At 44.1% G+C, this 144179-nt stretch overlaps 1 protein-coding gene across 1 annotated transcript; it reads left to right on the top strand.

Moving 5' to 3' along the window:
- The first annotated feature begins 93040 nt into the window (after positions 1-93040).
- LOC144501911 (protein ABHD15-like) lies at positions 93041-142194 on the top strand. Its single transcript, XM_078225946.1, has 3 exons — positions 93041-93715; positions 131340-131692; positions 140575-142194. The coding sequence occupies exons 1-3, from the start codon at positions 93152-93154 to the stop codon at positions 141107-141109; spliced, it is 1452 nt and encodes a 483-aa protein (XP_078082072.1). The 5' UTR covers positions 93041-93151; the 3' UTR covers positions 141110-142194.
- The last annotated feature ends 1985 nt before the right edge of the window (positions 142195-144179 follow it).

Here is a 144179-nt window from a genome sequence, read left to right as displayed (position 1 = left end):
TAAGAAGTCTCACAACACCAGGTTAAAGTCCAACAGGTTTATTTGGTAGAAAAAGCCACTAGCTTTCGGAGCGCTGCCCCTTCTAGTAGCAAAAAGCTAGTGGCTTTTGCTACCAAATAAACCTGTTGGACTTTAACCTGGTGTTGTGAGACTTCTTACTGTGTTTACCCCAGTCCAACGCCGGCATCTCCACATCTTGGAAAACTTTTGACAGATAAGTTCAAAATGTATCGACAACTTCACATCACTTCCAATCCAAACTTCCACCTGTTTCCCTAGCCAGTAATTCTTGTAATGTGTCACTAGTCTGTCACCAGAGACTTATAGCTTGAGGGGGCACCACTCCGCATTAAGAATGGCTGACTAGGAGTCTCTCCTGCTTTTACCGCCAGCCATTGGTGTGTTGGATTGATTTATAAGTTTGACACTCAACCTGTTCAGCTGCATTATGAACACACCTTCCTTGGCCATCAAGTCCTGGGGTGGGACTCAAAGTAAGAAGTCTCACAACACCAGGTTAAAGTCCAACAGGTTTATTTGGTAGCAAATACCATCAGTGGGACTCAAACCCAGAGCTTCTGGCTCAGAGTCAGGGATGCTCCCCATTGAACCACAAGGCGTCCTTTTACTTCGCATCATAATGATAAGTTATACGTGTATTTTGTTGAGTGATTAATGACGGGGCTTTGTTCTTAAAAAGGTAAGTGACCATTTAATTGACCAGCATTGTGAAAATGGAAAAAGTGTTGATTTGCATGAGAGTATATTATCTAATATATAAAATGTTCTTCTACATTGATCAATATTGATATTCAGATTTGACTGTGTAATTTGAGATTTAATCATTGTATTGAATGACAGATCAGCCATCTGTTCCCCTGCTTTTGAACTCCAATAGTTGGTTGACCTCTTTGATTAATAGCTTAGATAGATAAACCCCTGCTTTTACGTTTAAACAGATGGCTGAAGTCTTGCACTGACTTTAAAGATTTTAATGTATTCAGCTCAGAAGGCTTTGTTTATGCAGCTATGCAATTAAATCCTACTATAAATACTTGGCTGAGCTCCAACCCCATTAATGGATTCAATTTAGCAGGGGTTGTTGACACAGTTGTCAAGGGGCCTGAGTTTATTTACCTTGACAGTTTTATGACCATTTAAGAGGATGCTTTTTATGAAGTAGTTTTTGAATAAGTGTATAAAAGCAAATTACTATGGATGCTGGGATCTGAAACCAAAATGGAAAATGCTGGAAAATCTCAGCAGATCTGGCAGCATCTGTAAGGAGAGAAAAGAGCTGATGTTACGAGTCCAGACGACCCTTTGTCGGGCCATCTGGACTCAAACTGTCAGCTCTTTTCTCTCCTTACAGATGCTGCCAGACCTGCTGAGATTTTGCAGCATTTTCCCTTTTGCTTTTTGAATAAGAGCATGTTCACCTTGACAGTTTTAGTGTCAATTAAGAGGATTATGGCTTTCCAAAGTTGTTCTTGAATTAGTTTTTGTTTATCTTGACAGCCTCATGAGCTTCTCAATACCTCCCAATGTTATTACAGAGCTAAAGAATTGTGCACATAGTTGATAACTGGATCAGTGATACTGGGGGTGTGTAAATGAATCTGGGAGGTGGGCGAGTAGGCATGGGACAAAGAGACATGTGGGGGCATGAAGGTGTGTAGAGGGGGAATGGAGGGAATAGGGAGGGGTTCATTGGGGGCATAGGGGTGGGTTATAGAGGTGCATTGGGAGTGAGGGGTGGGTGAGGGGAAAGGCAACTGAGAGTTAGGAGGCCTCACAATCATGACAATCACAGAACTGGACCAATGTTCCAGTGATTGGAGGTAGCCTTTCTAACCTGGTCACATCAGTATCCACCCTCCTCATCTGTTCTTGTCTCCACCCTGCATCAGTGCAATGGCTGTGATGGGTGGGCATGACCACTTAGGGAAGAAATACCTGACTCTCGATTCCCACCTCTAAGTTAGTGAATCTGGCCCAAAGTGTTTGCAAAGGGATATTTATTAGGTTAAGTGAGTTGGCAAAAAATTGGCAGATATAGTATAATGTGGGAAAATGTGAGGTTGTCCACTTTGGCAGGAGGAATAGGAAAGCAAAATGTTATTTGAATGGAGAATGTGTATAGAATACTGTGCCACTGAGGGATCTGGTGTCACCCTGCTCCCTCTGTACCACACAGAAAGCTCAAGATTGAATGTAAACGGTAACGCACTTCAAACTATGGTCTCCTTTGTTCCACTGCCAGAGCATACTGGTGCATGAATTCCATTATAAATAAATTGATATACCTGGCTTTCAAAAATAATGGGGTAACAGGTGACATACACCTCAAGGCTCATATCTCAAACACCATTGTCAGGATAAAAGACAACACAACAAAATCAGGATCATAATCAGAAAATTCGTAGTTCAGGATTAATGATAATTGCAGGATAACATAGCCATCCATGGAGCTTGAAAAGGCCAGAACCTTGACAGGATTGTCAAACAACATTAAGGATCCATTCATAGTTTCACCAAGGTCTCTACACTTCCGATATGTCGTTGCTCAGATGCCCCGGCAGAGAGAGATCTAGGCCCCAGCAGGTGACAAAGTCCCAGTGTGTCCTGCCGCCTCCAGCCCTTCTTGACGAAAATTGAGGTCAAGACAATGTAAGGCCAGCAAGTGGGGTATATAACCGACTCCAGATCTCAAAGACTGGATACAGCATGCCTCTTCAAATTGAAAAACCCAGCCTTCAAACTGAGATTACGAAAACATGACAGCTAGTTCTCATATTTGGCCCAGAAATAATCCCTAGCTCCCCTTGGGAGATCGGGCGCATGGACATTCCTTCTCCAGTTCCATCTCCCTAAAATAGCCAGGAGGTCCAACATACCATGCAGCTGGATTTCCAAGGACTGAAAGTGAGCCTCCACTGACGAAACCACCCTCTCAACTGACAGGATTCTTTCCTCTGCTTCATCCATTTTCTTTTGAATATCTTGCGTTCATCAATGTGAGCGTCAACAATTTGTGCCAGGGAGCTGAGACTGTCATCCACAACTTTACTCACAATGGCAGCTCATCATCTCAATGTCTATAACACCACCAGAGCATGAGTCCACTCACCAGCTAAACCGCCACTGTGAACAAGGCTGCACCCTGGCTGACTCTGACTGTCTTGATCAAACAAGGATTTCCTTGACTTTGTTCACCCAAATTTAACCAGAATCTTCCAGAAACATAGCACAGAGTATACAATCCAGGATTAGATAATTATGCGTTGTGCGTCAGGATAAATAAAAGGATTAAAGATGAGTAGTGCCAGAGCTCGCGTAAATGCAACTATTCCCATGGTTACATCATATGACCCCTCCCCCCCAAAAAGAATATTACCATTCTTGCTGGCTATGCCTGTGCCCCACCTTTCAAATTTGACAGTTTGTCAAATATTCTTACAATTTAAACTACAAATAAGATTGCAAGTGAATGGGCTGGAGTTTATGTTCCTGCTCTCTGCGATGAATTTACATATAATATAAAATGGTGTCATCTGGCATGATACTGTTGTTGTCCAAGGATGTACATTTTACTATTGCAAGCCTCTCGGGAGAATCGGCTGCCAACTGTGGAGTTGGAACATTTTTTCAGGACCTCTGATTTTAACATTTCTTTTGTATATGAAGTGTTTCCAACTCCTTCACTGCTACAGTGGAAATGCAACACATTTATTGTGTACTGGCTGAATTCCCCATGGCATCATCTCTTCTCCACTGTATCTTTTTCAATCTCTCTATCTGATTATCATATTTGTTCCTTTCCTTATGCACTCAATTCTGCATCTTACCCTTATCCAGAATATAAATCAAAATAATAGTGAATATTAATTGTTGGGAGTGGGTACCAGCACTGGATGGGGATAGGATGTCAAATAGGTGACTTAAAGCACACAGCTATGATTCTGTTGAAGCTGAGACTGAGTGAGAGGTCTGGGATTACAGTGTGAGGTGGAACATGTTGAAGGTAGTTGGGACAGAATGGACAATCCTGGGTTAGCCTTTTAGTAGCAGTTGACAGTTCATGTAACCTGGCAATAGTTAGGGGCTGGAATGCTAGAGTCTAGAGTCAGCACTAATTGAAGGGAAAGAGGAAGAGTGGTGCAGGAGGGGAGGGGGGGAGCTGTGTTTTGTCAGATGGAGTGGAAATGTGCTCTCAAACAGTGCCACTGTTTTAAGGTGCTTTTAAGCCAATCATGCCCGAGGGAATACTTTACACCGTGTGGATGTTTCCTGAGCTGGACTGAAATTTTGTCCTACGAGCGCCACATGCTGAATTTTCAATTTTACAGATAGTCGCAAGGAAAAGCAACCAAGGAAATCTTGTTCATTCATCACACTGGAGCACATTTACAATGGCTTGGTTAGCTCAGACTACCATAGTTACTGAAATGCAACCATTTCAGTTAATTTCCAGACATGAATGCAATCATGTAAACAGTGAAGCAGATTTTCTCTGATACAGTATTGAAATGTAAATCTCTACATAATAAAATTATACTAAAATATCCAGCATTTAATAAACGTCTTGCAAACTTAAAAAGAGGAACTCCAAGTGAAGAGCTGAGCAAATTGATTTGCAATTTTATGACTGAGTTCCAAAACAGTTAATGAGCAGGCAGTCCAGTACAATGTCAAAAAATCGAATTTTTGCACCTGTTCGAAGTGAAATTATTGCTACTCTGTGATATTGGAATACCTGTTTGTTTGATTGGTATCCCTGCCACTGGACTCAGTATAAACCCCTCTCATCATTGGTGCACTGTGCTTGCAGTTTGTATTACTTAAAGGATGCACTGTGGCAATTCACTAAGGTTACTCTGAGAGCACCTCCCTCTGCTTTGATCCCCACCATTGAGAAAGATAAGCTCATTGATGTTATTGCAACATCATCACATCTAAATTTCTCTCAGGTCACACACGATCTTGACTTTGATGTAAAGCGTTCTTCCTTCATTGTTGCTAGGTCATAACCTTTGGATACTCTATCTAACTTCATCGTGGAAGAATCATCACCATAAAACAGCAACAGTTTTGGGAGAACACCTACCATCATCTTTTCAAGGTAACTAGAAATTTACTGTAAGCATGGACATGCCAGTATCACTCACAACACAAAATCAAATGCAAATATAATGACATTTTTGTTCTTGCCTCCAAATGAGAAGGTTGCTCTATTATAGCCTTTCAGCGTATAATTTCAGTGCACTTCAAATAACTCACTGAGGGATTGCTGCAGTGGTGGAAATGTCATCTTTTAGATGATACATTAAGCTCTTATTAGCCCTGCCTGCTCGATCAGATGGGTGCAAAAGATTCCATGGTGCTACTGAAAGAGCAAGGAATACTCTTGGTTCTGGTCAATGCTCAGCTTTCAAACAACACCCATCAAGATCTTGTCAATCATACATTTATTCTTAGTAGGCAAACTGCCTGATATTTTTGTCTATATGGTAACGCCAACAGTTCAAAACCAATCCAATGGTTACGAAGAACTTTGGGCCATCCCCTCCCCAGTCACACTGCTAGCCAATCGATTTACTGGCGTCCGATTGGCCAACAACTCTTGATGGCTGAGACTTTTTCCTGACTCCTTGATCCTGGGGGTGGCTTGTCAAGAGCTTGAGTGAAACAAGATGTGGTGGGCCTTTCCTGAAAGAGGCGATGTGGGGCTCTCGCCAGCTCTCCAGCCGGTGATCGCAACCCCTGTTGCCTCTACCAGGTTCTGACTCTTGTTTTCATTTGGAAATTAAGTCATAGATATAATAAATAACATAGATCCTACCTTTAATTCATACAGAACTAAACCTTGAGAAATTCCTTCGACAAATGAAAGGAAGGGTCGACAGCCACACATGTTCTGCCAAATAGAAAGCAAATGTGTCTGCAGAGAATTAAAGACCTTTCATTTGGTTGCCGTGACGTATGTAAATTCTACGGACTCACTTATATTAAACAGAAGGCAGATTAAAAAGTGGAATCTTTGTTAAAAGCACAATAGCTAAATAAAAGGACAGGCTCCAGTTACCAATTGCTTCAATGGAAAATAGAACAGTTTTTTCATCGGCAAAACCAATTCTGTAAGATTTTGGGGCAAAGACCTTTTAAAAGAGAAATTATATATTGAAAGTTCCAGCAATTTCATCTTTGGTGCATTTATCAAAAAATTTACTTGTGATAGTCTTTGAATAAAGACATGAAGCAAATGCAGTTTAAGGCTTTAGTTGTATAATTCCTACATTAATCAAACATAAGGTGAAAATTGCATTTTTTTAATAAAACTACTTGTGTTTTCAGCAGTCTTTCAGGAGTGTGGTGTGTCTACAGAATGGAAAATTAGAAATCTTTCTGCCCCTCAGTTTCAAAAAGAACGATATGTACAGAATTCCCACAGGAAAAATATCTTTGGATCCAAAAATCAAATGGCTCAGTCTTTCAAATCCTGGATAACACATTACCGCTTCCATTTTGCCTTCTCCTTCAAATAGCTCAAGCATAGAGGATTGATTTAAAATAATGGAATCATAATTGCTGCCTTGAAAATAGGTATTTACCATTGAGCACATGGACAAGATAGTTCATGAATGGATCCATACTGTGGGAGCTTACACGGTCACAAGGATGCTTGTGATGAGGAAAAATTGATCTGCCCTCTTATTCTTTCCACAGGAAAAGTGATGAAGGTCTTTCCATGCACCATTGACCTGCTTAACGTATCTGTGTGTTGGCTGATGTAGCAGATGTCCTCTGAAGTAACTTGAAATGAGGCAGAGGTTTTAGAAGTTCAATGCAGTGACCTTTATGACTAGAGGCAGGGGTATGGCTCGGCTACCACATTTCAAAGTGACAGTTCTTTAAGGCAGAATTTGGGAACAATGGTGCAAGAACATTGGCAATGTTCATTCGCAGACTGACAATTTTGTCGGTGGAAATTTTGATGGTAGTTTTTCTGGGTGGGGTCATTATGGTAAGTCATGCTTCACTTTAGTTTATATTTTGATGCTGCTGTAAAACAGTCTTTATTTAATACATAAATTCAGGCACCCCTGTCAAAGCTCACTCATGAACTATAGCTACCTGGGTGAGATGGGCCTTAACCTCCTTGGAGTGGTAATCAGCAACAGATTGCCACTCTGTGCCCACTTATCTACATGGATTTTATTCTGTGCCTGTCTCACCCCTCTGACCCTGGCCATTCTGAGAGTGGGGTCACAGAATGGCCATTCGTCAAGCAACCTGACGATGGAACAGCTCTCCAAAAGCTAATGGCTTTTGCTACCAAATAAACCTGTTGGACTTTAACCTGGTGTTGTGAGACTTTTTACTGTGTTTACCCCAGTCCAACGCTGGCATCTCCACATCACTCTGCCTGAGAGCAGTGGAGGGGAAGTATGGTCTGCTGCTACTCTGCCTGAGATCAGTGGAGGGGAAGGGGGGTCCGCTGCTACTCTGCCTGAGATCAGTGGAGGGGAAGGGGGGTCTGCTGCCACTGTGCCTTAGATCAGTGGGGGGGGAAGAGGGGTTTGTTGCCACTCTGCCTGAGATCGGTGGGGGGGGGGGGGGGGGGAGGGGGGTCCGCGATCGGTCTGGGTGGCGGTGGTGGGGGGATAAGGGGGTCAGTAATTTTGGGGAGGGTGAAGCAATGTCTGTGGGGGCCAGGTGGGGGCATTATTCAGCCCAGGTGTGATGTGGCAGGGGAGCAGAATTCTATATTTTTTTTCTGCGCATGTGCAGTTGGAGGCGCCAATCAGAGCTGCAGGGTTTCGTTAAGCCTCGCCCACAGGCTTGTGCAGCCCGATTCGGACTCGCTGATATTTTTGCAGGCAGAGTGCGTATGGGGGAACCTGAGAACAGGTCTAAAAGTCGGATCTGAAACACTCTCAGTTTCAAGTCCACCCAGCACTTAGAATCAAAATAGGGCCCATAGGGTGAGATTTTCCAGCTGCGCTTGCCTCAAGACTGGAAAATCCCACCTGAGTTCAACGGACCATTGCACAGTCCGTGTCCTGCCGGCTACGATTTCTGTGGGAATATTCTGCCCGCAGTCTTTTTGCAGTGAATTGGGTCCAAAGCAGACATTGTACCACAAGCAGTTAGTTGCCACTCAGTTATTGATTAAAATGAAGTGAAGTAGTTGGCAGGTATTTACCCGAGGTTTTTCTCCATTGACTCCCATAACCTTGGTGGAAGATTGTCAGGTTCCTCCAATTTTTTGCTGAGATATGAGCAGCCAACTGGGAGAACTCTCATGGAAAATCCCAGCAGGAGCTTTGAAAAGTTTCTGTTGTCTGTTACAGTGATTAACATCACCATTATGCCAACAGTTCAAATCAATATTCTAACAATTACTCTCTTACCAAACAGTTAATGATTAATGAAGAACTAGAATTGGACAAGCTCCTCGCTGATATTGGGGTATTTTGTTAACAATTTGTCATATGCCATGAATGAAGTATGATTATGATGCAATCATTAATCTCAGCAGTTAATATCCTAAAACATGAAGCACATAAATAGCACATATAATTGATGTACATCATGAACTGAATCTTTATATCAGATTATGATATTTAGGTTTCTACGGTAATATGAACTGATCAAACCAGATTGCATTTTAACTACAACTAGTAAGAGAGGGAGATTTTCATGTGTCGGACTCAATTGGACAGGTGACATTTGGGGCAAGATCACTGCCTGTTGAAAAGAATCAAAGGATTGACCAATTATTATTTTCACTCATTCTGTGAGCTGCCCTATATTGTGAGCATCTCGGCAATTGGAAAGATCTGAAAATCTAAGGGCTTCATCATGAACCCCACCGGTGCAAGAATACTGAAAGAGGGGGGAAATGTTTCCAGTGGAGGGCTGCTTAGCACCAGACATGTCAGGGGTCAGGTTTTGTGTAGTTAGGGGGTGCACTGAGATTCCTCCAAGTCTAACAAAAACATTTAAAACATTTGAACTATCTACGCTTCAGCAGACAACAGAGATCTCTTTAAGGTCCTCTGGTTGGATTTTCCAGGGAGCACTTGGGATTCCAGCTGAAGAAAGGGAAGTAAAGCATTAGGGAGAAGCTAAGTGCTTTTACAGCATTGCTTGTGGGCCACAGGGAAAAGGACAGTTTATTTCCCACCCCAACCTCCCTTCTGTCAGATCACTCCCATACAAAGACCCTAGGGATCAGAGATTGGACCACAACCCAAGATTGGAAATCTTCTCCTTATCCTTGCCCGCCACCCCACCCCACCCCAGATCAGACTCCCTTGGATTATAGGCTCAAATTCCTTCCCCCCACTCCCAGTCAGTGTGAAGATTCAGACTCCCCCGCACCCTCCCTGAGGTAATCAAGCCTACTTCAAGTCGGAGAACCAGTCAAGGTCAACCCCACTTCCAGGTTACATATAAACTTTGTCCCCCACTCTCTGCCTAAGTAACCCATGATGTGGAGATGCCGGTGTTGGACTAGGGTAAGCACAGTGGAGAGGATCTCCAAGAAGATTGCGCATATCGACACAGACATCAAGTTTCTACACGCATTGTCTGTACCTGTAAAGACTTGATTACCTGTAAAGACTCGCATTCTAACCATTATCTTGTAAATTGAATCTGTGTCTGTATGCACCCGGTTTGTGAACACAACTCTTCACTCCCCTGAAGAAGAAGCAATGCTCCGAAAGCTTGTGCTACAAAATAAACCTGTTGGACTGTAAGTAACCCATGCCAGTAAATAAACAGGCCTAAAACTCAGCAGCTGCTGTGCTATTACAGTTTTATGCCTGTCCACAGGTTCAACTCCTTACGTTGGTTGCCATTAAGGGTGTGTGATGTTCAGATCAGAAGGTTAGATAGTTCATGACTGGACTGCAAAATGGCAGACCTCATCAAAGGTTTATGAAAATGTACATTCATTGTAGAATGGCATTGCCAACAGCTATGGAAAAGTCAGAACCTCTTCTACGCTGCACCCAACTGAAAGAGAAGAATATATTTTTGAGAAGGAAGCAGATGAATATGATAAGAAACAAAACAACCAGCATCCTGGTGAGGGCTCTCTCCGAAAAGCGAGGTGCAGACTTTTTGGTTGCCATCGCCTGCAGTTGCTCTGCCATTTCTGGTTGAAGGGTTTATTTCTTAGCATACTTGTACACCGCACCTCTTTTGTATTCATACGCTACACATTGTCACACCTGGCGTGCACTTATTGAAATGAAGCACACTGAAGCAAAAAAAGATAATCCAATGGAAAATTGACCAGTTATTTCGATGTGATAGTTCTGGATGATGGTAGGTATCTCTGGCCATTGTCAGTAGTTGATATTGTTGTTTGTCATAAACAGAAACATGTTAATCAGGTTATCCTAAGGAGGTTAACCCAACATTCAAATTCCTCCTGTAGGAAAATAAATACTTAGCTTGTAGTTCTGCTTATTCTCATCATGTTTACCATTACAAATGAGATGAGCATTCAGTAATGTTGGACAGGACTTTGTGCCAAGCAATTTTGGTTTGAAATTAATCATGTTGGTGTAAATAAAGATAAAACACCTGATCCAGTCCACAAAATCTTACCATAAATGGCAGTGTTGGTTCCGGGACGAAAAATGGAATGATTCCCACCGATGGTGTTGGCAAGATTTCAGATTTAATCCCATGCCTTATTAGTGAAATCCTTTATGCCCACAAGAATCATGCCGCATATGCAGTGTATTCCTTCTGATTCTCCCACCCTGCAACAACTTGATCTCTGCAATCACTGGGAAGCTCCATATAAACGGCTCCCCAGCATTCCCCACCACCTTGTTCCAGAACAAATGCAGGGGATGGCAGCCGAGAAGTCTGTGCTTCACTTTTAGGATGGAGCCCTCACCAGGATGCTGGATGGATTGGAGCAGGGGTGGGACACACTCTACCTCCATTCTTGGAGACGGCCTTCCAGCAGGGTCACCACCCTGGCCTAGAATGCAGTGGCAGACCTGGCGAGTGTAAGCACACTCCAGAAGAGGGCAGAAAGCAGTGTTGGAAGAAGATGAATTCTATTCTTCACTCAGACAGGGTAAGTGAAGCACCCCATCTCCCTTTGCACCCTTTTGCACACCCCTTGTACCTCTAGCTCCATCTTTCACACAGCAGACTCAGGGGTTACCAACACTGGGCATGAGACCCTCCTCACCTCCCCCCCCCCACCCCACAATCAAAATGTTTCCCCCAATAGCTGCTATGCTTCTCAAACTGCAGCTTCCACTCAAGCTATGCCTGCCATAGCTCATCACAAGCTTCAGTCTCACAACTCTAGCCTTTACTCTCCTTATCTGTGTTTTTGCAGGACAAACTCAACTACAACAAGTGTGAGTGGATGCAGCCATCTGGAGTCATGCCTGAGCTCAGAACCCTCACGTGTTTCAAGGAGCAAGCTGCATGAGGGGAGACACAGTCCATTCCTGAATCCCCCACTCTGTCCTGACAGTCCGGCCTCTCATGGAACCCCACTCAGATAACTCACAGTTACCCCAGTGCTGAGCCTCTTGTTTTCAAGCCCTCCCGCCTTGTGGCCAACCCCCACCAAGGAAGAGCACTTCCCCAACTGCACTGTGGACAGGAACCCAGGAAGAAGAACATGGGAAGTGCTGCCTGCACACCAGCCTTCACACCCCTTTAAAAGTAAGGAGTGCCTTGAAATGAAGGGAAGGTAAAGCCTGCATAACCCCTCCTGACCCGTCCGAAATGGCCATTCTGCGACCCCACTCTCGGCCCTGAGCTGAACTTAAATGTATCCCCCACGTCCTCTCCAGTGCCCCTTGAGCGGTGAACACCTTGGAGGGTGCTGGCTGCCTGAGCACTCACTTCCGAAATCCCCCTCAGAGGTGAAGGTTCACGTTTAAGTTTTAAACAACATCGTTCTCTCCCGGACAGAGTGCTCACTAATGATTTGCTAATGTATTAAAATTAGCTTCCTGGAATCGCTTGGCATGTTTCACACTTCTCCCCAGTGAGGGGGATGGAAGATAGGAACTTGGAAACTCACAAGCACAAATCGCGTTTTCCGAGTCTCGATGGATTTTGAGCATGTGCTCCGATTCTCATGGACGGAGAGTGCGGGCTCAAAATCGTCCCCAGTGCGTTTGAACTCCCTAAATTATGATAATATGTGGTCTCTTGTCTGTATATGTATGGATCTAGTACTGAGAACCAAGGATTGTCTATTTTGTGTTTCTTGCTCATCATTCTGCCATGTAAGAAACTTGTCCAGGGGTTGAATGCCAGAGAGTTTAGCTAATGCATTCACATTGCTGACTTGTCCGGAATGAACTAAAGGGAAAGAAGAGAAGGAAATATACCCTGCAGCTTTTCTCCAACTAACGAATGCCTCCTTATAGCTGGTAACAGAATGGAATGAAAATAGTAGTTTTGTGGTGTGAAACCTGCAATCTTAATATGCAAACACTTAACAGGCTGATGTAAATTTTGCCATCCACAATTTAAACAAAATTAAAATACAATGAAAAAACAAAACAAAGAAGCCTGAAATAAACTAATTGGTGCCTCTGGTAAAATGGCAAAGGAATTTTAAATAAATTAAGCTTTAGTACTGTACACATAACATGGCACTCAACACAGATGGATGGGCATTCTGTATTCTGCACATTAATTTTTAACGCACTGACATTGCACAGCAAAAATTCTGCTTCAATAAAGAAGCATAACTTGAAGCATCCTGCATCATGACAAGCTGTTCAGAAATGCCTGATCTCTTTCTGATTAAGTACAACTAAAAAGAAAAATTGTACAGAAAGCTAGTGAAGAGCTGGAAGGTAACCAGATATTTTGGTGCAAATCAAACTCGTTTTAGCAAAAGAACAAAGTTACAAAGATAAAAGCAAATGGTCTATCAAGAGATGAAACTAGTAAAACCTGAGATTGAGAGGGGAATCGAACCAAAAGATGGCAGAGTGTGGTTTCCAGTGGGAAAACTGGCGTGTTTCTCTCGAGGGAAATATGCTGGTTTTCTCTCTCGATCTTATGGAACTCTGCCTAAAAAATTCAATGCACGGGTTTGCATCAGCAAAACAGAGCTGCACTGAGATCTTTAAAGGGTGTCTCAATAGGTAGGTCTCTACATGGTAGGCTGTGAGGGAGGTTTATTCCTGTTATGATTGAGACACCCCACCCCCAATCGGAGTTGGCACTTCTCTGCCACCCCCATCTTCCCCACCTCTTGATCATTAGCCCCTTCCCCCCTTTCCCTTGATCACCAGCCCCTTCCCCCGTTTCCCCTCGATCACTGGCCCCTTCCCCCGATCATCAGCCCCTTCTCCCCATTGTTCTGCCTCACTGTTGGAGCTGGCAGTGGCAACCTGTGCCAAGTGGCAGTACCGGTTCATTGCCAGGCCACGGCCTGGCCATGTCCCTCTCCCCCGTGGGCTGTACTCACATTTATGCACCCGGGGAGACCGCTACAATAGGTTAGGTTGTCGTGCTTTACTTATCATTTAAATGAGGGCCTAAATATTTTAGATATATTTTGATTCTTGGGATTTGATTTCTGGGTCTTGACTCCGCACTGGTTGTCAGGGCACCTGCCTGGGAGATCGTCCATGAGGAGGTCAATTATAAGACAGTCTCCGGGGCTGCCAGCAGTGAGTGGGTCCCTGAGGTAACAGTTCGAATCAGAGGGCTTGCAGCCTTCAAATGACCAGCAGAGGTGGGCATGGTTCCTGGAGATTGGGAGCACCAGGGTGCCTCCATCTTTAGGCACCCTTGAAAAGGTTAGATATTTATAAAGAAACTCTGGTCACAACTGCCAGGCCACCTCTGTGGAAAGGAAATCCACATGGACCTGCAGATCAATGCTGCTTTGGTGGAGGAGGGGTTGGAAGAAGAAACCTTGAGGGCCCCCCTCCAGGTATTTGCCAGTATTGGCTCTCAGTAGTGGGAGGAGTGGTGGTGGCATCTTCTGCCAGGAAGATCTTGGCAGCATTCCCAATCAGTCCACAAATAGATGGTTAATTGTTAAACCTGCGGTTGTCTGCTGATCAACCATTAATATATTTCACTTTCCCCCAGACCCGCCTTCAAGTCCACCACTGTGGGACTGGGAAGATTCCATCAGAATTTCCGCCAACATGTTCAACCACAAGACTAAAGAACACCGAGGAGATGCAGGCATGTGTGAAAAACAAAGCTGCCATAAATACTGCAAAATTAAGGAAGTCAGAAGACAGCTACTTCAGTTTTAATTCTATTTGTGCTGAAAGTGGAGAATATGTCAATCACAATGTGGAATTAGTGTACCAATATTGTCCAATCCATCTTTGAACTCCTCCAAATTACCAAACACGATTTATATAACAAGCAAGGTTCATTTTTTTGTAATTCTGTCACTAATTTTTATATGGAAAAAATCTACTTGTATTACAAGGGGGGGGGGGGGTGCTGTAGGATTTTTAAAACACCGGAAAGATGCCCCAGTAACAAAAACAGCACCTTTGAGTTAATTGATGACATTCAATGCTGTAGCGTCAATAAATTGCTGATAACAATGATATCCTAAAGGTATAAAGCTACATTTTATTAGACTTATATCCAAATTAAAGATTTTGTCAACAAGCAGCTAAACTTACTTCAATCAAACAGAAAGTGAGCACACTGGTTGCCTTATACCAGAAATAGCTAAAAAATGGATGATAGCCACAAAAGCTCTAGAACATCAAATCTACTCACACAAAAACAAGTCAGAAACCATAAACCATTGTATGATTGTAAAGCACTTTGAGAAGTCTGGTGGTCATGAAAAGCACTATATATATATGCTTTCTTTCAAATTAAGCTTGGGTCAAGTGCCAAGATATAGCTAGCTACTTTAAAATCCTTATATTATGACTGATTTAAAGGAACAGTCACCATACCACAATTCAACAAACAGGAAAACATATCAGAATTTCCTCACAGGTTCCCTAGAACAAGTACAAAAACTTTAGCAGAAGATTGGCAAAACCCCTTGGCTTACATGTGTAAAAATTGCCATTCACATTAGTTCTCCAGGTTTTCCATTAAAATTATATCCCTACCTGTTGTTCACAGAAAAAGTCCACTACAACCTTGGACCAGCTGTAGTGCTGTTCTGGTTGAGGTCACATTACAGACTGTGAATCATCGTCTCTGATGGATGTAGGGCTTAGCTACTCACCGAGATAGACATGAGTTGGATCATACGATGGGGCAAGACATATCTGGAGAAATGGTGCATGGAATTTTGATGAACTGATTGAGAGAATTGAAAGGAAAGTACACTAATGATAGCTGTGAATTGAAGTTGGCAACTAAAGTCATTTTAAGCAAAAATGCAACTCAGTCAGCAGAAGGATTGCACAAACGCAACACTATTTAGATTAAAAGGAAATAGAAAAATACTTTTTGCACCTCATCCCCAGTTTCCATTGTCTGATATATTCACAACATGTTGTCATCATATTGATCACGTTGATCATGTCATCATGTTGATGACAACATATTGTCATCATTGTCTTTGGATGATATGTAAAAATGCGAAAATTATACGAAGGAGCAACATTATGATTTTTCTTTTGATCTGCTAGGTGGACAGTATGAGTGCAGCCAGAGACTGCGGCATCAGGCTTCAGGAATCACATGCAATCATTCACAGAACTTATGGAAGCTATGAAATTGTTGACTTTGAAGAAAATTTGTTCAGCTTTCTTTGTTTTCTCATCTATATGCAGGGGACTCATGATTGACTTTTGACAAATAGGAAGTAGATAGTTCACAACTACGTTATGCAAAATTTCACAATGATTCACATTATCTGACTTTGCCCTCAATGTTATTCAATAGATTCACTTTGGTTCTGACAAGATTTTAACCAAGTAAGACAAAAGCAGAATCCTGGATAGTAAATTTTAAAATAAGTTTATTTTTTAGAAGGAATACACGGGTGAATCTTCCTCAGATTCCTGAACCAATTATGATTTTGTAAAATCCTGCCCCATGGTGCACTTAGTACCTCCATAACTATAGTCCAACTTGCAAGCACCAAGATGGTTCTCAAAACCCACTTTTAACCATTGAGTTAGCATTACCTCATCTCGAATTAGGCCTGTTGTAATCATCCAATTGGTCATTTGTTGTTACTAGGTTAAGTTTATTGGATTTAACCGTTTACACACAATGCTCCATAGAGTGGAACAATGAGACAGTTCATGATCTTTCTCTTATCTGAATTTGTACAAGTTTTCATTCATTATTCTGCACCTACCCCAGAAGGCCAATAATGAAAGAGCCCTGTGTTTTATTTGATAACTAACTGCTCCCTTCTATCCACAGACAAAGCTTACAGTAGCAAATGAATAACTTAACCCGCCTTAACAACTACTTGATTCATTACTTATTCTTCAATTATACATTGAGGCTCACTACTTATTTAATCATCTGTTTCTGGCTGGTTACTAATGATACAGTAATTCTTGATTAATACGTGTGAGTGATTATGAAGTACAGAATACAAAATGGCTCCTTTAGTCCAAATGGTGTCTTGACCATGTTAGATTACTACAATGAATATGATATGAAAACTCCCTAAAAATAGTCAAGTTAAATAAAAATCTACTGTCCAGATCTACTTTCATAAGATTTCACTATACATGAGGATGCTGTAACATTGATCAAGTCATAGCTTCCCTCATAGTCCATATCCTGAACATATTTAAAAAGGAGTTCGTTAGGGAGTAGTCAGTTTTCTAGAATTTGATCTCTGGAAGAAATACATTCTCATCTATTTTTCACATTTGATGACTTTTTGGAAAACGGATTTTCTGATAGTTTAAAGAGCTCAAACAAGTGGGTCTGAATTTTGAAAGTCAGAGAACTATAAATTTCAGGATATTCCAAACATTCTTTCAGATGTTTAATACATCAGCTGGACAAGGTCATGGGGGAACATATCTGAATGCAATGTCTTGGTTATGAATTGTCCCCACTCAATTTTCTAGCTGCTGAGCTTCTCATACATTCAATTCACTTCATGATATTAATGTTAGATTTACTGCAAATTCAAAATAGGAAGGACATCATCAAAGCAGGAAGGTTGGCTAAGGCTACTGGGGAGACTTTAAACTAGAAAGGTTGGGGGGAGGGAATTGTGATGAGGTGACTGAGAGCGAGGAGGTTAGCCCACAAATAGAGAAGGATTGTACACAGTGTAACAGGGAGAATAGACGGGTGATGGAGAAGAGGAGAGCTCAGACCAAAGGTTTGAAATGTGTCTATTTTAACACCAGGAGTGTAGTGAATAAAGTGAATGAGCTTAGAGTGTGGATCGATGCTTGGAAGTGTGATGTGGTGGCCATTACGGAGACTTGGGGACAGGGACAGGACTGGATACTTCAGGTGCCGGGTTTCAGATGTTTCAGAAAGGACAGAGAGCGAGGCAAAAGAGGGGGGGGGGGGGGGGGAGTGGCACTGCTGATCAGGGATAGTGTCACAGCTGTAGAGAGGGTGGAAGCCGTGGAGGGACTGTCTACGGAGTCTCTGTGGGTGGAAGTTCGGAGCGGGAAGGGGTCGATAACTTTGCTGGGTGTTTTCTACAGGCCGCCCAATAGTAACAGGGATGTTGAGGAGCAGATAGGGAAACAGATCCTGGAGAGATGTAGTAATAACAGGGTTGTCGTGATGGGAGACTTTAATTTCCCAAACATCGATTGGAATATCCCTAGGGTAAGGGGTTTGGATGGGGAGGAGTTTGTTATGTGTGTTCAGGAGGGTTTCCTGACACAGCATGTGGATAAGCCAACAAGAGGAGAGGCTGTACTCGATTTGGTACTGGCTAATGAGCCTGGACAGGTGTCGGATCTCTCAGTGGGGGAGCATCTTGGGGATAGTGATCATAACTCAATCTCCTTTACGGTAGCATTGGAAAGAGATAGAATCAGGCAAGCTAGGAAAGTGTTTATCTGGAGTAAGGGGAAATATGAAACCATCAGGCAGGAGATTAGAGGCGTAAATTGGAAGGAGGTATTCTCGAGGAAAAGTACCGAAGTAAGGTGGCAGATTTTCAAGGAACGTTTGTCTGGAGTTCTGCATGACAACGTTCCGATGAGACAGGGAGATTTTGGTAGGTTACGGGAACCGTGGTGCACGAAAGCTGCGCTGAACCTAGTGAGAAAGAAAAGGAAAGCGTACAAAAGGTTCAGAGAGCTAGGCGATGATAGGGATCTAGATGAGTATACGGCTTGTAGGAAGGGACTTAAGAAAGAAATTAGGAGAGCCAGAAGGGGTCACAAGAAGGCCTTGGCAGGTAAGATTAAGGAGAACCCTAAGGCATTCTATAAATATGTGAAGAGTAAAAGGATGAGATGTGAAGGAATAGGACCTATAAAAGGTGAAGGCGAGAAAGTCTGTACAGAACCGGAAGAAATAGCAGAGGTGCTTAATGAATATTTTACCTCAGTATTCACGATGGAAAAAGACCTGGGTGGTTGTACTACAAGATTGAGATGGACTGAAAAGATTGAGTATGTGGACATTAAGAAAGAGGATGTGTTGGAAATTTTGAATAGCATTAAGATAGGTAAGTCGCCGGGACCGGATGGGATGTACCCCAGGTTACTGTGGGAGGTGAGGGAAGAGATTGCAGAGCCTCTGGTGATGATCTTTGCGTCGTTGATGGAGACGGGAGAGGTTCCGGAGGATTTGAGGATTGCGGATGTGGTTCCTACATTCAAGAAAGGGAATAGGGATAGCCCAGGAAATTACCGACCGGTGAGTCTTACCTCAGTGGTTGGTAAGTTGATGGAGAAGATCCTGAGGGACAGGATTTTATGAACATCTAGAGAAGTTTAGTATGGTCAAAAGTAGTCAGCACGGCTTTGTCAAAGGCAAATCGTGCCTTACGAGCCTGGTGGAGTTCTTTGAAAATGTGACTAAACACATTGACGAAGGAAAAGCGGTAGATATGGTTTACATGGACTTCAGCAAGGCGTTCGATAAGGTCCCCCATGCAAGACTTCTCGAGAAAGTGAGAAGGCATGGGATCCAAGGGGCTGTTGCCTTGTGGATCCAGAACTGGCTTGCCTGCAGAAGGCAGAGAATGGTTGTGGATGGGTCTTTTTCTGAATGGAGGTCAGTCACCAGTGGAGTGCCCCAGGGATCTGTTCTGAGACCCTTGCTGTTTGTCATTTTCATAAATGACCTGGATGAGGAAGTGGAGGGATGGGTTGGTAAGTTTGTCGATGACACGAAGGTTGGTGGTGTTGTGGATAGGTTGGAAGGATGTCAGAAGCTGCAGCATGACATAGATAGGATGCAAGACTGGGTGGAGAAGTGGCAGATGGACTTTAACCCGGATAAATGTGTAGTGGTCCATTTTGGCAGGTCAAATGGGATGAAGGAGTATAATATTAAGGGTAAGACTCTTAGCAGTGTAGAGGATCAGAAGGACCTTGGGGTCCGGGTCCATAGGACTCTTAAATCGGCCTCGCAGATAGAGGAGGTGGTTAACAAGGCGTATGGTGTGCTGGCCTTCATCAATCGAGGGATTGATTTTAGGAGTCAGGAGATAATGATGCAGCTTTATAAGACCCTCGTCAGACCCCACTTGGAGCACTGTGCTCAGTTCTGGTCGCCTCATTACAGGAGGGATGTGGAAATGATTGAATGGGTGCAGAGAAGATTTACAAGGATGTTGCCTGGATTGGTTGGCATGCCTTATGAGGATAGGTTGAGGGAGCTCGGTCTTTTCTCCTTGGAGAGACGAAGGATGAGAGGTGACCTGATAGAGGTGTACAAGATGTTGAGAGGTATAGATCGGGTGGATTCTTGGAGGCTTTTTCCCAGGGCTGAAATGGCTGCTACGAGAGGACACAGGTTTAAGGTGCTGGTGAGTAGGTACAGAGGAGATGTCAGGGGTAAGTTTTTCACTCAGAGGATGGTGGGTGAGTGGAATCGGCTGCCGTCAGTGGTGGTGGAGGTAAACTCGATAGGGTCTTTTAAGAGACTTCTGGATGAGTACATGGAACTTAATAGGATTGAGGGTTATAGGTAAGCCTATATATATATAAGCCTAGGTAGGTAGGGACATGACCGGCGCAACCTGTGGGCCGAAGGGCCTGTTTGTGCTGTATTTTTTCTATGTTCTATGTTCTAAAGCGGTAACCTATGTACCAAAGTAAAACATGTATCAATTATGTCAGAGGATTGAAAGCAAGAATAAATTACAAGGAAGGTGGCATCTTCCTCAAACCTTCCAATTAAAAACATATTCTGGGTGTGAATGCAAAGCCATAACTAGCAGATCTGTAGTTTCATTGCAGAAATTAATCTGAACACTTCAAATATTAAAATGAGAGGGGAGGCCAGAACCCAAATGTTTGAGTAATGGGATTCTCAGTTACTTTTTAACAGAAATACAGCATTAGAAATAGCATCCCACATCCAGGCCTGCATTATAATGGGCGGTGGTGGAAGTTGGGGGTTTGAGGGTGGATGTACCATAGAACCATAGAAGGCCTACAGTGCAGAACGAAGTCATTCAGCCCATCGAGTCTGCACTGACTCTCCGAAAGAGTGTCTTACCCAGTCCCCACCCGCCTGCCCTATCTGTTTAACCCTGCACATTTACCATGGCTAATCCACCTAACCTACACATCTTTGGACACTAAGGGGCAATTTAGAATGGCCCATCCACTTACCCTAAACATATTTGGACTGCGGTAGGAAACCAGAGCACCCAGAGGTAACCCTGCAGACATGGGGAGGATGTGCAAACTCCGCACAGTCACCCAAAGCTGGAATTGAACCCAGGTCCCTGTGAGGTAGCAGTGCTACCACTGTGCTACCATGCTGTCAGCTGAAGGGGGCAGACGAATCAGCTGCTGGCCCACCAGGAGATCCAGAGGAGAATTCGTTTGTGCATAATTACTGGATTGGCTGTTCTAAATTGCCACTTAGTGTCCAAAGATGTGTAGGTTACGTGGATTAGCTATGGTAAATGCACGGGGTTACGGGGAAAGGGAATGGGCCTGGGTAAGATGCTATTTCGGAGAGTCAGTGCAGATTCACTGGGCTGATTGGCCTCCTTCTGCTCTGTAAGGATTCCATAATTCATTCCCTTTCTTGACCCTCTGCCTGCCATCATGAGTGCTCAGCCCCCAGATCCCCCCCAAACTGTACAACCCTTCTTCCACATTGCTCCGCCTTGGCTTTGTTAGGCCATCATCCCTCCACCATGGTCTCCCCTTGCACTCCACCCCCAAGTCAAACTTCAGACCTCTGTTACAGTGGCTGCATGAGTCCCGCAGTACAGTACTGTCTACATAGACACTGGTGTGTGATTCCAGGGGGAAAAAGACCACTGAACTCCCCAATCCCAAACATTGTATGGATCCAAGTTGGTGTCAATGAAATGTACAGCGGAGACCAGCTTGGCTTGGAGATGGAGAACAGGAACTGGTCAGTCTCCACAAAATGATGTACAGCATATCAGAAGCAGTGTAGTACTATGGTAGAAAGGCTTTGTTGCACTCACCTCAAAGTCTCTTGTCAACTGAGGCCCACCTTGTGCAAGCCACTCTTTAGCAATCAGGTTTCAGACTGATGTAATTTTACGCTGGTGTGATACACCGTTGGAAGGCCTGATGAGATGACAGCAGGTAGCTGTTTTAATGCATTCATGAGATGCAAATGAATACAAATGGGATTCATGCTATCAGCCAGCAGGAAGATGGGCCCACCATTAACCTGCCATTGGGAGAATTGCAGCATGATTCTATGCCCCCGGGTTTCTGACTTTATGGCTCCCACTAGATTCCCCACTCCTTTCCGCTACCAAATGTCCTGTGGGTGGGATGGTAGAATTTCACCCAGCATGTGTGACTGGAAATGGCTGAGGAGCTGAGCAGCAGCAGTGTGCTGCCTCATTCCTGGATAGTCTTGTCAATGTTTCAATGACCTTATCAGGGCAGGAAAGGTGAGTGACATGTCACACTAAAGTGCAAACTCTGATATGCTGACTTCCCAACCTTGCCTGCCTGACATTCCTCGAAACAAAGTGGCTTATGGCTCCACCCATCCTCTCTTCAAGGCACTACTTCGCATCCCTATGTGACCAACCATCACTGACACTCACCTTCATCTCATTGACATATCACATCCATCCTTCTCAGGCAGGTGTCAGCAACGACACCCATCCATCCTGGCAGTTCAAAATTTCTTACTTTGTGTGTCATATTTACCATGTATTAGTGTTTGTTTATGTAGTAATTGGAACGATGGATGGTCACCAGTTAGTATATAATGAACTATTTACAAGCAGATGAATATATATGGCAGAATTTTATGAGAATGATTCTAAATGTCCAGCTCGCATGAAAAATGGGAGAGTTGCAGATTAGTTTGTTGGGCGAGTTTTTACATCCAATTTAGTGCACATAATGCATGAAAAAAATGGCTAGACAGTTTCTCACTGTTGCAGGCAGGGGGAAGGGCTTAATTCACTGGATAGCCTTCAGAGGGAGCTATTTCACATGCGCAGACCTCAATGTCTGCACATATGCAATAGCAACACCAGAGGGAGATATTGCGCATATGCAGTCCTCTGATGCTGCACATATGCAATAGCAACAGCAGAGGTCCGACAGAGCAAAAGAGAACTATCAGGCCTCTGTTGTTGCAGCCAACTTAAACACAGCACCCCCCCCGTGGAATGCCATCCTTCACTGGCAGATGTATAGAATATAAAAGTAAGGATTTAAATGTTGAAATTGTATAAAACACCGGTGAGGTCACAACTGGAGTATTGTGTGCAGTTTTGGTCACTATATTACAGGAAGGATGTAATTGCTCTGGAGAGAGAGTGCAGAGGAGACTGACAAGAATGTTGTCAGGGCTAGAAAAGTGTTGCTGTGAGGAGAAATTGGATAGGTTGGGGTTAGTTTCCTTGGAACATAGAAGACCAAGAGGTGACTTGATAGAGGTGCACAAAATTATGAGGGGAAGAGATAGAGTGGATAGGATAAAATTGTTTCCCTTGGTGGATTCAAGATAAGTGGCAGCAGGTGTAGAGGGGACATGAGAAAGAATATTTTTTACAGAGGATGGTGCATGTCTGGAATTCGCTGCCCGAGTTGGTGTTCAAGGCAGAGATCCTAAACTATTTTAAAAAGTACCTGGATCTGCTAAAGGGCTATGGGCCAGGTGTAGAAATGTGGGATTAGAAAGGGCATCTGGTATACTCGGGCTGGCATGGATAAGATGGGCTGAATAGTCTCCTTCTGTGCTGTAACTTTTCTATGGTTCTATGGAAAGCATACTCTATAATTTCAAGAAGCAAGTTTTGTTAAAGGACACAGCATAACACAGCCCACACAAAAACGGAAAATTCATTCATATTCATACTGTCTTGAGCACAGTGACTATTCCTCTATATCATTACAATAGAAAAGCTAAATATGCACGTTGATAAGTACCTGATATTGAAGAGCATTTGTGCTGATGATGAAATAACCAAAGTAATTTTCTTGATATTTAGTTATATTCCAACAGAAGCAGGTTTCGTATTAGACTGATGCAGGTATATATATTTCAGTGGTTATAGAGTGTGCATTACAGGCACAAAATCATTAGTTTTATTGTTCCTTGACAGAATGCAGCTAAACATTTATTAAAATTGAAAGTTTATTGCTGGCAGACAGATTGCTTGTGGACCACAAACATTATTCAGATTTGAATGGAATAATTAATTTTTTTTTTTTGCTTTGCAGGCACTTGCAAAAGATGCACCCTTTAAAGGAATCCATAGATCCTCTTGGGAGTCTAATCTTATGTCTAAATGTATTAATAAAGTGCAGAATTTTATGACTACAGCTGGCCAGAATTCAAATTTAAAAAAATGTTTCATTCATTTATTGGATGTGAGCCATGTTGGCGAGGCCAGCATTTATTGCCCATTCCTAATTGCTCTTGAGAAATCTACTGTGCCATTATAGTTTGATTGTAATAGCCATGATTAATGTGGTTGAAATGACTATGAAAAAATGCAGAGATTCGCTTATACTTCTTTCAATTTTGTCCATTGCTCACAACAGGGTCTCCTCTACATTTGGGAGCTCAAACACAGACTAGGTGACCACTTTGTGGGACACCTCTGTTCATCAGTCCGCAAGCATGACTCTGACCTCTCAGTTGCTTACCATTTCAATTCACCGCCTTGCTCTCATGCTCACATTTCTGTCCTTAGCTTGCTGCAATATTAGTGAAGCCAAATTCAAGATTGAGGGACAGCACCTCGTCTTCTGATTAGGCATTGAGTTCAAAAACTTCAGACTGTGAACTCTGTCTTCCATTTTGTATTTTTCCCTAGTGCCAGTCTCTATCTTGCTGTCATGTTTTGCTTTCAGGCAGCATTGACCTTTGTCCTGCTATTTGTTTTCAGACAGCCCAGCTGTTATGTTATGTCTTCTACAGCATAGACCAAAAGAATAGGTAGCCAAACTGTGGATTACTTAACCAACAAGTCAGAGTTTATTGAGGTAAGTGTTGCTTCATCACAGTCGAAGATGGGGGAAAACAGAACCCCATAAATGCCTCTGGTAACATCGCAACATGCCATGTGTCTAATCACACCAAGATGCATTGCTTTATAATACATAACATCACCCACGCCCCACCTCCCCTCCCCCAAACTTCAATAGTAACTTTAAACATGAATGACTACCCACTATGAGCATCAATTGCATTACCAAGTATTACTACCTACATATGTACAATTAATATGAGAGTCTTCTTGGTGGACGTCGATTTCATTTTGGTAAGATACAACATTCCAGAGTCTGATCTTTGACACGCTCTATAGCCTGTTTCTGACAAACATCAGCTTCTTCATCTTGTGAATTTGTTAGCACAGTGGGCGAGGAGAATCCCATGATGGCCTATTCATGAGGTTTGCTTGAGCATTCACGCCCCGCTTGCATCTCCCAGCATTGGATTTCCAGTGGCATTTGCTCCACGTCCAAAATCGGTGTGGAGACGCGGAAATTTCCCTACAATTTAAATGAGATTAGTGGGCCGAGGACTGAAATCTCCGGGTCTGCTAGCCTCTCCCACCCTGCCAGAGTGTTTCACTCCAGTGGGTATTACACTAGCTCCTCATTTTCGGGGAACTAGTGGAGTGAAGGGGAAGGCAATCAGGGCCCCCCCAAAGGGTTGGGCTGTTGAGGAGTATTTCCCCCTGGGCACTGGCATGTGGGCAGTGCCAGCCTGTGCCTCCATCAGGCTTGGGGCAGTGCCAAAGGGGCACTATTGGGGGGGTTAAGTGGGGGTGTGTGGTCCCACTGCCACTCTGTCAAGGGTTTGGTTGGGGAAGGAGGGAAACCAGCGGTCGGGGTGAGCTGGGTGGGGGGGGCGGGATCAGCTGGGTGAGGGATCAGCCTGCTGATGGATCGGAACTGCTGGGAGGGGGGATGCTGGGTCCGGGAAAGGTCAGGGAGCCAGCGATTAAGCTGGCTAGCAAAGAGGGAGGTTGTCAGTGCGGAGCCACTGTGCGTGTGCCGATCTCGGCACTGACAGGTTGGTACATGCGCAGTGGCCCGCTCAGCGTGTTGATTTCAGCCTCTCCAGCAGGAATAGGCCCCGCCCCCTGAAATTTAATGATATTCATGCTGGTGGCCTCTGCAGTGCACAGAGTGTGGGAGATTCTTCTCTGAACACCCACTGAAAAAAACAGCGTGAATTACTCCAGTTTTCACACAAATTCAACACTTAGAAATGTTTGGGAGAATTCTGCCCGTAGACTTCAATGGATGTCGCAAAGTTGATGTGTAGTCTCTGCCAAGGTTGTTTTGGCCAATCCGACAGGTGAAGTGGTGTAGAATTTGAGTATTTCACATTCTAAAACATGACAGGCATTGCCCCACTTTCACCTCTTTGTGAATCAAGCCCTGGCCACCAAAAATAGCTTCGTGCAGGTTCTTTCATTCGCACTACCCCTGAATAACCTTCATGCAGTTGATACAGGATTCAGCTTCATAAGAATGGAGGGATGATCACCCTGATCCCCCGTAGCAATACTCAATTTTGGACAGTTAATTCAAGTTCCTTCATTATACAAAGTCTGAATTCAGGATTCTTCTTTTGTTTATCCAGTGATATTCCTCTTAAAACCATGTCCATAATCCTACACATTGCTGGGTCATTCTTCGTGTGCCTTTGCACCTGAGACAATGTTATTGGGACATTCTCTAGCTGGGAGAAGTATAATATTGATGTAGCTGTCTTGTGATTCAGTTTTTATCCTGAAATGGCAATCTCAATAAGGCACTGAGATGCCTTAATAAAGTATTGACATGTAATTCTGATCTCCGATACTTGATTTCATAATTATGCAAGAATAATACCAACGCCCATCTTTGTAAACAGTTAATGATGGAATTCCCTGGTATGGTTGTCAATGGCCTGTGGTCGGTCAACAAAGTAAAGCTTCTGCCATACAGGTACTGATGAAATTGTTTAATGCGCTAAAAAAATTATGCTGCACATTTCTTTCTCAAGCTGTGCATAATTTTGTTCTGCACTTGATAACATTCGTGATGCGAACGCAATTGGATACTCTTCCCCAGTTGAGATACAGCAGCACTTACCTGTAGGACAGTGCAGCACATATTAGTTGAATTCTCAACTCTGGGTTAAAGTGGACCAATACCTTGGATTTTTTGAACATACCTTTAACTCCTTTGTAAGCACTTTCACACTTTTTTGTCCAATTCAATTGTTGGTTACCACACAACAAGGTATGAAGTGGCTGTATTGTTGCAAGGTTTGGGATGAACTTCCTGGAATAATTGATTAGTCCAAAAAACTATTGCAACTGTGACACATTCTGCAGTCTTGGCTGTCATTTTTTTGGTTCTTTGTGGAGGCTATGCTTGTTTATTATGTGACCTAGATAACAGATGGATGATTTGAAAAATTCATGCTTTTCTTTCTTCATGCGGAGGTTGTACTTTTCTAAATGCTTCAGTGTTTCCTCTATGTTTTGTAAATGCTCTTGTTCCATTCTGCCTGTGATTAGAATGTTGTCCAAATAACACTAGACACTGTTGAGGCTATTTAAGATTTGGTCCATTGATTTCTGGAATATGGCCGATGTTATTCTGACCAGTAGGTGCTAATATCAGAACAATCCCTTGTGGATAACAATCTTTAGCAGTGGTTGTGACTCAGTTGCCACCCTCATCTGGAGGTATGCTTGGGAAAAGTCTATCTTACTGACCTGCTGTCCACCAGGTAATCCAGCGAGTAAGTCTTTTATTAATGGTAAGGGATACTGGTCATCACACAGTATTGGATTTATCGTCATCTTAAAGTCCCTGCAGATACGCATGGAACCATCAGATTTAATAACTGGGTTCCCCAATCACACATCGTCATATGTTTACTCACTCCATTCTTGACTTTTTTTTGGTTTAATTGTATAAGGCACACTTCTTGCCGTGAAATATCTAAGGTTGGTATTGGGGTTTGATCTTGTGCTTTGCCTCCACTCCAGTCATGTATCCTACCTTCTTGATTACCTTCCTATACTTCTCCAGAAGTTTTGGTAGTATGTTCCTGCTGTCAACCAATTGGTTAACTGCTCCCTGGTTAAAATTGATTTTGTGTAACCATGCTCTTCCAAAGAGCGCAGGAACATTTCCCTTTACTATATGCAGAGGTAATTCTGCTGATTGACCATTAGCTCCTACTTGAACCATCAGTGGGACTACGTCCTTGATAAAAATTTGCAGGATTACATCTGAAGGTTTTAGTGGTAAGTGTTTAAGCTTCTGATTGTATATGCTTTCTGGGAGAAATAATATAGCATCTCCCATATCTACTTCCATCTTTACTTCATTTCCATCTAACTTTGGATAAACACAGAAGCTTTGTGTATCCCCTTTTGCGGGTAGGACACTCAGTTTCAGTTCTTGGATTTTTTCCAGTCTGGTATCATCGTGGAAATTGTTGTCCTCTTCAGATATTTTGTGGATCCTTTTTGTAGATCTTGACATTTTCTTGAGTTTGCGCACCTTTAGGTTTCCATAGTCTGTTGTGTCCAACACACATTCATTATGTGGCCCTTCTTGCCACAGCTTTTACAGTTATTTTCTCTGTTCCAACATTCATGTGCGAGTGCCTCACCTGGGCACACCTATGGCATGCTTGCATTTTAAGAGGTTTCTTTCTGTCAGTTCCTATCTTATTTGGCTTCAGCTCCGATTTGAGAAGCTTCTTTCATGGTCAATTCCATGGACACTGCAAACCGAGGTGAGAAAGAACTGTTTCTCGCAGAGGATGGTGAATTTGTGGAACTCGCTGCCCCATAGCATGGTGGAGTCTGAATTGTTGAATGGTTTAAAGAAGGAGACAGATACATTTCTAATAAAAAAGGGAAAAGGGGATCAGATGGGGAGGTGGATTTGAGATCAAGGTGAGATCAGCCATGACCTGATTGAATGGCGGAGCAGGCTCAAAGGGCTGAATTTGCCTACTTCTGCTCCTAATGCCTACGCTCTTATGTTTGCTAACAGCAAATTTTATTGTTAAAGTGCTTTCAGCGAGCAATTGTCTTTAAATTGCTTCATTTCAAAGTCCACAAACAAGCCTGTCTCACAGAGTCTTCTAGGTTGATAAAAAAGTATTACTTACCAGCCACTTATTTTAAATATTCTTTGTTCAAGAAAAGGGCAGGGTGCAGGAGAAAGATTAAAATAAGCTAGATATATGGATCAGTTCCATGGAAAGTATGGGTGGAATCGTACCAAAAAATGGCAAAGGGCATAATCTTACGATAGAAATTCTAAAGTGCCAAAGAACAAGAAAACAAGAGAGTTTCAGACCTGTTTTTTGGGCTTTTGAAATGCAATCTTATGACACTTGTTTGGACAGAAGTGAGATTCGCTCCAGTAAGGGGTTGGGGAGGTGGGGCAGGGTGGGGGGTGGGGGGTGGGGGGGGGGGGTGGGGGGAGGTGCCTAAGCTCATCAGTGCATCTGGCTGAAGACTGCTCAGGGTGCCATTGCCAATGAACTGGGAGACATGCTTTAAGCCACCTTCACCCATGGTCATCGCTCCCATCCCCTGAATCATTGGCAGTGTAACCCCCCCACCCCATCATGGCAAGGTAGGTTGCTGGCATTGGGTCATCAGGACCTCCTGATGAGCTCCCCCGTCACGACACCTTTTAAGGCCCACCCTGCAGAGGCCCACATTGTGACCCCCCCATTTGTCAGTGTCTCCCTGCCAATCACACCTCTTTGCATACCCCCTGCCCTGCCAATCTCCCCCCTTATGTTATCCCATCAATCACACCCCCCATTTACAGAGCTCTCTCTTGCAACATTCCCCTTTGCCTCCCCCGCCTGCCGTGCTCCCTCCATCCACAGAGCTCATGGCCTGTCATATCTCCACCCCCACTCAGGCTCCAACTCCACTCAGGCCCCACCACCTTGGCACTGCCCCTGGCACAGATATGGTGCTTGGTGGGCAGTGCCAGGGTGTCCAGTGGGCAGTGCCAGGTTGGCACTTCCCTATGAGCACTTCCTGGCCACGCCCCTGACTTCCTAGGGGCTTCAATGCCCTCTAATCTCCCATTTGAGGCCATCACGTCTCCTCTCCACTGATGTAGACCAGCTGTGATTCTTGCCAGCATGAGGACCACCCAGCAAAGAGGTAAGTGCATGTGAGCCCAAACCATATCATCAGGAACTTGTTAATGACATGAAAATTATGTCATTAATATTCAAATTGGCTTCATACCCTTTCTGGGCAATAAAGATTGCATATGGCAAAAAACTGGTTTGCACACATCGCGAACTGGATTTTTGGCTTACACACAATCTTACTGGCTTGCCACGTTGATTGCGCAGTGAGCCGGTATGATCGCACCCGGTGGACTGGGGGGAGGGGGGGGCGATCTTACCGTTGCACCCTGCCGATTAAAATTTATTTAAATGAATGTAAGTCAGGTTCAATTATGGCCGTGAACCTGATTACATTGCTGGCAAAGTGAGATTCATGATCTCTGGATTTTGCCAGATTTTGATCTCCTGCCACCGATTTTGTGGACGGAGAGTGCGGGCTTAAGGTCACCCCCTATCTCTCCTATCACTAACTACAGACAGAGACAAATGACACTTGTGGAAGAAAAGTGTTGGAAAGAAAGCAGAGAGAAAACTTGTCTTTAACTTTCAAAAAGACTACTTGTGCAGGCTGTATAATATGGGGCAATTTTTGTTTGCTCTAAAAGCTCAGGCATCACAAAAAATGCATTCATGAAAGGATTTTAACTTATCTTTCAAGTTCAAATTGTTTACTGTTGTGTTTTCCTTTGTTGACTGAGACTCTTGTTAAAATAGCAAGCAAGATGAGTTCCCATTTTGGATCAAAGAGGAAGCTTTTTTAAAGGACACAATATAATTTGTTTGATTTGATTTATTATTGTCACATGTAGTAACATACAGTGAAAATATTGTTTCTCGCGCACTGTACAGGCAAAACATACTGTTCATAGAGAAGGAAATGAGAGAGTGCAGAATGTAGTGTTACAGTCACAGCTAGGGTGCAGAGAACGATCAACTTAATGCAAGGTAAGTCCATTCAAAAGTCTGACAGCAGCAGGGAAGAAACTGTTCTTGAATCAGTTGGGAAGTGACCTCAGACTCTTGTATCTTTTTCCCAAAGGAAGGTGGAAGAGAGACTGTTCGGGGTGCGTGGGGTCCTTAATTATGCTGGCTGCTTAGCCGAGGAAGTGGGAAGTGTAGACAGAGTCAATGGATGGGAGGCTAGTTAGAAGAATGAGAGGGGATCTCATAGAAACATACAAAATCCTGATGGGTCTGGACAGGCTCGATGCGGGGAGTATGTCCCTGATGTTGGGGAAGTGCAGAACTAGGGGGTCACAATCTAAGAGTAAGGGGTAAGCCATTGAGAACTGAGATGAAGAAGAACCTCTTCACTCAGAGAGTTGTGAACCAATGGAATTCCGTACCACAGAAAGCTTTGGGGCCAGTTTGTTAGATATGTTCAAGAGGGAGCTGGACGTCCTTGTGGCTAAAGGGATCAAGGGGTATGGAGAGAAAGTGGGAGTGGAATACTGAAAGTGCATGATCAGCTATGACCATATTGAATGGTTGTGCAGGCCCAAAGGGCCGAATGGCCTACTCCTGCACCTATGTTTCTATGTTTCTAATATAAACCAAATAAAGATAGACAATTCATTAATATCTATGTTATAGTTAGCAGAATGTCAATTCCTCTATATTACCAAAATGCAATAAATCTAAATATTGATACTGATAATTCATAAAGTATGTCACATATCCACAATGGGTGAAATTTTCCATTATTTGCAGAGTGCTGACTGAGATGAGAAAACCACATTCACTACATTTTGCAACATTATGTGCAGAAGAAATCTTCAGCATTGCCCATGCTATTACACTGGTGAAGTGGAGATTAATTGCTGGCTCCACAGAGATCAGAAGGGAGCCCTAATCTGTGATGAAAAAAATACAACCCCCTGACATGGGAAGCGGGAATCCCCCCCCACCCCCCACCAACATGCAACACGTACAAGGGCAACCCTGCCACTCACAAACCGCCTCCCCCGTCCACGGGCACAAGGGCAAATTGCCCTCACCCCTCCTACATGTACAAGGGCAAAATGCCCTCCCACACGCACAAGGGCAAACTGGTCCCTCACACGCACCAGGGCTAAATGCCCCCCCCGCCACGTGCACAAGGGCAAAACGCCCCCCCCACACGCAGAAGGACAAACAGCTCCCCCAACGCGCACATGGGAAAGCCACTCCCCCCTCCTCCACACATACAAGGGCAACACCCCCACTACACAAACACAGGCAACACCCACCCCCCATGGCAATTCCCAGAGCAGCCCCCTGATAAAGAGCAGTGCTAGGGGCAGTTCCAGGTACCGGGGCAGTGCCAGGGTACTGCCGCCCATCTCCCTCTCCCCTCAGGGGCTATACTTACCGGTACACCCCGTATCATCTGGTTCCCATTTTTGAAGAGCAGTTGTAAATCTTGTCAATCTGACGTCACATTGGCAAAGGGTGAATTCCAAATATGGAGGGAGGATATGGCAGGGAAGCTCACTAATTCAATTAAAAATTATTAAAATGATGGGGCTGATTCACCAGGTCCACTAGCCCGAGCCAGGATTCCTGATGGCTCATTGAATTGGTGTGAAGACCAAATTGGGATTCTTGCTGGCATCCCCAAACCCGGGGCGAGTGTCCCAACATGCTGTGCTTGGTCAGATCAGGTTCTCATCTAGACTGGGCGAGAACCTGATCAGAATCATAGAATCCTACAGTGCAGAAGGAGGCCATTCGGCCCATCGAGTTTGCACCGACAACAATCCCACCCAGACCCTATCTCCACAACCCCTTACATTTACCCTAGCTGATCCCCCTGACACTAAGGGGCAATTTAACATGGCCAATCCACCTAATCCACACAGCTTTGGACTGTGGGAGGAAACCGGAGCAACCGGAGGAAAGCCACACAGACAGGGGGGGGATGTGCAAGCTCCCCACAGACAGTCACCGAAGCCAGGAATCTAACCCAGGTCCCTGGCACTGTGAGGCAGCAGTGCTAACCACTGTGCCACCATACCGTTCCAAAATGCCACTTTTTGCTAAGGCCTTGCTGAGATTCAAACTCAGGGTCTCCTGTTTACTAGACAGGCGCTTTAAACCATGACGCCAACTAATTTAAATACATCTGAATACACTTAGGATGGAAGCCTGATTCAATGACCTCCTGGGATACTTCTGCACCCCAGTGGGAAGTCCTGTGGGCACCAATTGGTCTTGACAATTGGGGACCAGGCGCCAGGAACTCAAGGGGGGGAGCAAGGATGTAAGCACTGCCCCAACTATGCCTATGGGCTCCTCTGCCATGGCCAGGCTGCAGAGGGGAGGTCCCTCAAGGGTCATGGGGATTGACCACAGGACTCTCACTCTTGGGATGGCCTCTTGTGGCTGAACTTCTTGTTGCGCTGGAAAAAATGAAAATTACTCTTAGGATGGTGATTTCAGGTACATTTCTAGTAAAAATCTTTATTATTGTCTGTGTTCTGTAAAACCTTTGAAGTGGCTGGGGTTTTTATCTTTGAGATAGAGGAAGCTGAGGGTAGATTTAATTGAAGTACTTAAAATAATGAGGGGGCCTTGACATAGTAGAAATGAAAGGACCTATTTCTAAAAGCAGAGGAGTCACCATGGGCTTTGATTAAAAATGAAAGGCTGAAGGATTAAAAGGGAGTTGAGGGGAAATTATTTTAATCAGAGAGTGGGGGTGGGGAAGCACAGTAGAGGCAGAAAGCTTCAAAAACATGCAGGGGACGATTCTCCCCAAAAAATTCTAAGTGTCGAATTCACATGAAAACTGGGGTAAATCACGCTGGCTTTTCCAATGGAAGTTTAGAGAAGAATCTCCCACATTCTGTGTTCTGCTGAGTGTGCTAGCATGAATCATGTAAAAAAATCAGTAGGTGTGGCCTATTCCCGCCAGAAAGGCCAGCAACATAGCGGTGAGTGGCCCACTGTGCTAAGATTAGCACATGCACAGTGGCCCCTGTCTGCCAACCTCCTGACTGTTGGGCAGATCTATCGCTGGCCAGCCCTGTGACCCCTGCATCTCCAGCCCTTCACCTCCCCCCCTGATTGCTGGCCTGATTGCTGGCCCTCCAAACATGCCTGGGCCCAACCTTGAACAACATCTCTCCCACTCCCGCACCGCCAACACCAGCCAGCAAACACCTGATGGGCTGAATAGCCACCTCCATTGTTATTATGTTTTTATAAATCTACAGCCAATCTCCTTACTTCATCCAATGTCCTTAGAAGGACCATTCATAATAGTTAAATAAGACATTCAATAAATTCTGCGATTAACATATGAAATGAGGATGCAGAATCTTGTTCACTTGAACATTGGCTCAAAGAAGTTTTGCAAGTCTGACCTTTGTTGTGACTCCCTTGGATCTGAAATTGACCTTAGAGCTATAACAATACTACACTTAACGAACATGTCAGATCCTACCAGTGAAGACTGTTAATTAAAGCACCAGATTCTTTCAACATGATTTTGCTTTCTCCTCATCAATATTCACCTTCTTAAGAACTGTTCATAATATTTCAATGTACTTCATTGGCACTCTGGGACATTCTCAGGACATGATAAGATGCTATGCCTTTTAATGAAGGCTTTCTTCTCATTTTCTGCATCCATAGTGAGATGGGCAACTGGTCACTAAGATGAATGCAAGGACTGGTATTAGGCTAACTCTCCCTCCCTGTGGGGAGTGTTTACCTTCCAATAATTAGATAAGATTGGGAACTTGTGAGGTTTTATATATGCCAAACTATATTTCTCCACTTTATTGTACGCAAGCTCAAAACCCCAGTGTACTGTGCCACCCTGATGCTCCTGCACTAGATACAATTTCAGAACTCATTCTATTATCATGGATATGTGCGAAAGATAGAATCATTGAGATGCAGTTGTCACAGGGAAAACTACAGGTTTGAATCAGTTCTATCACATATTTAAAATATACGTTGCGTGAAACATCTAATTAGTTTTATGAACAAATTTTTGAGGAACAGTTCAATTACAGGCTTCAATGATTTCTTCTCAGTTCTGGTTACAGTAGAAATTGTCAGAGGTAAATCCACAGTTATAACACAAAAGGATTGGTCTCATAAAAGACCGTATATGTGTGATTATGGGTTATTCTTCCTTCAATTATTCTGCGAGAAGGAGAAGCAGGAAGTGTTCTTAAATGTCAGCTGAACAGTTGATCGCCAATTTGGGAGCCTCATTCACCTGGTGTGATTCATGTGTGGACATTTTATTCAGTTTCAAAGTCGTCGACTCCTACCTCTGTAGTGCTGCCAGTCTCAATGAAATGCACTGATATCTTGCTGGCAGCAGCGCTTAGATTTCATTCAGGAGAATCGCAGCCGAGGCTTCTGACCTTCCTGGGCAAGAACTTCATTGTGCGACCGGCGAGGGGAGGGGAGAATCAGAAAATGAGATCCTGTCGGTGAGATTCTTGTTTTCTGAGTCCTACGAGATTTTGCACCCATTTCGCCAGTTGCACTCATGGCAAACAGGTGTAAGATCACAACAAATGTTTTATTCCATTGCTGTGGTGCAGCTGGCTTAGCTACACCTACTTGTTTATGGCTACAGAAATACTTACATTAAAAATGGTGATCCTGAAGTCAATTGTTGACAAGGGGAGTTGTAGATTGGCAGATGCTGATTAATTATTATCCCTAGGTTAGCAAAACCAACATGAAATGACTGTGCTTCTTTCTCTTTTAATATTGTAATTAATTCCAATTGGAATTTATATTTTTCACATTTTAAAATGTGATGGGGCCTAAACCATACGAGAGAGAGGTAGAGAGACAGGCAAGGATATCTTATTCAATTATTCTCACCTACTTTGGTTTATATGGTTTATGTGGCTTTTTCCTGCTTTGATAGATTAAAATATAGTCACAGATAAAAATCACAAAATAAAATCACCCTGGCTAATTGGCACAGACTGCTTAAAAATTGTTACACTTTTATTTCAATTTTTATCTCAAGGCTTTACCAGCAAAAACTATAAAACACAAAAAGCTTGTGCATGAATTGACACTTGCACAATAACACAAGTTGAAAGCTGTGGTACCAGGAGGCATGAGTGGCATTAATGCCATTTAACGTCAAATCATTTCAAATCAATCCTCATAACAGTCAAAGCTTTACTTTAACAATTGTTATAAAAAAAATAAGAGACTGGTTGGCAGTTTGATTTATCTATTTAGCTCAGAAATTTTATTCCTTATGATGATTGTTAAAAGTTCTTAAATGCAAATAATTCTTTCTTGCTTTGTAAAATGAATTTGATTACTACACCAGTTCTTGGAAGATATGATTCACTGATCTTAATATACAAGTTCTCTATGAAATCACTAATATGGCTAATAGGTGAGATCATAGAAACCCTGCAGTGCAGAAGGAGGCCATTCAGCCCATCGAGTCTGCACCAATTCTCCAACAGAGAATCACACCCAGACCCTACTCCCGTAACCCCATGTATTTACCCTGTTGATCCCCCAAACCTACACATCTCGGGACACTAGGAGGCAATTTAGCATGGCCAATCCACCTAACCTGCACATCTTTGGACTGTGGGAGCACCCGGAGGAAACCCACGCATATAGGGGGAGAACGTGCAAACTCCACACAGACAGTCATCCGAGGCTGAGATCGAACCCAGATCCCTGGCGCTTTGAGGCAGCAGTGCTAAACACTATGCTGAGATTGTGGTGTAGTGATAATATCACTGGACGAGTAATCTGGAGGTCCAGTCAAATGCTCTGGGGAGATGGGTTCAAATCCCACCATGGCAGCTGGTGGAATTTAAATCGAGGTGACCATGAATATCATCGATTGCTGTAAAAATCCATCATTAATGCCTTGAAGGAAGGAAACTGTTGTTCTTACCTGGTCTGGCCTACATGTGGCTCCAGCTCCACAGCAATGTGGTTGACTCTGAACTGCCCTCTGAAATGGCTGAGCAAGCCACTCAGTTCAAGGGCAATTAAGGAATGGACATCAAATGTTGTCTTTGCTGGCATCGTCCTCATTCTATGGCAAATTAAAAATAAAAGATATTGAATCATGTACAGGATCAAGCTCCCATTGGATGCATTCCTTACAATTCTAAATACACAAATCATTTGCTAATGAGGAAAGGTTCCCCAGCAATGATACTATCAGTAATCAAACATGATCAATTGATTAAAATGGCCTGTGGAGACAAAGGCATGGGTTCAATATGTTGCTGCTTTAATATGGACACATTCCCCATGGCCTGTCCCAATTGTCCCTCATCCCCTCCCCACTGGTCCCAATGCAGAGTGACAGCGGGTCTGCCCCACCACCATCACCACCGATCGTACCCCTGTAAGCCCCACCACCCTCTAGCCCTGCCGCCTTGGCACTGCCCAGTTCCAAGGTGCCAGGCTGGCACTGCCCAAGGGGCACCCTCCCTGCCCCTGACTTCCTGGTGGGGCCTCAATGACCTCTGTTCCCACTAGCAGGACGAGCATGCCTGTTCCCTGTTAGTGGGGAGCAATTATAGATGCCATTGCTGGGAACCTCTCCTGGCAGGGAGGGGGTGGGGGTGGGGGGTGGAGAGAGAGAGAGAGAGACACTAGCGGGCCCAAAGACTACCAGAGAAAAAACTCGGAAGAAAAAGTTACAGGATTGACTTTCTTTTTCCATCAATTTGCTGGAGCGAAAAGTGAAACACCTTTCTTGCCTCAACATGTATGAATGCATTCTGCAGCCAATGATTTACTTTTTCTGACGTTCAGTCACTGATGTAAAGTTGAAAATACAATAGTTAATTTACACACCAACACCAACTTAATAATCACCTGATTTTAGGTGATGTTTAAAGGGTGTATATTGATCAGGAAGGACATGAGGGAGGACTTCCCTTTTTTAAAAAATAATTTCATGTTCAAGTCCCTGGAAGAGGATTTGAAACTACAACCTTCTGATGTTAGAGGTGAGAAAGCTACAAATGAGCCTTCTACCAACTCTCTGGATCTTTCTTGCCAAAGAAAATCAGACAGAGTCATGAATGAGCAATTGTTTATTAGTCTTAGAACAGAACTTACTGGTATTTACATTTACATATTGGGTATGACAAAATTAATATATTGGATTAGCTGATAAAATAAATAACATACAAATTATTCATGTCAGAGCAATTCAGCATTAACTGCGGGATGATTACAAATTTATGGTTGAGATCAATATCTGAGATTGCTCTAAATTGGGGAGATTATTTAGTATTGGATCTCTCAGGAAAATGATAAATCAATAATATGGTGAGCCAATTTATTAAAGTCTATGGGCAGATTTATTCAACCGTTCACGCAGTGGGATCTTCCAGTCCCACCCACGGCACACAGGCCCGTTGGGTTTCATGGCAGCCTGGGATGCATTCAACAGGAAACTCCATTGACAATGGTGGGACCAGAAGATCCCGCTGCTGTGAAGCACGCGGCAAATTGGTCGAGATTTTCCGCGCAATGTGTTTATGGTTAGCCATGTTTCTAGAACTTAAGCAGTCACAGCAAAAGAAATAAAAACAGAAGATGCAGTAGGTCTGGCAACATCTGTGGAATGCAAAAAATGAGTTCATGTTTTATGTTGATGATTTTTGTCAAAAGTTTATGGACAACGTAATGAAGGGAAGGACTATTGGCAAATAGGGAATTGGGACTGAGGTTACAGGGTATCACACTTGAATGACTTTGTCACATACAGCCCAGCAAAAAGGGTCTGTATAGGCTGCAGCCTCCCTTCCTCCACCAAATGCTCCTACTCCTCAACATTTGACATGATAGGTGGAAGGGACAGACATTCACAGTAGCAAGGTTGTGTAGCATGCAACATACAAGTAGGAATCTTGAGATCCACTCAGCCGAATATTTTAGGGCTCCTCCAGGGTGGGAATGGCAACGGAATCATTAGTTAGGCATGCCAATGGTCTGCTCTATCATGTTTCATGTGGCACCATAATTTACATTGTATGCGTGCTATGCACATGTGCCATGTTGTCCAGTGACCACCCTTTAATTTGCATGATGATTAAAATCCAGCTGGCACGGAGGAGTGCCACAGAATGAAGATATCATGACTGCAGCCAGGATAATAGGCACTGATCTTCATGATGCACTGTCATCACACACCAGCTGGATGTTGGAGTGGAATTCTTTTCAGTTCCAGTACATGCTAGAATTGACGTGAGATGCATACAAAACAATGTATGCAACAACACCCAGCAACATGGGGAAGTCTGCAAACCTTACAAACCCACATCCGCCTGCTTGTCTCTGACAAGAGGAAATGAAATGACATTAGCTCTCCTTGAATCAAGAGCCTCAGTGATGTACATAAGGCAACAGTGGATGACAAACTTTGAGATGGTGCTAATATCTCCAGCACTAGAGGGATGGTGAGTGGTCACACATACAAGTTGACAGCCACAGTCACCTTCACAGCCACTGGCAATGCCATCCATGCCTTGCTATGAGATTTGACTTGTGGCTGCAGCAGGTGGTCAAAATTAGGGAGGACACCATTAGTAAAACACAAACCTCCCACACTATTGTTCCTAGCTCAGGTTCAGCAACGAAACTATTTTATATATGATTAATTATCTAACACAAAACAGAATGTAGCCATAAATAGGTATTTTCAGGTTGGCAGGATGTGATGAGTGGTGTGCCACAGGGACCAGTGGTGGGGCCTCAACTTTTTAAAATTTACATCAATTATTTGGATGAAGGGACAGAGGTATGGTTGCTAAATTTACTGAAGATTCAAGGATAAATAGGAAAGGAAGTTAGGAAAAGGAAATGAGACAAAAACAGATAGATTAAACAAGTGGGCAAAGATCTGGCAAATGGAATATAATGTGGGCACATGTAAAGTTGGCCATTTTACCAGAAAGAATAGAAAATATGCATTTTATCTAAATGGTAAGAGATTGCAGAGCTAATTTTCAGAGGGATCTGGGTATGTTTGTGCATGAATCACAAAAGGCTAATATACAGTAATTAGGTAAGCTAATAGAATGTTTTCATTTATTGCAAGGGGAATAGAATATAAATGGCAGGTTATACTTCAGGTTTTCAGGGCATTAGCAAGACCAAATCTGGAGTATTGTGAACAGTATTACTCTCCTTATTTTAAGAAGGATGGAAATGCACTAGAAGCAGTTTGAAGAAGGTTAACTAAACTAATACCTGAATTGGGCAGGTTGTCTTATAAGGAGAGGTTGGGCAGGCTAGGCCTGTATCTGCTGGAGCTTAGAGTAAGAGGCAACTTGATTGAAACATACAAGATCCTGAGGGGCCTTGACAGGTTATATGTGGAGAGGATGTTTCCTCTTGTGGGAGAATCTAGAGCTAGGGGTCACTATTTGAAAATAAGAGGATGTCCATTTAAGATAGAAATGAGATGAAAATTTTCTCTCAGAGGGTAGTGAGTCTTTGGAACTTCCTTCCTCAAAAGACAATGGCAGCAGAGTCTTTGAACATTTTCAAGGCTGAAGTAGATAGATTTTTAATAAGGGGGTAAAAGGTTATCAGGAGTAGGCAGGAGAATACAGTCAAAACTGTCATGATCTTAATGAATGGTGGAGCAGGTTCAAAGGGCCAAGCAGCCTACTCCTGTTCATGACAAAACTTCCTCACTTTTATTGATGAATCTAATTGATATGTGTTAGAAGAATTCAGCTCTTCCTAGTGTCAATCACCTCAGACACATGTTAATATTTGTAACTTCCAAATTAATAACGTACTGATACTTAGACCTACCAGTTTTTTAACTGTTCCATAACTTCTAGGATCTTTGCAAACATAAGCTTTCACACAGGTCCCGAAAAGCCAGGATATCCATGCCCACATTAATGAGTCATCTCTGTGATCCTAATACTTATCTTCTATCCAAAATTCTGGTTATTTTGTTTTCATAAGCTTTCACAGCTTATCAGTGTTTTGCCCCCTCGCCACTCTTAGTGTAACTACTAAATTAATTCTGAAGCATACTAGCAGCAATTCATAGGATATTTTTCCTATATCATTGCAGGTTAAGGAGGTCAGAAACCAGAGAGCAGCTTAAAACTGGAGATGAGAAATGGGAGATAAGCCTGACTCTACAGGTGAAAAGCATTCTTCTATTGTAGCTTTCAAAATATGCATTTTGCCAGTTGTTAGCTTATTCAACACCACAACCTCTTTTGATATAGCTGAAAATGTATTGCAAAGAATCTGTTGCCTATTCCAATAGAACCTTTTCTCACTGTCCCCACAGGACTATCTGAGGCAGGAGTTAACTGTCTCTGCGCCTAAACACCATTGCTCCATGCCAAGTTAAATAGGAGTAAACATGAACTTCTGAAGGCTTGATTTTCTTCCCCCACCCAACTGTCAACATCAGCTTGGTGGAAACATTGCAGGCATGGTATTTAGATGGCCACTTTCCTGATGCAATCTCAACTTGCCCACCTCAACTTCTCTTAAAATCAGGCCTGTGAACACCCAGAGGAGTTGAACCACATTTAATGGAAAGGTTAGCACGTCCTAATGATATAATCGAGATGCATACAGCATTTTAACCATGGGCATGATTACGGTCTGTTAGGCCTCAAACCTAATAGCAGATAATAACTACAGCACAACTATCTTAGGATCAGAATTATCTTGTTGTTGCAAGGCAGGCCAAGTTAAAAGTGGCCCTTTTAAGACCATTCTAATTGAGTTATCCTCGTAAAAAATGAAGAAGTCTTGAATTTATAAAGCATTTTTCATGACCATTAGATAACTCAAAGCACCTTACAGCCAACAAAATATTTTTGAAATGTAATCACAGTGTAGGAAAAGTTGTGAACCGCAAACTGCCACAAACAGCAATGTAATAATGAGTGGATCATCTATTTTTTAGCTGTAATTTAGGGATAAATATTGGCCAGGATACCTCCCTCACTCTTCTTTGAAATAGCACCATGGGATCTTTTACATCATCCAAGCAGGCAGGTAGGACCTCAGCATTGCATCCAAAGACAGCACCTCCTTAAGTGCAGTCTCAGTACTGCACAGTAGTATCAGCCTCGACATTTGGGCTCAAATCCTGGAGAAGAATTTGAACCCAGAGCCTTGTGACTCAGAGGCAAGAGTGCTACCAACTGAGCCACAGTGACGCAAGGAAAGTTATTAAGAAGTGTCCATTTAACAAAGCAGATATATATTATTACATCCATTGTTTCCCACTCTTGAGCGAATATAAATAGATTATAAAATAATCTCTGCATGCCCATTTAAATAAGTGAAGAAGAAAACATCTAATTAAGGGCTTTTAACCAGGGAATGTATTAATTACAAAGCAGATTTTAGCTCGTCAGCGCTCCCATTGTATGCTATTGCTAAATTAATTTTCATTCCAGTTGCATTCCAAGCCATTAACTCCATGTGATTGATCCCTTTTTAAAATCTCATACAAAACATTATCAAATGCCTTCTGTCAGTCATATGCCTCCTCAAAGAAATTCAGTAGATTCATGAGGCAAAACAATGCTGTGTTCTGATAAGCTGCTTTAAAGCATTTTTACATTACAGCAGTGCAACACACAGTAAACATGTTTATAACCTACAGTAAATATGTTTCCTTCTTCTGTACTGTCTATTATGAAGGTCTTGCTTTTTAAGGAACTGATGGAACTATAGACTCATGGAAAATTGTGTTCTATGAATCTGCTTTATGCTTAAAATCCTCTATGCCTACAAGTAAATGCACGGAGCCAGCTCTCTGTATTTACACTCAGAGTGAGAACATTTATAACAGCAAGGTTTGCAAGACCACACAATGAAATGGTTAAAAGAGGGTGAGAGCCATTCAGAGATCATTTTCCTGAGACAGAGCCAATTTAAATATTTAGTGTAATAGCACTTTAATTGTACATGAGAACCTTGTAAAAATGCTCTTGAGCAAGTTATACCAACATGGTCCTTAATCTTACTTGACTCACTCATTATTAATGACTTTTTGAGTAGTGCAAATACACATGCCACTCTGGTATAATACTTATAAATTTAGTTTTTGGACTTCATATTGTCTGGCCGAGGGTCCCTGTGGACATTCAGTACCTTCACTTTCTTCACAACATATTTCCAGTCAGCTTGACTAAATCTGGACTTTGCCCAGTTTCCAATTATGAAGACTGATGTGTAAAGTTAATGCAAAACATCTGCTATTTCATAACATCCCATAATACTCCTAATAACCTATTCCTATGTGTTCCATAAATTCTGGCAGAATTCCAGAATTGTGGCAGAGGGATGGAATTTTGAGCTGAACTGAGATCTACCACGTTCTATTCAATGCGTTAAAAAAAGAGAATTCTGACTAGGGTTGAGGTGACTCTGGGTTAGCAGGTGGTCAGTTCTATAGGTATATTTGGGTCCATAGGAGCAAGCATAGGCCATTCAGTCCATCGAGCGTTATCCATCATTCAATACCATCCACTTCAATGCTTTTTTCTCCACAATATGTGCAATTCCCTTTATGTCATTGGTATTTAGGAATCAATCTCTTCTTTAACCAGACTCATTGATTGAACTTCCACAGCCCTCTTGGGTGAACCATTCCAAAGATCCACACCCTCTGAGTAAAGTAATTCCCCTCTTCTTGGTCCTAAGTGGCTTGCTTGCCCCTTATTTTGAAATTGTGTCTCCCGGTTCTAGACTCCCCAACTAGGAGAAACTATCTTATCTGCATCTACCCTGTCTATCGCTTTAAATATTTTGTAGGTTTCAATGAGATCACCTCAGTCTTCACAACATTAGAGAATACAGGCCCAGTTGCCCCAATTTCATCATAAGACAGCCCTGCCATCAAGGGAACAAGTCTGGTAAACCTTCATTACACTCGGTCTATGGTGAACTACAATATTGCAGGTGCAGTCTCATCAATGTTTTATATAATTGAAGCAAGACTTTACTATTCTTGTACTCAAATCTTCCTAATTGCTTGCTGCACCTGCATGTTAGCTTTCAGTGACTGATTGATGAGGACACCCATGTCCCTTTGTACATCTATGTTTTCTAATCTCTTACCATTTAAGAAATAAGGATGTGATAAATGGATGGCAAGGTGGCACAGTGGTTAGCACTGCTGCCTCACAGCGCACAGGGACCCTGGTTCGATTCCCAATTTGGGTCACTGTCTGTGTGGAGTCTGCACGTTCTCCCCGTGTCTGTGCGGTTTTCCTCTGGGTGCTCCAGTTTCCTCCCACAGTCTGAAAGATGTGCTGGTTAGGTGCATTGGCCATAGTAAATTCTCCCTCAGTGTAGCCGAACAGGTGCCAGAGTGTGGCGACTAGGGGATTTTCACAGTAACTTCATTTCAGTGTTAAAGAAAGCCTACTTGTGACACGAAAAATAAACTTTAAATACTCTACACATCTGTTCCTCCTACCAAAGTGTATAACCTCACATTTTTCCACCTTACATTCCACCTGCTGTGTTTTTACCCTTCATCAAATCTGTCCAAATCCTCTTGAAGCCACTTTGCATTTTCCTCAACATGCATTCCCACCTAGCTTTGTGTCATCTGTGAGATTGGAAATATTACATTTAGTCCCCACATCCAAATTATTGATATGTATTGTGAACAGCTGGGGCCCGAAGTACTGATTTTTGTGGTACCCCACAAGTCACAACACAAAAAAGAATAGTTTATTCCTACTCTGGTATCTGCCTGTTAACCAATCCTTAATCCTTGCCAACATATTACCTCCTATCCCATGTGCTTTAATTTTGCTAACCTCCTGTGTGGGACTTTATCAAAAGCCTTCTGAAATTCCAAGTGTACTACATCCACCAACTCTCCTTTGTCAATTATAACAGTAGTATCTTCAGCCAATCCTTAACCCTTGCCAGCACATTACCTCCTATTCCTCGATATAATTTTGCTAGCCTACCTCCGGTATGGGACTGTATCAAAAGCCTTCTGTAATTTCAAATACACTACATCCATCAACTCCCCTTTATCAAATGTGTTAATAACACCCCCAAAAAACTCCAACATGTTTGTCAAACATGATTTTCCATTCATAGATTCATTTTGACTGTTCCCAATTAGATCATTATCATCCAAATGTCCATTTATCACATACTTTAGAGGAGATTCCCTACTACAGATGTAAGACTAACAGGTCTGTGGTACCCTAATTTCTTCTTAAATAGTAGGGTGACATTTGTTGCCTTCCAATCTGCAGAAACCTTTCCAGAATCTATAGAATTATAGAAGATCCATCCATGATGTCCATGGCTACTTTTTTCAACACTGATGTAGGATATCAGGTCCTGGAGGCTTACCAACCTCCTGTCCTATCAATTTCTCCAAAACAACCTTCTCATTAGTACTAATTTCTCCCTAGTCCCTTGGGTCTCAAGTTCTGGGAGATTTTTTGTATCTTCCTCAGTGAAGCCAGACAAAGTGATCATTTAGCTGTTCTACCATTTATCTATTTCCCATTATAAATTCTCCTGACTCTGACTGTAGTGGACCCGCCTTTCCCTGAGCCAAAAGTTTCCTTTTCAAATACCAATAGAAGCTTTTACTGTATGTTTTTATTGCTCGTTCACATTCATATTCTATTCTCCCTTTCAGTTTCTTGGTCCTCATTTGCTGTATTCTAAAAATCCTTCCAATTGTCAGGTTTACTATTATTTCTGGCAACTTCATAAGCCTTTTCTTTTAATTTTATAAAATCATCAATGTCAGCCACATGTGGCTTACCTTTCTTTTGGAGTCCCTGCCTTGAGGGAATGTATAGTTGCTGCAAACTAAATAAACTATGTACTAACTCATTAAAGGGAATTCTGACTGGGGTTGGGTGATTCTGGGTTAGTGGCAGTTATTTCACTTTTACCAACAACAGCAGATTGGGGTGCATCTGGGTCCATAGGAGCAAGAATAGGCCATTCAGCTCATGAAGCCTTTCCACCATTCAATAATATAATGGCTGATCATCCACTTCAATGCTTTTTTTTGCCCACAGCATCCTCATAGACTGGAACAAGTTACTTGTGGGGAAATCTGCGGAAGAGCAGTGGGGGATGTTCAAAGATGAAATGGGGAGGGTACAGGCCCAACATGTTTCCTCGAGGATAATAGGAAGGTGTAACAAACTCAGAGAACCATGGATGACCAGAGACATTCAAGATACAATGAGAAGGAAAAGAGAGGCTTTTAACTAGTATAAGGGAAGTAAGTCTGTAGAGGCATTAGTGGAGTACAGAAAGTGCAGGATGGAGCTGAAAAAATCAATTAGGAGAGCAAAGAGGAGGATATGAGAAAGTGCTGGCTGGTAAAAGTAGGGAAAATCCTAAGATATTCTGTAAGTATATCAATAGGAAGAGGATAACCAGGGAAAGAGTAGAGCCCATTAAAGACCAAGGGGGAAATCTGTGGGTGGAGGCAGAGGACATTGGTAGGGTGTTAAATAAATATTTCACATCCATCTTCACGCATGAGAATGAGGAGGTAGTTATGGAACTTGGGAGGAAGACTGTGAGACTCTAGAGAAAATTATCATAAGGAGTGACAAGGTATTGGAGGTATTTGCGGGCTTAAAAGTGGACAAATCTCCAAGTCCAGATGAATTGTGTCCGAGGCTGTTGTGGGAGACAGGGGAGGAAATTGCAGGGGCTCTGACCCAAATTTTTATTCCTCCCTGGCCACTGGGGATGTGCCAGAGAACTGGAGAACAGCTAATGTGGTCCCATTATTTAAGAAAGGTTGTACAGACAAACCAGGGAACTACAGACCAGTGAGTCTCACGCCTGTGATTGGGAAACTACTGGAGAAGATTCTGAAGGAGAAAATCTATCTCCATTTGGAGAGGCAAGGTTTGATCAGGGATAGTCAGCATGGTTTTGTCAGAGGGAGGTCATGTCTAACAAATTTGATTGAATTTTTTAAGCATGTAACTAAGTGTGTGGATGAGGGTAGTGCGGTTGATGTAATTTATATGGATTTCAGCAAAGCCTTTGACAAAGTCCCACATGGGAGACTTATTAAGAAGGCTAATGGACACGGGGTGCAGGGTGATCTGACAAGGTGGATTCATAGTTGGCTTAGCGGTAGGAGATAGAGAGTGGTGACAGATGGTTGCTTTGGTGACTGGAGGCCAGTGAACAGTGGCGTACCACAGGGATCTGTGCTGGGCCCCTTATTGTTCGTCATTTATATAAATGACATAGATGACTATGTGGAGGGTAGGATCATTAAGTTTGCCGATGACACAAAGATTGGCCGGGTGGTTAACAGTAAGGTTGAGCGTCTTGGGTTACAAGAAGATATAGACGAGATGGTCAAATAAGTGGCAGATGGAATTTAACCCTGAAAAGTGCGAGGTGATGCACTTTGGAAGGAGTAAGAACATAAGAACATAAGAAATAGGAGCAGGAGTAGGCCATCTAGCCCCTCGAGCCTGCCCCGCCATTCAATAAGATCATGGCTGATCTGAAGTGGATCAGTTCCACTTACCCACCTGATCCCCATAACCCCTAATTTCCTTACCGATCAGGAATCCATCTATCCGTGATTTAAACATATTCAACGAGGTAGCCTCCACCACTTCAGTGGGCAGAGAATTCCAGAGATTCACCACCCTCTGAGAGAAGAAGTTCCTCCTCAACTCTGTCCTAAACTGACCCCCCCCCCTTTATTTTGAGGCTGTGCCCTCTAGTTCTAACTTCCTTTCTAAGTGGAAAGAATCTCTCCACCTCTACCCTATCCAGTCCCTTCATTATCTTATAGGTCTCTATAAGATCCCCCCTCAGCCTTCTAAATTCCAACGAGTACAAACAAAGAACAAAGAACAGTACAGCACAGGAAACAGGCCCTTCGGCCCTCCAAGCCTGTGCCGCTCCTTGGTCCAACTAGACCAATCGTTTGTATCCCTCCATTCCCAGGCTGCTCATGTGACTATCCAGGTAAGTCTTAAACGATGTCAGCGTGCCTGCCTCCACCACCCTACTTGACAGCGCATTCCAGGCCCCCACCACCCTCTGTGTAAAAAACGTCCCTCTGATGTCTGAGTTAAACTTCGCCCCTCTCAGCTTGAGCCCGTGACCCCTCGTGATCGTCACCTCCGACCTGGGAAAAAGCTTCCCACTGTTCACCCTATCTATACCCTTCATAATCTTGTATACCTCTATTAGATCTCCCCTCATTCTCCGTCTTTCCAAGGAGAACAACCCCAGTCTACCCAATCTCTCCTCATAGCTAAGACCCTCCATACCAGGCAACATCCTGGTAAACCTTCTCTGCACTCTCTCCAATGCCTCCACGTCCTTCTGGTAGTGCAGCGACCAGAACTGGACGCAGTACTCCAAATGTGGCCTAACCAGCGTTCTATACAGCTGCATCATCAGACTCCAGCTTTTATATTCTATACCCCGTCCTATAAAGGCAAGCATACCATATGCCTTCTTCACCACCTTCTCCACCTGTGTTGCCACCTTCAAGGATTTGTGGACTTGCACACCTAAGTCCCTCTATGTTTCTATACTCCTGATGACTCTCCCATTTATTGTATAACTCCTCCCTACATTATTTCTTCCAAAATGCATCACTTCGCATTTATCCGGATTAAATTCCATCTGCCACCTCTCCGCCCAATTTTCCAGCCTATCTATATCCTGCTGTATTGCCCGACAATGCTCTTCGCTATCCGCAATTCCAGCCATCTTCGTGTCATCCGCAAACTTGCTGATTACACCAGTTACACCTTCTTCCAAATCATTTATATATATCACAAATAGCAGAGGTCCCAGTACAGAGCCCTGCGGAACACCACTGGTCACAGACCTCCAGCCGGGAAAAGACCCTTCGACCACTACCCTCTGTCTCCTATGGCCAAGCCAGTTCTCCACCCATCTAGCCACTTCTCCTTGTATCCCATGAGCCTTAACCTTCTTAACCAACCTGCCATGTGGGACTTTGTCAAATGCCTACTGAAATCCATATAGACGACATCCACGGCCCTTCCTTCATCAACCGTTTTTGTCACTTCCTCAAAAAACTCCACCAAATTTGTAAGGCACGACCACCCTCTTACAAAACGTCCTATTGGGTGGCACAGTGGTTAGCACTGCTGCCTCACAGCGCCAGGGTTCCGGGTTCGATTCCCGGTTTGGGTCACTGTGCGGAATCTGCACGTTCTCCCCGTATCTACGTGGGTTTCCTCCAGGTGCTCTGGTTTCCTCCCATGGTCTGAAAGACATGCTGTTTAAGGGGAGGTGATGGCCTAGTGGTATTATCGCTAGACTATTAACCCAGAAACTCACCTGATCTCACTGTTCAAATCCCACCACGGCAGATAATTCTTTTGGGCGGCACGGTAGCACAGTGGTTAGCACTGCTGCTTCACAGCTCCAGGGACCTGGGTTCGATTCCTGGCTTGGGTCACTGTCTGTGTGGAGTTTGCACATTCTCCTCGTGTCTGCGTGGGTTTCCTCCGGGTGCTCCGGTTTCCTCCCACAGTCCAAAGATGTGCGGCTTAGGTTGATTGGCCGTGCTAAAATTGCCCCTTAGTGTCCTGGGATGCGTAGATTAGAGGGATTAGTGGGTAAAATATGTAGGGATATGAGGGTAGGGCCTGGGTGGGATTGTGGTCGGTGCAGACTCGATGGGCCGAATGGCCTCTTTCTGTACTGTAGGGTTTCTATGATTTCTTCTATGAAACCCAATCTGCTCAGTCTCTCCTCATAATCAACACCCCTCATCTCTGGTATCAACCTGGTGAACCTTCTCTGCACTCCCTCCAAGGCCAATATATCCTTCCGCAAATAAGGGGACCAATACTGCACACAGTATTCCAGCTGCGGCCTCACCAATGCCCTGTACAGATGCAGCAAGACATCTCTGCTTTTATATTCTATCCCCCTTGCGATATAGGCCAACATCCCATTTGCCTTCTTGATCACCTGTTGCAGACTGGGTTTTTGCGTCTCATGTACAAGGACCCCCAGGTCCCTTTGCACAGTAGCATGTTGTAATTTTTTTCCATTTAGTTAATAATCCAATTTGCTATTATTTCCTCCAAAGTGAATAACCTTGCATTTGTCAACGTTATACTCTATCTGCCAGATCCTCACCCACTCACTCAGCCTGTCCAAATCTCTCTGCAGACCTTCTACGCCCTCCACACGATTCACTTTTCCACTTATCTTTGTGTCGTCTGCAAACTTTGTTACCCTACACTCAGTCCCCTCCTCCAGATCGTCTATATAAATGGTAAATAGTTGTGGCCCCAGTACCGATCCCTGCGGCACGCCACTAGTTACCATCCGCCAACCAGAATAGCACCCATTTATTCCAACTCTCTGCTTCCTGTCGGATAGCCAATCCCCAATCCACGCTAACACCCTACCCCCAACTCCGTGTGACCCAATCTTCTTCAGCAACCTTTTGTGAGGCACCTTATTTTACAAGAAAGTATACTATGAAAGGTCTGACACTGGGAAGTTCCGAAGAACTTCTATGTTTGTCCATAGATCTCTGAAGGCAGAAAGGTAGTTAAATAGAGTGGTGAAAATGGCATATGGCACACTTGATTTTATCAATTGGGGTATAGATTACAAAAGCAGAGAGGTCATGATGGAGTTGTATAGAACTTTGGTGAGGCCACAGCTGGAGTACTGTGTGCAGTTCTGGTCACCACATTATAGGAAGGACGAAGGATGCAGAGGAAATTTACCAGGATGCTGCCTGGATGGAATATTTAAGTTATGAAGAGAGGTTGCATAGGCTTGGGTTGTTTTCATTGGAGCAGAGAAGACTGAGGGGCGACCTGATTGAGGTGTTCAAGATTATGAGGGGCATGGACAGGGTGGATAGGGAGCAGCTGTTCGCCTTAGTTACGTGAGGGATACACGTTAAAAGTGAGGAGTGGGAGGTTTAGGGGGAATTTGAGGAAAAACGTTTTTACTCAGGAGGTGGTGACGGTCTGGACTGCACTGCCTGGGAGGGTGGTGGAGGCGGGATGCCTCACATCCTTTAAAGAGTATCTGGATGAGTACTTGGCACGTCATACATTCAAGGCTATGGGCCAAGGGCTGGCAAGTGGGATTAGGTGAGCAGATCAGGGCATTTCATGCACAGTGCAGACTCGATGGGCCGAAGAGCCCCTTCTGCACTGTGGTATTCTGAGATTCTGTGATTCATATCCTTTTATGTCATTGATATTTAGAAGTCTGCTTTAAATAATGTAATGACTGAGCTGTCACAGCCCTCAGGGACAGAATTCTAAAGACACATAATCCTCCAAGCTAGAGAAAATCTCATCTCAGTCCCAAGTGGCTTGTCCCTTATTGTGAAATTGTGCTCCCTGGCTCTAACCGGGGAAACATTTACTTACATCTGTCCCTTTTATCGATTTAAGTATTTTGGGTGGGATTCTCACAAAAAAATTCTAAGTGTCAAATTTGTGTAAGTCCCGCTGTTTTTTTCAGTGGAACTTTCAAAATGAATCTCCCACATTCTGAGCATTACAGAGTGCACTAGCGAGACTCACAATAAAAATCAGGGGCCAGGACCTATTCCTGCTGGAGAGGCCAGTAGCATAGTGCTGAGCAAACCACTGCGCACGTGCCAATCCGTCAGCACTGAGATCAGTGCATGCGCAATGGCCCGCACTGCTGGGCTCCCGGTCGCTGGCCAGCCTTGCAACCCCACATTTCTGCCCCTCTGATCCCTTCACCCCTTGATCACTGGCCCCTGGACGTGTCTGGGCCAGCCTCGCACTCCCACAACCCCCGGCCCGCTTTCCCCCCACTCCTGGCAGTCCCAAACTCCCAACGCCCCCCCCCCCCCCCCCCAGCCCTGATCTCCCCGGCAGGCCACCCCCCACACCTCCCCCCCCACCCCCGCTGCCTCCCTCCTTCTGTCCCTGCAAAGTGCAACACCCCCACCGATCTCCCCCACTCAGAGGCCCTGCCCCTCATTAGGCCCTACTGCACTTTGGCCCCACCCCCTTGGCACTGCAAATATTGTGTTTTTGGGTGTTTTGGGGAGAGATATGAGTTTGGTGAGAATCATCAAGTGAACGCTCAAGAATTTATCAAAAGAAAACCATTTGCAAGTGCGCCAATCCCAAGCAAGGAGTCTTTGTGTCAAGCTAATGGTAACTCTTCATTGGTTTACGTGACTTTAAAGGTATTGCTGGATTATTAGGAACATTAGGAAATTGTACTGTCTTCTTGTGTTTGTATTGCAATCTTTCCAACCTTTTTGTCTGATGTACTATTGTTCATTTTTTTTGTTTGAATAAATATTCTATTCTTTGTGTTAAAAGTTCATAGGCAGAGTCCTGTGAATTTGTTCTGTAACTTTGTCAGGTGGTTTCTAAAAGATAGGTTAGAATCGACCAAATTTGGTTTCACTCTGGTAACTGACTTGCCCAGTATTATCAGCTGGGATTATAACATCACATACCTCACCACAGTCCCCAGTATTAATGGTTTAACTTAACTATATTCTCTCCTTCCAGTATTTCAACTAATTCACTCCCACAAAGCTGATCTTTATTTGCATTACTTACTTTCACCTTTTTTGCTTTGAGTGTCACGGTCTTCAGTATCATCATCAGCCTCTTCATGTACCAGATCCAGTACCACAAAGCAGTTAATGATTTCCACTGCAGATTTTCAAGAGATTACCTCAATCTCATCACTGCTTGGCTGTTCATCAATGTATCTTCCAATTTGTTTAGCTGTGTGCTCCCTTTAAAGTTTGCATATATGGTAACTTAAAGGGACTGATATGTCACAGATTGTTGTGTGGCTAAACAGCTTTGGGGGAAACACTCATATTCATCTATTGCTTTATTACTTCATGCTTCACTTCTCACTTTAACATTCACTTTATCAGCCTCCCAAGCTACACTCTAAACACATTCCAACTTGTCGCAAAACTACCGCTAAGTCTCATTCAGTCTTCACTGAAATACATTGACCTCCAATCTTTGCCGTCATTTGCAAATCCCTCCTTATTTTTATGATTTGCTCCAGCTGTAAATGCCAATATGCCCTCCCTCTCTTGTCTACAGCTTTCTGTCAAAAACCATTCCTTTCACCTCATGTTTGGTGGCTGTGTCTTCAGGCATTTAAGTTCTACATTCTGGAACTCTTTCCCTAAGCATCTCCACATTTTTACTTCTGTCCGCTCCTTCAAAGTGTCCTCAAAAAAATCTTTTAGACAGTGCCTTGGATCAGCTCCCTCAACTCCAGTATTAGTATAAAATGTATGTTCTCTTTTTCATTGGTTAAACATCTTGGAACATTTAAGTTAATGGTACAAATTGTTGTTGTTAGTATATTTAATGACCTTGAAATTAATTGAGTGGTGAAGCAGGGGTTCTCTCAGTGTCCTGCCAGTGGGCCAGGAAAACTGTAAAAGCAGTCAAAAATGCTGGGAAGTAACAAAGGCATAGATGAGAATTCCAGCAATTGAGGTAGCAAGAGTTGAAGGAATATCACTGGAACCTTTAGGATACAGCAGAAGATCAGGGTAACCCCCATGGAATTTCAGGATTAATATGCAAACGCACCTAGTATCTAATAAAAATCAACCATTAAGGAATGATAGCTAAAGCTCAGATTTAAACTCAGGTTTTTTTGATAGGTTAATTGGTGGAGCTATTGGAGTAAATTCAATTAGGAGCTTCAGATTGGATAATACTGTTCATCTGACACAGTGCTTACTATCACTGTAAATGTTTTGTTGTTTCTGACCCGAGTTAGAAGTAGGCTGTCCTCAAGTACAATGTTTAGCTGTATTGTTTGTCAATCCTGTACTAATAACTGAGGAATTAGTGTTTGTGTGATGTACAAGAGCCAAGTTAATCAGCAAAAGAAAGGTCAAATGTGTTGAGCTGAACTCCAGTTTTCTCAGTGGAGCAAATGGTCAATTGCACTCACTGTATCAGAAGGTTGATTCAGGGGAGCCAATGGCAGCACTCTCCATTGCTCCTGAGACATTAAGATGGATTCCACAGGAATTGTTTTATTCCTTGCATCCATTTGGGCTTTTGGGAATTAATTTCGTACAAATGATTAAACATTTGGAGAATGGCACCTCAATCATTCTCAAATGTAGGTTATAGCAAAAAATGACCATTCTTATTTTACCAAAACTTTAATAAACCAAAACAAATGCAGAAAGAGACAGTGGATCAGGTTGCTGGAAGGGCATTGCCAACCTGAGAAAGATCATTTCAACTTCATAAGGAAAGCCAAATGTGTAAAAACAAAATCTGACTTCCAATGTTAACTAACTTACCTCAGATGTGTTGCTGATATTGTTCTGGCTATAATGTACTGCTCAGTTTCCCTGGTCCTAGTCAGAACTAAACCATCAAAGTAATGTTTTTATCCTTAAATAACCATGGTGCATTTTCAACTTTGCTACATTAGAGGTTAAAAGCAGACCTATTGAGATGAGAAATTCCTCTCCATCCCTAAATATATAAACCCCCAAATTATTAGTAATGCCAATCTGTCCTCCCACAGCACTGCCTTACAAAACTTTTCAAGATGAGCATTCTGGCCATGGATCCCCCTTCCACCTTCCTTCACTCTTTTTTTCTAAATTCCCTCTTCTTTGACCCCTTACCTCCCTTCCTCTTTCTTGCTTTCCTTCTCCTCTCTCTAATATTTCTTCTTTCTATTCTCATTCCGCCCCACCTTTCTGTAGTCCATTTCCCTTATTCCCCTCCTTTTTCCAATCATAGGAACAGGAGTAGGCCATTTAGCCCATTAAGCCTACTTCACCACTCAATTAGATCATGGCTGATCGGTATCTCATCTCAACCTTTACCAGCATTTGATCTATATCCCTTCATACTCTTACTTCATAAAAAATTGTTGCTCTAAGCTCTGATCATTTCAATGGACTCAACATCCACTGCATTTTCAGGATGAATATTTCCCGATTTCACTGCTATATTTGCCCGATTTCATTCCTGAATGGCCAAGCTATTATTCCAAGACTATAGCCTCCTTGTTTTGGATTCCCTCACTAGAGGAAATATCTCCTCCATCTATTCTACTGAGACACTTTTTATCATTTTAAATGCTTTAATTATATCACTCCTCAGCCTTCTAAACTTAAAGAAATACAATTTAATCATACCTGTCCTCATAATTTAACCATTTCACTCCTTGCACTCACTCTCCCTTCATCCTCCTCCACCCTTTATTCTTTCCCCACTCATCTCACCTCATTCTCAGTTTTCCCATTCTCATTTGTCACTTCTCTTCTTGACTCACTATCCCCAACCCTGCAACCTCACTGTCTTCTCTTCCCCCAACCAATATGGGTCAGTTTGCAATGAATGACCAACTTTGTGTAACTCTGGGAGATAATGCATTAATAGCTAACCTGGGAGAGTTGGCTATTATCTGTGCAATTACTTTAAGGAAATGAACATAGAACAGTACAGCACAGAACAGGCCCTTCGGCCCACGATGCTGTGCCGAGCTTTATCTGAAACCAAGATCAAGCTATCTCACTCCCTATCATCCTGGTGTGCTCCATGTGCCTATCCAATAACCGCTTAAATGTTCCTAAAGTGTCTGACTCCACTATCACTGTAGGCAGTCCATTCCACACCCCAACCACTCTCTGCGTAAAGAACCTACCTCTGATATCCTTCCTATATCTCCCACCATGAACCCTATAGTTATGCCCCCTTGTAATAGCTCCATCCACCCGAGGAAATAGTCTTTGAACGTTCACTCTATCTATCCCCTTCATCATTTTATAAACCTCTATTAAGTCTCCCCTCAGCCTCCTCCGCTCCAGAGCGAACAGCCCTAGCTCCCTCAACCTTTCCTCATAAGACCTACCCTCCAAACCAAGCAGCATCCTGGTAAATCTCCTCTGCACTCTTTCCAGTGCTTCCACATCCTTCTTATAGTGAGGTGACCAGAACTGCACACAATATTCCAAATGTGGTCTCACTAAGGTCCTGTACAGTTGCAGCATAACCCCACGGCTCTTAAACTCCAACTCCAAATAATAACAAAATTTCCTGCCTAGCATTGTTTTCTGATGAAAAATTAATTTATGAATATTTGTGCGTGTATCTTCCTTTGTGCTTGCCATCCAATTATTGCAGCTCCGGCTGCAATTGTGGGCAAAACATTATATTGCTGGATCAGCAGAATTAGCCTGTGTGAAAATGATGCTGAGTATTAGGGAAGTATGGGTGGATTAAATGCTGTATCAATTTCCAGTCCACATACAACGTGTTCACAACATGTTTTAGAGTTAGATTTGGGCCAATTTAATTGACAATGAGAGAACACTGCGGCATGAAATTTTATTTGCTGGAAAGCTATGTTCACAGTGAATTTATACTTGCTTATTTTCTAATTTTCCAGTTATAGAACTGTTTTTTTGCACTATTCCATAGAGATTATAATTTACTTTTTGTGCATTACAGGGATAATGAGGAATTACAAAACAAGCTGATGCTGTTCATAAACTTTGTTGATACATGAAGGAAATATTTTATGCTTTTATCCTATTTCTAGTAGCAAGGTAAACTAATTTAATGTTACAAAAATTGTTTTTTTTAAACGCAAAATCAGTTTAGGAGATCAGAAATCTCTGGGTAAATAAGTATATTTACATTTGTTACAGCACTGCTGACACATTCCCAGAATTTGGTTGAACTGTGACTTTGGCTCACAAATCGAGATTATGCCATTCAATTAACAGATGCAGGAACATGAAAGACGTATGAGATTGCACAGCAGTTTGACGCATGAGTTCTGGCTTGGATGCCAAGATTAAACTAAACAGCTCAAGTATGTCTGATCTTGCCAACATGACAGGAGCCTGACTGACCCATAGCAGACAGTGGTGCTCAGTAATTATTTGTATTCCGTGTTCTGGATTAACACAAGAACTCACTGGGCCCGATTTTACCATCAAGGTGCGCCTGGTTTCGGGTGCGCAAACTTGGTAAAGTCGGGCATCAGGCAAGTAGCGCGATCCACGACCGCCTCCACGCCTGTTCCCCCTTCACCAAGCGGCTAAAATGGCTGCGATTGGGACCGCGCCTGAAACAGGCACGTCGGCAATTTAAATGCATTTAAATTGAATTAATTGGCTGGACGCCCAACTTTACCAGCACTTCCCCCTTTACCACCATGTTCAACAATCGGGAATCGGTGCAAATCAGATGTGCTCAATAAAAGTCCGATTTGGGCGCTCCATCAGTAAGAGTTAGTGAGGAGGTAAGAGCATAGCGTCCGACGGCTCTCTGCTACTCACAGGTGTGCTGTTGTTGCAGCCATTTTCTGTCTCGGGTTGGTGGCGGCTCTGTGCGTCTGTGGCGGGGGTGGGGGGCTTTTGCTCTGCAGAGTCTCCAATGTCCGACTTGCAGCACGGACCCGGGTCTCAGCACTGTCTTGCGGTGCTGCTGGGTCATAGTGCACTCAGCTCACTTCCAGCCGAAGGATGTGCACAAAGCCCTTGCAAATTGCACTGCTGCAGCCTCTCAACTTTGAAAGGAGCTGTGATTGTGGGGAGCATGTGGCTGGGGGAATTGGGGGGGGGGCTGTGATTGTGGGGAGCATGTGGCTGGAGGAATTGGGGGGGGCTGTGATTGTGGGGAGCATGTGGCTGGGGGAATTGGGGGGGGCTGTGATTGTGGGGAGCATGTGGCTGGAGGAATTGGGCGGGGGCTGTGATTGTGGGGAGCATGTGGCTGGGGGAATTGGGGGGGCTGTGATTGTGGGGAGCATGTGGCTGGAGGAATTGGGGGGTATGGACACTGATTGTTGATGTGCTAGCATTCCATAACCTCTACATGTGTTCCTCTCCATCTCCCCTCCCACCCCCCACTTCAGAGTAACAACATGGCTTTTTCTAGTGATTCTTTTGGTTGCTGCTGGAGTTGAGGAGGAGGAGCTGGAGGAAGAATTGCAGGCACAGGAGGCCCGGGCCTTACCACTTCCAGGACCAGAGGGAGACGACCACCAGAGGCAGGAGGTGGCCACCATTCACCCAGAGGGAGAGCGTAGGAGAAGGAGGGAGCTGAGACCCCGGCTGTTCCGTGCACGAGTGTCCTTCGAGCAGATGTCGGACACCATGTGCTGCCGACGTCTCCGACTCCGTAAAGAGACCGTACAACACCTGTGCAACTTACTGCAGGACCTGGCACCTAGAGGCAGGGAGGGCACCCACTCTCGGTGGCTGTCAAATTGATGACCGCTCTAAACTTCTACGCAACTGGTTCTTTCCAGACCCCAAGCGAAAATGTCTGTGACATCTCCCAATCTGCCGTGCACACCTGTGTGAGGCTGGTCACTGAAGCTCTGTATGCCTGGGCTGGCCAGTTCATCAACTTCAACCTGGACCAGGTGCAGCAGGATGCCCAGGCTGCAGGGTTCACAGCCATTGTGGAGATGCCTAATGTGCAGGGGGCGATCGACTGCACACACATCACCCTCAAGGCCCCCCTTCAGAATCCATGAAGATTTGTAAATAGGAAGGGATTCCACTCCCTGAATGTTCAGCTAGTGTGCAATCATAATATGACCATCATGCACGTTTGTGCCAGACATCCAGGCAGCGTGCATGACAGCTTCATTGTCAGGAGCTCGGACATCCTGGACGCGTTCGAGGAGGAGCCAAGGATGCGAGGTTGACTCCTGGGTTACTTACTTCAGACATGGCTGATGCGCCTGTGCAGAGGCCTGTGTCTGAGGTGGAGACCCGCTACAATGAGGTCCAAGTAGCCACCCGCGCGATAGTGGAGAGGTGCATTGGGCTCCTCAAGATGCGATTCCGGTGCCTGGACCGATCTGGCAGGGCCCTCCAATACAGTCCAATGTTCTGTTCCTGCATAGTGGTCGTGTGCTGTGCCTTGCACAATCTGGCTCTACAGAGAGGTGACTTCTTGGAGGAGGAGGAGGACGTGGAGGCTGACCAATCAGCCATCGCTGGGGAGGATGACCAGCAGGAGGAGGAGGATGATGAGGAAGAGCATGCCGAGGAACACCAACCAGGCAGGGCTGGCAGCCCAAATGCGAGGGCAGCAAGGAAGGCTCTGATAACCAGGTGGTTCATTCGCTAGGGGTTTGTGTCTGTGGGTTCCATTCCCCCGCCACTCCCCCTCCCAAATTCCTCCTATATCCTGCACATTGTCACACCAGAGTGGTGGGCCGGGTACTCTGCATTAGCAAGTTTTTTGGCAGGCAGGAGGGTGATGACGACACGCTAAGCACCATTATGATGATGCCCTGGTGCAAATTAGTCTTGACTCCTACCTGAGCTCTGCATGCACGCTGGCACCTGGGCCCACGTCTGTGTAGTGGGTAAGGGATCTGAAACCTCCATACAGGGCCCTGGGGGCGAGTGGAGTGGGGGACGGGAGGGAATCGCTCATGAGGTCTGGGGAAACAAGGCCTTTCTTTTCTCAGTGACATAGCATTGAGGGGCCTCCCCAACCGACATCAACATGAAGCATTCCTCAGGTGATCATCAATGGAAGAGGATTCATAATTGAGACAAACCAGTCATAGGTGGGTGGTGAAAAAACATTTATTTACAATAAAGGTGTTTAAATAAGATGTTTTAACATAAAAACTTGTGAACAGAAAAAGTTAAGGTGCTTAAATATCTTTCTAACTAGTGCAGCCCTTCACCCGTGCCATCTCAGTGCAACTACAACTTCCTAACCTTACGTGACCTACCACTACGTCTCAATGACTCCCCAGAACGTACATCGGAGGTGGGGGGGGCCAGCTCCCTACCTCGCCCCGAGGCCTGTGATGCGTGTGGCGGGCGTCATAGAATGATCATAGATCTTGGAATCCCTACAGTGCTGAAGGAGGCCATTCGGCCCATCAAGTCTACATTGACTACAATCTAACCCAGGGGGATGGGGGGGGGGGGGGAGGGGGATGAGTGCCTCAATGATTGAGGACAGGGGAGAGAGAGGGTGGTGTCACACAGCCATTGGAGTCTGGAGGAGATGGGGGCCTTGTGCAGGAAGTCCGGGGTGAGGGTGAGGAGGATCACCCTGCCTGAGATGAGTGAATGGAAAGGGGGGGGTCCACTGCCACTCTGCCTGAGATTGTTGGGGGGAAGGTGGGGAGAGGGTCGCGATCAGTCTGTGTGGCAGGCGCGTGGGGGGATAAGGGGGTCAGTAATGTTGTAGGGCTGGAGCAATGTCTGTGGGGGCCAGGTGGAGGCATTATCCAGCCCAGGCGCGATGTGGTAGGGGAGCAGCATTCTATCATTTCTTTGTGAGCATGCGCAGTTGGAGGTGCCAATCGGAGTAGCAGCGTTTCGGGCACGATAGGCCCCACCCACAGGCTTCTGCAGCGCCATTCAGAATCGTTGATTTTTTTTTCAGGCAGAGTGTGTATGGGTGTGACGGAGAACGGGTCTAAAAGTCGGATCTGAAACACTCTCGGATTCAAGTCCGCCCAGCACTTTGAATCAAAATGGTAAAATCGGTCCCATTGTGATGTCTAATCTTTGTAAGATTAAACTTGAATCTTGTGCCACGTCACCTAAATACAACACAAACATTAGTATCTTACTTTCTCTTTTGTCTGCAATCTGGTGTCTCAAATATGATATTTTTTGATCTCTACCAGATTGGCATTTGTTTATGCAGATTAACGGATATCTGAAATCAACAACAATTTGTATTTTGGTAGAATAGCAAAATGTCCCTAAATGTTTCACAGAAGCATGATCACATAAACATTAAAACAGAGCCAATGATGATTTTCAGTAGCTTCTTAAGGGGGAGAGAGGGATGGAGAGCCAAAGAGGTTGGGGGGAACTCTAGAGTTTGGGTCGAGACAATCAAAGACATGGGTCCCCAATGGAAGGGGGGAAAAAATGGGAAACCTCCACTGAATGGATTAATGTTGTGTCAATTGGCACTTCAAAATCAGGCTGAATGTCTATCTGATTATAAATAGAATTAGTGTCAAAAGGATAAATATAGATAGAAATGATTGGATACTTGTAATAGAACGAGGGCGACTGGATGAGTCTTAAGAACGAAAGGCTTTACTGCCAATGAACAAGTAATGATATTGTGGTGAACCATCGTTGGTTCCCACCAGGTAGTACTGAGCCAGGGTCTGGCCAGTACTATGAGTCTGTATATATGTTGCTGTTGGGGTTAGGGTTGGGTTGTTCTACTTGTTACTGTTGGGGTTAGGGTTGGGCTGTTCTACCTGTATTATCGTTATTATGGTACATCCCAGTTGGGCTCCGCCTCCTGGGAGAGGTATAAAGGTCACTGCTCTGTCTGGGACCCCTCAGTCTGGGATCGTGTACTATATATGGTAGCTTCATTGTAATAGTAAATAAAAGCCTTTATTTCCTTGAGCATCTCTAGCCTCGTGAGTTATATCGCGCATCAATTTTATTTACTATTAGTTAAACTCTCGTCGTTAAAAAAAAAAGGAAAACGATACAGAGAGTATGGAGCAAATGTTAAAACCCGAACGTCTTACACTGGACCCACGTGCGGCGGGCGCCTCTAACACCTTCGACCACTGGTTGAAATGTTTTCAGGACTACCTCGCAGCCTCCACAGCGGTCACCACAGACGACGACAGACTCCGGGTCCTCCACGCGAGGGTAAGCGACGCCGTATATCTAGCGATCCATGCGGCCACCGACTACAAAGGGGCCCTCGAGCTTCTTAAGAAGTGCTACATTAAACCACCAAACGAGATGCATGCTCGATATCTTTTTAGCCACTCGACGACGGCAGCCCGGCGAAACGACGGAACAGTACGCGTGCGAGCTTCTACAGCTAGCCTGGGGCTGTAACTGCAAAGCAGTGTCGGCAGACCAGAACATGAGTGACCTCGCTCGAGATGCGTTTCTGGCGGGAGTCGGATCATCTTATATCCGACCCAGACTGTTGGAGCAAGGTAATCTTGATCTCACTAAGTCGATAGAACTAGCGGATACGTTGGAGACGGCCTCCAAAAGCCTAGCGTTGTATCCCAAAGACCACGTGGAGACAGCGTGGCAGGAGCAGTCGCAGATCCCACCTCGTCCCTCGGGTCCGAAAAGCTGTGTGATGGCATGCCCACACTCAGGCCTGACGACGGCAGCAGCTCCAAGCGGCCCGCGGTGTTACTTCTGTGGGGGAGTGAAGCACACTCGGCAGCGATGCCCTGCTAAAGCGGTGTTGTGCTCCGCCTGCGGCAAGAAGGGGCATTATTCGAAGGTATGTCGGTCCAAACTTACTTCCAGGAACAGCAGTGCGGCCTGCGACTCCCCGGAGCCGGGTTCCTCGTCGTCGGCATCGTCGAGGGTTTCTTCCATGTGCGAGGCCAGGACGTCGCTATTACAGACGACGGAGTCGCAAGAGACGCGCGACCACCAGGGATCGCTGATTTTGGCGCCATCGCCCACGTGCGACCTATGGGAGCAGCCATTTTGGTCGGCACCGACTGCGAACGACCAGCAGGGGTCATCTTCATCCATCTCAGCTGCCTGCAGTGGCGCTCACGAACCAACGGTGGCGTCGATTATCCTGGACCAGGCAAAGCCTCACAGACTCGACAAGTCCATGATGGACATACAGGTAAACAAACGCTTGATTTATTGTCTGACAGCGGGAGCATGGAGAGTTTTATTCACCCAGACGCTGTGAAGCGGTGTGGCCTCCAGATCCAACCTGTCAAGCAGACGATTTCGATGGCATCAAGGTCCCGGTCTGTCACCGTGCTAGGGAGTTGCATGGTAAATTTAACGGTGCAGGGCACGGTTTACGAGAGCTTCAAGCTCCTGGTGTTACCGCACCTTTGCGCGCCAATACTCCTCGGACTAAATTTCATGGTCCACTTGAAGAGTGTAACCCTGCAGTACGGTGGGCCACTCCCTCCGCTTTCAGTGGGAGATCCGCAGCCTCCAAATTGCCCAACGCGCTCCACATGTAGTCTCTCAACGCTTAGGATTACCACACCCTCCCTATTCCAGAATCTTGTGCCAGGCTGCAAGCCCATCGCGTCTAAGAGTAGGCGTTACAGCGCTGAGGATCGGATCTTCATTCGATCTGAGGTTCAGCGGCTCCTCAAGGAAGGGATTATACAGTCTAGCGCTCGTCCTTGGAGAGCGCAAGTCGTGGTGGTCAAGAGTGGGAACAAACCCCGGATGGTCATTGACTATAGTCAGACCATTAATAGATACACGCAGCTGGATGCGTATCCCCTCCCGCGCATTTCTGACATGGTCAACCAGATTGCGCAGTACTGGGTGTTCTCCACCATCGACCTAAAGTCTGCCTACCACCAGCTCCCCATTCGCCCAGAGAACCGACAATACATGGCTTTTGAGGCGGATGGTCGCTTGTACCATTTTCTAAGGGTGCCTTTTGGTGTCACCAATGTGGTTTCGGTCTTCCAGCGTGCTATGGACCGAATGGTGGACCATAACAGACTGCGGGCTACCTTCCCGTACCTGGATAACGTCACCATCTGCGGCCATGACCAGCAGGACCACGAGACCAATCTCCTTAAATTCCTACGCACTGCATCTCGCCTGAATCTGACCTACAACAGGGAGAAGTGTGTATTTCGTACGCGCCGCTTAGCCATCCTCGGATACGTGGTGGAAAACGGGGTCATCGGCCCTGATCCAATCCGTATGCGTCCCCTCCTTGAACTTTCCCTGCCCACTAACGCAAAAGCACTGAGAAGATGCTTAGGCTTCTTCTCTTACTACGCACAGTGGGTTCCCAATTACGCGGACAAAGCCCGTCCGCTCATCAAGTCTACCTCTTTTTCCCTAGCACCAGAGGCTCGTTTGGCCTTTGATAAACTAAAAGCCGACATCGCGAAAGCCACGATGCACGCTGTCGATGAGTCCATCCCCTTTCAGGTGGAGAGCGATGCATCTGATTTCGCCCTGGCCGCCACACTTAACCAGGCGGGCAGGCCCGTCGCCTTTTTTTCTCGCACCCTCCAAGGCCCCAAAAGTCGACATTCAGCGGTGGAAAAGGAGGCCCAGGCCATTGTGGAGGCCGTCCGGCATTGGCGCCATTACTTGGCGGGAAAACGGTTCACCCTGATCACGGACCAGCGGTCCGTGGCGTTCATGTTCAACAACACGTTACGGGGCAAGATCAAGAACGACAAGATCTTGAGGTGGAGAATCGAACTCTCCATCTATAATTACGACATCATGTATCGTCCAGGGAAACTCAATGAGCCCTCGGATGCCCTGTCGCGTGGAACATACGCCAGTATGCAGGAGGACCGTTTGCAGGCTCTCCACAATGACCTCTGCCATCCAGGGGTCACTCGGCTCTACCACTTCGTAAAAGCCCGGAATCTACCCTACTCGGTGGAGGATGTCAGGTCCATAACTGGAAGCTGCCGGGTACGCGCGGAATGCAAACCGCACTTTTACCGACCTGACAGGGCACAACTCGTTAAGGCCACTCGTCCCTTCGAAAGACTGAGTGTGGACTTTAAGGGCCCCCTTCCCTCGACAGATCGGAATGTGTACTTCCTCAACATCATTGATGAGTACTCGAGATTCCCTTTGGTCATTCCCTGCTCTGATACAACCGCTGCCATGGTTATCAAGGCATTTCGTGATCTTTTCACCCTGTTCGGGTACCCCTGCTACATCCACAGCGATAGGGGCTCGTCGTTCATGAGCGATGACTTGAGGCAATACCTGCTCTCATACGGGATTGCCTCTAGTAGAACCACGAGCTACAACCCGAGGGGTAACGGACAGGTGGAACGTGAGAATGCGACAGTCTGGAAGGCTGTCTTACTGGCGTTGAAGTCAAAAAGCCTTCCAGTCTCCCATTGGCAAGAGGTGCTCCCTGATGCGCTCCACTCCATACGCTCACTCCTGTGTATGGCAACCAATGCTACTCCCCATGAGAGGCTGTTTTCATTCCCTTGGAAGTCTTCCTCTGGGACCTCATTACCGTCTTGGTTGACGTACTCAGGACCTGTCCTCCTGCGGCGACATGTTAGGGCCCGCAAGTCCGACCCTTTGGTTGAACAGGTCCATCTCCTCCACGCCAACCCTCAGTATGCCTATGTGGCATACCCTGATGGGCGAGAGGACACGGTCTCGATTCGAGACCTGGCGCCAGCAGGGGACTTGGAAACCCCTGTCGCTCCCATACCTCCTGTTAGAGATCCCCCAACTATTGTTTCCCCTCCTGACACGGCGCGGGCAGCATCGGGACCATCACTTAACCCTTTCACTCCCGTGTACAGCTTGCCTGAGTCCAGGAGATGGTCGTCACTTCAAGGCGTGTCTGAACTCAATGGATTGACATCACCTCGGGGTCAACCGGCCCGTGAGACATTGGAGGAACCGTTGGACATCGCCTTGGGGAGAACGCCACCGCGTGTGCCTACTCCGGTGTCACCGCCGGTGTTGAGGAGGTCACAACGACGGTGCGGTCCCCCTGACCGTCTGAACTTATAGACTGATGACAAATTATTCTGTGTTTTTTTTGTACCCCGCCGGCCTTTGTTTTCAAAGGAGGGGTGAATGTGGTGAACCATCGTTGGTTCCCACCAGGTAGTACTGAGCCAGGGTCTGGCCAGTACTATGAGTCTGTATATATGTTGCTGTTGGGGTTAGGGTTGGGTTGTTCTACTTGTTACTGTTGGGGTTAGGGTTGGGCTGTTCTACCTGTATTATAGTTATTATGGTACATCCCAGTTGGGCTCCGCCTCCTGGGAGAGGTATAAAGGTCACTGCTCTGTCTGGGACCCCTCAGTCTGGGATCGTGTACTATATACTACTTACTATGTAAGTATGGTGTGAAATGCTTGATGCCATGAAGCAGTGATTTTCTCATTTTAAATAAGACCTTCCTCCATGATGTGGTTAACCACTTGATTAAATGTGTGAAGACATCAAATTGGGACAGTGCCAGGGTGCCTGGGGACAGTGCCATGGGGCAGTGCCAGGATTCTGGGACTGTGCCAGGGTAAGTTCCAGTGGCAATTCCAAGGTGTCAGGGGTTGTTCCAAGGTACTAGGAGCAGTGCTAGGGTGCCTAGGGGAATTACAGGGTGCCAGGGAAGTGCTAGGGCAATGCTGAGATGCCAGTGGCAGTGTCAGGATAAATGCTGGGGGCATTACCAGGGTGCCATGGGGCAGTACCAGAGTTTCAAGGGCAGTGCCAAGGTGCAAGGAGGAAGTGCTGGGGTGTCCGGGAGCAGTAGCTGGGTACCAAAGTGCTCAGTGCCAAGGCTCTGGCGGCAGTGCTAGAGTTCCAGGGCAGTAACAAGGTGCCTGGGTCAGTGCTAGGACACCAGGAGGAAGTCCCCAGGGAAGGACTTGTGCAGTACTGAGGGTCAGAGGCTGTACCAGTGTGCCCAAGTGCAGTGCCAGGGGGCAACACGGGCAATGCTAGGTTGCCAGGATTCCAGTGGGCAGTGCCAAGGTGCGAGGGTGGAGCATCAAGTTTTCAATAGATGGTGCCAAGGTGTAAGGGGGCAGTGCCCAGATTCCAGTGGAAGCGCAAGAGTGCCAGGGAAAAAAACCAGGAACAAATAACATGCCAAAAATTGATGACAAGAAGGCTATGGCAGGTGAGGACCTAGAAACTATCATTATCACGAAAGAGGTAGTGTTGGGCAAGCTAATGGGGCTAAAGGTAGACAAGTCTCCTGGCCCCTGATGGAATGCAGCCTAGGTACTAAAAGAGTATAAAAGTTGGGGTCTGATGTTGCAGATGTATAGAACGTTGGTTCGGCCGCATTTGGAATACTGCGTCCAGTTCTGGTCGCCACACTACCAGAAGGACATGGAGGCTTTGGAGAGAGTACAGAGGAGGTTTACCAGGAAGTTGCCTGGTATGGAGGGGCTTAGTTATGAGGAGAGATTGGGTAAACTGGGGTTGTTCTCCCTGGAAAGACAGAGGATGAGGGGAGACTTAATAGAGGTGTATAAAATTATGAAAGGCATAGATAGGGTGAACGGTGGGAAGCTTTTCCCCAGGTCGGTGGTGACGTTCACGAGGGGTCATAGGTTCAAGGTGAAGGGGGGGAGGTTTAACACAGATATCAGAAGGACATATTTTACACAGAGGGTGGTGGGGGCCTGGAATGCGCTACCAGGCAAGATGGTGGAGGCGGACACACTGGGAACGTTTAAGACTTATCTAGATAGCCACATGAACGGAGTGGGAATGGAGGGATACAAAAGAATGGTCTAGTTTGGACCAGGGAGCGGCATGGGCTTAGAGGGCCGAAGGGCCTGTTCCTGTGCTGTATTGTTCTTTGTTCTTTGTTCTTTATATATGGTAGCTTCATTGTAATAGTAAATAAAAGCCTTTATTTCCTTGAGCATCTCTTGCCTCGTGAGTTATATCGCGCATCAGATATCTACAAACAGGGTTAGGCAGAATAACTATGCATCTGTAAACCACTCCTCCCTGGGTCCTCCCCGACCCGAGATATGTGTCTTTGAACTTGATTGGTTGAGCTCCCTGCATCAACACTCCATAGGGTCCGGCCTGATTATGTGGTCCTTAGGTAACACCTCCTTAAAGTGGCCAAGCTACCACAATACTCCTCAAGATATCTAAGATTGATATAAGATCATCTGAAGTTTTGCTTCTTGTGTCTTTTGGTCAGAGCAAACATACAGAAACATTGCAATGTATTTTGTCAAAAGATTAGAAGAATGGGTAGACATTAGAATGGAGCAGAATCTACACAGTCAGTGGAATGGGCTGAATGGTCTTTTTCATTTAATGAATTCTGCTCATATTATGGGAAAGACATTAAGAAGTAGATAATTAGGTTGTTACAATATCACCAAATAATTACTGGGGGGCAGACATTTGCAATCTATAGGTATGGATGCTTCATATCTTCATATAACAATACTAATCTAACACAATAGTAAATGTTTGCTGTTCATTAACTAAAGTATTCACAAATGTTTGTATATAGAACACTACCCATTCAAGGTCTTGTTGTGGGCCCATATAACTTTGTAGGAGAGAACTTAGTTTTTGTAGCATCACTTGTGGTACATTAGTTCGCTGAGGAAAGTCAGCCCTGTCGACCATTACCTCTGAAGCCCACGTCGCTTTCAACAACAAAATGGAAAATTAATTTGAGTGAATAAATTTCTCCTAATCCTTGTCCTAAATTGTCTTATTCTGAGACAGTGATCAATGGTTCTCAAACTTTTTGGCCCACAGACTATTTAGGCCGAGTAATAGACCTCTTGAACGATCTATTGGCCCTACTCCAACTGCTTTTGCTTACCATTGCAAAATCATCATTTGATGAGACACCAATGACTGATGCCTGCTTCCAAACTGGAGAATTTCAGTCTCATGTCAAACTCTCCATTCAGTCAGATCCTCTTTATTTTGAACCCCACAAGTTCTTGAAAATCCAGTCTCTCAATTGTATGTTATAACAGTAACATAAAATCTTTCTAATAAAACTACATTATAGCTGCTTGACTACTTGTGTGACGAGAGTAGTGTGGATAACTGTTCTGGCCTGTCCTCTCATATAACTTCGGTCATAGCATTGAATGTCAGTGACTTGCATTTTGACCAGCTGACAAACTACCTAGAGGGTCCTCATGGACCACCAGTAGTACAAAGAACTAAGAACAATACAGCACAGGAACAGGCCCTTCGGCCCTCCAAGCCCGTGCCGCTTCCTGGTCCAAACTAGACCATTCTTTTGTATCCCTCCATTCCCACTCTGTTCATGTGGCTATCTAGATAAGTCTTAAACGTTCCCAGTGTGTCTGCCTCCACCACCTTGCTCGGCAGCGCATTCCAGGCCCCCACCACCCTCTGTGTAAAATACGTCCTTCTGATATCCGTGTTAAACCTCCACTCCCCCGCCCTCACCTTGAACCTAGGACCCCTCATGAACGTCACCACCGATCTGGGAAAAAGCTTCCCACCGTTCACCCTATCTATGCTTTTCATAATTTTATACACCTCTGTTAGGTCACCCCTCATCCTCCGTCTTTCCAGTGAGGACAACCCCAGTTTCCCAATCTCTCTTCATAACTAAGCCCTTCCATACCAGGCAACATCCTGGTAAACCTCCTCTGCACTCTCTCTAAAGCCTCCACGTCCTTCTGGTAGTGTGGTGACCAGAACTGGGTGCAGTATTCCAAATGTGGCCGAACCAACGTTCTATACAACTACAACATCAGACCCCAACTTTTATACTCTATGCCCCGTCCTACAACGGTAGATCCAAAGTGTAGTCTGCAGACTACCTAGTAGTCTGCAGACTACACTTTGAGAATCATGGTTCTAGATTCCCCAGTCAGGGAAATCTACCTTGTCCTGTTTCTTAAGATTTTTTATGTTTCAACTAAATCACATCTAATCTTTCTTCAGGAAATATGGACCTAGTCTATTGAATATGTCCTCATTGGACAATCCCCTCTTTCGAGTAACTGGTCTAGTGAACCTGTGTTGCACTGTCTCTGGGACAAATACATTCGTTTTTAATAAAACTGTACAAAGTACTTCAAATGTGGCCACCCAAGGCCCTGTATAATGGCAGCAAGACTTCTTTATTGTTGCACTCCAATCGTTTTGTAACAAAAACTAACATACCATTTACCTTCCTAATTGCTGTACCTGCATGTTAACTTTCAGTGATTCATGTACAAGATACTCAAGTCCCTCTGAATATAAACATTTCCCAACTTTTCACCATTTAAAAAATATCCTGTTTTTTTAAGCAGGATTTTCAAAATGAATCTCCCACACTCTGAGCACCGCAGTGTGCCCTAGTGAATCACGTTAAAAATCAGGGGTTGGAATAAGTGCCCACTGGAGAGGCCAGCAGCATAGCGCTGAGCGGGCCACTGTGCATGCGCCAATCTGTCAGAACCGAGATTGGTGCATGTGGAGTAGCACCACATAGCCGGCCTATCAATTGCTGGCCAGCTCGATCACTGGCCAGCCCCCCAACCCCGCAGTGCTGTCCCACCAAACCCCCCATGGCCCAATCGCTGGCCTTACAGACATGTCCAGGCCAGCCCTGATCCCTATCACTGCGCCCCCCCCCAACCCCCGTCCCAGCCTGCCTCAATCCCCTCCCCGGCAGTCCCAACCTCCCGATTCCTCCACCCCCCCCCCCCCCCCGACCAGCAGCTCTGACACCCTCCACAGCCCTGAAACCGCTCCCCCCCCCGCAGTCCCAATGCCCCCCATCCCAATAGTCAGTCACCGCTGAGTGCAGAGTGGCAGCAGGACGCTACACTCCCACGAAACTCCCTCACAGAGGCCCTGCTCCCTCTGGCCCCACCCCCTTAGCACTGCCTGATGCCTGGTGGGCAGTGCCAAGGATGCCCCTTGGGCAGTGCTGGTGGCCAGGCTGGCACTGCCAAACTGGCAATGCCCAGGTAGCAGCCCCCCCCTTACCCCTGACCTCCCCGGGGGGGCCTTCTTGGCCTGCTTCACTTTGGCGGGGTCAGGCCGCCAGCTCCCCGCTAGTAGGGAACCGTTGTAAACCCCACTGGAGTGAAACACTCCTGGCAGCGGGGGGAGAGGTTTGTGGGCCCAGAGACCTCAGTCCCGGGCCTGCCAATAAGGTTTAAGTGGGCATCTGCATAATTTATTCTGCTCCACGCCCATTTCTGGCGTGGAGCTGACGACGCTGGAAATCCAGCGGGTGAAGACATGCAGTGGCGGTGGAACCCAGTGGGAAGTCCACTACACGGCCTCCATTTAAGTCTTCCAGCCTGCTCTGTTACTAGAGCAGCACATCAGGTTGGGAGAATACCCCTCACCCTTGTTTTTTTCATTTTGCTTCCAAAGTGAATAATCTCACTTAGCCACTTTGTATTCCATCTGCCATATTCTTGCCCATTCTCCCAACTTTTCTGTATCCCTCTTTTGCTTCTTTGCTTCCTCCTCACTGTTTACTTTCCCATCTAATCTTGCACCATCAGCATTTTTTGATTATGTTCTGGATTAGTTCATGTAATTATAATAACCAATTTGCATAGACCCCAAGTCTCTGAACATACCACGTTTCAGTTCTAAAGTCAATGATCTCACATTTTCCTGTATTGAAATCCATTTGTTATAGTTTTGCCATTCACTTGATCTACCAACATCGCTTTGTAAATTTATGTTTCCATCTACATTGCTAAGAATGCTGACTATCTCTATGACATTGGCAAGCTTGGACACGTATTTTTCTAACCCGCATTTGGGAGTGCTGGGCGAAGTTCAGCAACCAGGAAGGCTGGCTGAGCTAGGCTAATGACTAGTGCTGGGAGAGGCCAAAGCTTTTCTTGAGGGTTTGGGTAGGGGCAGCACTCTTTCTCCTGGCCGACAAGGAATGCAGAAACAGGCAAACCTAGTAGAGCCAGCAATTCTGCTACCCTTTCACTACCAAATTTCCAAACCCTGGGAAATCCATGCGGTAACAGTGAATTCTAAATTGGATTCCCAATTGCACTGATTTAAATATATTAATTAAGTGTCAGGCCTCCCAACAACAGAAAACACAGGTGTCACAATAACCACCACTCCTATTGAGTCATACTGAGGCCTTAAAATAGCTAATCAGTGCTTAATTACTCTTTGGCAGTTGTCTGTGAGAAAACATTCAGCTTAGCCTAAAACAGGGCATTAGTTTTTTTTGAGTATGTAGAGGGCATAATTCATAACAGCACTCCATGTGATTGAATTGGGCATTGGGTCGCATCTCAATGTTGCCAGGGAAGCTTGAAGAGATTGTCAGTGAAGAGAATGGATTTGTTAGCAGATGATGTGGCCAACAATTTCCTTATACCTACAGCTAAACTGATAAACAAGCTGGCAGTGTAACCTGCTGGCTTCTCATCCACTAAGGAGAAATCTCCTAACTTCAAAAGGAAGGGGAGCTGGTAGGTGAAAATAAAGGTCTTTAAAGTAGTACTGAAAGCCTCTCTGGTGCAATCAGGAGCAGCTGCAAAGGTGGATTATGATACATTCTGATATGAGTCCAGGAACATTAGTCAGGAGATGAAACAGGATCAATATGTTCTGTTCATTTGCAAGGGTGCTCAATTACACATAAGTGATCCTGAGTCAATTCTGTATTGGCTAAATTCTGTTGTCAGTGATGCTTGAAAGGTTCTAACAGACTAGTAGCAATGATTGACAAGGCTGCTGATTTCCAGTACACCAATGGGCAGATCACTGGGCCTAGAAAGAGTGATGTGGAGATGCCGGCGTTGGACTGGGGTAAACACAGTAAGAGTTTTAACAACACCAGGTTAAAGTCCAACAGGTTTAACCTGTTGGACTTTAGCCTGGTGTTGTTAAAACTCTTACTCCAGAAAGAGTACCATATTTAGATGGCATCTGACCCAACAGAAAATAGGAAGGATCCAACTGCATAAAGGTCATAAAACCTGGTGCAGTGAGTTGAAGAAGCTGAAGGTGAGGTGGAGTTTCCACTTTGGGCTCAGTAGGGAGTCAAAATGCACAGAAGATTGCAGTAGTTAGGTTAATGTTCAGGTTTCTGCCAAAACTCACTTGCATAATTACCTACATAAAACATTCTAAGAACCAATGCAGTCAGACAGTGATAAAAGCAGGAAGTGAATGCTGGAATCTGAAACAAAAGCAGAAAATGCTGGAAAATCTCAGCAGGTCTGACGGCATCTGTGGAGGGAGAATAGAGCTAACATTTTGAGTCTGAATGACCCTTCACCAGAGCTGAAGACAATAGAAAGTAGGAGGATATTTATACTGCTGGGGTGAGAGCTGGGGCAGGGATTGACAAAGATGTCAGATGTCAAAAGACAAAGGAATGTAAATGGTGGTGATCATGGCTAAGAAGGGTGCTAGCAGCCATTAAGAGATCAGAATGTGTAAATAGCAGAACAAAGGTAAGCAGAGTGTCAGAGGACAACCTGAGACATGTAACAGATGATCCTTGTGGAGTGGGGGATGGGGACACCGTGGCAGGGGGAAAAAGATGGAAAGTTAGCTTTTAAAAAAGGTAGAATCAGGCAGCGTATTAGAACAGAATTGCTTTTGTTTCTTTTCATTAAAACGTACTATTGAATATACTTAAGAGTGGTAATCTAGTACAGTTTTCTTAATAAGTTGAAAGTAGGTTCATTAGCAAAAATAAGCCATTTTAATAAGGGTATCATCTAATACTCCACCTGTGAGTGACCTAATTTAAAATCACTGGAAATGAATAAATAAAAACAGACTGAATCAGTTAATAATTTCATTAGTATATACTAATTAGTTTCTTACCATTATTTTTGAAATGGAAGTGCCTGTTAGTGCCTGTGAATCTAAAAAAATTAACACAACTTGTAGAGTCTTTCCTAATAAATACAATTAGCTAAGGCTTGTACTTGGTGTGATATGCCTTTGGGGGATATCAACATGACATCACGAGAAGGGAAATGTGCCATGTGATCCATTTTAGTTTCATTTCTGCTTTAAGCAGAGCATAAACACACACACACAGCTCTGATGTCTTCAAGCTTTATGTCAATATATAACTGCTCGTACCTGGTTTTAATAAAATAACTCACAACACATTTAATGTATTCAAATCCCTAATGAACAAATGGCGCCTTGTGTCTTGCATCTTGTATCTTACAAAGCAAATAAGCTCAAGGAATGTTATTATTATATGAACACAACTTGCAATGGCCTCGTGGTATTATCGCTAGACTATTAATCCAGAAACTCTGCTAATGTTCTGGGGACCCGGGTTTGAATCCCGCCACGGCAGATGGTGAAATTTGAATTCAGTAAAAACTAACTGGAATGAAGAATCTACTGATGACCGTGAAACCATTGTTGATTGCTGGAAAACCCAATTTGATTCACAGAATATCTGTTAGGGAAGAAAGTATGCCATCTTACCTTACCCAGGATTGCCTCCAATGCTTCCTCTTCCCTTGGGGTGCTTGAGGTGGAGGGCAGCTGGAGTGAGCTCCAGAAGCCTCCGCATTATCTGGCACTGCTAGTCCTGGAGGTCCCACATCGTCTGCACCTTGGTGTGAGTGCCCTCAGCAATGGACCTTTGCATCTGGCCCAAGCTCTGGAGCCCCTCTGCAATTGTGATTGAGCCATGCTCTTAACACCCGCAGCCATGGCCCTCTGTGTTTGGAGCATGCTTGGTCAAGGCTTGCCCTGAGGAATGAGTCAGCAAATGGGTGCCACTTATTTTGTTTAGTTGAACCAGGTACAGTGTGTGTACATGTTCTTTCTGTCTGAAAAGAACAGCCCGGTATTAATAAAAGTAGCTTCCAGTACTTGTAAATGCACCAAATTGTGAGCACAACTCACAATTGGTTGTCAGTGTCATTCTTAGCACATTGTGGGTTATTTAGCAAATGTTGTTCGATCGGCGAATCACATCTAATTTTGGACACTATTTTCTGAGTTAGAATCATAGAGTCATAGAGGTTTACAGCATGCAAACAGGCCCTTCGGCCCAACTTGTCCATGCTGCCCAGTTTTTAAGCTAGTGCCCGTGTTTGGCCCATATCCCTCTATACCAATCTTACCCATGTAACTGTCTAAATGCTTTTTAAAAGACAAAATTGTACCCGTCTCTACTACTACCTCTGGCAGCTCGTTCCAGACAATCACCACCCTCTGTGTGAAAAAATTGCCCCTCTGGACTCTTTTGTGTCTCTCCCATCTCACTTTAAACCTATGCCCTCTAGTTTTAGCTTCCCCTACCTTTGGGAAAAGATGTTGACTATCTATCTTATCTATGCCCCTCATTATTTCATAGACCTCTATAAATCACCCCTAAGCCTCCTACACTTCAGGGACAGTGAGAGATCTCACAACACCAGAGTAAAGTCCAACAAGTTTATTTGGTACCATGAGCTTTCGGAGCATTTTGGAGCAGTGCTCCAAAAGCTCGTGATACCAAATAAACCTGTTGGACTTTAACCTGGTGTTGTGAGACTTCTTCCTGTGCCCATCCCAGTCCAACGCCAGCACCTCCACATCATGACACTCCAGGGAAAGAAGTCCCAGTCTATCCAGCTCCTCCTTATAACTCAAACCATCAAGTCATGGTAGCATCCTAGTAAATCTTTTCTGCACTCTTTCTGATTTAATAATATCCTTTCTATAATAGGGTGACCAGAACTGTACACAGTATTCGAAGTGTGGCCTTACCAATGTCTTGTACAACTTCAACAAGACATCCCAACTCCTGTATTCAATGTTCTGACCAAAGAAAAGAAGCATGCTGAATGCCTTCTTCACCACCCTGTCCACCTGTGACTCCACTTTCATGGAGCTATGAACCTGTACCTCTAGATCTCTTTGTTCTATAAACTCTCCCCAACTCCCTACCATTAACTGAGTAAGTCCTGCCCTGGTTCAATCTACCAAAATGCATCACCTCGCGTTTATCTAAATTAAACTCCATCTGCCATTCACTGGCCCAATTGATCAAGATCCCATTGCAATCTTAGATAATCTTCTTCATTGTCCACTATGCCACCAACCTTGGTGTCATCTGCAAACCTGCTAACCATACCTCTTAAATTCTCATCCAAATCATTAATATAAATGACAAATAACAGTGAACCCAGCACCAATCCCTGAGGCACACCACTGGTCGCAGGCCTCCAGTTTGAAAAACAACCCTCTACAACCACCCTCTGTCTTCTGCCATCAAGCCAATTTTGTATCCAATTGGATACCTCACCCTGGATCCCATGAGATTTAACCTTTGCAACAACCTACTCTGCGGTACCTTGTCAAAGGCCTTGCTAAAGTCCATGTAGACAACGTCGACTACACTGCCCTCATCTACCTTCTTGGTTACCCCTTCAAAAAACTCAATCAAATTCGTGAAACATGATTTTCCACTCACAAAGCCATGCTGACTGTCCCTAATGAGTCCTTGCCTCTCTAAATGCTTGTAGATTCTGTCTCTCAGAATACCTTCTAACAACTTACCCACTACAGACGTTAGGCTAACCGGCCTGTAGCTCCCAAGCTTTTCCATGCAACCCTTCTTAAACAAAGGCACAAGGTTTGCCATCCTCCAATCTTCAGGCACCTCATCTGTGGCTGTCGGTGATTCAAATATCTTTGCTGGGGGACCCGCAATTTCCTCCTGAGCCTCCAAGGACATCCTGGGATACACTTCAACAGGTCCCAGGGATTCATTTACCTTGATGTGCTTTAAGACTTCCAGCACCTCCTTCTCTGTAATTTGTACACTCCTCAAGACATCACTATTTATTTCCCCAAGTTCCCTAACATCCATCATTTCTCAACAGTAAATACCGATGAGAAATATTCATTTAGGATCTCACCTATCTCTTGTGGATCTGCACATAGATGACCTTGTTGATCCTTAAGAGGCTGTATTCTCTGTCTTGTTACTCTTTTGCCCTTTATGTATTTGTAGAAGCTCTTTGGATTCTCCTTTGCCTTAGCTGCCAAAGCAATCTCTTGTCACCGTTTTGCCCTCCTGATTTCTCTCTCAACTCTACACCGACACCCTCTATGCTTTTCAAGGGATCCACTTGATCCCAGCTACCTATGCATGTCATATGCCTTCTTCTTCTTCTTGACCTGGGCCTTAATATCTCGAGTCATCCAGGGTTCCCTACTTCTACCAGCCTGGCTCTTCACTCTAAAAGGAATGTGTTTACCATGAACCCTGGTTGACACACTTTTGAAAGCCCTCCACTTACCAGACCTCCCTTTGCCTGCCAACAGACTTCCCCAATCAACTTTTGAAAGTTCCTAAATGAATACTTTGCATCGGTATTCACGAAGGAGAGGGGCGTGTTAACCGGGAGTGTCTCGGAGGGAGGTGTTGACCCGTTAGAGAAAATCTCCATTACAAGAGAGGAAGTGTTAGGTTTTTTAGGGAACATTAAAACTGACAAAGCCCCAGGGCCTGATGGCATCTATCCTCGACTGCTCAGGGAGACGAGAGATGAAATTGCTGGGCCTCTGACGGAAATCTTTGTCGCTTCTTTGGACACGGGTGAGGTCCCTGAGGATTGGAGGATAGCGAATGTGGTCCCGTTGTTTAAGAAGGGTAGCAGGGATAACCCAGGAAATTATAGGCCGGTGAGCTTGACGTCCGTGGTGGGGAAGTTGTTGGAGAGGATTCTTAGAGACAGGATGTATGTGCATTTAGAACGGAACAATCTCATTAGTGACAGACAGCATGGTTTTGTAAGAGGGAGGTCGTGCCTTACAAATTTGGTGGAGATTTTTGAGGAAGTGACAAAAACGGTTGATGAAGGAAGGGCCGTGGATGTCGTCTATATGGATTTCAGTAGGCATTTGACAAAGTCCCACATGGCAGGTTGGTTAAGAAGGTTAAGGCTCATGGGATACAAGGAGAAGTGGCCAAATGGGTGGAGAACTGGCTTGGCCATAGGAGACAGAGGGTAGAGGTCGAAGGGTCTTTTTCCGGCTGGAGGTCTGTGACCAGTGGTGTTCCGCAGGGCTCTGTACTGGGACCTCTGCTATTTGTGATATATATAAATGATTTGGAAGAAGGTGTAACTGGTGTAATCAGCAAGTTTGCGGATGACACGAAGATGGCTGGACTTGTGGATAGCGAAGAGCATTGTCGGGCAATACAGCAGGATATAGATAGGCTGGAAAATTGGGCGGAGAGGTGGCAGATGGAGTTTAATCCGGATAAATGCGAAGTGATGCATTTTGGAAGAAATAATGTAGGGAGGAGTTATACAATAAATGGCAGAGTCATCAGGAGTATAGAAACACAGAGGGACTTAGGTGTGCAAGTCCACAAATCCTTGAAGGTGGCAACACAGGTGGAGAAGGTGGTGAAGAAGGCATATGGTATGCTTGCCTTTATAGGACGGGGTATAGAGTATAAAAGCTGGAGTCTGATGATGCAGCTGTATAGAACGCTGGTTAGGCCACATTTGGAGTACTGCGTCCAGTTCTGGTCGCCGCACTACCAGAAGGACGTGGAGGCGTTAGAGAGAGTGCAGAGAAGGTTTACCAAGATGTTGCCTGGTATGGAGGGTCTTAGCTATGAGGAGAGATTGGGTAGACTGGGGTTGTTCTCCTTGGAAAGACGGAGAATGAGGGGAGATCTAATAGAGGTGTACAAGATTATGAAGGGTATAGATAGGGTGAACAGTGGGAAGCTTTTTCCCAGGTCGGAGGTGACGATCACGAGGGGTCACGGGCTCAAGCTGAGAGGGGCGAAGTATAACTCGGATATCAGAGGGACGTTTTTTACACAGAGGGTGGTGGGGGCCTGGAATGCGCTGCCAAGTAGGGTGGTGGAGGCAGGCACGCTGACATCGTTTAAGACTTACCTGGATAGTCACATGAGCAGCCTGGGAATGGAGGGATACAAACGATTGGTCTAGTTGGACCAAGGAGCGGCACAGGCTTGGAGGGCCGAAGGGCCTGTTTCCTGTGCTGTACTGTTCTTTGTTCTTTGTTCTTTTGTTCTTATACCATCAAAATTGACCTTGCCCCAATTTAGAATTTTAACTTTTGGGCCAAACCTATCATTCTCCAAAGCTATCTTAAAACTAATGGAATTATGGTCACTGGTCTCAAAGTGATCCCTCACTAACACTTCTGTCACCTACCCTTCCTTATTTCCCAAGTTTTCCCGAATTCTGCAAGTGCAGGCTGGTTGGGTATGATCTGTACCTTAGCCATTGCGAACGGCGGCTGGGTCATGCTATTTAATAAATCCCACCAGGCATTTGGATGTACAACTTACTTACCGAGCATCACACTGGCACTGAAATTCATATACCACATTACTCATTTGTCTGATAGACAGAATATCTTTGTGGCTTGAGACCAGCATCCTGTTAGTGCCATTCATACCACTCATAGAATAGAAGAATAGAATCCCTACAGTACAGAAAGAGGCCATTCGGCCCATCGAGTCTGCACCGACCACAAACCCACCCAGGCCCTACCCCCATATCCCTACACATTTACCCACTAATCCCTCTAACCTACGCATCCCAGGACACTAAGGGGCAATTTTAGCATGGCCAATCAACCTAACCCGCACATCTTTGGACTGTGGGAGGAAACCGGAGCACCCGGAGGAAACCCACGCAGACACGAGGAGAATGTGCAAACTCCACACAGACAGTGACCCAAGCCGGGAATTGAACCCGGGACCCTGGAGCTGTGAAGCAGCAGCGCTAACCACTGTGCTACCGTGCCGCCCCAATGTTGCTATTGCATAGTAGCAGCTTGAAACAGCTAGTTTCACCTGTTGCTAGAATGTTTTGAGATACCATGCCCTTCCAGGGTAATCTGCAGTAGACTGGGCACTTTTCAGGGCCGAAAGTGACGGCTTTAAGCACGCTCATGAGTTTGCATGATTTATAGCGCAAAATGATCTGATCAGGGTGGCTATTATCCCGCAAGTTGCCTTTGATGCACCCTATTTCAGCATTAAGCTTGCAAGGTGAGAAAAGGGCTTGAGGCCTATTTACAAGGTTGCAGTAAGACCAATCTTACAGCAAGTGTCCCAATGAGTGCAAATCAAAAAGGTTTGAGATGTCTTTTTTTTCAGTGATAATCCAGGCTGCATACCAAAGGGTTATTAATTAATTTTACCTATTCTATTCTCTCAGAAATTAGAGGGCAACATTTAAAAATGCAAGAGGAGGTGACCGAAGTGCACAACACAAATGCAAGTATGGAATTGCCATGTTTATAGTTGGGACAACAATTTGCAACCATGATCCCACAGAAGATGGCAACCAGCTTAGATGACAAAGATTTGTTCAGAACAAAGGTCCTATGAAGTAATTACACATAAAGGCGCAATGGTGAGGCTTAACTGAGGACAAATAAGGTTCGTTCTAGCTCCCCTATCACCATGCAATCCTATTACATCTAGGACAAGATTCCAAATGCAACTAGGAACAACATCCAAGAATGATAATTCCACAGATTAAAGAAACCTCCAGACAAGTTTACCATCAGAAGTCCTGGACATACTTAGAGACTCAAAGATCCATCAGTGCTATGCAGTTATATAATTGTAACGAAACATGAACATATATTGTAAATAGTTATCCTTCTTTGGAAGGGGGAAAGTATCTTTAAAAAAGGGAATATTGTACTAAGCCTTTAAAGGATATCAGCATGACATTTCTAGAAGGGAAATATGTCATGTGATCCAACCTCAGTTCCACTTTTGCTATGAAGAGACCACACACACAGCTCTGATGTTTTCAAGCGTAAAACCTATGTGTAATTGTTCTCACATGTCTAGTCGTAATAAATGAACCCACAACTTGTTTATCAAATTACTTATGAGCAATTGGTGCCTTGTGTCTTATACAGCAAATAAGCTCAAGGACTTATATCATTGAAGAACACAACAGTGATTTTGACCTGGGGGAATGGCCAGTCTGTGGTCAGGATCGACACCAGGTGAAATGAATCTTTAGCGAGTGTCAAATGTAGCTGGTTCTGAGCATAACTCACTCATGTTTAACAATTCCCAATCTTTTGTCCTGTTTCAGCCAACACTGCAAATTATACTGCTATTGCTGAGATAATCTGGCAGAAACTCCATTCTATTATCTGGAGTTAAATATGAGAACATACAGTCTTTTATTTAAGACTTGTGATTACCATGATTGCATTTTAGAGAGATAAACAGCTACTGCTGAAAATCTCCAAGTGTTGATTCCATTGTTCAGTTGGCTATTGTATACATCTATGCTGTGGTAAAGGAGAATATAGAAATGTTTTTACAATGTTATAGTCTACTGCGCTGCTCATTGAATCATTATTGAGGAGCTCTGATTCTGTTTTTCCATTCGAGGACTAAAACACACAGTTGTCGAAAAACCATCTCATGGACTCCTTCTAGAAGGAACCATAGGGTCTGATGATGGAAATTGAGAAATTGCCACGTCTACAGTACTCTAACGCATTATTGATGAATAACTAGTCAATATGGCTCACCAGTGGAAGCTTAAAAGGCAGCGATATTACTGGAAGTTGGTTTCTTCCTTCTTAGCCTCAGACAACCTTGCTGGCTAGGTATTGGGTAGTTTTATTCTGGTAAATTGCTGTTTTAACACTTTAAACTCCATCAGCACCATTGGCACACTTGGGGGTCCCTAAAACTTAGCTCTGTCAAGCAAAGTTCTCCAGACTAGTTACAAGGTGTATTTTGCTATGAGGGGAGAGTATACACTTTGTACAGATGTAGATTTCTCAATAACATGAATTGAAGGTGCTTCAAGATGTGGTAGATATTCACCAATAAGATACTGGCCAGGACATGCCAACTAGGCCTAGTCCACACATACCTGCTAGTATTTAACATTGGGCCCTATTTTACCATTTTGATTCGAAGTGCTGGGCGGACTTCAAACTGGGAGTGTTTCAGATCCGACTTTTAGACCTGTTCTCAGGCAACCCCATGCGCACGCTGCCTGCAAAAATATCAGCGATTCCGAATCGTGCTGCAGAAGCCTGTGGGCGGGGCTTAATGCGCTTGAAATCCTGCAGCTCCGATCTGCGCATGCGCAGAACAAAAATGATAGAATGTGGCTCCCCTGCCACATTACGCCCGGGTCGGATAATGCCTCTTCCTGACCCCCACAGACATTGCCCTACCCCCCCAACACCACCCAGAGAGATTGTGGGCCCCTCCCTCCCCACTGATCTCAGGCAGCGTGGCAGCGGACCACCCCTCCCCCCACTGATCTCAGGCAGAGTGGAAGCGGACCCCCCCTTCCCCACCCCACTGATCTCAGGCAGAGTCACAGCGGACCCCCCCCCCCCACCAATCTCAAGCAGAGAACCGTCAGACCCACCTTCCCCCCCCCCCCCACCACTAATCTCAAACAGAGAACCATTGGACCCCCCCCCCCCCCGCCCCCCCAACCCCCCACCCCCGATCTCATGCAGAGAGCTGTCGGACGCTTGGCACTTACCTCCTCAGTAATTGGAGCACCCGAATCAGACTTTTATGGAGCATGTCTGTTTTGTGCCGATTCTGGATGGGTGAATACGGTGGTAAAGGGGGAAGTGCCAGTATGGTTGGGCATGCAGCCCATAAGTCAATTTAAATGATTCAGACATTTTCGGGCCTTGGTAAAGGGGGAACTGGCATGGAGGCGGGCGCGGATTGCACTCCTTGTCTCATGCCCGACTTTACCAAGTTTTCGCGCCTGAAAACGGACGCAATGCGATGCTAAAATTGGGCCCATTATGTTAGGTGTTAAAAACTATCTCTGTTCAATAGCTTTTCTTAGTACAGAGAGAAATGCTTTTGGCGGACAACTGTTGCCTGAGTAACTACAGCTACTTAATATTACTTATTTTTTTAACTAACCCTGATAGCTAACAATATGTGTAAATATTTAAATATGAAAATAAGAAGTAAGCTATTATGATGGTGCTATAACACACTTGCTCCAAATATACTCACATTGCATGGGCAGGTCAGCACATCTCATTTAATGATGCCAAGATGCATTTAACTATCACCTTTTAGCACTCTCCAATTCCATCTATTTACAGAATATAATTTGGGGAAAATTATTTAACTTGAGTGCATTTATTTCACAGATAATAAAGCCCTAGCTGGCAATATGTACTCCGTGCACAGTTGGGCACATTTCAGCTTTTAGTTTTGATTGGAAAAACTGAATGGACTTCACTGTATCAAATCAATAAGTACTGTAATTTCATGGGCCTCAATAATCTTTTTATCCCTTTTTGTTCATTTATTTAGGTGAATCCTATTGAATTGTGTCTTGCAGAGGCTTATCGATGCTCCACTTAGTAAAGCTAAAGAAATGGACAAAACAGCAGAGCAACAATTTCACTGTTTTTCCAAGTTTTCTTGTTGAATGTAGCAATTTTCAATTGGGTTTGATGTAAATGAATCATGAGTAATTGAAAATATGTAACTACAAAACTGCAGTAACCCTGGGAACTGGGTTTTGCATCCTGTATTGGCCACTTGGATGAAAGTCTCTGTTTGCTGGCTGTGATGGCATTAAGCCAACAATGGCTAGTCACAATGCAATTTATAGTGTTGAAGCAAAGAAGGAGGCCTTTCAGTTTGTTATGTCACGGGAACAGAGAAATTGCTTGATGAATAAAGACAAATGTCCATCTAAATTTTCTTTCTAAGGAACAAAACGTGGAATCGTTATGGGTAGAGATAAGGAATAGTAGGGGGAGAAAGACATTAGTAGGCGTGGTCTATAGGCCCCCAAATAATAATGTTGAGGTGGGGAGGGATATAAACAAGCAAATAATGGATGCGTGCAAAAACAGAACGGCAATAATCATGGGGGACTTCAACCTGCATATTGATTGGCTGACTTAGGTTGGAAGGGGTGGGATGGCGGAAGAGTTCTTAGAATGCTGTTGGGATAGTTACCTTGAACAGTATGTTACAGAACTGACGAGGGAACGAGTTATCTTAGATCTGGTAATGTGTAACGAGGTAGGTAGAATTAAGGATGTTCTTGTGAAGGACCCTCTTGGGTCAAGTGATCACAATATGGTCGAATTTCTGGTACAAATGGAAGAGGAGAAAGTAGGGTCCCATACCAGTGTCCTCTGTTTGAACAGAGGGAAGTACGATAGGATGAGGGCTGAATTGGCTAAGGTGGACTGGGAGAGCAGGCTGGTAGGTAGGACAGCTGAGGAACAGTGGAGGATTTTTAAGGAGATCCTTTTCAGTACTCAGCAACAATATATTCCGGTGATAAAGAAGGACTGTAAGAAAAGGGATAACCAGCCGTGGATAACGAAGGAAATTAAGGAGAGTATTAAATTAAAGACCGATGCGTACAGAGTGGCCAAAAATAGTGGAGAATCGGAAGATTGGGAAAACTTTAAGAAACAACAAAGAATGACTAAGAAAGCGATAAAGAAAGGAAAGATAGGTTATGAAGCTAGGCTAGCTCTAAATATAAAAAATGATAGTAAAAGCTTTTACAAATATATAAAAAGGAATAGAGTGGCAAGAGTGAATGTTGGACCCTTGGAGGACGAGAGGGGGGATTTAATAGTGGTAAATGAGGAAATGGCTGAAACTTTAAATAAGTTTTTTGTGTCGGTCTTCACGGTGGAAGACACAAGTAGTTTACCGAATATTAACGATAGAGGATTGGTAGGAGGAGAGGTACTCAATACAATTAATGTTACCAGGGAGGCAGTGCTTGGTAGACTAACGGGACTGAAGGTGGACAAGTCCCCGGGCCTGGATGGAATGCATCCCAGGGTACTGAAAGAAATGTCAGAGGTAATAGCAGATGCGTTAGTGGTTATTTATCAAAATTCGTTGGATTCTGGGGTCGTGCTGGCGGATTGGAAAAGGGCTAATGTTACGCCGCTGTTTAAAAAAGGAAATAGACAAAAGGCAGGTAACTACAGGCCGGTTAGCTTAACGTCTGTAGTTGGAAAAATGCTGGAATCCATCATTAAAGAAGAAATAGCTGGCCATCTGGATAAGAATGGTTCGATTAAGCAGACGCAGCATGGATTCATGAGGGGAAAGTTGTGCTTGACAAACTTGTTGGATTTTTATGAAGATGTGACTAGTGCGGTTGACGGAGGGAAACCGGTAGATGCGGTGTTTTTGGATTTCCAAAAGGCGTTCGATAAGGTGCCTCACAAAAGGTTGCTGAAGAAGATTGGGTCACACGGAGTTGGGGGTAGGGTGTGAGCGTGGATTGGGGATTGGCTATCCGACAGGAAGCAGAGAGTCGGAATAAATGGGTGCTTTTCTGGCTGGCGGATGGTAACTAGTGGCGTACCGCAGGGATCGGTACTGGGGCCTCAACTATTTACCATTTATATAGACGATCTGGAGGAGGGGACTGAGTGTAGGGTAACAAAGTTTGCAGACAACACAAAGATAAGTGGAAAAGTGAATCGTGTGGAGGGCATAGAAGGTCTGCAGAGAGATTTGGACAGGCTGAGTGAGTGGGTGAGGATCTGGCAGATGGAGTATAACGTTGACAAATGCGAGGTTATTCACTTTGGAGGAAATAATAGCAAATTGGATTATTACCTAAATGGAAAAAAATTACAACATGCTACTGTGCAAAGGGACCTGGGGGTCCTTGTGCATGAGACGCAAAAACCCAGTCTGCAGGTGCAACAGTTGATCAAGAAGGCAAATGGGATGTTGGCCTATATCGCAAGGGGGATAGAATATAAAAGCAGAGATGTCTTGCTGCATCTGTACAGGGCATTGGTGAGGCCGCAGCTGGAATACTGTGTGCAGTATTGGTCCCCTTATTTGCGGAAGGATATATTGGCATTGGAGGGAGTGCAGAGAAGGTTCACCAGGTTGATACCAGAGATGAGGGGTGTTGATTACGAGGAGAGACATGGCAGATTGGGTTTGTACTCGTTGGAATTTAGAAGGCTGAGGGGGGATCTTATAGAGACCTATAAGATAATGAAGGGGCTGGATAGGGTAGAGGTGGAGAGATTCTTTCCACTTAGAAAGGAAGCTAGAACTAGAGGGCACAGCCTCAAAATAAAGGGGGATCAGTTTAGGACAGAGTTGAGGAGGAACTTCTTCTCTCAGAGGGTGTTGAATCTCTGGAATTCTCTGCCCACTGAAGTGGTGGAGGCTACCTCGTTGAATATGTTTAAATCACGGATAGATGGATTCCTGATCGGTAAGGGAATTAGGAGTTATGGGGATCAGGCGGGTAAGTGGAACTGATCAACTTCAGATCAGCCATGATCTTATTGAATGGCGGGACAGGCTCAAAGGGCTAGATGGCCTACTCCTGCTCCTATTTCTTATGTTCTTATGTTCAAATATCCTGGCAGCCACATGATATAAGGATGATGGAAATGTTAATTAGTCATAACAATCAATTTCTATCAGGTATTCAAGTGAGAAAAATCCCTGTCTTTGGGAATCATAAGACAAAGTCATCTGTTCTTCCCAAGCATGTCTAAGCTAGCCATTTGCAAGATCAATCCAGAACTAATCCCACTCCCCCGCACCCCCCCGCTCCCCCCTTTTAATTTGTGATAAATATTCATGACTCTTACCTTCAAAATGATGCAATGGTCTTTGACTCAACTGCTCCCTCCGGAAAAAACATTCCGTGTTCCACCTCCCCGATATGTAAAAAAAAATTCTCCTAATCTCCCTCCTCACTTTCTTTAAGACAATCTCACATTGATGACCTATCATTGCTTGCTGACTTGCCATGAAACTTGAAGCTGCTCCTACTTCTGTGCCATGGAAACCCCATTTATGTATGTATTCTCTGCTGCAGTCCTGCCAAAGTTATATCAGTACAGCTCCCAGGAATTACCCGGTCATTCTCTCATCATGGCTCAGTGGGGGCATTTTCACCTCTGAATTAGGCAGATGTGGTTTCAAGAGCCATTCCAGGGTTTGATGCATACCCTAACCCGGCACTTCGATTCAGTTATGGGTGCTGCTTTGTCAGAAGTGCCATCTCTCAGATAAATAATTAACCAAGGTTGTTATTGTCTTTTCCGGTGAATGTAAAGAATTTCACAGTATTCAAAGAAGATCAGGGACATCTCTGTATGTCCTGTAGAGCATCTGTAACCTCACCAAGACATAACTGGCCATCTAATTTTCTGCTTTTTGGACCTGTTCATATGCAGGTTTGCTACTGTATTTGTCTACAAAATAACTGTAACTATATTTCAAAAGTAATTAATTGGTTATGAAGGCTATTCAGGATGTTGCTTGATGGATTTAAAGGACGTATATAATTGCTAGTTTTTTTCCTCTATTCATCCTGTCAAACTTCTTTATAAATTTAAAATTTCAATTAAATTTCCTCTTAATTCTCCTGTTCCAATGGAATTTGTCTTCGTGGTTTTCTCTCTGTGAGAGAGCACCCGAAACTGAATGCTATCTCAGTATAACATAATCATTGCCCAGTGCAGAGTCATCCTCATTCCTTTCTGTTGCACATTAGTTATTATGTAATAAAATGCAATTAGTTTTTTTTATAACTTTAGCCATATATCCTCACACTTTTGAAGAATTATCTACTTGAACTCCCAGTCTCTTTTTTTGCATTACATTGCTTTTGCTGCGAGCCTGACTGGTAAAAGAAAGTCCACTATGATCACATTCAGCACTAAACTGACAACCTCATTCAAAAAGGTCACAACAATAGTAGTGTGAGAATTGGAAAAGTCATACTGAAATAATAATACTCAGAGATTTAATGTTCTTCCATGTTTGAAGCAACTGCACATTTTTGGGTTGAATAAAGATAACTTTCCTCTGTATCAGAACTGCATTACATCTAACCTGGGACTGAGTTCACTGTGGGTTGAGCCCTCATTTTCCAGCAAAGACATTCCTCACTTTGATAATCAGCAAAATGCATTTCAAACATATAAAAGTATGGAACACCATCATATTTTATTGGAACAAAGTGTTGATAGATACGTACTGCATCAAACATTTATCGATCTATATTTAGCAGAATGTTATGCTTTAACTGTGAAGTGTTTGACAATAAAATATTGGCTCAAATAAGTAGCTCATAAAGGGTGCAATACTTATTGGTTTGTCAATTCTAACCTGTTATCTGTTGCTCAGAGTACTTTTCATTTCTGATTGGCTGAAAGCCGGGATCAAGGGTGACCCCAAGTCGATGGGTTCTGAGACAGCTGACAAGTTCAATATGCATTCTACATGTTGGGCAGGTGGTGCTTGGAGATGGGTAGATGAGTTGTATTCTCTCCAACACCTCAACCTCACCTCTGCATATTCCCAGTAAAATCTCTCAACATCATAGAATCATCATAGAATCATAGTGACCCTACAGTGCAGAAAGAGGCCATTTGGCCCATCGAGTCAGCACCGACTACAATCCCACCCAGGCCCTACATATTTACCTGCTAATCGCTCTAACCTACGCATCTCAGGACACTAAGGGGCAATTTAGCATGGCCAATCAACCTAACCCGCACATCTTTGGACTGTGGGAGGAAACCGGAGCACCCGGAGGAAACCCACACAGACACGAGGAGAATGTGCAAACTCCACATAGACAGTGACCCAAGCCGGGAATCGAACCCGGGTCCCTGGAGCTGTGAAGCAGCAGTGCTCACCACTATGCTACCATGCCGCCCTTGTTAAATATGTTAAATGCCTGCCCGAATGAGCCTTCTCTATTTTAGTTGGTCACAAACCAGGGTCTCCCATGAGTGGGCAAATATATTTGACTTCTTCTGCGATGATCCAAGAATATACCTAAAGCATTTCTGCTGTCCACTTGGGAGACCCCTGCAGCAACTGAGTTTCAAATAGAACAAATGCTTCAGGAGTCTGATATCAGGTATGCGAATGACAAGTCCCAGCTAGCAGAGCTGGTTTTGAGTCATTAGCATCTCAATGCTGGGCAAGTCAGCCTGGGAGGAGTTGCTACTATTGGACCACCTTTCTTGCCACTGGATTTGAACAATTTTGCAAAGGCGCCACTGCTGGTACTTCTCCAGTACTTTAAGATGCTACAGGTCAGCCAAGTCTCTGAAGCATGTTGGAGCATGGGTGATGCGCTATCAATTAGGCAAAAGACTACTTGTGTGCCAATACAACTGTAGGCTTTTATTCATTACAGAACCAGGAGCACATCCCAACAGATAACCGACCCGAACTGAACAAGGGGGCGGGAACATCCACCTTTATACTAGGTGACAAGGAGAGGAGCCGGCAGGGGATGTATCCAGGCATGAAAAACACACAACGGTGGTCCAGGCAGGACAAAGGCACAACTGAAGTCCACCACAATGGGTTCATTGCTGTCCAGTAGACCATGACCTTCGTCTCAGGCCTCAGATCCTGGTCCTCACATAGTCTTTTTCTCAGCTAGCTGAAAGCTGAGCTGGTACATTGAAGGCAATGATGATGAAGAGGACCTTCATTTTCTGTGCATTTAGTGAAAGACCCTTTTCTCATATGCTTCAGAGAAGGAATCGACAATTCCTCTAGAGCTCAGTTTCTGAGTGAATATACAAACAAGCGTTATCTACACACTGAAGCTCTACAACTGTGATTGGGGTAGTTTTGGTTTTGGATTGAAGGTGGTGTAGGTTGAATAGTTTTCCATCTATTCTGCAGATTATGTCCATGCCTGTGGGTAATTTGCTGGAGGTGAGGTGCAGTATTGCAGTGAGGAAAATGGAGAACACAGACACAACCTTGTTTACCATAGATTTACCTTTATAGGGTTTGTGGTGATTCCAGTGGTGAAGACCATGGATGGCTTGCATGCATCATGACGTAGTTGGAGGATGGTGACAAATTTCTGAGGGCAGCTAAATTTGAGGAGGATACTCTGCAAGCCTTCACAGTTGACAAAATCAATAATTGTGAGGCTGAAAAAGGCCATGTAGAGCAAATGAAAAATCCATTCAACACCTGAAAAACAAAAAAGCTTCTGGAACAGATGGAATTCCCGCTGAAATTCCAAAACACAATGGACATACATTCCACTGTGAAACCTCATATCTCGCATCTGGGAAAAACAGCATGAGATGGAGAATTTTGTGATGCTGTGATCATGACTGTATTCAAGATGGGAGCTAAGTCCAATTGCGGTAACTACAGATGATCTTCTCTGCTATCTTATACAGAGAAGATCATTTAAAAAATCCTTCTCAGCCACCTCCTCTCAGTGGCTAAGGAATTCCTCCCAGAGCCTCAGCACAGTTTTCACCCAATGAGAGGCACCACAGACATGATCTACACTGTGTGACAAATTCAAGAAAATTGCAAAAAACAGCACTGACCATTACACACAGCCTTAGGAAAGTAGGAATTATATGGAAGCACTTAATATACCTAATTAACCTAAACACCAAATTTTAATGTTAAATGACTGAAGATTATTCCTGATAAGCCAACGAGGACAATAAATATCAACAAAGACGAGGAGTTCACAGACTGCCACTACCAGTGTGAAATTAAATTGGTAGCAGTCTCCCCAGAACATTTATAAACTCATCAAGGCTTACAGACAATTTGTAAATCCTAGAAAATATAGATAAACACTTTATCAACATACCTTTCCACACAAAAAGTAAACAAAGTTAAGATGGATGAAGTGTATGTGATAAGTCAGTAATCCTGGCTGCCCAGGGTGCACTTTCACTATTTATGATTTCATGTTGATCTCAATTAGATCACTGTATTTTATACCATGCATGTAGACTGCAGACTGCTGAATTATTTTTAGGGGTTTATTTACCTCCACTGAGCCAACAAGCCTGGAGAAACCTTAATAGCAATTATGTTTTTCTAAAAAGAACATTAACGCTTCACATCTGCTGAAAGGCCACCAAACTGAGAACTTGATTCTATTTTCTCTGTTCACAGATACTGCCTGAACAACAGCTTATATTTACATAGCACCTTTAAGTTAATAAAATGTCTGAAGGCACTTCACAGGGCTGTTATGAAGCAAAATTCACATAAGGCAAAAAGCTTGGTCAAAGATGTAAGTTTTACAGGAGCATCTTAAAGGAGGAGAGAGAGGCAGAGAGGTTTATGGAGGGAATTCCAGAGCTATGGATCTAGGCAGCTGGAGGAATGATCATCAATAATGAAGTAAGAAAAATTGGGAATGCTTAAGGGCCCAGAATTAAATGAGCTCAAATATCTTGGTGGGTTCTGTGGCTGGAGGAGATTTTAGAGATACAAAGGGCTCAGGCCATAGGGAAATATGAAATTAAGGATGAGAATTTTAGAATTGAAGCACTGTTTGATCCAGAGTCAGTCAAAGTCAGTGAGCACAAGTGATTGGTAGATGGGACTTGGCGCACATGAGGAATGTTTAGAGTTTGGATGATCTATAGTATACCGAGGGTAGAATGTGGAAGGCCGACCAGAAGTGCATTGGAATAACGCTGAAGATTATTCCTGATAAGCCAACGAGGACAATAAATATCAACAAAGACGAGGAGTTCACAGACTGCCACTACCAGTGTGAAATTAAATTGGTACCAATCTCCCCAGAACATTTATAAACTCATCAAGGCTTACAGACAATTTGCAAATCCTAGAAAATATAGATAAACACTTTATCAACATACCTTTCCACACAAAAAGTAAACAAAGTTAAGATGGATGAAGTGTATGTGATGATTCAGTAATCCTGACGGAGGGTAGAATGTGGAAGGCCGACCAGAAATGCATTGGAATAGTCAAGTCTGGAGGTAATAAATGCATGTTCCCAACATTTTCTGTTTCTGGTTTAGATTTTCAGCAGTCACAGTATGTTGCTTTGTATTTAATTTTTCCATCTGTTTATTTTAATTTGTTTCTTTCACATTGGGCGGGATTTTAAGGCCTCACTCAAGCGGGACTGGAAATTCCTACTAGAGGTCAACGGAGATTTCTGTTGTCAGACCCTCGTCTGCTCCAATTCTGTGGCAGGCGAGGTGGTAGAGTTCTGGTGATAGTATTTTTAATTAATCCCTTTATATTTCTGTTGATTTTGGACTGATTTCCATGACACCACTAAGTCTGCCAGTCTCCCCCAGTCTTTTATTAGTTGCATTTGCAAGTACACCTAAATTTTAAAATTAATCTAACTTTATTAACTAATTTTAGAGTGGGGGAGGAGGTTGAAGAAAAGTCAAGTGGCAGCTTCAATGGTGAAACAAAAAGGCAGATGGGAAGCATGGGTGAGGAGAAAAGCAGTAAGAAGTCTCACAACACCAGGTTAAAGTCCAACAGGGTTTATTTGGTAGCACAAGCCACTAGCTTTCGGAGCGCTGCCCCTTCATCAAGTAAGTGTTGAAGGAAACGCCGGCATCTCCACATCATGGCTACCATCGACACCGCAAACTGCCGGCTCCAAGTGTAGAGGATCTCCAAGAAGTCCTGATGAAGGGGCAGCGCTCCGAAAGTTAGTGGCTTGTGCTACCAAATAAACCTGTTGGACTTTAACCTGGTGTTGTGAGACTTCTTACTGTGTTTACCCCAGTCCAACGCCGGCAACTCCACATCATGAGGAGAAAAACTGCAGAGAGCGAGGTTTAAAGTATTAGAAGTTAAAGTTTATTTATTAGTGTCACAAGTAGGCTTGCATTAACATGGCAATGAAGTTACTGTGAAAATCCTGAAGAGGGGCTGAAGGGTGGAGTTCACCTTATCCTTCAAAGGATGCTGATTTGGTCACAGAGAATGTGAGCTGGCCCACGCCAGAGCTGGTGATGATCAGCCACTTGTAAACTACATTCACTCTAATCTTCAATGGTTCCACACGAGGGCAGGCAACTTGTTGAAAGATTCTTATGTTCTTATGACCTGAACTCTGTTTCTCTCTCCACAGGTGTTAACTGTAATGTTATTTTCTCACACAACTAATTTGTGCCTTTGTAAATATTAGAAAAAAAACAATTCTTTTTTCAATGAAGTTCTGCAAAGCAAACTGAATTCCTTCCCCTCTGACGAAGGGTCATCCAGACTCGAAACGTTGGCTCTATTATCTCTCCACAGAAGCTGTCAGACCTGCTGAGATTTTCTGTTCTTGTGTGTTGAATTTCTTTCCCAACAGTTTGCTGTTGGTGTAAAGCCAGTGACTGTGGGATAAAAGCAACTTCCACTGGCGAGCATAGCTATATGCCACAACCCAAGGGGAAAAGACGGACATGGACCAAATGTTCAGGGATATCACTTAGTTTTAGCTGCACATCCGCGCTCAGCTTAAACTAAATAAGTCACTGAAGATCAAACTCCAGTGCCGGGCAGCACCTGTCCACGCAGCTCTTGTCACAGGCTGTCACTCGGCCGGGAGCTTGATGAATATCTGCAGAACAGGGCTTGCTTCAAACAAAACGCCGGGGTTCAGCAAAAGACAGAAGCCCGACGGAAACATCCCCATCACTTGTTTAAGCAGAGTGGTGTGAAGCAGCGAGGAGCTGGAGGTTTAATGGGTTTTAGCAGCAGCGTTACCATCTGCTTTGTACAGAGGTGATTGGCCGTGAAAGGTTACATAAACCAGAGAATCTTCAATTTTACACCTTGAACTATATGTTTTTTAAAAAAGCCACCTTATTTCCCATACGCGAAGGCAGCGTGCACCGAGCGGGGGTGCAGTTGGGGAGCTGTGAGTGTAAAGATTTGACCACAACAAGGCGAGATGTTGATTTTATTTTAATTTGAAGAGACGAGATGTTCAGCGTCGAATAGGAAGACGGTGCAATCGCATCAACTTCCTTTCTGACCGCTTGATGGGTGCATGCAAAAGAGCTTTTCCTTTTCAGTGTCTTGGAGCAGAGCAGATATATCTGTAAACAGTGGACTCGACTCTCCCGCTCAGTCATTCAGGAAATGGTCTTCTCCGTCCTGTGACATTTGGAGCTGCTTTAAGTTACTGTTTCATGGTTCCATTGGATCCGAATCTGTGCATCCGAAAGGAGGGGACGAACTGGGAGCTTGCTTGCCTTTTGATTGTGACTGTTTTAGCAGTCAGTTGGCATTTTGCAATGCCACTGTGGGGTCCGACTGTCTGCATAGTGTCCCTGGCCGTGCTTTATCTGTTAGCCAGGTTGTATTTCGGCCAGAGTTTCAAAGATCGATTCCACTGGAGAAGCCGATGTGCCCGGAATCAAGGGGACAGCGATGTCCCGAAGCTGGTCTGCAAACCTTCAGCCCTCGCCAAATACCTGCTCAAAACCTGCCTGACTTTCACCTCGGAATGTCAATCCCAGTGGATGTGGAGGAAGCTGCCTCACCTACAAACCATCTGGAATGTGATCTGGCCACCCGGCACTGCCATCCACTTCGTCCGGGATTACCTGCAGTTGGCCGATGAGGGACTGGTGGCCCTGGACTGGGCAGTGCCCAGCACCTCGAGCAGGAGAAGGGCATCCAGCAACTCCCCAGCGCCCATCGTGTTGGTTATTCCTAACTCCTTCGGGAAAATCACCAGAAATGTGGTCAAGGTGAGATCTGAGCTCTAATTCTAAAGCCCACCCCGACTCGAAATTCCCGGAGTTAGGATTCTTTAGTCACCAGGAAGGTCAGAGCAGGGGATGATTGGTAGCACTAGCGGGGAACTAGTACAGACACGATGGACCGAATGGCCTCCGTCTGTGCTGAATGAAAAGGCAACATTTGGTGTGCAGATTCAAGTGCCCCTGAGATTTGGATCAGCTTTGAGCTGATGTGGGAGGGAGGCGGCTCGCACCATTTCTTCAGTCAATTTGTCTGTGGCTAGAGGAGATTTTAGAGATACAAAGGGCTCAGGCCATAGGGAAATATGAAATCAAGGATGAGAATTTTAGAATTGAAGCACTATTTGATCCAGAGTCAGTCAAAGTCATTTACCAAACCGGCCACAAGTGACCAATGTGCCAGCTGTGGAGCAAAGTTAAACCCTACCCCGGTATTTACACTGACCCAGGAGCACTTCAGATATTCAGCAGAGAAATCTGACCCATCCAACCACCCACCTCACTCCTATTCAACCCACCAGTTTTTCTCATCTGTATTCTGTGAATTTACAAGGTTCCCGGTCTGAGTTACTGCAATGTCGAAAAACAGTTTAAAGGCACAGATGTAGAGAAGCATTTTATCAAAACTCGAGATCAGAATCCAAATGATGAGAAAACGAAACATAAAAGTAGCTACAAGGCTTGTTTATAATGATGTTGACGGGAGAGCGATATCGAAATGACAGCTCCGTTAGAGCACTGTGCAAATCTCATTGATGCAATATGTGGTCGGAATAAGAAGCTGAGACCATCCTGTTCAGCTTCCAGCTACTTACTCCAGCTACGAATTATCAATGCTGTTTAATTCAAGATTTTGGAGGATTGTTGCCTGTAGGCAAGCTTCATGTTTATATTGCGAAGTCCAATTCCCTTATGTCAGGCTTTTAAACCACCAGTTTAAAACGTTTTCTTTACGGATAAAGGTGTCGACCTCGCAGTATAAACCCTAACCACCGGATCCCACATGCTGGCTCCTCATTATCCAAATTAAATGGCAGTAAATGTAAGAACAGCTGCTGTCTAACTGTGCTAAACCACCCATCGTGTTCATTCACTTTAGAGTAACAATTATATACATCTAAAAACAGCAGAATACAATTCGGAGGAAATCATCCTGTAAACTGCAGAGTGTTTTGGTCAGAAGGCAGTTTGAGAATTGTGAAATATTTGTGCCCTTTAGGACACAATAATCATTGAAGGAGAAGAGCCACTGTACTAATCCCTCCGAGTCTGGGATTTTTCACTTCATTACCCCTGTCGCTTGCTGGCAATATGTAACAGGAAATTTGACACCAGTGACCATTAAAAGCGATGGCCAGAACATTGTTGATAGGGTGTGTCAAGGTTCCCAACATCTCCTCCCGGAAACACTTAAGCCCCATGTTTACTGTCAAAGGACTAGGCTGTGGAGAAAGAGTGAGGAACATAAGCCTTCAAAAGAGGGCGTCTGAGAGGTACAGAGTAAATGATATATATTGGTGATATTGGTCTGATATTGGCAAATTTATGCCAATGTCAAAAAGTTATTTCTATAGGAAGTGATCCTTATGTGTACCTTCCATGTACAGTAATGGTGGTAGAATGCAAGAATCATTAAAGGAACAGTTTGGTATCACAGTGGAGAAGCCATAGCATCTGTTTGTATGGCTGAACTAAAGTAGTTCTCACTTATTTGCGTTTTGCAATTGTTGGAGATTTTTCTGTTCTTAGAGTGAATGGTTAGAAACTGAAGAACTTGGCTGTACGTCTTACCTCCAAAGCATCACCTGCCCCTCCACCAAGTACCCCAGCCAGTGCGTCTCTGCTGACTGAGTTATACTATCAGTAGTTGAAGTTAGAACCAGTCTGCACATGCCATCATGATTGAGTCACAAAGCATCATGTCCACTTTATTTGGACAGAGAGCTCTCAAATGTTCAGCTGGGAATTTACCAAATAGTTATAATTCACCTTAATGCTGAAGAATTCTATCATATTGACAATAAAGGCGAGCAGACTCCAGAAGCACGTTCCCATTAAAATTGCTCCTCTTTGAAAGTGGCACCGAAACATTTAAAAGACTATCACATATGTTTATCTAGCTGAAGAAAGGCTGCAGGATGGTCGGAGCATTTTGATTGCTTATTTATTAAGCAACAAAATATGTAAAGGAGAAAGTATATTAAAGTCACATTAGAAAATTTAATTTTAAGATGCTGCCAATCATAATTATTTTCTCTATTGCTCACTTAAGAAGCCTACAAATGAAGACATTTCTTCCCTAAATTGAATCCATTTGAATCAAATTAATAATATCACCCACATTCAGCAACAATTTCACAACTTCCTTCTTGCTCACCGCTTCCTGACTGCATAGTTGACAGGAATCTATAATTGAAGTGTGGATAGAAGAATTGTCAGTGAATCACTGGTATGGATCCCAGATAGAAAAACAAATTTTCATGCTGGCTCATATCTGGAACAAAACATGTAGATGTGTACAGTTCTTTGCTTTGTACTTGTAAACTGAAATAAAATAGGGTGACAGTTCAGTGCCACTGGCCTAAGAAGGATAAAAAGCTGCCAACATCACGCTTGCAATTGTTACCAGTGGGTGGTGCTAATAAATGTGCATATGTTAGACATCTGTCCAGAACAGAGTGAAGCTCAGCAATTAATCCTTGCTTGTCTGCTGACACTCATTTTCCAGGCACAAACTATTCCTGGTGAGTTATGATGGGTTTCTAATAGACATTTGTACTGCAGCAAATATCAGTGCCTTTAAGAGCAGAGGAGAAATTCTGGGGGGAAATGGTATAACAACAGTTTTAGTTCTGCCCAGCAACACATCTAGAACAGGGTGCAATTTATTCTCTTAGGAACATTGGACATAGGAATTTGGAGCAGAAGTAGGTAAATTCAGCCCTTCGAGCCTGCTCAGCCATCAATCAGATCATGGCTGATCTCTCCCTGGTTTCAAATCCACCTCCTCACCTGTTCCCCATATCCCCATATTCCTTTTTTAAAATTAAAAAATATATCTATCCCCTTCTTGAACCCATTCAACGATTCAGACTCCACCGCGTTATGGGGCAGCGAGTTCCACAAGTTCATCACCCTCTGCGAGAAGTAGTTTCTCCTCATCCCAGTTTTAAATCTATTGCCTCTCAACTTATACCTCTGACCTGTTGTTCTAGATTGCCCTACAAGAGGAAACATTTGGTCCACATTTACTTTATCAATCCCCTTTAAAATTTTATATACCTCAATCAGATCCCCTTTTATCCTTCTAAACTCCAGCGAGTATGAACCCAAACTGTTTAATCTCTCCTCTTATGTCAACCCTTTCATCCCTGGAATCAATCTGGTGAACCTCCTCTGAATTGCCTCCAATGCCACCACATCCTTCCTCAAATAAGGACACCAAAACTGGATACAATACTCCAGATGTGGTTTCACCAACACCCCATACCCTCACCAACACCCTCTTGATATTGATGTTGGTGGTAAGGCCAGCATTTAGTGGCTTTATTGCCTTTAGTTGCTCTTGAGAAGGTTGTGGCGATCACCCATCTTGGACAGCTGCCATCCTTGCTATTAAAGTAATCCTATGGTGCTATATTCCAGTGAGTTCCAGATGACCCAGAGATGGCAAGAAAAAGGCAATATGTACACAAGTTTGAAGGAAAATGTAGAGGTGATGGTATTCCAATGCATCTGCTGTTCTTGCCTTTCTAGCTGGTGGAGTTTGTGGGTTTGGGAGTTGCTGTCAAAAGAGCCATAATGGTTTACTACTGTGCTTCCTGCAGATGTTAGATTCTCCAACCAGTGTGTTGGTGATGAAGGGAATGAGTGTTTTGAGAAAATTAAAGGTAATTTTTTTTTAAAAAGGTTGTTGAAATCATAAGTGTGTTATCAATGAAAGGCAGTGCTTGACTTGGAATATAATGATTTCTACTTGATTGCAATATAAGTTCAGTTCACATGAGTATCTTGGATTAAAGTTTTATGTTTTCTAACCTCTGCTAATGCCATGGATTAAACTATGACCCTGATCAAACAAAGAGGATGTTCATAATAGTAAAATCATTTGCTTTCTGTTGAGATTCGATACGACAGCCAACATAATCCTATCAGTTAATTTGCATATGTAAATATATTGGCCTGAAATTTCAGTTAACTAGGATTTTGTGTGTAATCTGAATGGAGACTGTGTGGAAATGTTTCTGTAGCCACTTTGCCAGTACCCTGCTTGCCTCTGTCAATACTAGAATGTGACATGGGCTAATCAGACACCAGTCCAAAACAGGAGGCTGTACTTTAACAGTTGTAAGTGAGGGAAGCACATCATACAGTGTATTCCCAGTGCTTAAGCTGTGCAGGTTGCCATGGACGTCTCCATATCCCGAACATCCAATACTGTATGAGTAGCAGGTGGAGAATTTAAATATTAAAATTTTTGAAAGGAATTGCGCTGATTACTTGATTGATTAAACTTCCCAGCGCGTGCTGTGGAAAATGTTAAAGAGAATTCAGTCTCCCAGGGCTTGCCAGCCATGTTACACTTTGCCAAGCTTTAAGAAACAGGTTTCCTCCTCAGGCCTTTCCTGGGTGTGCATCTCAGCAGAAACTAGGGAACTGCCAGAATTATTTAAATGATCCTGACCTTGACAATGCAACCAGGGGCAAGAGCGTACCGTGCAGTAGGCTGGCTAGTGGTTATAGCTGAGCAGGAGATCAAGGGCAGGATTTTGCGACCTTGTTGCACCCATTTTTGGGCACGAAAATGTTGTAAAATGGTCGTGAAGTGTCTAGCGGGAATGGTGTCCATTTTGGCGTCCATTCCAACTTTATCATGGTAAGAAAATCAGTGCGATCAGAAGCCCATCCAAACCGGGTGAGACATCAATTTACATGTTTTTGCATTCATCATAATGCAAAATTAACAGAAGGTCATTAACAAACCTTCACGCCCAATCATTCCAGCTTGCCTGCCTTTACCACCTCACTCGCCGCAACTGGATCGGAGTCTGGTGCTGCATTAGTGCGGGCTAGCAAGGAGGTAGGTCTCTGCGTTCAAACTGCTCCGTACTGCTCACTGCTCAGAGGGGGCTATTTCATGGTGGCCATGTTGCATTTTGGGTCGGAGGGGGCTGCAAGTGTGTGAGGGGGGTGGGGGGCTCTTGTTGCTTACCGGGTCCAACCTCGGATTTTCAGCACGAACCCGAGTCGGATCATTGACCTCGGATCATGGGGATCACTCATGGTCCTAATGCATGCAGCTGGAAGCACTGTTGCAGGTGGGGGTTTGCTGAAAACTGTGAAAACTGACCGTGATGCAGACTCAGGGCTTTTAAAGCAGCACTGTCTGTGGCCACTAGAAGCCTGTGTTGCCGCACGTTGGTTCCACCCAAACAAACCACCCCCCCCCCCCCGCCACCGCCCGACCGGAGTCCTACAATCCCCTGCAACATTGTAACACCGGAGTGGTGGGCCTGGGTATGTTGTATTAGTGAGTTTCTGTGGCAGTTGGAGGGTGATGATGACTCGCTATGCACTATTGTGATAATGCCCTGTGCAAAGTAGTCTGACACCTACTTGTGCTCCCTATGCACGCTGGCATTGAGGCCCATGTCTGGGTAGTGGGTAAGGGATCAATAAATGCCCATGCAGGGCCACGGGTGTGTGGGGTGGGGGAGGGGAGGGAATCTCTCGTGGGTTCTGGGGATGCCATGTCAGATGGTGTAAGTTGCTGCCACGCATGCCACCCACCATAGCCAATGATTTCTTTGAGCGCCTTCATTTTCTCAGCGACAGAGCATTGGGGGGGCTCCGCCCCTGACATCAACATGCAGGTTCCCTCTGGGCTAAGGACATGTTGGAGACAAATCTGAAACAAATTAGTCACAGGTGGGTGGTGAAATGACATTTATTGATGCCAATAAAAGTGCCTTAACGATAAGTAATGACATACAAACATGAGACATTAAGTGCATAACTATTTATCTACCTAGTGCTGCCCTTCACCCGCGCAATCATAGTCCTGCTACGACTTCCTAACTTTACCTGGCTACCACGATGTCTTGTTGTTTCCCCAGGATGTACATCGGAGCTGGAGATGGCCAGCTGCCTAGCACGCCCTGTGGCCTGTGATGCCCTTGGCGATGGTCCTCTGGAGGGCCTGGACCTTTAGGGCCCTGGCTAGCTGCCCACTGTCTGGGGCATTTCCATCACACCAGCTGCCCCTGAGTTGCCCCGGTGTCAGGAAGGGGAGAGTCAGAAGCTGTAGCCACAGTCGCTGTCTCCTGCGTGGAAGGCCCTGGCATGGGCTGGAGCCCTACCTCCTCCCTCAGGGTTCCTGTGGGTCCCTGGGTCACTCCATGGACACCAGTCCTTCTGCAGTGAGCTCCCAAAGCTCCGGGGTCACCTGGCCCTGCCAGTCCTGGAGAACCACATTCATGGTGGCTGAGTCCTCTGCGATGGTGCTCCAAATCGGGGGCCACCTGTCAATGGCAGCATCAAGTGCCCTCTGAGACTGGGCCATGCTCCGCAGCCCCTCAGCCATGACCCTCTGTGACAGGGCCACATTCTCAAGGGATGCTGCCATAGCCTGCTGTGTCTCAGCAATGTCCCACTGGGTCTCCTGCAAGCCCTCGAGCCTCTCAGTCATGGGCCACAGAACCTCAAGAAGCTGTTGAGGCCCTCAGCTGTGGTCTGCTGTGACTCAGCCACAGCCATCTGGGACTCTGCTGTGGCCTGCTGTGACTCGACCATTGCTTGGACCCTGCCACTCATGGTGAGGATTTCCTGCCCCAGGCTCTTCACCGCGGACGCCATCCTTGCAGTGTTGGCCTGGGAACCACACAAGGCAGACAATAGCTTGTCTACCTGAAAGCTTTGGGACTCCTCCCAACAGCCTCACAGCTTAAGGCTCCAATCGGAGCTGCAGACTTTCAGACATGTTAAGCCTTCTGTAGCGAGAAACTTGCCCAAAATTTCACAGACAGAGGGCACAAGATTGGGCCTGAAAGTGTGCCCAAAAAAACGGATCTGGAATTCTCCCAGTTTCACACCTGCCCGACAACTAGAAAAAACTCGTAAAATTCTGCCCCTCGTTTCAGGTAGATGGAAAATGTGTGTTTTTATCATTGATAGTTATCCCAAGGGCTATCTGGTCATGGAATCCAGGTTGGTTGGGTAGAGATCAGTTGAACAAGTATACAACTTGCAAGATCCTGCAATTGACCTCTGTTGTTATAAATTGGTTTTAATAAGCAATTTCTTCAGCTGTTACTGAGTAAATCATTATAGGAACTCTATGAGCCAAGTATGCAGCTTTACAGCAGTTGTAAATTACCATGATTTTAATCAAATCCGTACAAGCTGCCTATTTCAGATCCCTGTATAATACAGAATATGCATCCGGCAATAATCAGATACTGTCGAACTAAGTCTTTATTTGTGGGATGAGGTGCCTTTGATGTCCATATATTAAATTTGGCTTCAGTTCGATCTGCTGTGCAAACAAAATCTTATTTCAATTATGAATTCCAATTTTCAGATCAAACGAAACAAGCAGTTTTGCCTTACAAATTTGGACAGCTCCATACATTAGGGAAAACTGTCCTCAGAGTTACATTGAGCTCAAATCCTCCAATTCACATTCCCAACACATGGATTTGAATGAGATTACATTATACTGAGTTGATTGGAATTGTTTTATAATACTTTTGTTTTGTAAGAGACCATGGCCAGAATTTTACATCGCTCAGGTGAGCCCATGTCCGACCTGGAAGCACCTGAAATCACACAAAAAGATGTCGGGCCTGCATCATGCCATCATTGTGCACTTGTGCAATATTTCAGTCAGCAGGCACTTGTGGGAGTTGGAAGCGGACCCAATCAAGCAGACAATTAAGGAGCCAATTGAACGCAATTTTATGTGGCCTGTCTGATTTTATGCTTGGTGGGTTGATTGGCCAGGTGACCTTTACATTTTAGCTTCAATTTCGATCCAGGGTGGGATGAACTTTAAAAAAAAATAAAAAAATAAAAATTTAATGCTGGCTGATCAATAAAATTTAAAAAGGTTTCTCAAGGAGCACATTAGAAGCTTCAACCCATATGCTCCCCTTCCATGGCGCCTGCCCTCTTCCTGCCCCACCCAGCAGCCTCAGCCTTTCACAGAGCGCATTTCACACTGGCTGCCTGATAATTGGTCAGCCAGCATGAAATTGTGCTCCAAGACCAACTGCGGCTGGGAATGTGTTTTGTGCCCATATCCGGGCCCCCCAAGTGCGTGTGCCCGATGGAAAAGAAATTCAGGCCCATGACACTATTGGATTTTCTTAAAAACTCAACTGGTTCAGTAATGTCCTTCAGGAAGGGAAACCTTCCATTCTTACTCCATCTGGATTTCATCTAAATTCAACTCCCCTGTCCCTGCATGTCCCCCTCTAAACTATGCCCCCCTGCCTCCCACACACACACGCGTCCCAATAATGCTGTTGACTCTTAACGATCCACCAAGCCACTCAGTTGTATCAAACCATGATAGGCATGAACCACAGCAATTCAAAATGGTAACCTAACACAATTTTCTCAAGGCAGCAAGGGATGGGCAATTGCCAGCCTTGCCAGAAATGCCAATGTCCCAAGAATACATTTTTAAAAAGTACATAAAGCTTAACTTAGAACAGGACAAGTTGAATGTAACAGGTGAGGCATGCATCTGTGGAGAGAGAGAAACAGTGTTAATGGTCTCATATGGCACCATGGTCAGAAAATTAAAAGCTCATGGGATCCAAAGGAAAGTGGCAGGTTGGATTCAAAATTATCTTCATGGCAGGAAGCAAAGGGTCAACCTGTATTTTCGTGATTGGAAAGCTATTTCCAGTGGGGTTCTTCAGTGTTTATTACTAGGTCCTGTGCTGTTTATGATATATATATATATCAATGATTCAGACTTTAGGTGACATGATTAAGAAGTTTGAAAATAATACAAAAATTGTCTGCATGATTGATACTGGTGAACAAAAGCTGTAGACTGCAGGAAAAAATCAATGAACTGGTTAGGTGAATAGAAAAGTGGCAATTGAATTGAATCCAGAGAAGTGTGAGTTAATGCATGTGGGGAGGACAAACAAGGCAAGGGAACATTTTGAGAAATGTAAAGGAAGATAAGGCCCTTGGAATCGATGTTTACTGGTCTCTGAGGATGGCAGGACAAATTGATACAGTGGACAAGAAAGCATACGAGATCATTGCCCGAGGTCTAGAACATTAGAACAAGAAGGTAGTGTTAGACTTTATAAAACATTATTATAATATATAAATGGCCTCAGCTGGAGTACTGTGTACAGTTCTGGCCACCACATTAGAGGAATGATGTGATCACATTAGATATGATACTGAAGAGATTTACGAGGATATTGTCAAGAATGGAGAATTTTAGCGATGAGGAAAGGTTGAATAGCTGATTTTTTTTGCATCAGAGGAGGCTAAGCGGATTGAGGTGTATAAAATTGTGAGGGAACTGGATTGGGTGGTTGGAAAAACCTCTTTCCATTCGCAGAGAGGCCAATTACCAGAGGACATCATTTTACAGTAATTGGTAAAAGGATTTGAGGGGAGTGAGGGGCAATCTTTTCACCCAGAAAGTGTTGGGGCTCCAAATCTCACTGTCAGATAGTGTGGTAGAGGCAGAAAACCTCCTAAACAAATGAACATGCACTTGGGGGGCTGTAACCTAAAGAGCTACAGAACAAAACCTGGAAAGGGAAGGTCAGATCAGACTGGTTAACTTTTTCCTGCTCGGCATGGACATGATGCACCAAATGGCCTTCTCCTGTGCCAAAAACCTTTCAATGTTTATGTTTCTACATTTCAAGTTGGTGGCCTTTCATTGGAACAAGCCTGAAAAATTAATTCTGCTTCTCTCTCCACAATTGTTGTCTGACCAGCTGTGTATTTGCAGCATTTACTGTTTCTTTCCAGAATCAGCAGTACTTTGCCATTGTATTTGAGATAAAGACCACTGCTTCTCAACTTGAAGGTGGATTTTCATTGTCCTATTTTTAAAACCTTGATTCATGTTGAATTGAGGATAATCAGCATTCTTCTGAAACTGTCAGGCATGTGTTGTTTGGGAACATTTAAGGTAATTCACATTGTACTGTCAGTGCTTTAGAAATCAATAAGTTGTAGGTTTGCACTTCTAGCTGTTACACAAATGACAAATGATGTTCAAATCAATCTAGGTTAACATCAAAGTATTAAATGAATTTAGTCTAACTCAGATCTGAATTAAAAATCTACATCGCTAGTTATAAGTAAGGTCTTAATCACTTCTGCAATTAATTTAGGTTAAGCAAGCAAAACTTTGTTTCAGATTCATGATAGAGTTAATACTGTAAAATACATCATGCATGCTATTGACATAGCTTGTGATGTAATTAGAGACCACATGTGCCTTCTTCAAATTCATTTATTGTGTGATTTAAGCAATGAGGATGTTCTACTTTCTCTGGAAAATCTTTAGGGAAAAGTTTTCATGTGTGAGCTGGACTGCTATTATGCCATTAAAGAAGATTTCTGCCCACTGTTGGTCAAGAAAGATATTTACATTTCAATTTCCTGAAGCAATTATTGGTAAAAAATTGCATGTGAAATGGATGTAAGCTGTTGCTGTACACATACAAAAGGCTGCAGCTATTAAAAGGACAGTTCAGACTGAACACCTCAGCCAAACTGGGGCAGGCTGGTAAGGAAGAAGCAGCACTTGACTCATCCACTTGAATCTCACATAACCTCACAGCACATTTCACAAATCTTTTTCTCAAACATTTTGAGAATGTCCTCAGCAAACTCCTTGCAGCAAATGGCTGCATAACGCAGCAGGGAATGGCATCCAGGCAAAGCAGAGCACTTTCTAAAAAAAACTCAGATCATCATATCTTTCTTGGGAATTTGGAATAACGAAGTACCTCGGTGTCCACTCCAAAACCTCTGTGCATTGATGTTTGGCAAAGTAAGGGTTATGTGGGATTGGAGAACAGTATCATCCACAGTATGATGTAGACACATGACAGTAGACAGAAGACAGAGTTGCAAGAAGAAAAACAAGGAGAACTCAACATTAAGTTAACTCCTAGATTGGACTATAATTTGTACATATGTAAATGGTTATGTATTACCAATGTTGTTCAACATTACGAGACTCTGAACCTCTTCGTGAGAGCTACTGAAGAAACAAAAGGTAATCTTGAAAGTCCATCCTGTACAGAAAGAAAACAATTTGTGATCTGTTCTGTTACAATGCTAATTTTTGCCCTGTGTGTAATATTTGAAGGTTTAATATTATACTGGGGTGGAGCTCTTGGTACTTTTCCAGTGTGCTAATGTATATCATACAAATGAATATAGTTTCATCTACAGTATCAGAAAGGTTAGTGAGGTCACAAGGAAGCATCAAAAGGCAATGCAACTGATTCAAATCCAATCACATTTTTGTAATGTTATAAATTTTTGTTACGCACTCCAAAAAATAATTGAGCTTTTTACGTGATCAGAAAATGTGCAGCACTCAGATCCTTTTGTTTTGCTTAGTTCCAAAGAGACTGAGAGTTGATTAAACATAAATTGCTACAGAAATTGTGATTGAAAATGCAACTTTTCATCCTCCATAAGATATCCAATATCTCATTGACAGCTTGTCATTGTATATCACACACTCTGTTCAGCAAGAAACAGACTTTTTGCGAAACAGCATTTTCACTGATCAGCTGAGTTCTTAATTTCTTGCCATAGAACTTCCTCTGAATCCTAACGACTACTGGTATTCATTGCAGTCAACCCACCAAATGAAAAACGCAATTCATTTGTCCATATTAAAAGAAGATACAATTATAACTAAATCTGATGTTAGAAATCCCAGTCTGTTTGAATCCAAAAGTGGAGGTGCACAAATTAACCATGTAAAGCCAGTGATATTGGTTGACAGTGGTAGAATGAGTAATAGTAGTCTTAGACTGGTGAGGGCGGGGCCTACAGTGATAAACATATTGTTCAGGACCCCCATAGTTCCCATAGCATGAAGGTTACGATGTGACAGTGTACTTTATCTATTATTCCATCTAATCATACAACTTGAACTGCTTGAAGTACAAGTAACTAATATTTCACTTCCATCCTGACAGGACTATATAAAACTCCCACATCGGTTACACAGCAGCAGCAAAACCACAACCAATAGCGTGATCACAGCAGAGATATCTAACAGCTGCACCATAGCAACTTCACAGTAACTGCACTTTGCAACCACATAAAGTTATTTATGCCCATACATATCTAATCACATGAGCAACATCAAGGATACACGTTATACACTATACATGTCCCAGCACAGAAAAAGCAGTTATTTTTTTCACCATACGGTGAAACAACATATGACATGATATGTGAAAATATAGTATTGTTTTGATATGCATAGTATTATCTATTTTGAACTAACCTCATTGTTGACAGATTGATGGTTATCAGAGGATGTGCAGTTCATCAGCAGTAACACCCAGACAAATACTTGAGGAAGTAGACCACATGAAATACAAATCTTACGAGTTCTGTGCCTTTCAGGTGATAAGCAGGGACTAGACTGAGCCTGATGGCTTTTTTTGGTGCAATTCTATTTTGTTAGAGATTTGGATTATTTGTATTTAATGCAGTTGATTAGATTACACATTACAAGCCTGATTGTAAAAGTGAAATAGATGACTTTAATGGACCTGTGCTGGCCTTTGGGGCTTTATTGCACGTTGGTACATTTGTGATCTAGTTACCACAAGTTAGTTGGTGTTGAGGACCAGGTTTACTGCAGGCATGTTTGACATTTCAATCAGTTTCAAGCACAAATAGCAATATGGTACAGTAACAATTGCAGAAACATGGCTTAAAATGGTGAGGACTTTAATATTCAAGGATACAAATTGTTCAGAAAAAATAAGGAAGTCAAAAATGGAGGTGGAGTAACAATATAGGTTATGGAAGACATTGCAAAGCTGAAAACAGAGGATGTTCTTAAGAGGCTGAGGACAGAATCTGTTTGGTTAGATTTGGGAGTATGCCACAGGTCTCCAAATATTGAGACAGATAGAGACAGAGAGGAGCAAATCTGCAGAGAGGTTGCAGAGATGTGTGAGAACTATAGGGTGGAGATATTAGCGTCTTTAATTACCCAAACATTGATTGGAAAAATGTTGGAGCAAAGGTAAAGTCGAGGGAGGAATTTCTGAAATGTGTTCAGGAGAACTTCCATGACTAGTATGTTCTCTGTCTAAATAGAAAAGAGGCATTGCTGGATCTGGTGCTGGGGAATGAAGTAGGTCAAGTGGGTCTGTGGGAGAATGATCATTATATATAGTCAGGTTTAGATTAGCAATGGAGAAGAGCAAGGAACAATCTAAAATAGAACTTTTAAATTGGAAGTGGGCTAATTTCAATGAGATGAGTGTGGATACAGCCAGGGTAAAATGAAACCAATGACTGACTAGAAAAGCTGTATGGAACAATGGATGGCCTTTAAAGAAATGCTTCAGGCACAGGCGTGTAATTGCAGCAAGGGCGGAAGTGATCGTGCCTAAGCAAGAGGTGAGAGAGATGGAGAATATGATGAAAGAAAAACGTGTGCATAATGCATGTCCGGTGAATTCTTTAAGCGAGAACCAGGCCAAATACAAGAATTGAGAAGAGGAAAATAAGACTGACAAAGGGAGAATATGAAAATAGAATGGCAGTTAATATAAAAGGGACCCCAAAAATCTTCATTATGTAAATACTAGGTAAGAGACAGAATGCATCCTATTAGGAACTAGGAGGGTGCTAAATTCTTGGAGCGCGAGATATTTAATGAATGCTTTGCATTGGTGTTTACTAAAGAAGAAAATATTAAGAGAAGTGGAGATGGTGGAGGTAATGGGTGGCTGAAAGGGAAGATGAACTGGAAGGTTGGCTATGCATTATAGTGGATAAGTTACCTAGTCTGGATGGTATGCACCCCATGTTGTCAAAGGAAATGAGAGTAGAGAGAGCAAAAGTGCTTGCCATAACTCTCCAATCTTCCATAGGTAAGGGGGAAGTGCCAGAGAATTACAGAGGGGCAAATATGCCATTATTAATCAAGGAAGGATGGAAGGACATATCTGGTAACTACAGCCAGACAGATTAACATCAGTGTTGGATAAGGTTTAGAAACAAGAATCAAAAATAGAACAACATACACTTGAAGAAATTTGAGTTAATTAAGGATAGTCAGTAAAGGGCAGTATGTGCTCAACTATAATTTTTTTTGATGAATCAGGAAGAGGTTTGGCTGAAGGGACAGGAGAGGCAATTTGGACTAAATGGCATAGGTCTAAGGATTATGTGTGGACAGAGGCACATGGGGGTTCACATGCATAGATCTTTAAAAATGGCAGGGTGCATTGAGAGAATAATTAGCAAAGAATATGGAATATTGGGCATCATTAAATAAAGGCATTGAGAACAAAAGTAGGGAAGTCGCATTGAATGTTTATAAAGTTATTGTGTCCTGTTTAAGGAGTAGAACAAATATAAAATTTAAGAACAACACCAAGGTATTGGTTGCTATCAAGAACCATGAAAACTAGAGAACCATGATGACCATGGTCACACCTGAAAAAAGAGGAGAGAAGATTGATGAAGGGAATGCAATGGATGTTGTCTATATAGACTTTAAGATAGTGCTTGACAAAGTACCACATAAAAGCCTGGTTATCAAAATTGAGACTCATGGAAGAGTGTCAACATGACCCAAAAAGAAAAATTGACTTAAAACAGCAGAACATGGTAAATGGTTGTTTTTCAGACTGGAGGATGGTGGACAGTGTTGTTCCCTAAGGATCAAAGATAGGACCAGTGTTTATTTGTTAGATATGTATAAATGACTTGAATATTGGAATAAAGAGTAACATTTCAAAATGTTGCATTGATACCAAACTTGGCGGTGTAGCAAACAGTGAGGATAGTATCAGTCAAATGCAATAGCACATGGTTTAGCAGAAAGGGCAGATAAGTAGCAGATAGAATTTAACATAGAGAATTGTGAGGTGATGCATTTTAGCAGGAGGGTTAGGGAGCAGCAATGTAGGTTCAATGGTACAGTTCTAAGGAGTGTGCATGGACAGAGGGACCTGGAGGCTTATGGGCATTGATGTTTGAAGATGGCAGGTCATACTGAGAGAGTAATCAATCAAAATGGGATCTTGAGCTTCATAAATACAGGTAAAAGCAAAATACTGTGGATGCTGGCAATCTGAAATAATAACAGAAAATAATGGATAAACTCAGCAGGTCTGGCAGCATCTGTGGAGCGAGAAACACAGTTAACTTTTTTGAGTTCATACAACCCAGTTCTGTAAAAAGGTCAAATGCACTCAAAAGATTAACTGTGTTTCTCTCTCCACTGAGTTTATCCAGCATCTTCTGTTTTTATTTCATAAAAAGTGGTATTGAGCAGTGAAGCAGAGAATTTACATTGAATCTTTATAAAGCTTTCATTTAGTCACAAAAAGAGTATTGCATCCAGTCCTGGTCACCACACTTTAGAAATGATGGCTGCGATTCTCCTAAAAGTGCCGAATTGGCAGGAAAACTGTTCTGAATCCCAACTGTTGTGTCAATGCAGCTTCTCATCTGAATCTCCACACTCTGTGCACTGAAGTCGGGAATCTCATTAAAAACGCGGGGGTGCAGCTATTCGCGCCAGAGTTTGACAGTTCTGGAGCTCTGCATATGCGCAGGGGCCCCAAACTGTCAACCTCCCATTTGCTGGCCAGCTTGATCACTGGCCAGCCTGGCAGCATCGCAGTGCTGCCCCTCCAGCCCTCCCCCCCACCACAGCCTGATCGCAGCCCCACAGCAATTCCTGGGCCAGCCCCGACTCCCCCCTGTCCCAGAGCGCCCCGATGTCCAGCCCCCCGCACCCAGCAGTGGCAATCCCCCCCCCACCACCCTGTCAAACCACCTCCTCGGGGTCAGACCCCCTCAGCGGTAGGCCGCCCAGCCCCGGCAGACCACCCCCCCCCCCCAATCGCTGCCCTCCCTCCATCCTAGACTGATCACCATGCAGAGTGGCAGCGGGACCCCCACCCCCACCGATTGCCCCTAGGCCCCACCCACAATAGGCCCTGCCTTCTTGGCACTGCCCAATGGGTAATGCCAAGGTGCCCCCTGGGCATGGGCAGTGCCAGGGCACAGGTTGGCACTGCCAGGGTGCCCATGCCCAGGGGGCACCACCCCCTGCCACCCAACCCTCTGGGGAGCCCCAATTGCCCCCCTTCACTCCAGTGGGGTCTCCCACTAGTTCCCCTGAACGTGGGGAGCTAGTCTGAACCCCACTGGAATGAAGTACTCTTGGCGGGGTGGGAGATTCAATTGGGACCTGAAAGGTGCCAATAATGAACAAATATACATACTTAAAATACATGCAGGAAAATTGAAATGACTTATCAGTCTTCCCGCCGGTTTCCAGCGTGGTCTGGCCGGCGACTGTTCGCCGGCTCTGGGAGATGCGCATGCGTTCCTGGCACATGCGCAAAACCCTGTTCAAGGCCGTAGATGTGCATCTGCCACCGCGACCCGACAGAAAAGTTGCGGGTTGCAATGGGAGAATCGCGGCCCATGTGCGGGTACTGGAGAGGATGCAGATCAGATTTACCAGAATGGTCACGGATAAGGGATTTTAGCTACAAGGTTCGGTTGGAGAAGCATACAGCAAGTAGGAGCAGGAGTCAGCCATTTGGCTGTTGGAGCCTGCTCTGCCATTTGATACAATCATGGCTGACCTGATTGTGTTCTATGCTGCACATCAAGGCTGCTTTTTCCCTGATTTGGTCCCTCAAATCTTGTGCATATGCACTACTTTTCATTTTCATTGTTCCCAGGAGCAGGCTGAGGGTAAGAGAGTTGGCTTTCTGACTTTAATTAATTATTTATTTTTTCAGTTAATTTTGGGTTTAAAATCGGAGGTTTTTTTCAAAACCGGAAGTAGGGCCAGGAGAGGCCTGGGGAAGTTTTTGGAGGGTTTAAAAAGGGCTTACCTTGGAGGTTCAGCTTCATTGTTCCCAGGAGCAGGCTGAAGGTAAGAGAGTTGGCTTTCTGACTTTAATTAATTATTTATTTTTTCAGTTAATTTTGGGTTTAAAATCGGAGGTTTTTTTCAAAACCGGAAGTCGGGCCAGGAGAGGCCTGGGGAAGTTTTTGGAGGGTTTAAAAAGGGCTTACCTTGGAGGTTCAGCTTCATTGTTCCCAGGAGCAGGCTGAGGGTAAGAGAGTTGGCTTTCTAACTTTAATTAATTATTTATTTTTTCAGTTAATTTTGGGTTTAAAATCGGAGGTTTTTTTCAAAACCGGAAGTCGGGCCAGGAGAGGCCTGGGGAAGTTTTTGGAGGGTTTAAAAGTGCACCAAAGTATACAGCGGGCAGCATCGTAGCGGGCAGCATAGTGAGTGGAAAGTTGAGTGAGCTGTCAGGGCTTTGGCTCACAGGGCTTGGACGAGCAGGGGTGAGTTTTTGTTTCCTTACATTCTTATTAACTTTTCACTGTCTTACTTGACATAAAGTGTCCAGTATGAGTGTGAAACCAGTGTGTTGTTCCCAGTGTAGGATGTGGGAGGTCCTGGAGGCATCTGGCCTCCCGGACATCCACATCTGTGAGGGGTGTGTCGAGCTGCGGTTCCTGAGGGACCGTGTTAGGGAGCTGGAACTGCAGCTCGAGGATCTTAGGCTGATGAGGGAGAATGAGGAGGTGATAGACAAGAGCTATCATCAGGTGGTCACACCAGGGCCACGGGAGGAGGCCAAGTGGGTGACGGCCAGGAAGGGTAAGGCTAGGGTGGTTGAGAGCACCCCAGTGGATTTGCCCCTGCACAACAAGTACTCCTGCTTGAGTACTGCTGGGGGGGACAGCCCGCCTGGGGGAAGCAGCAGTGGCCGTGTCTCCGCAGTGGAGTCCAGCCCTGTAACTCAGAGGGCTAAGGAAAAGAGGAGGAAGGTGGTATTAATCGGGGACTCGATGGTGAGGGGGACAGACAGGCGTTTCTGCGGAGGTAGGCGGGATTCTCGCATGGTGGTCTGCCTCCCTGGGGCCGGGATCCAGGATGTCGCTAGTCGCGTCCCGGAAATCCTGAGGTGGGAGGGAGAGGAGCCTGAGGTAGCGGTACATATTGGTACCGCTGATGTGGGTAGGAAGGGAGAAAGGGTCATGAAAAGGGAGTACAGGGAATTAGGGAGACAGCTGAGAAAGAGGAAAGCAAAGGTAGTAATCAGGATTACTGCCTGTGCCACGGGAAGGTGAGGGCAGGAATGGAGTGAGGTGGAAGATGAATGTGTGGCTGAGGGACTGGTGCAGGGGGCAGGGATTCAGGTTCCTGGACCATTGGGACCTCTTTAGGGGCAGGGGTGATCTGTATACAAAAAATGGGTGGAACTTGAATCACAAGGGGACCAATATCCTGGCCGGTAGGTTGGCTAAGGCTACTGGGGAGAATTTAAACTAGATAGGTTGGGGGGAGGGGAGCTAGAAGAGTTGACTAGGATCAAGGAACTAATTGATGGGGGGGAGGATGCAGGGGTAAGGGGAATTACAAAATTAATGGTAGAGGAGAGGGTGCAAGTGAATGAAGGCGGTAATTTAGATAAGGGAGTAGAGGGAGAGGGTGTTCGCGACTCATCAAAGCGGGCCCAGATAAAAGCTGGAATAAGGACACTTTGCCTGAATGCACGAAGCATTCGGAACAAGGTAAATGAGTTGATGGTGCAAATCAGCACAAGTGGGTACGATCTAGTGGCCATTACAGAAACGTGGCTGAAAGGTGACCAGGACTGGGAGATGAATATCCAGGGGTATCAGGCGTTTAGGAAGAATAGACAGGAAGGAAAATTTGGTGGGGTCGCGCTATTAATAAGAGATAATATCAGGGTAGTACTGAGGGATGACATAGGCTCTGAGGAACAAAACGTGGAATCATTATGGGTAGAGATGAGGAATAGTAGAGGGAGAAAGACACTAGTAGGTGTGGTATATAGGCCCCCAAATAATAATGTTGAGGTAGGGAGGGCTGTAAACAAGCAGATAAGGGATGCGTGTAAAAACGGAACGGCAATAATCATGGGGGACTTCAACATGCACATTGACTGGCAGACTCAAGTCGGTAAGGGTGGAATGGAGGAAGAGTTCTTAGAATGCTGTCGGGATTGTTTCCTTGAACAGCATGTTACGGAACCGACGAGGGAACGAGCTATTTTGGATCTGGTATTGTGTAACGAGGTAGGTAGAATTAAGGAACTTATTGTGAAGGACCCTCTTGGGTCTAGTGACCACAATATGGTCGAATTTCTGATTCAGATGGAAGAGGAGAAAGTTTGGTCCCAAACCAGTGTCCTCTGTTTGAACAGAGGGAAATATGATAGGATGAGGGATGAATTGGCTAAGGTAGACTGGGAGAGCAGGCTGGCAGGTAGGATAGCTGAGGAACAGTGGAGGATTTTTAAGGAGATCCTTTTCAGTTCTCAGCAAAAATATATTCCAGCAAAAAACAAGGATTGTAAGAAAAGGGAGAACCAGCCGTGGATAACGAAGGAAATAAAGGAGAGTATTAAAATAAAAACAGCTGCGTACAGAGTGGCCAAAAATAGTGGAGAAACAAGTGATTGGGAAAAATTTAAGAAACAACAAAGAGAGACTAAGAAAGCGATAAAGAAAGGAAGGATAGACTATGAAGCTAGGCTAGCAACTAATATAAAAAATGATAGTAAAAGTTTTTATAAATATATAAAAAGGAATAGAGTGGCTAGAGTGAATGTTGGACCCTTGGAGGACGAGAGGGGGGAGTTAATAGTGGGAAATGAGGATATGGCTGAGTCTTTAAATAAGTTTTTTGTGTCGGTCTTCACGGTGGAGGACACAAATAGTTTGCCAAATATTAACGATAGAGGGTTGGCAGCAGGAGAAATACTTAATACAATTAATGTTACCAGAGAGGCAGTGCTGGGTAGAATAATGGGACTGAAGGTGGACAAGTCCCCGGGTCCGGATGGAATGCATCCCAGGGTATTGAAAGAAATGTCAGAGGTAATAGTGGATGCGTTAGTGATTATTTATCAAAACTCGTTGCATTCTGGGGTAGTGCCGGTTGATTGGAAAACGGCTAATGTTACGCCGCTGTTTAAAAAAGGGAGGAGACAAAAGGCGGGTAACTATAGGCTGGTCAGCTTAACGTCTGTAGTAGGGAAAATGCTGGAATCCATTATTAAAGAGGAGATAGCAGGGCATCTGGATAGAAATGGTTCGTTCAATCAGACGCAGCATGGATTCATGAGGGGAAAGTCGTGCTTGACGAACATGTTGGATTTTTATGAAGATGTGACTAGGGCGGTTGATGGAGGAGAACCGGTGGATGCGGTGTTTTTGGATTTCCAAAAGGCGTTTGATAAGGTGCCCCATAAAAGGCTGTTGAAGAAGATTAGGGCACACGGAGTTGGGGGTAGTGTGTTAAAGTGGATTGGGGACTGGCTATCCGACAGGAAGCAAAGAGTCGGAATAAATGGGTGTTTGTCCGGTTGGAGGAAGGTAACTAGTGGCGTGCCGCAGGGATCGGTACTCGGGCCGCAACTATTTACCATTTATATAGATGATCTGGAGGAGGGGACGGAGTGTAGGGTAACGAAGTTTGCAGATGACACAAAGATAAGTGGAAAAGTGAATCGTGTGGAGGACGGAGAAGATCTGCAGAGAGATTTGGACAGGCTGAGTGAGTGGGCGAGGATATGGCAAATGGAGTATAACGTTGATAAATGCGAGGTTATACACTTTGGAGGAAATAATAACAAATGGGATTACTATCTCAATGGAAACAAATTAAAACATGCTACCGTGCAAAGGGACCTGGGGGTCCTTGTGCATGAGACGCAAAAGCCCAGTCTGCAGGTACAACAGGTGATCAAGAAGGCAAATGGGATGTTGGCCTATATTGTGAGGGGGATAGAATATAAAAGCAGGGATGTCTTGATGCACCTGTACAGGGCATTGGTGAGGCCGCAGCTGGAATACTGTGTGCAGTATTGGTCCCCTTATATGAGGAAGGATATATTGGCATTGGAGGGAGTGCAGAGAAGGTTCACCAGGTTGATACCGGAGATGAGGGGTTTGGATTATGAGGAGAGGCTGAGGAGATTGGGTTTGTACTCGTTGGAGTTTAGAAGGATGAGGGGGGATCTTATGGAGACTTATAAGATAATGCGGGGGCTGGATAGGGTGGAGGCGGAGAGATTCTTTCCACTTAGTAAGGAAGTTAAAACTAGAGGACACAGCCTCAAAATAAAGGGGGGTCGGTTTAAGACAGAGTTGAGGAGGAACTTCTTCTCCCAGAGGGTGGTGAATCTCTGGAATTCTCTGCCCACTGAGGTGGTGGAGGCTACCTCGCTGAATATGTTTAAAGCGCGGATGGATGGATTCCTGATCGGTAAGGGAATTAAGGGTTATGGGGATCAGGCGGGTAAGTGGTACTGATCCACGTCAGATCAGCCATGATCTTATTGAATGGCGGGGCAGGCTCGAGGGGCTAGATGGCCTACTCCTGCTCCTATTTCTTATGTTCTTATGTTCTTACTTACACCCCTTCTATTAGCAACCCCAACTCCACTCTCACAGCCAATGTAGCATATCGCTCCCCCCGCCCCCACCCACCCTGTTCTAACAGACCCTCATGACAGAGTATCACTTAATCCTCTCCATGTGAGTCAGTCCCCATAGCCCTTGACTCCTTTGTTTATCAGAAATGTGTCAAATATATTCAATAACCCAGCCTCCACAACTCTTAGTGCAATATAGGGAAAACATCCTTCCAGCTTCTACCCTGCTAAGCTTCCTCAGAATTTATTTTTTCAATAAGATCACCTCTTATTCTTCTAAACTCTAATGAATGTAGGCCCAACCTGTTTGACCTTTCGTGATAAGACAGCCCCTTCATTCTAGGTGTCAGCCCAATGAAACTTTACTGAACTGCTTCCAATATTCTGCTTTAAGTAAAAAGATCAAAGCTGGAGTTGTTCTCCTTGGAACGAAAGAGATTGAGGGGAGATTTGATAGAGAAGTACAAGATCCAGTTTGTTAGGGTAGACAGGAAAAGCTATTCCCATTAGCTGATGATACAAGGAGTAGGGGACACATCTTAAGCTTTTTGGCAACTGGGAACGTGATGAACAACTATTTTACACACAGAATATAATGACGTCAAACCCATTGCCTAAAAAGAAGATATCAATGTTTTCAAAAGGAAATTGGGTGAGTACTTGAACAAGATAAACTTGCAGGGATGGAGCATGGGAATAGGACTGATTGGATTGCTCCACTGAGAGCTGGCATTGACTCAATGGGCTCTTTCTGTCCCATAATGATTCCATAGCCAAGATTTTGTGGTCCTGCAACAGAAGTGGGATGGGGTTGGCTGGGTGTGAGGGGTAAATGGGTCAAAGTGGTGAGGGGTTTGGCAGAGTAAGGGGATGAGGGGAGAAGGCGTAATGGCTTTACACTGACCAGCAGCTGGAACTTTATTTGAAGGAGCCACTGGTGACAATTAAGAACTGGACTGATGTTTCTGTGAATGTAGATGGGCCTGCCTCCATTTCTGTCTCTGGCTCTGGCCTGTCACTTGATGGCATCTTGAAACCATCCTGTCCTCCAGGAGATGAAAATCTTCCCAGGCAACACTACCAGGACGAAAGTGGGACCACAATGGGAAAATCGGGCTTATGATTCTACATTATTTGCACACTTGTATTATAAGCAGCAAATTTACAAAATGGTTAATTTAATAATTAGTTTGATCTAGATCTCAAAAATAAAGCCACTGCAAAATAATTAATTTGATGCTATGCAGATTACTTTTATCAGGTTTATTTAAATCTGTGGCTGTAGCACATATGCCATACCTTAGTTGAGAATTTTTATTAGCCTTCAGCCCTCTACTCTAGCATTGTGAATGCTTCAGTAATTGAATCTAAACTCTTGATGGCAACTCATTTGAATTTTCTTGGAACATAGTTCTAAAACAATGTATCACTGTCTGTAATCCAAACAATATTGTATGTTTTCCAACAGAAATTTCAAATCTGACTAACTCAGAATTGATTATTTTTTTCATCATTCTTACATTGTTGCTATATGCTAAGATCTATCTTATTCTCTACAATTTGAATAAAGCACTAGAAAACAGCTCATTAGTGCCCTACCTTATTCACAATGCAACTGAAAATATCTAACATTATTATAAACTCACATTATCAACCTGTGACTAATGTCCACACTAGTTTGTAACACCTGGTTTAATTTGAGAAGGGGAAGATCGTTATTTTAATTGATATTACTGATTGATCAGGATCCATGAAATTAAATGAACATGGGCTTGACTTTTCTTCCTTTGTTTAGTTTTACATGGAAAGGTAGGTATGTCAGTTATGTCAGACTCCTATTTATTGACTACAGCTCAGCCTTCAACACCATTATTCCTACAAAACTCATCTCCAAACTCTGTGGCCTGGGGCTCGGCTCCTCCCTCTGCGGCTGGATCCTAGACTCCCTAACCCACAGATCGCAATCAGTAAGGATAGGCAACAACACCTCCTCCATGATCATCCTCAACACTGGTGCTCCTCAAGGCTATGTCCTCAGCCCCTTACTATAGTCCTTATACACCTATGGCTGTGCGGCCAAATTCCCCTCCAACTCTATTTTCAAGTTTGTTGATGACACCACCATAGTGGGTCAGATCTCAAACAATGATGAGATGGAGTACAGGAAAGAGATAGAGAATCTGGTGAACTGGTGTCACGACAATAATCTCTCCCTCAATGTCAACAAAATGAAGGCGATAGTCATCGACTTTAGAAAGCATAGTGAGGGACATGCCTCTGCCTACATCAATGGGAACGAAGTGGAAATGGTCGAGAGCTTCAAGTTTCTAGGTGTGCAGATCATCAACAACCTGTCCTGGTCCCTCCATACCAACACTATAGTTAAGAAAGCCCACCAACGCCTCTACTTTCTCAGGAGGCTAAGGAAATTTGGCATGTCCGCTATGACTCTCACCAACTTTTACAGCACAGCTTGGTATGGCTCATGCTCTGTCCAAGACTGCAAGAAACTACAAAGGGTCGTGAACGAAGCCCAATCCATCACACAAACCAGCCTCCCATCCATTGACTCTGAATACACTTCCCATTGCATCGGAAAAGCAGCCAGCATAATCAAAGGCCCCAAACACCCTGGACATTCTCCCCCTTTCTTCCGTCAGGGAAAAGATACACAAGCTTGAGGTCACGTACCAGCCAACTCAAGAACAGTTTCTTCCCTGCTGCCATCAGACTTTTGAATGGACCTCCCCATATTAAGTTGATGTTTCTCAACACCCTAGCTATGACAGTAGCACTACATTCTTTTCCTTCTCTATGCACGGTATGTTTCAAGAAACAATACTTTTCACTGTATTCTAATCCATGTGACAATAGTAAATCAATTAAAATCAAATAAAGAGGTATTAAATTAATTTAGCATAACTGTAATGGGAGGGAGGAAAAGATGTCTGAGACAGTCTGATCAATGCCCAGAGCCCTCAAACATTCAGATTCTTCCTTTGACATATTAGATGCAAGGGAAAGAAAAATTGAAGGGTCGTGCAATATATGCCTCAAGGGAGAAGTTTCTCAAAAAGAAATCCAGAAATGTTGTCCAAAAAGTTGTTTATCAATTGATAGGGCTTGTGTGACAAGAATTGAACTTAGGTGGAGAAACTTTAGTGGAGTATCTTCAAAATAGAGGCCTTGCTAACTGTGCAGGAAAGCTGCAGGTCAGCACTTTACTGAGTTTGTATTGTAACCATTGTACAGTGGAGCTTTTTGAGGTGAAGATTGTTTTTATTAGATGTACACGCAGATGTCTTATCTCTAGGGTAACCACTTCCTGGAGCAGACCTTCAGTTGTATGCTCACACCTTCCTTTAATACCTTTACCTCCTGCAGACCATCAATATCCTTTGCAAATTCTTAAATTGTGCAATTTTCAGGAAATAACAATAAAGTATGAGCCTTTAGGCTGGTCTGGGCTAGGGTGCTTTCTCAGATCTGTCATGCCACCTGACTTGAAACTCCAAAAATACCAATACCAGTAATACATTTAATGAACGTCATTGTAATGCTTGCCCTTGGACTTTCCTGGGAGGTGAACCATGAACCAATGCAGTAGATCTCCAATTTACCAACCAGACACTTGTCTTTCACCAGTATACAGGCAGAGTAGTTTTGACTGTTCTAGAGATAGAACCATGGCAGCTAAAATGCATGGCAAGGTGGTTGGCATCCCATTCTGCCTGAATATTCACTTCTTGAAATCTTTTTCTCTTCATGTAAGTTGATGGTACTCTCAGTTGGATGTGATGTGGGTGAAGTACATGTTCCCTGCGCCTGAAGAAGTGATGCTGATCAGCAAAGTTCATCACCCTCTCCAGCTGCTGTGCCAGTTGTTTTGGAAAATGATTTAATAGGAACTCGGACAAACATGCTTTATATATGTGGTAAGTTATTGGCTGATATTGCAGAATGTTCCCTGCAGTCCACAACTGCTTTTACATGGCATCCTTGGCCTTGGAAGTGCAGCCTGCCTTCCTTCTACCTCTACCATTTAAAAGTATAATTTGTCTCCCTGTAAGCCAGGAAGACTGGGGCTAGTTATTTAGCACGTATATTCTCTGCCGTGATGATCTAACCAGTACGTTTACATGAAATGTTCACATCTTAACATTGTCATGATGTTATTATGAACTTAATAGTTATTTGCATATATCATATCACAACCAGTGCATAAGCTGCAGCTGTCAGAACAGCATACTTATTTTTCTGGTAAAGACTTATCGCACTTTGAAATTTTAACTGTTTCTCTCTACAGATGCTACCTGATCTGCTAATTATTTTCAGCATTTTCTGTTTTTATTTCACATTACCAGCACCTGCAGTCGTCTGCTTTTGGATTTATTGGCCTTAGTCTTTGTGCTTAAGAATTCTAATAAGTTTATCTAGGTATGTCAGAATGGGAGCTGAGCTGAAGAGTGATAGAAAATCTTAGACTCTAAGATATCTGAGGATATCTGAGCACTTATGCCAAAATGCACCCACTCGCCCACTCAAGATCCAATCAAGCTTCACAGGATTAAGTGGCCCCTTTACTTGAATAGGAATGGCAGATGGCTATGCCTTCAAAGAAACAATGATGGTGCTTACCAAAGGTGTTACAAATTTTGGTAGGAATGGCTGACAAAGAGTTGGGGAGAATACCATTTTCCCTCTGTGCTCCTTAGAAAGATCATTTACCTGCTGTAAGGCCCCATCTTTTAAAGGAGGCCATACAGTGTTAACGTAAGCCTTACTTGTGACTAATAAATAAACTTTAACTTTTTAACTTTAACTTTAATCAATGAGAAACATTATTTATTGAGGTCCAGAGCATGATCCCAGCCTGCAACCCAAATTGAGGCCATCTGGTTACTCAGCAAGCTAGAATGTTCAGGCTGACCAGGTGCAGCACCCTCAACGATATGCCAGGACCCTCCGAGAGCTGGGGATATGTGAATTCTAGGCATTACAGGCTGAATTTTCCTGGTCCAGAGATTCTTTCCCTAGGACAGGTTAGGAATTGGATTGGCTGCCTGGTACACAAAGAAAGGCAGCCAATTAACATCATTGACGCTCCAATTAGGAGCACTTTTGCGGCTTAGGTGGTGGAACGACCATCCCCTGCCATATGCAGAGACCATCAGCTCACCGCCACCTGCAAGTTCCCCTCCAAGCCACTCACCATCCTGACTTGGAAATATATTGCCATTCCTTCACAGTCGCTGGGTGAAAATATTGGAATTCTCTCCCTAACAGCATTGTGGGTCAACCCGCAGCACGTGGAGTGCAGCATTTCAAGAAAGCAGCTCACTATCACCTTCTCAACTGCAACTAGGGATGCACAATAAATGCTGGCCAACCAGTGACACCCATATCCCACAAATGAATTTTTAAAATTCCACCATAGGCGCGTACCCACTTCCCCTCCAATGCTAATAATAAAATAGTAAAGGTTGAGATATAAACATGGATTAAGGAAAATCCTAAGGCATTTTATACGTATAAAGAGCAAGAGGGTAGCCAGGGAAAGGGTTGGCCACTCAAGGATAGTGGAGGGGATCTATGCATGGAACCAGAGGAAATGGGCGAGTTACTAAATGAATACTTTGCCTCAGTATTCACCAAAGAGAGGGACTTGATGGATGAGGAGCCTAGGGTAGGATGTTTAGATATTCTGGGTCATGTCAATATCAAAAAGGAGGAGGTATTGGGTGTCTTAAAAAGCATTAAAATTGATATGTCCCCAGGGCCTGATGGGATCTACCCCAGAATACTGAGGGAGGCAAGGGTGGAAATTGCTGGGGCCTTGACAGAAATCTCTGTATCCTCATTGGCTACAGGTGAAGTTCCAGAGGACTGGAGGATTGCCAATGTTGTTCCATTGTTTAAGAAGGGCAGCAGAGATATTCCAAGAAACTATAGGCTCGTGAGCCTTACGTCAGTGGTAGGGAAATTATTGGAAAAGATTCTTAGGGACAGGATTTACTCACAAATGGACTTATTAGTGATATACGGCATGGTTTTGTGAAGGGGAGATTGTGCCTCACTAACTTGATCGAGTTTTTCGAGGAAGTGACAAAGATGATAAATGACGGAAAGGCAGTGGATGTTGTATACATGGACTTCAGTAAAGCCTTTGACAAGGTACCACATGGTAGACTGGTACGAAAGATTAAGTCACACAGGATCAGAGGAGAGCCAGCAAGATGGATACAGAACTGGCTTGGCCATAGAAGACAGAGGGTAGCAGTAGAGGGATGCTTTACTGAATGGAAGGCTGTGACGCGGTGTTCCACAGGGATCAGTTCTGGGACCTTTGTTATTTGTAGTATATAAAAATGATTTGGAGGAAAATATAGCTGGCCTGATTAGTAAGTTCGCAGACGACACAAAAATTGGTGGAGTTGCGGATTGTGAAGAGGATTGTCAGAGGATACATATAGACCAGTTGGAGACTTGGGTGGAGAAATGGCAGATAGAGTTTAATCCGGATAAGTGTGAGATAATGCATTTTTGGAGGTCCAATGCATTGTACAGTAAATGGTAGAACACTTAGGAATATTGACAAGCAGAGAGATCTGGGCGTACATGTCCACCGATCACTGAAAGTGGCAACGCAGCTGGATAAGGTAGTCAAGAAGGCATACGGCATGCTTGCCTTCATCGGTCAGGGCATTGAGTATAAAAATTGGCAGGTCATGCTGCAGCTGTACGGAACCTTAATTGGGCCTCATTTAGAATTTTGTGTACAATTCTAGTCGCACGCGACCAGAAGGATGTAGATGCTTTGGAGAGGGTACAGAAGAGGTTTACCAGGATGTTGCCTGGTCTGGAGGGTATTAGCTATGAGGGGATGTTGGATAAACTCAGTTTGTTCTCACTGGAACGACGGAGATTGAGGGGTGACCTGATAGAGGTCTACAAGATTATGAGTGGCATGGACAGAGTGAATAGTCAGATGCTCTTTCATAGGGTAGAAAAATCAAGTACTAGGGGACATAGGTTTAAGGTGCATGGGAGAAAGTTTAGGGGAGATGTGCGAGGCAAGTTTTTTACACAGAGGGTGGTGGATGTATGGAACGTGCTGCCTGGGGCGGTGGTGGAAGCAGGTATGATAGTGGCATTTAAGGGGCAACTAGATGAATACATGAATAGGATGGGAATGGAAGGATATGGACTCCATAAGTGCATATGGTTTTAGTTTAGGCACGCATCATGATCGGCGCAGGCTTGGAGGACCAAGGGCCTCTTCCAATCCAATGCTGTACTTTTTTTTGTTGTTTGTTCCATTACAAATATAAATGCAAACTTAACCTCAGATAAGGTGAGATTTTATAATGGTGAATGGCTACTGTATGACACTGTTCTGAGTGATTGAAAATTAACCTTAATTGTAGACTCTTGACTGACTTTGTCAGAGGGAAAAGATTCTAAGTTATTTTTAAATTGTTCGATATTTGCAGAAATCACCAGCATGACATCAAGTGCTGATACAACAATCCATAATTTAAATAATCTTCAAATCTTGTGAACTCAGGGCATTCACTATATTATCTGCCCAAATGGTAGGCAATGTCCTAGGCCCAATGATCTTCAGCTGCTTCATCAATGAAGGTCAGAAGTGAGGATGTTTGCTGATGATTGCACAATGTTCAGCACCATTCTCGAAATCCTCAAATACTGAAGCTGTCCATGTCTGAATGCAACAGGACCTGGACAATATCTAGACTTGGGCTGACAAGTGGGAGGTAACATTTGTGCCACACAATTGTCAGGCATCTCCAACAAGAGAGAATTGAACCATCACACCTTGACAATCATTGACATCACTATCACTGAATTCTCCACTATCAACATCCTGGGGGTTACCATTGACCAGAAATTGAACTGGACTAGCTAGTTAACTTGACTACAAGAGCAGGTTAGAGACTAGGAATCCTGCAGCGACTAATTCACCTCCTGCTTCCCCAAAACCTGTCCACAATCTACAAGGCACAAGTCAGAAATACGATAGAATACTCTCCCCTTCAACAACTAAATCAGAAAATGCTGGAAAACCTCAGCAGGTTTGACAGCACCTGCGGGGAGCGAATAAAGCCAATGTTTTGAGTCTGGATGACCCTTCATCAGAGCTGTCCTCTTGCCTGAATAAGTGCAGTTTTAACAACACTCAAGAATCTTGACACCATCCAGGACAAAGCAGTCAACTTGATTGCATCCCTTCCACAAACATTCACTCCCACTGCACAGTAGTAGCAGGGTATGCCATCTACAAGATGCACTGCAGGAACTTCAGACAGCAACTTCCAAACCCATGACCATTACCATCTAGAAGGACAAGGTCAGCAGACAGATAGGAACACTGACAGCTGGAGTTTCCTCCAAGCCATTCACCATCCTCATTTGGAAATATATCGCTATTCCTTCATTGTTGCTGGGTCAAAATCCTGAAACTCCCTCCCTCACAGTACTGTGGGTGTATCTACACCACTTGGACTGCAATGGTTCAAGAAAGCAGCTCACTACCACCTTTTCAAGGGCAATTAGGGACAGGCAACAAGTGTTGGCCTCGCCAGCGAAGCTCACATTCCAACAATGAAATAAAAAAAATCAGAGCTTTCGTTTGAAAATAAATATGGCCTTTATTACAAGAGGGGCAGATTAGGGAAGTCTTGCTATACACTGTACAAGGCATTGGTGAGACCACACCTCAAGTACTTACATACAGTTTTGGTTTCTTTACTTAAGGAGGGATATAATTTCATTGGAAGCAGTTCAGAGCAGGTTCTCTAGGCTGCCTCCTAGGATAAGGAGGGGTTCAGCGTGTTGGGCCTATACTTATTGGAGTGTAGATGAATGAGAAGTTTTCTTATTGAAACATCAAAGATTTTGAAGGGTCTTGACAGGGTAGATGCTGAGAGCGTGTTTCCTCTCATGGAGGATTCTAGAACTAAGGAGCACAGTTTACAAATGAGAGGTCTCCCATTTAAGACAGAGATGAGGAGGAATTTCTTCTCTCAGAAGAATACTTTCTCCCAGAGAGTAGTGGTGGCTGGGTCATTGAATATATTCAAGGCTGAGTTAGAAAGAGAGAAGGGAGTCAAGGGTTATGATTGAAAGGCAGAAGAGTGGAGTTAAGGCTACATCAGCTCAACCATGATGTTAATGAATGGCAAAGCAGGCTCAATGGGTCAAATGACCTACTTATGCTCATAATTCTTATGATTTTATGGTCTGATTATTCTATGCTTTAATCATTACAGAACTATCCATTATGTCACAGAAACATCTGAAATTTTGAGAAATATGTACCAACTTTGCATGGAATTCCATAATTGCGAGAGGATGTCCATACATAAGTGTTCACATTTGAGTGAAATTTGCAATACTATATTACTTCCTATGTACCCTGTGATTCACAACATCATCAAATAATCTGGAAGTTATAAAATTTCTTCAGACTCTCCTAAAATGTGGTTAGTCTGTGGCGGCAGTGACTCATTTCCCCTCTGATTTTAACATGCTCTTTCATTTGAGACAGTGTAATGTGGTGTTTCCTAAGACTTTTAATTTAGAAAGCTGACTGGGGGGTGCCTCAGAGAGGTCCATTAATAATAACTGTACTTAATGGATTGGCAGAGGCAAAATATTTGACCAACATTTTCTTATATGATGTTAGCATGGTTTTAGAGTGAAAGTGGTTGATATATTTCTCAAGGTGACCAAATCATGAATATTTTGTTTGCTTCCAAGCCATGAACATATGTTTGAATTATGAAACCTTATTTATGAAACCTTTAAAAATATCATGCCCACATCCTGAATGAAGTTATACATGCCACATGAAATCGTTGAAATTGTAGCAGTAAAATATCAAAGGTTGGTTACCCCCAAGTCAATTAGCCCTGATATAAAATTATCCTCTCTGTTCAAGCAAACACCGCAAGGCATAAAATGTTCCTGTTTATAACCATTTCCATTTAATCATAGTCTAGGTGTATCTATTAGGTGTCCATTTGTCATTGAGTCTGAAATATAAGTTGTTAAGCATTTGGCCATTAGTATATTGCTTTGATTTAAGATCAACACACAATAGAAATGACCCTGGTAATTATAGACCGGTTAGTCTTACTTCGGTGGTTGGTAAATTGATGGAAAGGGTCCTTAGGGATGGGATTTACGACCATTTAGAAAGATGCGGATTAATCCGAGATAGTCAGCACGGATTCGTGAAGGGCAAGTCGTGCCTCACAAATTTGATAGAATTTTTTGAGGAGGTAACTAAGTGTGTTGATGAAGGTAGGGCAGTTGATGTCATATACATGGATTTTAGTAAGGCGTTTGATAAGGTCCCCCATGGTCGGCTTATGATGAAAGTGAGGAGGTGTGGGATAGAGGGAAAGTTGGCCGATTGGATAGGCAACTGGCTGTCTGACCGAAGACAGAGGGTGGTGGTCGATGGAAAATTTTCGGATTGGAGGCAGGTTGCTAGCGGTGTGCCGCAGGGATCAGTGCTTGGTCCTCTGCTCTTTGTGATTTTTATTAATGACTTAGAGGAGGGGGCTGAAGGGTGGATCAGTAAATTTGCTGATGACACCAAGATTGGTGGAGTAGTGGATGAGGTGGAGGGCTGTTGTAGGCTGCAAAGAGACATAGATAGGATGCAAAGCTGGGCTGAAAAATGGCAAATGGAGTTTAACCCTGATAAATGTGAGGTGATTCATTTTGGTAGGACAAATTTAAATGTGGATTACAGGGTCAAAGGTAGGGTTCTGAAGACTGTGGAGGAACAGAGAGATCTTGGGGTCCATATCCACAGATCTCTAAAGGTTGCCAGTCAAGTGGATAGAGCTGTGAAGAAGGCCTATAGTGTGTTAGCTTTTATTAACAGGGGGTTGGAGTTTAAGAGCCGTGGGGTTATGCTGCAACTGTACAGGACCTTGGTGAGACCACATTTGGAATATTGTGTGCAGTTCTGGTCACCTCACTATAGGAAGGATGTGGAAGCGCTGGAAGGAGTGCAGAGGAGATTTACCAGGATGCTGCCTGGTTTGGAGGGTAGGTCATATGAGGAAAGGTTGAGGGAGCTAGGGCTGTTCTCTCTGGAGCGGAGGAGGCTGAGGGGAGACTTAACAGAGGTGTATAAAATGATGAAGGGAATAGATAGAGTGAACGTTCAAAGACTATTTCCTCGGGTGGATGGAGCTATTACAAGGGGGCATAACTATAGGGTTCGTGGTGGGAGATACAGGACGGATATCAGAGGTAGGTTCTTCACGCAGAGAGTGGTTGGGGTGTGGAATGGACTGCCTGCAGTGATAGTGGAGTCAGACACTTTAGAAACATTTAAGCGGTTATTGGATAGGCACATGGAGCACACCAGGATGATAGGGAGTGGGATAGCTTGATCTTGGTTTCAGATAAAGCTCGGCACAACATCGTGGGCCGAAGGGCCTGTTCTGTGCTGTACTGTTCTATGTTCTATGTTCTAACCTGTGGCCAAAAGGGAAATATTAGCAGATAGCACTATGACATACTTGCAATAAAATTCAGGTTTTCAGTACTTGAAGAACTGTCTATCTGAAGTAGCTGATAAATGCAATATGCTTCCTTGCCCTTACAAATCTAACAATTATCCATCTGAATATGACAGTAACTAACTTAAACATATAATTACAATGTGATTTAGTCTGATTAGTGTTATATGGTTGTGAATGATGAATTTGAGGTGAGATTGCCATCAGAAGTCTTGTAAGGCCAGCACTAATTCATAGTACAAAATTGCCAAGTTGCAAATTAGCTCCCATACACATCGACGGTTAATAGTAACCAGTCTGCAGATTCAAGTTAGATCAACTCCTTTAAAAGCACAATATTGAAGCACTAGCTGCAATCCATATTTTATTAAAGGTTCTGAAGTGTGTTTCTTTTATTTTTGATCCTCACATTGAACTGCACTGTTATCAATAAAGAACATTTATTGTTCTTGAATCGAGGCTTTTCTGAAAATCAAAATGATAATTAGTTCATGGTGCATTAAATACTCCTGAATTGATTTTCTGTAAAATCATAAACATTTTAACTGACTATAGTTACTTACATTTAAGTGTAATGCTTGCTAATTGTTCCTTTTTACTAAATTATTTGATACTTAAACATACCCTTGTATTTTATAGAAACATAGAAAATAAGAACATGAGTAGGCCATTCAGCCCTTCGAGCCTGCTTCGTCATTCATTACGATCATAACTGATCATCCAGCTCAGTAACCTGTTTCCACTTTCCCTCTATAGTTTAATGGTTTATCCTGCATCCTTGTACTGTGATCCCTGTTTCTGGACTCCCCTGCCATCAGTAACATCCTTCTTGCACCTACCCTGTCTAGTCCTGTTAGAATTTACATGTTTCTATGAGATTCTCCCTCATTCTTCTAAACACCAGCTAATATAATCCTAACTGACTCAATCTCTCCTCATATGTCAGTCCCGCCATCCCAGGAGTCAGTCTGGTAAACTTTCCATGCATTCCCCCCATAGCAAGAACATCCTTCCTCAGATAATGAGACCAAAACTGCACGCAATATTTCAGGTGTGATCCCACTAAGGCCTTGTATAACTACAGCAAGATATCCCTGCTCCTGTACTCAAATCCTCTCATTATGAAGGTCAACATACTATTTGCCTTCTTCACCACCTGCTGCACCTGCGTGCCTACTTTCAGTGACTAGTGTACAAGGACACCCAGGTCTCATTACACATTCCCCTCTCCCAATCTATAGCCATTGAGATAATAATCTGCCCTCTTGTATTTGCTACCAAAGTGGATAACCTCATATTTATCCACATTATACTAAATCTGCAATGCCCACTCACTTAACTTGTCCAAATTGCTCTGAAATATTTCTGCATCCTCCTCACAGCTCACACTTCCAACCAGTTTTGTGTCATCTTAAAATTTGAAAATATTATACTGAGTTCGCTTATTAAAATCATTGATATATATTGTGAATAGTTGGGTTCTAGCACTGATCCCTGTGGTACCCTGCCTGCCACTTGGAGGAAGACTTGTTTATTTCTACTCTTTGTTTCCTGTCTGACAACCGGTTTTCTGTCCATCCCCAACCACATGCACTTTAATTTGACATTATGTGGGACTTTGTCAAAAGCCTTCTGAAAGTCCAAATAAACCACATCCACTGGCTTCCCCTCATTAACTCTACCAGTTACATCCTTGAAGAATCCCAGTAGATTTGTCAAGCATTATTTCCTTTTCATAAATCCAAGCTGACACTGTCCTAGCCAACATCGCTGCCTGTGTCTTCTTCCCCTACCACCCCAATAGATGAGTCCCCACATGTGAGGCTCCCCTTAAGGCCTGCCCCGGCACAAGTTGGCACTGCTGCATTGGGGCACTGCTTTGCCATGTCCCTCTCTCCTGGGGGATATAATGGGTGCTATCTTACCGGCCATTTATACCATGCTCCTGCAGCAGCGAGGTCAGAGAACTTGGTGCCCAGCTAAATTTCCATTCACTGCAGCAGGATAGGAAAATCCTTTACTTTATTAGGATGACCTATCTCAATTGGGCCTATCATCCCCCACACCCTTGATATTCGGTGATAACATTCCAGCCAGTGACTTTTGTGCCACCAGAAGGATCAACTCGACAGGTTTATGTCTGGATGGCATCACGTTGGCGAGGTATGAAAATCTCGCGAGGGGAGAAAGTCTGGTGAGGGGGATCTTTAATCAGATTTAAATTTATTCAAATGTATTGAAATCATTTTCATGCCTATTATTGGTATGAACCTGATTACGTCACCAGTGAGATTTACAATTTCTGCCAGATCTTGAGCCCCTGCAGCGATCTCGCAGATGGAGAGAAACTCAGATGACTCAAGATCCTGCCCTTAGATTATCAGTCCCTGGGGATTTATTGGCCTTCATTCCCATCAATTTCCCCAATATCATTTCCTTACTAATACAAACTATAGGGTAACAATCCATTAAAGGTGCAAACAACATGACACCATATTAATTTACAATTCATATTCTCTGTTTTTATATATGTGTATATTTCATGCTCTGCTGTATATCACTGCAATGAAACAAGGGTGATGTTGTAGTGTGAGTATAACAATTTTTCACAAATTCAAAAGAGTGCAAACAGTTTTATTGCAACTATTTTTGTTATATAAATCTGTTGTACTCTTTTAAGGATTTGTAAACTGAGAAAATACTGTCAGGGTCATATTTGCACACCCCACTTCTTAATGAACTTGAACCTAAATCTCTACTCTTCCTGCTCCTCTTTTAAACCTCCAAGGAAAAACAAAAATGGAGAGCCGATTGGGAATTGACGTCAAAATGTTCCCATACCACAAAATCTCACAAAGATGATAAAGTTATCCTCACGAGGTCCAATCGATAGAACCACAGAATCCCTACAGTGCAGAAGGAGACTATCTGGCCCATCGAGTCTGCATCAACTCTCCAAAAGAGTATCTTATCCAGGTCCACCCCCTTCTGCCCTATCACTGTAACCGTGACCAATCTACCTAACCTATACATCTTTGTGAAACTGAGGGGTAATTTAGCATGGCCAATCCACCTAACCTGCACATCTTTGGACTGTGGGAGGAAACCCATCAGTAATTAGACAAAATTCAAGCACTGTAAGAAGTCAGTCCTCTCTATCACCTTCAAAATGCTACTCCAAAGGCCAACTGCGATCTTTGGAAAATTAACCTTCTGCTCCTTCACTCCTTTGTTCCTTTATTTAAATTGATCCATAGTTTAGGATTGAATTATCAATGACTATATTAAAAATGATGATAAATTAAATAGTTTCTACTGATAATAACTTTGTAATCTACTTGATAATTTGTTTTTGCCCTTATGCATTTTCAACACAGCAATCACACGATTGCAGCAATTGAGTGGTAAAAATTGAATGAATCCTACTGTTTTTGCAGTACAAATCAGTCTAATGACTCCTACATAACACAACAGGCAGAGAAGAATATTAATTGGAAATATGTCATGTGAGGAAAGTGTAGGAGAGCTCATTTCAACTAAGATTTTTCCTTGTGTACAAAGTAGAAGTAGCATATTTGTTAAACCCTTGAAACCATCTAATTAAGGCAAACTCTAAAATGTATGTTTTTTAAAAATCAAAGCAACAAGTATTGATTGATACACGTAACCAATGAAATGTTGAGTTCACAGCAGTTCTCTGTAATTATTTACCTGTAATGTATTTCCATTCATCAATAAAGAACACTAACAAAACTAATATGCTATATTATTAGATTATCTCTAAATTATCAGACTGTATGTCTGACATCCAGTACTGAATGAGCAGAAATTTCCTTCAACTTTGTATTACAAGACCAAACCCATTGGGTTGGATTTAATGCAAGGATGTACAGATCGTAACCACTTAATAATTGGCCACTTGAAGCCCTCAATAGCCCTAGGGGCAGGCAAGCTAGTAGGTGCCTTAGTTAGTGGGCATTCCCATATTATGGGAACCAGGTCAGGGAAAGGGTGAACAGAAAGGGATGAGTTAGCCATCCATTATATTTTGAGTGCCCCCCCCCTGCCGAAAACATGACTGGCAAGGGCCCATAAGATCCATCCCATTGACTTTGGCTCCACAACAATCTCTGCCCCTAGCCACTGAAACTGGCAACTGACCCTGGAAACTGCCTGAGGCTGAACCAGGCTGCTTGCAACTTTGGTGTTGTATTTGACCTGAGCTGAGCATCCCACCATGTTGAAACTGTATCCATATCTTTGTTGACTCTCGACCTAACTATTATTGTTTTAAACTGACTGTTCTTTACTTTGTCTTTGAAGCTTTGTGCCTCTGCCATGGATTGTGGCTATCGTCCAGTGATTTTTAATAGAAGGTGCCACAATGGAAGTCTTTTAACTACACTAAAGCTGCAACAGTTTGGTGACCCATCTGATCTGAGAGAAGCAGTTAGATACATTCGATACAAGCATCCAAATGCCAGGCTGTTCACTGTAAGTGAGAGCACAGGAGCTGGGCTTTTGCTCTCTTATCTTGGTGAATGTGGATCCTCCAGTTATGTGACATCTGCAGCCTGCATCTCCCCTGTCTTCAGGTATCAAGAATGGTTTGAAACAGGATCTCCATGGCTTTATCACTGGTTCCTACTCCTTTACCAAAAAACCTGGCTCAGCAGGTGAGTCTACCCAATCAGTTACATGAAGAGTGATTGTTACTGAATAAAGAATTATGTAAAGTAGAAGCAGACAGTGTCTCATAATTATTGTTCTATGTGGAACACCCGTCTTATTGGAGTTCTATTGACCTATGGATGAGGTCACTTCTTAAACAGTTGTAGGCTCTCTTTCAGATAACTATGATCCATCTTCTGTTAAATGCCTCTTTTTCCTGCAGATACAATACATTTTCATGAGTATTTGCAGTATCAGGATGCCCCAAAATACTTGCACAATCCTTTTTCCTTTGTTGTAAGATTGAGTAAAGGTTAATATGTGTCATTGCTTTGCAAGCATTACACCTGGGGAGGAGAGGGCATCTAAAACAAAATGGTATGTCACCAGACAATGAACGGTGCATGACAGGATATCTTGGGCATAAACATTTTGGGCATAATTCACCCAAATCGGTTGAATTATCAGCAGCGCTGAACAGGCTCTATTCAACCTATTCAAATGGGCCAGCACTCCCTCCATGTGAGTCATGCTGACTTCCCGGCTCCACAGGAAGCTGATTCGCTGGAGTCAGGAATCACCTGTTAGTCCTCTACATGCAGGAGCTGCATATAAACGGTCCCTTCAGCACCCACTCTCATTCCAGGCAGCAACATGGCTGCCACATGAGCTACTCCAAGATTCCTGGATTCAGATGTGGACTGGATGCCGGGCACCATGAAGGAGAGGAGGGCCACCCTCTTTCCAAGTGTTGGCAGGAGACTACCTACCAAAATGGCGAGCGCGATTCTCCCAAAATAATTCTAAGTTTCAAATTCGCACAAAAACCAGAGTAAATTCCGCTGTTTTTTTCAGCGGGAGTTTCAAAATGAATCTCCCACACTCTGTGAACAACTCTCCACTACATGGAGCTGACGACGCAGGAAATTTGGCTGATGGAGATGCGCAGAGGCAGTGGCACCCAGTGGGGAGCCCGCAAAACGGCCTCTGTTCGAGTCACCCAGCCCACTGCACAACAAAAATAGCGTAGCAGGCTGGGAGAATCACCCCCATAGTGTTGGAAGCCTAGTATATGGTTGTAGAGATGGCCAGCACTCGCAGCATCACCAGAACGACTGGACTTCCATGCTACAAGACGACGAATGACCTCCTCTGAATTGCAAGGGTGAGTACCCACCTGTCTGCCCCTGGCACCACTCCTGTCCCTAACCTCCAGCATTTCACATTAACCCTTGCAACACTCAAACACCCAAACTACCAGCCTCTCCGTTATTCCTCCACACAACAATCCCCATCACCTTGTCACAAACCTTCATAGTCAAGGTGAAGAGAAGAGACAATCTTCTCACAGGCCCTCCAGTCTCACCCAGAAGTGGGAGGCCATGAGCGCAACAGTCTGGGACATCCTGGTATCACAGCATCATTAATCTATGAGGCCAAACCTTGCTCCCTTTTTCCCCACCTTCCCCCACTCCCATATTTGGCTGATAATAAAGTGCCCCCATCACACACTCAGGAATGAGGCAGGAGGTCAGTGCGCTGTCATCAGAAAGACAGGAGTCAGACTTTCTCGGGATCTGAGGCACACCACAGCTTTGTTCACAGTGAGTGGTTATCGCCCTCCTGCCTTGCAAAGAAGCCCACTGACACTGCTAAACCCAGACCCATCACCCTGGTGTGATGTCAAGTTGGCCTTTGGGGGGTGGGGGGGGGGGGTGAGTACTGGTCATGGGACAGGGGAAAAGGTTGATGGGAAGGGGTGGAAACCATGGCCGTGATTCTCCAAAAGCACTGAATTGGCGGGAAAACTGTTCTAGATCCCGAATGTTTTGTCAGTTCAGCTTCTCACCCGAATCTCCGCACTCTGTGCACTGCAGAGATCCCAGTCGTGAATATCATAAAAAACCCAGGGGGGCAGGGACCGGTGTCTGATAGTTCTGGAACTCTGCGCATGCGCAGTGGCCCCGATCTGTCAGACTCCCCATTTTTCATGGCCAGCTCAATCGCAGGCCAGCCCAGGACCCCCGCAGTGCTGCCCCCCCTGCCCCCCCCCCCTCATGGCCCAATCACAGCCCCCACAACAATTCCCAGGCCAGCCCTGACTCCTTCGCCCTGGGGCACCCCGATGTCCAGCCCACCCCCTCCCCCCAGCAGTGGTGATCCCCCCACTGACCCTGGTGCCAGACCCCCCCCCCCGGCAGACCACCCCCCCCCCATGAGCCCGCCCCAATCGCTGCCTTCCCTCCATCCTAGACTGATCTTGTCTGCAGAGTGGCAGCGGGACCCCCCACCCCCACCAATCGTCCATAGGCCCCGCCCACAATAGGCCTTGCTCCCTTGGCACTGCCTGATGCCCAGTGGGCAGTTCCAAGGTGCCCCCTGGGCATGGGCACTTTGCCCCTTGGGCAGTGCCAGGGGCACAGGCTTGCACTGCCAGGGTACCCATGCACAGGGAGCACCACCCGCCACCACCCGATCCCCAGGGGGCCCCGATTGCCCCCCTTCATTCCGGCAGGGTCTCCAGGTTCCCCAAACGTGGGGAGCTAGTCTAAACCCTGCCAGAATAAGAACAGAAGAACTAGGAGCAGGAGTAGGCCATCTGGCCCTTCAAGCCTGCTCCGCCATTCAATAAGATCATGGCTGATCTTTTTGTGGACTCAGCTCCACTCACCCGCCAGCTCACCATAACCCTTAATTCCCTTACAGTTCAAAAATGTATCTATCCTTGCCTTAAAAACATTCAATGAGGTAGCCTCAACTACTTCACTGGGCAGGGAATTCTACAGATTCACAACCCTTTGTGTGAAGAAGTTCAACTCAGTCCTAAATCTGCTTCCCCTTATTTTGAAGCCATGCCCCCTAGTTCTAGTTTCACCCGCCAGTGGAAACAACTTCCCTGCTTCTATCTTATCTATTCCCTTCATAATCTTATATGTTTCTATAAGATCGCCCCTCATTCTTCTGAATTCCAATGAGTATAGCCCCAGTCTACTCAGTCTCTCCTCATAAGCCAACCCTTTCAACTCCGGAATCAACCTAGTGGATCTCCTCTGCACCCCCTCCAGTGCCAGTATAGCCTTTCTCAAGTAAGGAGACCAAAACTGTACACAGTACTCCAGGTGTGGCCTCACCAGCACCTTATACAGCTGCAACATAATCTCACTTTTTAAACTCCATCCCTCTAGCAATAAAGGACAAAATTCCATTTGCCTTCTTAATTACCTGCTGCATCTGCAAACCAACTCCTTGAGATTCCTGCACAAGGACACCCAGGTCCCTCTGCACAGCAGCATGCTGCAATTTTTTACCATTTAAATAATAGTCCATTTTGCTGTTATTCCTACCAAAATGGATGACGTCACATTTACCAACATTGTACTCCATCTGGCAGACCCTCGCCCACTCACTTTGCAGACTTTCAGCGTCCTCCACTTTGCTCTTCCACCCATCTTAGTGTCATCTACGAATTTTGACACACTGCACTTGGTCCCCAACTCCGAATCATCTATGTAAATCGTAAACAATTGTGGTCCCAACACTGATCCCTGAGGCACACCACTAGTCACTGATTGCCAACCAGAAAAACACCCACTTACCCTCACTCTTTGCTTTCTGTTAGTTAACCAATCTTCTATCCATACTAATACATTACCAGTAACACCGTGCACCTTTATCTTATGTAGCAGTCTTTGGTGTGGCACCTTGTCAAATGCCTTCTGGAAATCCAGATACACCACATCCACAGGTTCCCCATTGTCCACAGCACATGTAATGTTCTCAAAGAATTCCACCAAATTAGTCAAACTTGACCTTCCCTTCATGAACCCATGCCGCGTCTTACCAATGGGACAATTTATATCCAGTTGTCTCGCTATTTCTCCTTGATGATAGATTGAAGCATTTTCCCTACTACAGAAGTTAAGCTAACAGGCCTATAGTTACCTGCCTTTTGTCTACCTCCTTTTTTAAACAGTGGCGTCACATTTACTGTTTTCCAATCTGCGGGAACCACCCCAGAGTCCAGTGAATTTTGGTAAATTACCACTAGTGCATTTGCTATTTCTCCCGCCATCTCTTTTAGTATCCTGGGATGCATTCCATCAGGACCAGGAGACTTGTCTACCTTTAGCCCCATTAACTTGCCCAACACTACCTCTTTCGTAATAATGATAGTTTCTAGGTTCTCACCTGCCATAACCTTCCTGTCATCAATTTTTGGCATGTTATTTGTGTCTTCCACTGTGAAGACCGACATTGTTCAATGCCTCAGCCATTTTCTCATTTCCAGTTATTACATCCCGCTTCTCGTCCTCTAAAGGACCAATGTTTACTTTGCCACTCTTTTTCATTTTATATATTTGTAGAAACGTTTGCTATCTGTTTTTATATTCTGAGCTAGTTTACTCTCATAATCCATCTTACTTTTCTTTATAGCTTTTATCGTGGCTTTCTGCTGACCTGGTACAGGTCCCTTCAATCTTCAGTGGCACATGCTGTTCGACAGCTCTTGATAAGACCAGTGCCTCCAGTAGACACGTGGCTTACAATGTCAATGTCTTCTTTTCCCCCTCCTCAACCTGATTGTCGGGTGCCACCTGAGCCTATGCGGCAGGACATTTGGGTGCCGGCTCATGTGGTGCTGGATCAAGCCTGGGTTGGCCCTAGTTTTCTTGTCACCATCAATCTGCCTCAGCAGCAATCAGCAGGAATAATGCAAGCTGGCTTCACTGTAGACCAATATTCATCATCAATCTGTGAGGAGGTGGAAAGGAGAGAGAGAGAGAGATTGTCAGCAAGGTCATCCATCCTTCACCCCTCAAGTCCTCCCTAATCCCACTGTGGTCCAGTGAATGAAGGCTGACCAACCCTCAACATTTCCACCACTCAGTGCAGGCTTGAGGAGCTTCTGCCCACACCATCTAGCTTGCATGACCATAGACATACCTCAAGGTCCTTCATTATCAACCATAGATGTTGGGCTGGCTAATCCCTCCCTTCACTTCACCAGTTATAGAGTGCATCATGTTCTGGTGCAAGTGGACACCCCATATTGGTTCCATGGCCACGAGCCCCATGGCCTTGCCTGTGACTATCTCTTCCCCTGAGCCACACCTCGATTTAGCGTCTGGGGAACTAGCTAATTTAGTGAGGATAATGAACAGTTGTTCAGAGGCTTTGGGCTAGCAGGAATGTGAGAGGGCACAGGTACTCTCAGAGGTGAAGAAGGATGCCAGGTGTATGATCTGGAGTGACCATCACATCACCTTCCTCCTGGGTAGTTGCTGCACTCCAAACCGTTGCAATGCCATGGTGTAGTCCGCCATTTTCAGATCAAATGGCAGACTACTATGGTCCCCACCAACCCCCCCACCCCCAGTCCCTTCGAGGATATAGAGTTTACACTAAAACCCCTCAATGAGGGACTCTTGTGCCTTCTTGTGTGAGCTGTGGCAACTGTTTGTGTGGAGCTGATGTAACTTCTGGTTGGGCATATGGCTCCTTCTGAAAAACTGAACTAGTGTCACTGACTTTAGCTTAACGAAACCCAGAGATGCGTGCCTTTGCTGATGTACCAGTGTTTAAAATGAGAGTCCTATCATAACGCTGTTGTGACCTGCAGGAAGATCTGATATTATAAAAAGTGATCCAGTGGGAAAAGGGTGAAGGCAGAGTGAGTTGCTGCGGGGCAGAGTGAGAGTGCATAAGGCATCATGAAGCGTTGACTGATAATATGAACAATGAAGTCTTTGAGTAACATGGCTGTTTGGCAACACAGCTTTCAGCTACTACTGGTGCATGTGATCCTTGTGTTTAGTGACCTCGGCTATGCTTCTCTCTCATCTGCTGTGGGGCAATCAATGAAGGGAGATTAAAGAGGTGTGTGAGCAGCTTGGGTTCAGTGAAACCTGAAAGAGAGAACCCTAATGAAAGTGACAAGCCCAGTGAGGGAAAGGAGTTCAGAGAGGAGACACAACAGCTATGGCTCATTAGATGAAGCAAGGGCAAGGTCACATTACAAATGGATTGTTGTAGGAAACGTACTGGATTGAGTGTGTTGCTGGTGTTTAACTGCACCATGAAATAGTTCATCCAAGGCATCCCTGTCCCAAGGGGTCCCCCACTTCTCACCAGCACAAACCGCCCCTACTCACAGGTGATTTCCACAACCCCCCTGTTCACCCATAATAAAGTTTAAAAGGGCACTTACCTCCTTGCCCACCCTCCCCCCTCAGATTCCATGGCACCAGATCCCCGCTTTCCAGAACCTGCACCAAATCACGCCTTCATGTCTCTGGGGAAGTGGGCATATCATGTGAAGGCAGAGAATTGGGCTTCCAGCCTGTTAATAACAAGTATATTAGCAGTTTTGCATATTTATGGGAACCTGTCCAGGGATGGCAGGGCAGGCCAGGTGCATTACAACAGTTTGACACCTAGCAGGAATCCCATTTTAGGCCTGACGCCCAATTCAACGGGCCATTGGGATTCCTGTCAACAGCGAACAAGGCCAGTGAATCTTGGCCCTTACTTCTGTGCTAAAGTTTGCAATCACAATCCCCCTCCTGTTAATGATTTCCAGCATTGCATCTAAGTCCATAGCATACTGTTGGTGCTGCCATTTCTTTCAGACACCTCCTGTCTTGCCATTGCATGCTACTACTCTTGAGACCTTACCTCCAGCTCAACGGTTCTGTGATCGAAACAGATTACCCTTATGTGAGCCCCCCCTCTTGACCAGCAATCTGAATTATTTTACACTGCTTTTCCTACTAAAAGAGTTAACATTTTCTGCCGGCATAAGTAAATTCACCGAAGCACCTCATAATATTTCTTTACAATTTGTGAGCTTGATAAATTTTCACTCAGGCTCAGAGTTTGCAATTTCCTCCTTTGGATCTCCCTATACCCCAGCATATACCTAAACTTTAAAGTACATGCAGCTCTTTAAGGCTTGCTGCTCCACTTTTTTTTCCTGGGTTTCAATCATTGTACCCAACAGGAGTCCATGGCCAGGAGATGTAAATAACGTCTCAGACAAAATCTGAGCACATGGCTGTGCTGTCAGATGCAGTACTATTTTTATGTGCTACCCACTTGTTCCACTCATTTCCCTGGACCTTGAAAATTGGTCCATTTATCCCATTTGTACAATGAAAGTTAAAACATGTTGATGATGCAAGAATCTTAAGAGTTTAAACAGAGAAAGGCAATATAAATCACTTCTAAATAAAACATGAAAAAAATAAGCTAGTTCAAACCAAAATCTATTTGTGACTTCAGTGACGAGCAATTATTAGCAATTTATTAGACTTTATTTGATATAAACACACAGGGTAAGTGAGCCAAATAAAGCCTAGTAACTGCATGGATAGAGACTTGCATTCTTTCTGGACCAAAATTCAAGTAACCACTTTATTAGATCCATTAGTGATTTAAGTAGTCAGCACATGAAAGTGTTGGAGAAATGTTGAAGTGGTAAGTTTCTGTGTGAATGTAAGTACCAAACAGCCACGGTCTACTTTTGTTTCCAATGGAACATGGAGTTAATACAATACGACACTTGCTCCAATTTTTCTGGTTACATGACCGCTAATTTAAATCATAATGTGACTAAGAGTCTGGCTTCACTGTTTGACATTGTAGGTTAGGAATATGCAAAAGCTAACAACATATATAGAGCACTTTTAGCATAATTTAAAGTCCCAAACATAGTTAAAGGCTTCACAGGAATGTAACGAGACAAAAATTAACACAAAGCCCAAAAAGGAACCATAACACAGGTGACAGGCAAATAGTTTGGTTTTAAGAAGTGTTCTTAAACAAAATGATGCAGTAAAGTCTTAGGGAAGAAATTCCAGAACAAAGACACAGGAAAGGGAATGGGAAATGCACAAGAGGCCAAAGTTGGATGAATGAAAAGTACTTGGAGATTTGTAATACAGGGATATTGGGTGATTGAAATATGGTTGGGATAAGCCATGGATAAAAAAAATTGAATAGGTTGACGTATGTAGAAAGTGAAGGATTGGAGTCCACCCAGATAACATTAGAATAGTTGAATCTAGAAGTGACAAAGGCATGGATGAGGGTTGCAATAGCAAATGTGCTAATACAGGAATGGAAGTTGGCAGTCTCTATGAAATGGAAGATATGGCTTTGGAAGTTCAGTTCATGGTTAAATAGAACACCAAGCTAACCGTTGTTCAACCTGAGGCAGTGATTGGGGAAGGAGTGGAATCTATTGCAATGGGCACAGAGATTAGGGTGGGGGCCAAAAATGATAGACGGTTGGAGAAGTAGAGAAGGGACCAGGGAGGTGTTGGAAGGGAAATCAATGCTTGAGATTTTGTGGATAATTAGATAGGTAAGTGTGAAACCCAAGCGAAGACTGTCCACTGGACCTAGAGGCATCAGAGAAGGATCGTATTGCCAACCATCTCAAGTGTTGCAGAGAGGTTGAAAAAGGTGAGGGCATCTATTTTCTCCATAATTACTAAGGGTAATGTATTGCTTTAGTTAGGACTGATTCTGTGCTGTGGCAAGGGAGGAAACCTGATTGGAGAGATTCAGATGTGAAGTTGTGGAAAAGAGGAGCTCAAATTTGGGAGGCAGCATCAAGAATATTACAGAGGAAAGGAAGGCTGCAGTTAGGGCAGTAGTTTGCCCTTTTGTAATCAAGCTAATTTATGGCCCATCAATTTTCATGGTGGTAGACAGCATCCTGCATTTTTACTGAGGGATTAAATCCAATTGACATTTTATCAATCAAACATCAAATCTTGAAAATAGAGTAACTAGAGATTTTTCACAATGCCATAAAATAATAAAGTTGGAATTAACTATAGAATTCAAAGTGTAACTATTAATAATTTTACCAACTCCGCAGGTACGCCACTGTGCTGGGTGAGATTATTGACGTGGATAAATTGTTTGCCACACGCACTCTGAGGGAGATAGAAGAGGTATTGTTCTGTCAAACAAAGAAGAGCAACCCATGCTGGGACTTGTACTGGGAGAAGAATGATCCATTACGGGATGTGGATGAAGTTGCAGTGCCAGTGCTGTGTATTTGCAGCCAAGACGACCCATGCAGAGGGGAAACAGATGCAACCCTGCCATTTGAGCTCTTTGAAACCAATCCCCATTTTTTCCTATTGTTAACTAAACATGGTGGTCATTGTGGCTTCTTGAAAAACAGATCCTCTGTATGGAGTCATGAGGTATTACTAGAGTATTTTAAATCTGTCAGTGAGTTCTTCATGACTGAGGAAAGAACGAAAAGCTTTTCAAAAAGAAAATGTGTGGGAGCTGGAAACTCCATGTCTTATAAATGTGGCAGAGGCAATAGCTTCAAAAGAGATTCATTTTGCTCTCACAATATTCATGACATTTTCAACTGGCAGCGATCCTATACCAGGTGATTAGAAGTTAAAACCATTCAGGAAATGATTGCTGTCAATGACCTTGATGATTAAAGTAGTGCTGCCCTTTTTTATGTGGATTATAAAATGGAACTTCAGTAGCATAGACAAGGTTACAACATTTCTTTTTTTACCAGGGGCTCATGTTTGCCTTGCCCGAACTATTTCATTTCCAGGCAACTAGAAAGAAAAACATTTTTTGACGATTAGTGAAAATGGGTCCGCAAATTTTTATTAACATTAAAGAATCCCTCTGATTTTAAGTTACAAATTAATTTAAAACAGGGCTAAGATGATCACAAGGCACATAGTAAAACCTGTCGATGTGTTTATAGTCTTAGCTATAATTTAAGATTTCCTATAAGGACTGGATAAAGTTTGCTATAGCAGCTGGAGCTGCGTTAACAGTTTGTTGTAATCAAGTTTGATTTTTATACTTCATCCCAGGATGAAAACACTTTAGTTGACAACTAACTTCTTACCATTCCAACAAACATAAAATAACACTGCCAAATCCCAAAGGGTAAGTTAGGCTTAGCTTTTGTATTATCTCCAGCCTATTTATTAAAACAAAAGTAATTGTAAGGTTACTGATTACTGTTTTGTGGCTCAATGTGATTGGATCAAATAATGCTTTCTGTGGCCTATTTTTAAGATCTAAAATATTTTGCTAATAAGTTCAAGATTCCATTTGACAATATCAGTTGAAATAAAGACTTAAGGGGAAGTTTGTTGACAATGCAACATGAAAAGTAGTGTTTTACAGATGTATGCCGTTAAAGTGATAGATGTCATGTTTCATATACCTTGTGGTTTTATATTTATTGTATCTGTTCAATGTGCCTCAAAATTAATCTGCTCCTAGACAGGAGACCTACACATTTGGACTAACTACACCATTCACCCCCACCCCCCCCCCCCCCCCCCAACCCCACCCCCACTAAAAAGTCTCCTTTATCTTTTACCTTTCATTTTTGAAATAAAATATTCAGTATCATCATTCTTCTGTCAATAACTATATAAGGAGCAGATGGATTTCCATAGTAAATAAAAATGGTCAAAAAAGTTCAGACTGAAGGACAAATGATATCATCATTTAATATTCCAGAGAATCCTCCTTTACTCAGTTAAAGTTATATTAAGATATCATTTTTCAAGTTGTCATATGAAAGATGTGTATATTTTTAAGGTTTGGAGCAGCAACCACATTGAGCAGCACAAGTGTCCAAAGCCTCTATGAATTTCAAGTTGGACAGTCTTTCACATCTACCTTTTGACTTATCGAACGGAATTCACTATTGCACTCTCCAACTATAACTGATAATATGTTAGTGTCAGCTGATTGGATGCTGTTATTACATATTTGAAATAAGACATGAAAAGTTCATTGCTTTTTAAAAATTCATTTACGGGATTAGGGATCGCTGGCCAGGCCAACATTTATTGCCCACCCCTAGTTTCCCTTCAGAAGGCAATGGTGAGTTGCCTTCTCGAATTGCTAAAGTTCCTGAGGTACACCCACACTGCTGTTAGGGAGGGAATTCCAGGATTTTGACCCAGCCACAGTGAAGGAACGGCGATATATTCCAAGTCAGGATAATGAGTCACTTGGAAGGGAACCTCCATATGTTGGTGTTCCCAGGTATCTGCTCTCTTTTCCTTCTAGATGGTAGTGGTGTGGATTTGCAAAATGCTGCCTAAGGAACCTTGGTGAGTTCCTGCAATGCATCTTGTAGATGGTACATACAGCTATCACTGTTAGTCAGTGATGGAGGAATTGAATGTTTGTGGAAGGAGTGGTAATCAAGCTGCCTGTTTCGTCCTGGATGCTGTTGAGCTTCTTCAGTGTTGTTGGAGCTGCACTCATCCAGGCAAAAATCAAAACGTGCTTATTTATCATATGAGAGCATACGCTAAGGGCAGCACTCCCTGTCACACTTTCTGTCACCTCAGTCTAAATTATACCTAAACAAGTACATTTATTTTACTTACCCGCTGATTAATTGATTCTAGTATGTAGAACTTACCTCCCAACTTTAGAGATTATGGCTGCGATTTTACCGGTTCCCCCCATGGGACAAGCCGGTAAAATCGCATGAAAGCCGAGAAATCAGGATTGCGCCTAATTTCTGGGCTCTCCCGATGTTACCAGCATCAGACTTCTGGCACGGTCAGCCTCTCACTCATTTCCGGTGAGAGGCTGAATATATTATTTCAATTTATTAAAATCCTGATTTCCATGTGTTTAATGAGCCCAGCACTCAATCATCCGAGCTCACTTGCCTTTGCAGCCTCACTGGGAGGGGATCTCTCGGGCGAGGAAAACACCTGTTCCCCATGAATGGGGAACAGTCATATTGCCCTCACCAGTAAAAATGGAGGCCATTGAGGAGAGGCCGAGGATAAGAGGGGTGCCCCTTGGGCAGTGCCAGCCTGGCACCTTGGCACTGTTCATCAGGGCTTGAATTGGGCAGGGCCTGAAGGGGTCAGGGCCAGGCTGCGCTGGGCCAATTGGGGACCGGGGGCCGCTGTGCACTCCGCAGCTGCAGTTGGTGGTGGAGGGAGGGGGACTCTGCATGCAAACAGTGGAGCAGGCGATCGGTCTGGGCGGTGGGGGGGGAGGCTGGGGGGATATGTTCGGGCAGTGTGGGGCTCACGATTGGCTGCCGGCCCCTGTAATTGCAGGGAGGGCTAGGTTGAGGCCAGCAGCCACAGCCGAGGCCTGACAGCTCTTTCTCCGTCAAGCCTCTCCTGTTGGAATTACGCATGAGCAGATACAGAGGTCTGCATGTGCGCAATAGCCCCCTCTGCTGCCTGATCAGGCTGGCTAGTGAGTTTAGCTCCACCCACTGCCTCCAGTGGCTAGAAACAGTCTAGCCCTTTTATTCACGCACTATGCACATATGGTTGGGAGTAAAAACTTGCCCCAAAAAAATAGATCTGCAACTCTCCCATTTTCATGCTAGCTGGACAATTAGAATTTTTCTCATAAAATTCCACTCTATATCTCAGTCCAGTCCTGCGATCCTCTGAGCTCCCTCCAGAATTATCTTTTATATTTTTTTATAGT

Source organism: Mustelus asterias, chromosome 12, assembly GCF_964213995.1.
Source record: "Mustelus asterias chromosome 12, sMusAst1.hap1.1, whole genome shotgun sequence".
In the NCBI taxonomy this organism is placed as follows: Eukaryota; Metazoa; Chordata; class Chondrichthyes; order Carcharhiniformes; family Triakidae; genus Mustelus; species Mustelus asterias.
The sequence above is the reverse complement of the archived record's forward strand: the minus strand, read 5'-3'. Positions and strand labels throughout refer to the sequence as shown.

Bases quoted from the DNA above. Each gene is read 5' to 3' on its own strand.
- LOC144501911 (XM_078225946.1), top strand. From the start codon at position 93,152: ATGGTTCCATTGGATCCGAATCTGTGCATCCGAAAGGAGGGGACGAAC. The intron at 93,716-131,339 runs GTGAGATCTGAG...TTGTCTTTGAAG, and splicing joins TCACCAGAAATGTGGTCAAG to CTTTGTGCCTCTGCCATGGA. The intron at 131,693-140,574 runs GTGAGTCTACCC...CCAACTCCGCAG, and splicing joins CAAAAAACCTGGCTCAGCAG to GTACGCCACTGTGCTGGGTG.